General features: G+C 41.0%; 1 protein-coding gene across 1 annotated transcript; it reads right to left on the reverse strand.

Annotated features, from left to right (window-relative positions):
• Window positions 1-20,332: 20,332 nt before the first annotated feature.
• LOC128655850 (zinc finger protein 510) lies at window positions 20,333-116,055 on the reverse strand. Its single transcript, XM_053709417.1, has 8 exons — window positions 115,969-116,055; window positions 75,506-75,623; window positions 75,195-75,321; window positions 66,728-66,823; window positions 42,334-42,432; window positions 39,136-39,243; window positions 28,858-28,959; window positions 20,333-21,680 (listed from the first exon to the last, which is right to left on the reverse strand). Exons 2-8 carry the CDS (start codon window positions 75,521-75,523, stop codon window positions 20,914-20,916), a joined length of 1,317 nt encoding a protein of 438 aa, XP_053565392.1. The 5' UTR covers window positions 75,524-75,623; window positions 115,969-116,055; the 3' UTR covers window positions 20,333-20,913.
• Window positions 116,056-144,179: the final 28,124 nt, after the last annotated feature.

Consider the following 144,179-nt stretch of genomic DNA (forward strand, 5'->3'; position numbering starts at 1 on the left):
TCACTAGAGAGGGAGGGAATAAAATAAAAACAGCCATATTCTGCTGAAAAAATAATCCACAACCCAAAAAATAAGTTTATTTTCACTTTTTCAAGAAAAAAACTTAAATCAAAAGCAGAAGAATCAAACTGAAACAGCTGCCTGAAGAACTTTTCTACCAAAAACTGCTTCCGAAGAAGCAAATACATCAAAACGGTAGAATTTAGTAAATGTATGCAAAGAGGACCAAGTTGCTGCTTTGCAAATCTGATCAACTGAAGCTTCATTCTAAAAAGCCCATGAAGTGGAAACTGATCTAGTAGAATGAGCTGTAATTCTCTGAGGCGGGGTTTGACCCGACTCCAAATAAGCTTGATGAATCAAAAGTTTCAACCAAGAAGCCAAGGAAATAGCAGAAGCTTTCTGACCTTTCCTAGGACCAGAAAATAAAACAAATAGACTGGAAGTCTTCCTGAAATTTTTAGTAGCTTCCACATAATATTTCAAAGCTCTTACCACATCCAAAGAATGTAAGGATCTCTCCAAAGAATTCTTAGGATTAGGACATAAGGAAGGGACAACAATTTCTCTACTAATGTTGTTAGAATTCACAACCTTAGGTAAAAATTGAAAAGAAGTCTGCAAAACTGCCTTATCCTGATGAAAAATCAGAAAAGCACACAAGAAAGAGCAGATAGCTCAGAAACTCTTCTAGCAGAAGAGATAGCCAAAAGGAATAACACTTTCCAAGAAAGTAGTTTAATGTCCAAATAATGCATAGGTTCAAATGGAGGAGCCTGTAAAGCCCTCAGAACCAAATTAAGACTCCAAGGAGGAGAAATTGACTTGTACAGGCTTTAGTTCGTATTAAGCCTGTCATTAAAACAGTGTATATCAGGAAGTATACCAATCTTTCTGTGAAATAAAACAGAAAGAGCGGAGATTTGTCCTTTCAAGGAACTTGCAGACAAAACCTTATCCAAACCATCCTGAAGAAACTGCAAAATTCTAGGAATTCTAAAAGAATGCCAGGAGAATTTATAAAAAGAACACCATGAAATGTAAGTCTTCCAAACTCTATAATAAATCTTTCTAGAAACAGATTTACAAGCTTGTAACATAGTATTAATCACTGAATCAGAGAAACCTCTATGACTTAGAACTAAGCGTTCAATTTCCATACCTTCAAATTTAATGATTTGAGATCCTGATGGAAAAACGGACCTTGAGATAGTAGGTCCGGCCGTAACGGAAGTGGCCAAGGCGAGCAACTGGACATCCGAACCAGATCCGCATACCAAAACCTGTGTGGCCATGCTGGAGCCACCAGCAACACAAAAGACTGTTCCATGATGATTTTGGAGATCACTCTTGGAAGGAGAACTAGAGGCAGGAAGATGTAAGCAGGTTGATAACACCAAGGAAGTGTCAGCGCATCCACTGCTTCCGCCTGAACATCCCTGGACAGGTATCTGGGAAGTTTCTTGTTTAGATGAGAGGCCATGAGATCTGTCTCTGGAAGCCCCCACATCTGAACAATCTGAGAAAACACATCTGGATGGAGAGACCACTCCCCTGGATGTAAAGTCTGTCGGCTGAGATAATCCGCCTCCCAATTGTCTACACCTGGGATATGCCCCGCAGAGATTAGACAGGAGCTGGATTCCGCCCAAGCAAGTATCTGAGATACTTCTTTCATAGCTTGGGGATTGTGAGTCCCACCCTGATGATTGACATAAGCCACAGTTGTGATATTGTCTGTCTGAAAACAAATGAACGGTTCTCTCTTTAGTAGAGGCCAGAACTGAAGAGCCCTGAGAATTGCACAGAGTTCTAAAATATTTATTGGTAATCTCGCCTCTTGAGATTCCAAACCCCTTGTGCTGTCAGAGACCCCCAAACAGCTCCCCAACCTGAAAGACTCGCATCTGTTGTGATCACAATCCAGGTTGGGCGAACAAAAGAAGCCCCTTGAACCAAACAATGGTGATCTATCCACCATGTCAGAGAGTGTCGTGCATTGGGATTCAAGGATATTAAATTGTGATATCTTTGTATAATCCCTGCACCATTGATTCAGCATACAAAGCTGTAGAGGTCTCATGTGAAAACGAGCAAAGGGGATCGTGTCCGATGCTGCAGTAATGAGACCTAAAACTTCCATGCACATAGCCACTGAAGGGAATGACTGAGACTGAAGGAGCCGACATGCTGCAACCAATTTTAAACGTCTCTTGTCTGTTAGAGACAGAGTCATGGACACTGAATCTATCTGGAAGCCTAAAAAGGTGACCCTTGTCTGAGGAATCAAGAAACTTTTTGGTAAATTGATCCTCCACCCAAGTTTCCGAAGAAACAACACTAGTTGATTCGTGTGAGATTCTGCAGTATGTAAAGACTGAGCTAGTACCAAGATTTCGTCCAAATAAGGAAACACCGCAATACCCTGTTCTCTGATTACAGATAGTAGGGCACCCAGAACCTTTGAAAAGATTCTTGGAGCTGTTGCCAGGCCAAATGGAAGAGCAACAAATTGGTAATACTTGTCTAGAAAAGAGAATCTCAGAAACTGATAGTGTTCTGGATGAATCGGAATATGAAGGTATGCATCCTGCAAGTCTATTGTGGACATATAATGTCCTTGCTAAACAAAAGGCAGAATAGTCCTTATAGTAACCATCTTGAAAGTTGGTACTCTTACATAACGATTCAAAATTTTTAGATCCAGAACTGGTCTGAACAAATGTTCTTTCTTTGGTACAATGAATAGGTTTGAATAAAACCCCAAACCTTGTTCCTGAGGAGGAACTGGCATGATTACCCCTGAAGACTCCAGGTCTGAAACACACTTCAGAAAAGCCTGAGCTTTTACTGGATTTACAGGAATGTGTGAGAGAAAAAAATCTTCTCACAGGAGGTCTTACTTTGAATCCTATTCGATACCCTTGAGAGACAATGCTCTGAATCCAATGATTTTGGACAGATTTTATCCAAAAATCCTTGAAAAACCTTAATCTGCCCCCTACCAGCTGAGCTGGAATGAGGGCCGCACCTTCATGCGGACTTAGGGGCAGACTTTGGTTTTCTAAATGGCTTGGATTTATTCCAATTTGAGGAAGGCTTCCAACTGGAAGCAGATTCCTTGGGAGGAGGATTGAGTTTTTGTTCCTTATTCTGACGAAAGGAACGAAAACGGTTAGAAGCCTTAGAGTTACCCTTAGGTTTTTTATCCTGAGGCAAAAAAAACTCCTTTTCCTCCAGTGATAGTTGAAATAATAGAATCCAACTGAGAACCAAATAAATTATTACCTTGGAAAGAAAGAGATAGTAATCTAGATTTAGATGTCATATCAGCATTCCAAGATTTCAGCCACAAAGCTCTTCTAGCTAAAACAGCTAAAGACATGGATCTAACATCAGTTTTGATAATATCAAAACTGGCATCACAAATAAAATGATTAGCATGTTGCAGTAAGCGAACAATGCTAGATATGTCAGAATCCAATTCATGTTGCGCTAAATTCTCCAACCAGAAAGTTGATGCAGCCGCAACATCACCCAAAGAAATAGCAGGTCTGAGAAGATGACCTGAATATAAATAGGCCTTCCTTAGATAAGATTCAAGCTTCCTATCTAAAGGATCCTTAAAGGAAGTTCTATCTTCCATAGGAATAGTGGTACGTTTAGCAAGAGTAGAAATAGCCCCATCAACTTTGGGGATTTTTTCCCAAAACTCTATAGATTTTGCTGGTAAAGGATACAATCTCTTAAACCTTGAAGAAGGAATAAAGGAAGTACCTGGCTTATTCCATTCCCTAGAAATCATATCAGAAATAGCCTCAGGAATGGGAAAAACACCTGGGGAAACCACAGGAGGTTTAAAAACAGCATTTAAACGTTTATTAGACTGAACGTCAATATGACTGGTTACCTCAATATCCAAGGTAATTAACACTTCTTTTAATAAAGAACGCATATACTCTATTTTAAATAAATAAGTAGATTTGTCAGTGTCAATATCTGAGGAAGGATCTTCTGTTTCAGATAGATCCTCATCAGAAAAGGATGAATTATTATGTTGTTGGTCATTTGAAATTTCATCAGCTAAATGAGAAGTTTTAAAAGACCTTTTACGTTTATTAGAAGGTGGAAATGCAGACAAAGCCTTCATAATAGAATCAGAAACAAATTCTTTAAAATTTACAGGTATATCATGTACATTAGAAGTTGAAGGAACTGCAACTGGCAATGTACTATTACTGATAGAAACACTATCTGCATGTAAAAGTTTATCATGACAACTATTACAAATGACATTCGGTGGAATAATTTCTACAACTTTACAACAAATGCACTTAGCTTTGGTAGAACCGATGTCAGGCAGCAATGTTCCAGCAGAAACTTCAGAGACAGGATCAGATTGGGACATCTTGCTCAATGTAAGAGAAAAAACAACATATAAAGCAAAATTATCTATTTCCTTAAATGACAGTTTCAGGAATGGGAAAAAATGCAAAAGCATAGGCCTCTTGATAGAAAAGAAAGCAGGAGGCAAACATCAATGGGGTATTGAAAAAATGAAAACAATTTGGCGCCAAGTATGACGCACAACGTAACGTAAACTTTTTTGGCGCCAAAAATGACCGGAAATGACACACTTGCGTCACTAATGACGCCACCGTGTGATAGGTCTCGGCGTCACGTATGACGCCGGAAATGACGAAGTTGCGTCATAAACGTATTTTTTCGCGCCAAAAATGACGCAATAAAGTCTAGCATTTGACGCACCCGCGGGCCTAACACCCGCAATTGCAAAAAGTAGTCAAATTGAAAAAAAGACTAAACCCCAGGTAAGAAATAAATTTCTTAAAGTGTTTTTACATTCCCAAATATGAAACTGACAGTCTGCTGAAGGAAATACATGAACCTGACTCATGGCAAATATAAGTACAATACATATATTTAGAACTTTATATAAATGCATAAAGTGCCAAACCAAAGCTGAGAGTCTCTTAAGTAATAAAAAACATACTTACCAAAAGACACCCATCCACATATAGCAGATAGCCAAACCAGTACTGAAACAGTTATTAGTAGAGGTAATGGTAAATTGAGAGTATATAGTCGATCTGAAAAGGGAGGTAGGAGATGAATCTCTACGACCGATAACAGAGAACCTATGAAATAGACCCCCGTTAGGGAAATCATTGTATTCAATAAGTAATACTCCCTTCACGTGCCTCTGACATTCGCTGTACTCTGAGAGGAATCGGGCTTTCAACGTAGAAATCTTAGCACAAACTTACTTCACCACCTCCATAGGAGGCAAAGTTTGTAAAATTGAATTGTGGGTGTGGTGAGGGGTGTATTTATAGGCATTTTGAGGTTTGGGAAACTTTGCCCCTCCTGGTAGGATTGTATATCCCATATGTCACTAGCTCATAGACAGCTCATAGACTCTTGCCAATTACATGAAAGAAATTATGCTTACCAGATAATTTTATTCCCTTCTGTATAAGGAGAGTCCACAGCATCATTCCTTACTATTGGGAAATACGGAACCTGGCCACCAAGAGGAGGCAAAGACACCCCAGCCAAAGGCTTAAATACCTCTCCCACTTCCCCCAGTCATTCTGCACAAGGGAACAAGGAACAGTAAAAGAAATATCAAGGTATAAATGGTGCCAGAAGAAAAAAACAATTTAGGGGGCCGCCCATCGGAGAACACGGGCAGGGGCCGTGGACTCTCCTTATACACAAGGAAATTAAATTATCTGGTGAGCATAATTTATGTTTTCCTTTTAATATAAGGAGAATCCACGACATCATTCCTTACTGTTGGGAAATTTATACCCGAGCTCTAGAGGGCACTGAATGATAACGGGAGGGACAAAAAGAGAGCCGGGCCGAAGCAAACTTGTAAAATTTAGAAAAACTATGTAAGGAGGACCAGGTAGCCGCCTTACAAATCTGATTCATAGAGGCCTCGTTCTTAAAGGCCCAAGAGGAAGCCAGCGCTCAAGAGAAATGAACCGTAATCCTCTGAGGAGGTTTATGTCCCGCTGTCTCATATAAGCTAAGCGGATAACACTCCTTAACCAAAAAGATAAGGAAGATGAAGAGACCTTCTGACCCTTACGCTTCCCGGAATAGACTGCAAACAAGGAAAAAAAGTTTGTCTAAAATCCTTAGTAGCCTGAAGATAGAACTTCAAGGCGCGAACCACGTCCAAATTATGAAGCAAACGCTCCTTAAAACAAGGATTGAGACACAAGAAAGAAACCACAATCTCTTGACTGATGTTGCGGTCTGACACGACCTTAGGTAGAAAACCTAACTTAGTATGTAGGACAGCCTTATCATAATGAAACACCAGATAAGGAGGCTCGCATCGCAAGGCAGCAATCTCAGATACTCTGCGCACAGAAGCAATAGCCAGTAGAAAAGGAACCTTCCAAGACAATAATTTAATGTCAACTTCATGCATAGGCTCAAACGGAGCCCATTGCAAAACCTTAACAAGATTTAAGCTCCACGGGGGAGCGTTAGATGTAAAAACAGGTCTGATCCTAGTCAAAGCCTTAACAAGGGACTGTACATCTGGAAGCTCAGATAGCCTCTTGTGCAGTAAAACAGACAGGGCCGAAATCTGTCCCCTCAGGGAACTGGCAGAAAGGCTTTTCTCCAGTCTATCCTGGAGAAACTCTAGGATCCTGGCAACCTTAACTTTATGCCAGGAAAATCCACGCTCTTCAGACCAGAATAAGTAGGTCCTCCACACCTTATGATAGATGCGACGAGTAACCTGTTTATGAGCTTGAATGAGAGTAACAATAACTCTCTCAGAAAAACCTCTTCTGGCTAGGACTAAGCGTTCAATATCCACACAGTCAGCCTCAAGAGAATCTAGCTTTTGATCAACAAAAGGACCTTGTTCCAGCAGATCCCTTCGACAAGGTAATCTCCACAGAGGAGATGATGACATCCCCACCAGATCTGTGAATCACATCCTTCGCGGCCACGATGGAGCAATCAGTATCACTGATTCTTGCTCCTGCTTGATGCGGGACACTACACGAGGAAAGAGTGGTAACGGTGGGAAAAGGTAAATTAGACAACCTCCAAGGCACTGCTAATGCATCTATTAGCTCCGTCTGAGGATCCCTGGACCTCGACCCATAATCTGGGTAGCTTGGTATTGAGATGGGACGCCATGAGATCTATCTCGGGCGTCCCCCACCTGTTGCATATCTCTGCAAATAGTGAGATATAATTTAGAAGCGCACTAAAAAAGGCTGGGGCAGATTAAAGTAAAATAAAAAGTGTGCAAAGTATGTGGTTCTATCTTAAAACCTATATGAGTACAATCTTATGTAGAATGCTGTAACTATTACAATGCTATAGTTGCAGCATTCTACATAAGATTGTACTCATATAGGTTTTAAGATAGAACCACATACTTTGCACACTTTTTATTTTACTTTAATCTGCCCCAGCCTTTTTTAGTGCGCTTCTAAATTATATCTCACTATTTATTCTTTCTGGGGTAGCTAGGTACCTCATTCATTTTAGGAGCATTATAGGCAGACATACACCTAGCGCTGGGTTAACCCACAGCTTACATATCTCTGCAAACACTTCGGGATGGAGAGACCATTCCCCCAGATGAAAAGATTGTCTGCTGAGAAAATCCACCTCCCAGTTGTCCACACCCGAAATGTGGATCGCTGACAGCAAAAAGCTGTGGGCCTCCACCCACTACAGAATCCGAGATACTTCCCTCATTTCTAGGGAGCTTCTCGTTCCACCCTGATGGTTGATGTAAGCCACCGTGGTTATATTGTCTGATTGGAATCTGATAAACTGGGACGAACCCAGAAGGGGCCAAGCCTTAAGAGCATTGAAGATTGCCAGACGTTCCAGAATGTTGATTGGGAGGGAGCATTCCCCCTGAGTCCACAGTCCCTGTGCCTTCCTTGCACCCCAAAAAGCTCCCCATCCTGATAGGCTTGCTTCCGTAGTCACAATTTCCCAGGATGGTTTTAAGAAGGATGTCCCTCGGGACGGATGATCTGGACAGAGCTACCAAGAGAGTAATTCTCTCACCCCAGAGGGCCTTAAGGAGGTCCGGAGGGCAAGACATGCCGAAGTTAGCTTGCAACGTCTCTGGTCTGTTAGAAATATCCTCATAGAAATGGAGTCTATTATAGTACCCAGGAATTCCACCCTGGTGCTTGGTATAAGAGAACTCTTTTCTATGTTTATCTTCCATCCATGAGATCGGAGAAGAGAGAAGAGATTCTGAATGGTGCTCCGCCAGACAAAAAGATGGTACCAGAATATCATCCAAGTAGGGAGCTACTGCTATACCCAGGGTTCTGGCAACTGATAGATGAGCCCCTAGAACCTTCATAAAAATTCTTGGAGCAGTAGCTAGGCCAAACCAAGGTGCAATGAACTGGAAGTGCTGGTCCAGGAACGCAAACCTTAGGAACAGGAAGTGATCATTATGGATTGGAACGTGAAGGTAAGCATCCTTCAGATCTATAGTGGTCATGAACTGTCCTTCCTGAACTAAGGGAAGGATGGACCTTATTGTCTCCATCTTGAACGAGGGGACATTTAGGAATTTGTTTAAGCACTTTAGGTCCAGAATCGGGTGGAAAGTTCCCTCCTTCTTTAAGACCACGAAAATGTTTGAATAGTATCCCAAACTTCTTTCTGCGATAGGCACTGGGACAATGACTCCTGAGGAGGACAGATCCCGCACGCACCCCAGAAAGGCATCCCTCTTCTCTGGTCCGGAAGACAGGTTTGAGAGGAGAAATCTGCCCTTGGGTGGATGAGACTTGAAACCTATCTTGTATCCCTGTGCTATGACCTCCAGGACCCATGGATCCTGCACGTCCCTAAACCAAGCATCTGAAAAGAGCAACAGTCTTCCCCCTAGATAATCCAGATCCGGATGGGGGCCGCCCCTTCATGCAGATTTAGTCTCAACAGGCTTCTTACTCTGCTTGGACTTATTCCAAGTACTCTTGGCTTGCTTGGGCTTAGCGGTGGACTGCTGTTGTTGGGATTTATCAGAACAAAAGTTAGAAACTTGTCCCTTAGACTTGTTCTTTTTATCTTGCGGTAGGAAGGCACCCTTGCCCCCTGTAAGCTTAGAGATAATGGAGCCCAGGCCTGGACCAAATAAAACCTCTCCCTTAAAAGGGAGGCAAAGAAGTCATATCAGCAGACCAGGACTTAAGCCAGAGGGCCCGACGGGCCTGAACCAAAAAGCGAGAAGTCTTAGCATTTAGGCGATTAATATGCATGTTTGCATCACAGACAAAATAATTGGCAATTCTCAGGGCCTTCATTTTTTTCTGGATAACGTTGAGGGGACCCTCCACCTTGATTAATTCCAATAAGAGTCGCACCAGTAGGTAGCTGCTCCAGCAACTGTGGCAACAGCCGCTGCCAGTTGAAACAAATATCCCGTATGTTGAAGCATCTTTCTTAGAAGAGATTCCATCTTTTTATCCATCGACTCTCTGAAATACTAGCTATCCTCAAGCGGGATAGTAGTGCGTTTGGCAAGCGTGGAGATAGCGCCATCAACCTTAGGGACGGAACCCCACAACTTAAAGGAAGGCATGGGGAAAGTAAGATCCAATTCTGTCCCATTCACTCTTAATAATGTATGCCATCTTTACAGGCACAGGAAAAGTTAAAGGCACTACCCTGTCCTCATAAACTCTGCCTAATTTAGGAATCAAAGGTTCTTCAGGCAGCTTGGCCTCTGGAATCTCTAGTATAGACAGGACTTCCTTTAGAAGAAAACGTAAGTGTTCAATCTTAAATCCAAAGGCTGGTTCCTCCACAGCAGGAGGCTTAGAGGCAGCAGACTCCGTCCCAGAAAGTTCATCCTCTGTAGCTTCAGAGTGTAACTCATCCTCGGATAACGGAGACATAGTAGTTAAATCCAACAGATTACATGATGACCCCGGGGCAGGAGAGCTATGTTTAGCCTTTCGCTTGTGCTTAGCAGGGCGAGGTAAAGCACTGATGGCCTCAGAGACTGTTGTTTTAAACTGCGTAGTAAAAATTGGCTTGGGCACTCACCACCTCCTAGACCCAGTCAATGTAGAGAAATAGCGTCTTCTCCGACAGTCAGCACGGTCAGGAAAAGAGGAAATGAAAGTGAGACATGGTGCGCAAGGCAGGACTGCCCCTGCTATGAGAAAAAGTGCGTCAAGCTACAAGCTGCGCAGCAAAGTGAAAGTAAAAACCTATGCGTTCCAGCTCTATAACAAACAGCCTATGAGCCCAATAAAATCTCACACATAAAGCAGCATAAAATCAAAACATCACATTTGATTAATCCCTACTGTTCAATAATCCCCCTCAGGAGATATTAACCCTTGATTAAGATAAAAGGAGCGACACTGTGACTCTGTCTTCTAACGTTTTCAATATAAGTAAAAATTGAAACGATCTTACCAGAATCCATGCTGTGGAACTGAAACACAGCCTCTCAAGTGTGACAGTCTTGTAGCACCGCTCCTGACATGGACTTGAGTGAGAAAATAAGCAGGCAGTGAAAATCGTCAACACATTGTTTAGGAGCTGTTAGCAGGAAGTCTGGATGGGTTCGCATCTCCAGACTCTAACTTTCGTCAATGCACTCACTGAGAGGCTGATAAGACTACTTAAAACTCCAGTCCCATATCGAAAGGCAGATACCCTTCCTAAGGAACTACTCTGAAATCTTCTGACACTTCTCTGCTGTCCTCCTGTGACAAAAGGCAAAGAATGACTGGGGGATGGGGAAAGTGGGAGAGGTATTTAAGCCTTTGGCTGGGTGTCTTTGCCTCCTCCTGGTGGCCAGGTTCAGTATTTCCCAACAGTAAGGAATGATGCAGAGGACTCTGCTTATATTAAGAAGGAAATCCAATACTCTGTTCCTGGCACAATCACTCCCACAATTTCCAAAACTGAAAATGACTTGAAAAGGGCTTTAGCCTTTAAGGGATTCCTTGTAACATTGGACAGAAAAAAAACCTTCCTCTGGGAAACTATATTCAGAACCCAGGGATCTGGAACTAACTGGAACCAAGCCTTCTTAGCAGATGAATAAATTTTTTGTTCCTTATTCTGGTGAAAGGAACAAAAACAACTAGAAGGTTTAGATCTTCCCTTAGACTTCTTGTCCTTAGGAAGTAAAGCCCCTTTACCTCCAGTAACTGTAAATATAATAGAATCTAAATCAGAACCAAAAACAATGATATTTACCAATAGACACTCATCTACTAGAAAACCACCAGTAGAAAGCCAAGCCAGTACTGAAACATATCAGCAGAGGTTATGGAATAGGAGTATATTGTAGATTCATAGAAGGAGGCAAAGGACAAGTCGCTGCAACCAATTATGGAGGGTCTGTGACAGATTTCCCATGAGGCGAAAAAAGGAGCCACAAACCATACCCCATATACTGTATGTCCCTTTGACAAACACTGTATTTTGAGGGGAAACCGGACCTCAATATAGACTGAGAAGCCCTCTCAGTGATCAAATGCACATCTTCATTCTTCGACCACCTCAAAGAAAAAACTGAGGTACATGTGAGGGGGGAAGGGGTTTTATAGAGCTCTTGGGGTTTGGGAATCTTTGCATTCTCCTACTGATAAGTGGGGGAAGGATTGTTGACTCCACCTGTAGAAAAGAAATCACTTTCTCTATCTGAATCAAGAAATACAAATTTTGAGTTTCATATCCCTTTGCATTTTCTATTTTAATGCATATAGATTCTGTATACAGCAGTGTACTTAGGATTGTGATTTTACTACTTCTGGTTATGCTTTGACAGTTTCTGTGTAACTTTAACAAATTAGGATCTAATTTTTATATGTATCTTTAACTTTTACAAATTACATTGCACTTGGTATTTGTGGTACGTAAAATAAAACGGTCATCTTCAGTTTCCCAGAGAACTTACTTTCTATGGGAGCGTTAAGCAAAGATTCTCTAGTTTGGAGACTTCACAGGGGCTGAAGTCACAGATTTCTACAGGAGAACCGGTGTAACCTGGAAGTCTTAGAGATGCCTTCCTTAGAATGTAATGAAGCTCTCTGCCATACAGAATCTAACATGGGAGTAGAAGGTAACTGGAGAACTCCTGAGGCTGCTATAAGGCTCAGTATGCATCAATTACAAATTATACTGAAATGTTTTCACTACAATTTAACTTTATTTTGTCTATATTTTAGTATATATTACTCCTCTTTTAGTTAAATAAGTGTATTGTGAATTTTGAGCAAATGTCACCTGCATACAGCTGGTGAGATACATCACTGAGACCAGCTTGTTTCACAAGACTTGTGAGAGAACTTCAGACATACACTGGAAACTCCTGTTAAGCCCAGGGAACTCCTCTGTCCCTCCCACTTTCTGAAGTTGTCCGTTTTATTTTACATTAGAGCAAATAAAATCTGCAATGTAATGGGTAAAAAATACACAGAAAATATAATTTATGCTTACCAGATAAATTCCTTTCCTTCCGGATAGGGAGAGTCCACTGCTTCATTTCTTAAAATACAACACCTGGCCACCAGGAGGAGGCAAAGACACCCCAGCAAAAGGCTTAACTATCCTTCCCATTTCCTCATTACCCCAGTCATTCTGACGAGGGAAGAAGGAAAAGTAGGATAAACATTAGGGTGCCAGAAGAATAAACTAAATAGGGGACCGACCATAGACAAGAAAAAACGTGTGGAGGCCGTGGACTCTCCCTATCTGGAAGGAAAGGAATTGATCTGGTAAGCATAAATTATATTTTCCTTCCTAAGATAGGGAGAGACCACGGCTTCATTCCTTACTGTTGGGAAAACTATACCCAAGCTCTAGAGGACACTGAATGAATAACGGGAGGGAACAAAAAGGAAGAGGTGGACCCTATTCTGAGGGCACCACAGCCTGCAAAACTTTTCTCCCGAAAGCTGCTTCAGCCGAAGCAAAAACATCAAACTTGTAAAATTTTGAAAAAGTATGCAAGGAGGACCAAGTAGCCGCCTTACAAATCTGATCCATAGAGGCCTCGTTCTTAAAGGCCCAAGAGGAAGCGACTGCTCTAGTGGAATGAGCCGTTATCCTCTCAGGAGGACGAGGCTGTCTCTGAAAGCCAAGTGGATGACACTCCTTAAAGGGATAGTAAAGTCCAAATGAAACTTTCATGATTCAGATAGGGCATTTAATTTTAAACAACTTTCTAATTTACTTTTATCATCATATTTGCTTTGTTCTCTTGTTATTCTTAGTTAAAAGCTAAACCTAGGTAGGCTTATATGACCTATAGTGGTCATAAACTGGCCCTCCTGAATTAAAGGAAGGATGGACCTTATCTCCATCTTGAAGGAAGGGACACTGAGAAATTTGTTTAAGCACTTTAGGTTCAGAACTGTGCGGAAAGTTCCCTCCTTCTTTAGGACCATGAAAAGGTTTCAATAAAACCCCAAACCTTTTTCTTCGATAGGTACCGGAACTACAACTCCTAAGGAGGATAGATCCCGAACGCAACCTAGAAAGGCATCCCTCTTTTCTGGTCTGGTAGACAGATTCGAGAGAAGGAATCTGCCCCTTGGCGGATGAGATTTAAAGCCTATCTTGTATCCCTGAGATACCACCTCCAGGACCCACGGATCCTGTACGTCCTTGAACCAAGCGTCTGAAAAAAGAGAGTCTGCCTGCTACACGATCTGATCCCGGATCGGGGACCGCTCCTTCATGCCGATTTGTTTTCAGAGGGCTTCTTATTCCGCTTGGATTTATTCCAGGACTCAGCCGGCTTCCAAGTACTCTTGGGATGCTCAGGCTTGGAGGAGGATTGTTGTCGTTGGGATTTGTCAGAACAAAAGGAAAAAAAAAAAATAGAAGATTGTCGTCCCTTAGACTTGTTCTTCTTATCTTGCGGTAGAAAGGCACCCTTGCCTCCGGTAACCGTAAAAATAATGGAGTCCAGGCCTGGACCAAATAAAATCTCTCCCTTGAAGGGAAGAGAAAGGAGTCTGGACTTCGAAGTGATATCCGCAGACCAAGACTTCAACCAGAGCGCCCGGCAGGCTAGGACCGCAAATCCAGAGGCTTTCGCATTTAGGCGAATAATTTGCATGTTCGCATCACAGATAAAAGAATTAGCAATTCTCAAAGCTTTAATTCTGTCTTGAATATCCTTGGGTGGAGACTCCACCTCAATGAGTTCCGACAAAGAGTCGCATCAGTAGGTAGCAGCTCCGGCAACTGCAGCCGCCGGTTGAAACAAAAATCCCGTATGTTGAAACATCTTTCTCAGAAAGGTTTCCATTTTCTTATCCATCGGCTCTCTGAACGAAGAACTATCCTCAAGAGGTATAGTAGTACATTTAGCAAGCGTAGAGATAGCCCCATCTACCTTAGAAATGGAGCCCCACAAATCCAGTTGAGTCCGGGACCAGGAACAACCTATTCTTTCCCATTCGTTCTTAATAATGTTGGCCATCTTAACCGGCACAGGAAAGTCAAAGGAACTTTCCTGTCTCTGTAATCTCTGTCTAATTAAGGTATCATAGGTTCTTCAGGCAGCGCGGCCTCTGGAACCTCTAACGTAGACTGAACCTCCTTTAATAAAAAACAAGTTCTCAATTTTAAATCTAAAAGAAAAGTTCCTCCGCAGCAGGAGGCTTAGACGCTAGGGACTCCGACCCAGAAAGTTCAACCTCTGAAGCTACAGAGGTTAACTCATCATCGGATAACTGGGACATAATAGCTAAATCCGATAAATATTTAGATGACTCCGAGTCAGGAGAGCTATGTTTAAACTTTCTCTTGCATGGTAATGCTACGGGGAACTGCATGTGGAGTAGATAATGTAGCGAGGGTAGTAATCTCACGGGACACCGAGTCCAGAGAGGTAGATAGCTCAGAGGGACTAAGAGCCTTAGCAGGCTTGTGACCCTTCTAAGACTTTATAACGGTGTAAAGGCATATGGAACATAATTGAGTGGGCAGGAAAACCACGGCCTCTTCACAATATAAACAGGTATGATTTAGTACAGGAGTACCTTCTAACATGTCAGAGTCCTCCATAGCTCAGGTTATACCCACAGAAGGACACAAATAAAAAAGTTTTTTATTATAGAAAACTGCATCTTTATACGCCCAATGGCTGGGGCACTCAGCACCTCCTAGACCCAGACAGTTAACAGAGGAAACACTCTCCTTAGGTTCAAGTCTCAGCCGGAATGGAGGAAATTAACCCCACCCAGTCACATGGAGTGCAAGACAGTACTTCCCCTGTTATTACAAGTTACAGCAAGTAATAGGAGCTGTGCAAAACTTTAAAAAACGAAAGTGAAACTTAAAAGTGAAACCTGTTTGTTCAGCCAAAAACACAGTCAGCCCAGGAAAAAAATATCACACAAAGCAGCATGTAAATAATTAATACACTGATTAACCCCAACTGTTCAATTAATCCCCTTCAGAGGATATTAACCCTGGATCCTATCAAGGTATAAAGGAGCAACACTGCAACCCTGTTATAGCGTTTTATGTGTGTTACGGTACCAACTGTGTACCAAGGGTTAACCCCAGATGAACAATGTCCTGCATAGACAATCAGCAATTCACAACCCAGCCAGTTTCAGGTTTAAATAGAATATCTGCTTTATTTGAAGGCAGCACACAGATTTATACACCCTGGCTTCAGGTTACAAAGGGCATTGGTTTAACAGTAAAGCAAACATATGAACAATGCATCAAACAATTGTCTATTCACAGGTAAAACAGATTAACATATTAAGTTAATTAACTAGGGAAGAACGTTTACTCAGACAATCTGATGTTGGGCAGTCTAGTTAACATAATCACACAAGGACACAATCAGATCTTAAACATACATAGAATACATCTTATTACAGAATATAGGAACAGTTCTTATTAGCTATAAAGTCTTTTATGCCCACTTTGCTTATAGAGTCACAATTGCTCCCACAAGGGGCACTCACACCCTGTACCCATCCTGTATTTATGGATACAGGGTGACATAGACATAAGACAGAGGTATGAAAGTACATGGGGTGTCCAGCATATAAAATTCCATATTTCCATGCAGTCTCTGGGTATCCTTAAGCCCATGTACCTCCAGCCCAAAGAATGTTCCATAACAGGCCCTCCAATGTACAGTGGCGAGATTGGTTTTGTCACATCTCTCCCCTTTTCCAAACAGACTAACAGGGTATCTGACCTCCTGCCGGTCAGTGCCCTGGTTAGTCCAGCAACCCACCCATAAAACACAATTAGTAGTACAGCCCACCCACAATAAATGGTTACTACACCTGAGTACGGGGAAAACTTGTCCATGTCCAGGTGCCTCACCACAGCTGTGTGGGGGACTGGTACGCTGAATTGGTGGGTTGCGAGGTGGGCAGAGACCAGCTGTACTCTGCCCGGGTGCCAGCACTACCATGGAAGTAGCCTGGTGGGAGCCTGGTTGCTGGAGGGGAAGACCGACTGTCTCCCCTTCGGATACATAGCTGTGCTGCTGGAGGGGGAGACCAATCGTCTCCCCTTTGGCTAAACAGCCGTGTTGCTGGGGGACAGGACCATCAAACTCCTCTCCCTCTGGTTTGTCATGCTCGGCTGTCCAGGGTATATACTGTGGCATATACCACCAGAGCGCCTGGTAGGCATGTCAGTTTGCTGGGACAATCCATCTGTATTCCCGTTATGAGAGAGAATTCCTGTCCATACAAACAAGGGTTCAAATTCCTCAGTGCCCAGACCAGGGCCAAACAGTCCTTCAAAATCCCATCAGCTTCTTTACGAGTTTTCTGTACCTGCTCTTTATAGGTATCCACAATCCCTTCATACTGACATAGGGTGCCCTTGAGTTGCTGCACCTCACTATGAGCCAGCGTCAGCTTCTCCTCCAGTGTCACTAAGTTTGTCTTTAATGTTTCATGTTCCACTCTCAAGCTGGTGTTTTCTGCAGTCTGTCGGTGCAGCTTGTCTAGCAGAGATTCCTGTTCTAAACGTGCTTTTTCCTCTGCGCTCCTCTTCTCCTTCATCAGCGCATTGTAACGGGACCTCCACATATCAATAGCGGATAGAGATTTACTGAGCTCAGCGTCCTGGGGCTTAGCAGCAGGTGGGTCAGTCTCTGCTGCACGGATCTGGGCACGGGTAGTCACAGAGTTAACATCAGCGGGACCCATAGGAGCGTAGGCAGAAACAAGGGGGGCCAAGTCATTTCCAAGAAGAACATCAGCAGGTAAGTCCTTCTTGACCCCCACATTCACAGGTCTAGCGCCCACTCCCCAATCCAAATGTACCCTGGCAACAGGTAGGCTGAACACATCGCCCCCTGCTACCCTCACAGCCACAGTGTCTCCAGTGTACTGTTTCTCAGACACCAAGTTCTTTTGAAGCAAGGTCATGGTAGCACCAGTATCCCGTAGACCACTGACCTTCTTCCCATTCACTTTAACCAGTTGCCGGTTATTCCGGTGGGCAGCTTGCACAAGGTCTGCCTCATGTAGGATGCTCCAGCATTCTTGCGCCTCTACGTAGCGGGCCGCAGGCTGAGGATTACGTGGGATTCCGCCGGCGGGTCTTCTCCAGGACTGCGCTTGGTTCGCTGCGTTTAGGGGACACTCTGGTCTTTTGTGCCCTAGTTGCTTACATCTAAAGCACCGAATAGGTTGTGAGTAGCCCCGCGAATTGAACAGGGCTCTCTGAGGGTCGTTCGTGGCCGGAGGCCGTGTGGTATAGCGGTGCGCCGGGGTTTGGTAACTGGCAGCTGCTGGGGTGACTGGGGGTCTGTACTCCACTCTAGCAGGGGGCTTAGTGGTAGCAATGTCCAGTTTGCGGGCATCCGTATACTCATCTGCCAAGCGAGCCGCTTCCTGCAGGGTGGAGGGTTTACGGTCCCGAACCCACTCTCGAACTCCTGCGGGTAATTTGTCGAAGCAATGTTCCAACAGGAATAGCTGCAGCACCTCTTCCCCAGATATGGCTTGGCACCCCGCTATCCAGTGAGCTGCTGTGCGGTGCACCTTACATGCCCACTCAAGGTAGGAATCTCCAGCTAATTTAACAGTGTCTCTGAACCGTCTCCGGTATGCCTCCGGTGTAACCGCATACCTGGAGAGCAGAGCCTCTTTTACAGTATTATAATCCCTGACTTCCTCATCTGGAATGGCCCGAAAAGCCTCTCTGGCCCGGCCGGATAATTTTCCAGATAATATCGTGACCCAGTCCTCTGCGGGTACCTTGTGTAGTGCACATTGCCTCTCAAAATCCGCAAGGTACCCATCAATCTCTCCTTCTGTTTCCAGGAAGTTTTTAAAAGCTGCAAAATTTACTTTTCTCTTTTCCATCTTAGTCAGTATTGTAATAATCCCCCTCTTCCTGAGGTTACTGGCTTGTGTAGTTGCTCTTCTGGGCGATAAGGTTCATTCCGTCGCTGCCACCAATGTTACGGTACCAACTGTGTACCAAGGGTTAACCCCAGATGAACAATGTCCTGCATAGACAATCAGCAATTCACAACCCAGCCAGTTTCAGGTTTAAATAGAATATCTGCTTTATTTGAAGGCAGCACACAGATTTATACACCCTGGCTTCAGGTTACAAAGGGCATTGGTTTAACAGTAAAGCAAACATATGAACAATGCATCAAACAATTGTCTATTCACAGGTAAAACAGATTAACATATTAAGTTAATTAACTAGGGAAGAACGTTTACTCAGACAATCTGATGTTGGGCAGTCTAGTTAACATAATCACACAAGGACACAATCAGATCTTAAACATACATAGAATACATCTTATTACAGAATATAGGAACAGTTCTTATTAGCTATAAAGTCTTTTATGCCCACTTTGCTTATAGAGTCACAATTGCTCCCACAAGGGGCACTCACACCCTGTACCCATCCTGTATTTATGGATACAGGGTGACATAGACATAAGACAGAGGTATGAAAGTACATGGGGTGTCCAGCATATAAAATTCCATATTTCCATGCAGTCTCTGGGTATCCTTAAGCCCATGTACCTCCAGCCCAAAGAATGTTCCATAACAGGCCCTCCAATGTACAGTGGCGAGATTGGTTTTGTCACAATGTGTATAAATTGAAACAATCTTACCTCTAGGATCCATGTTGTGGAACAGAACACAGCCTCTCAAATTTGTCACAGTCGTATAGCAGCGCTCCTGACATGGACTTGAGTGAAAGAAAGCAGGCAGTGAAACTCGTCAACACTGATTGCTTAGGAGCTGTTAGCAGTAGTCTGGATGGTTTCGCAGAAAAACTTTCCCTGCATCTCCAGACTCTAACTTTCATCAATACTCTCAGGTTGACATGACTACTTAAAACTCCAGTCCTATCTCGAAGGGCAGATACCTTTTTTAGGACTCTCCAAATCTTCTGACACTTCTCTGCCACCTCCTAACGTGACGAAAGGCAAAGAATGACTGGGGTAAAGAGGAAGTGGGAGGGATATTTAAGCCTTTGGCTGGGGTGTCTTTGCTTCCTCCTGGTGGCCAGGTGTTGTATTTTCCAACAGTAAGGAATGAAGCCGTGGACTCTCCCTATCTTAGGAAGGAAATATTCAAATGATTATCTTAAATTTATTAAAGTAGCAAAGAAACATTAAAACCATAATCAGAATTTGTAAAATCACTGCTGGATCTAAATGCCTTAAAATATAAAACAGAAAGTACAAAGCTTAAATGTAATAATACCGAAAGGACCCAATTTGAAGAGTAAAGAATTATAAAAACACAAAGCAAAAAGTGTAACAAAATTCTCATATCATGCAGTGCTATATTGCACTGGTCTTTTCTCGCCTTCACATAAAGAAATTAAGGAATGACCGTTAGAGAAGCCAAGCAAAATTTGTCTCTAGAATCTTGTGAAAAAATCTTAGTGCTGGAGGATCATTTTATTTTCATGCAGAGGTCTTTATGGGTGGCATGTCTCGTCTCATCTCATCTAGAATTCAGCCCCTGTAAAGTCTGCACTTTAATTTCACAATATATAGGGGTTTATAAATACAAAAACATATAAACTCTAAGGAGACAATTTATAGGACTGCACAGTAAAGTGATAAAACTAGGCAATGTGTGCGCTCAGATGGTGCCTGAGTATTATTAAAACAGTTACGCTGTAATCCCCCCTTACACATGAGAGACCCCTGGCTTGTACCGGTTACAGCTTTAGTGCAGACCATATAACCACAACACAATAAGTCAATATACATTTGTCACAACCTCCCGAAGCTTTTCCAGGCTGGCACAGAGATGCTGCACACTCAAAGATATGAACAGAATTCAATGTTGTTCAATTTATTTATATGACCAGTACAACTGCTATACACACAAAATCCCTTTATGCCATCTCGAGGCTACGGCATTAACCTTCTCAATGCCAGAGAACAAGGCAATGCTGCTGGCTTCCATCTAGAAAACATTTCAGGATTTTATGTTGCATGTAAAGTTGACGTATCTATTCCCAGTGCTGCATAAACTGATATTGTACGTTTAAAGTGAGGGCGATACTTATTTAGTCTGTCTATATAATTCCACCAAGGCTTCTTGAGAAAGAATAAATGCCCCAGTGTGTCACGTCCACTGGACACCACATCCCAACAGTCATTAAAAGATGGCGCTCTTACCTTACCAGGGCAGTATCAACAGGAACAGACAAGCACACTCTCAGTGACCCTACAACAAGCTGATACTGCCCTGGTAAGGTGAGAGCGCCAACGGGAACAGACATGCACGCTCTCTCAGTGACCCTACAACAAGCTGATACTGCCCTGGTAAGGTGAGAGCGCCAACGGGAACAGACATGCACGCTCTCTCAGTGACCCTACAATAAGCGCCATACAAATGGCAGCAGGTTGTGTTCTCAGCAGTCTTCACCATGGTGGTTCCTCTCATGCACCCGTAGGTTGGACTTTTGGTGGAAGCTCTTCTCACAGTGCTTGCACTTGTACGGTCTCTCCCCTGTGTGTGTCCTATAGTGGTCCTTTAGGTTGGACTTTTTGCGAAAGTATTTCCCGCACGTGGCGCACTGATATGGCTTCTCGCCTGTGTGAATACGCTGGTGTCTAGCGAAGCTGGAGTTGTCCCGGAAACTTTTCTCGCACTCTGAACATTTATAAGGCCTTTCGCCCGTGTGTGTCCTTAGGTGGATCTTTAAGTGTGAGCTGCGGATGAAGCTCTTGTCACAGTCCGTGCACTTGTATGGCCGCTCCCCTGTGTGAGTTCTCATGTGAACCTGAAAGCTGGAATTGTTGCAGAAGGTTTTAGCACACACGCTACAGATGATGAATGTTTGTCCGCGCTGCTGGAAGCTGATTGGCCCGTCCTCCCCTAGCTCTGTGAGATCTTTACTGTTGTACTGATAGCTGTCCTCTCCCGCTTGCACATGGGGGAAGGGGAACTTGAAGCTGTTACAGTCACTTTGGTTTAACAGGTTTAGGTGGGGGAGCTTAGGAATTTCATTCTCTTTGGGGTCAGTCTGTTGGTTCTGGTCAGAGTCATGGAGGGCGGCCATAGGTTTGATCTGGCGGGCAATTCCCTTGCGTCTCCGCGCTCTTGGGGGTAACTCAGGAGCTTCTCCGCTACTGGGACTCTTAGATTCCTGGCTGAGTTTGGTAGGACTCCAGTCTCCTGAAAGTAAAAAGCAGCGGTTATTCCTATATACAGGCAGAGGACTAGAGGTGCATCGGATACAGCCTGTACAGAAATATTAGTAGGAAGAATCCTGTGAGGTGTCACAAGCTAGGGGCCACACACATGCTCAGTCAATAGCACATTACAGCTATTCAGTTAGGTTTAAGTTTAAAGGGACAGTCTACTGCAAATCTGGTATGTAAAAAAAGATAGATACAATCCTTTTATTACCCATTCCCCAGTTTTGCACAACCAATACTGTTATATTAATATATTTTTTACATTTGTGATTACCTTGTATCTAAGCCTCTGCAGACTGCTCCTTATCTAAGTTCTTTTGACAGACTTGCATTGTAGCCAATCAGTGCTGACTCATCAATAACTACTGGAGTGAGCACAAAGTTATCTATATGGCACGCATGAACTAACACTGCCTAACTGTGAAAAACTGGAAAATGCACTGAGATAAGAGGCAGCCTCAAGCTAAAAAAGTGCATTTGATGATAAAAGTAAAATTGCTGCCCTATCTGAACCATGAAAGTTTAATTCTGACTGCTGTCCTATTCAACTTACAATGTATTTGTGCCGGAGAAGGGTTTATTACCGTCAGGTTAGCACAGACACAAGGGTTTTATTACCGTCAGGTTAGCACAGACACAAGGGTTTTATTACCGTCAGGTTAGCACAGGCACAAGGGTTTTATTACCGTCAGGTTAGCACAGACACAAGGGGTTTATTACCGTCAGGTTAGCACAGACACAAGGGGTTTATTACCGTCAGGTTAGCACAGGCACAAGGGGTTTATTACCGTCAGGTTAGCACAGGTACAAGGGTTTAATTACCGTCAGGTTAGCACAGACACAAGGGGTTTATTACCGTCAGGTTAGCACAGACACAAGGGTTTTATTACCGTCAGGTTAGCACAGGCACAAGGGTTTTATTACCGTCAGGTTAGCACAGACACAAGGGTTTTATTACCGTCAGGTTAGCACAGGCACAAGGGTTTTATTACCGTCAGGTTAGCACAGGCACAAGGGTTTTATTACCGTCAGGTTAGCACAGACACAAGGGTTTTATTACCGTCAGGTTAGCACAGACACAAGGGTTTTATTACCGTCAGGTTAGCACAGGCACAAGGGTTTTATTACCGTCAGGTTAGCACAGGCACAAGGGTTTTATTACCGTCAGGTTAGCACAGGCACAAGGGTTTTATTACCATCAGGTTAGCACAGACACAAGGGTTTTATTACCGTCAGGTTAGCACAGACACAAGGGTTTATTACCGTCAGGTTAGCACAGACACAAGGGGTTTATTACCGTCAGGTTAGCACAGACACAAGGGTTTTATTACCGTCAGGTTAGCACAGGCACAAGGGGTTTATTACCGTCAGGTTAGCACAGGCACAAGGGTTTTATTACCGTCAGGTTAGCACAGGCACAAGGGGTTTATTACCGTCAGGTTAGCACAGACACAAGGGGTTTATTACCGTCAGGTTAGCACAGACACAAGGGGTTTATTACCGTCAGGTTAGCACAGGCACAAGGGGTTTATTACCGTCAGGTTAGCACAGGCACAAGGGTTTTATTACCGTCAGGTTAGCACAGGCACAAGGGTTTATTACCGTCAGGTTAGCACAGACACAAGGATTTATTACCGTCAGGTTAGCACAGACACAAGGGTTTTATTACCGTCAGGTTAGCACAGGCACAAGGGTTTTATTACCGTCAGGTTAGCACAGACACAAGGGTTTTATTACCGTCAGGTTAGCACAGACACAAGGGGTTTATTACCGTCAGGTTAGCACAGACACAAGGGGTTTATTACCGTCAGGTTAGCACAGACACAAGGGGTTTATTACCGTCAGGATAGCACAGACACAAGGGTTTTATTACCGTCAGGTTAGCACAGACACAAGGGGTTTTATTACCGTCAGGTTAGCACAGACACAAGGGGTTTTATTACCGTCAGGTTAGCACAGACACAAGGGGTTTATTACCGTCAGGTTAGCACAGACACAAGGGGTTTATTACCGTCAGGTTAGCACAGACACAAGGGGTTTATTACCGTCAGGTTAGCACAGACACAAGGGGTTTATTACCGTCAGGTTAGCACAGACACAAGGGTTTTATTACCGTCAGGTTAGCACAGGCACAAGGGGTTTATTACCGTCAGGTTAGCACAGGCACAAGGGGTTTATTACCGTCAGGTTAGCACAGACACAAGGGTTTTATTACCGTCAGGTTAGCACAGGCACAAGGGTTTTATTACCGTCAGGTTAGCACAGACACAAGGGTTTTATTACCGTCAGGTTAGCACAGACACAAGGGTTTTATTACCATCAGGTTAGCACAGGCACAAGGGTTTTATTACCGTCAGGTTAGCACAGGCACAAGGGTTTTATTACCGTAAGGTTAGCACAGACACAAGGGTTTTATTACCATCAGGTTAGCACAGGCACAAGGGTTTTATTACCGTCAGGTTAGCACAGACACAAGGGTTTTATTACCATCAGGTTAGCACAGGAACAAGGGTTATTACCGTCAGGTTAGCACAGGCACAAGGGTTTTATTACCGTAAGGTTAGCACAGACACAAGGGTTTTATTACCATCAGGTTAGCACAGGCACAAGGGTTTATTACCGTCAGGTTAGCACAGGCACAAGGGTTTATTACCGTCAGGTTAGCACAGACACAAGGGTTTATTACCGTCAGGTTAGCACAGACACAAGGGTTTATTACCGTCAGGTTAGCACAGACACAAGGGTTTTATTACCGTCAGGTTAGCACAGACACAAGGGGTTTATTACCGTCAGGTTAGCACAGACACAAGGGGTTTATTACCGTCAGGTTAGCACAGACACAAGGGTTTTATTACCGTCAGGTTAGCACAGGCACAAGGGTTTTATTACCATCAGGTTAGCACAGGCACAAGGGTTTTATTACCGTAAGGTTAGCACAGGCACAAGGGTTTTTTTACCGTCAGGTTAGCACAGACACAAGGGGTTTATTACTGTCAGGTTAGCACAGGCACAAGGGTTATTACCATGAGGTTAGCACAGGCACAAGGGTTTTATTACCGTCAGGTTAGCACAGACACAAGGGTTTTATTACCATCAGGTTGGCACAGACACAAGGGGTTTATTACCGTCAGGTTAGCACAGACAAAAGGGTTTATTACCGTCAGGTTAGCACAGGTACAAGGGTTTTATTACCGTCAGGTTAGCACAGGCACAAGGGTTTATTACCGAAAGGTTAGCACAGGCACAAGGGTTTTATTACCGTTAGGTTAGCACAGACACAAGGGTTTTATTACCGTTAGGTTAGCACAGACACAAGGGTTTTATTACCGTTAGGTTAGCACAGACACAAGGGTTTATTACCGTCAGGTTAGCACAGGTAAAAGGGTTTTATTACCGTCAGGTTAGCACAGACACAAGGGGTTTATTACCGTCAGGTTAGCACAGGCACAAGGGTTTATTACCGTCAGGTTAGCACAGGCACAAGGGTTTATTACCGTCAGGTTAGCACAGGCACAAGGGTTTTATTACCGTCAGGTTAGCACAGACACAAGGGTTTTATTACCGTCAGGTTAGCACAGGCACAAGGGTTTTATTACCGTCAGGTTAGCACAGACACAAGGGTTTTATTACCGTCAGGTTAGCACAGGTCACAAGGGTTTTATTACCGTCAGGTTAGCACAGGCACAAGGGGTTTATTACCGTCAGGTTAGCACAGGCACAAGGGTTTTATTACCGTCAGGTTAGCACAGGCACAAGGGTTTTATTACCGTCAGGTTAGCACAGGCACAAGGGTTTATTACCGTCAGGTTAGTACAGGCACAAGGGTTTATTACCGTCAGGTTAGCACAGGCACAAGGGTTTTATTACCGTCAGGTTAGCACAGGCACAAGGGTTTTATTACCGTCAGGTTAGCACAGGCACAAGGGTTTTATTACCGTCAGGTTAGCACAGGCACAAGGGTTTTATTACCGTCAGGTTAGCACAGGCACAAGGGTTTTATTACCGTCAGGTTTGCACAGGCACAAGGGTTTTATTACTGTCAGGTTAGCACAGGCACAAGGGTTTTATTACTGTCAGGTTAGCACAGGCACAAGGGTTTTATTACCGTCAGGTTTGCACAGGCACAAGGGTTTTATTACTGTCAGGTTAGCACAGGCACAAGGGTTTTATTACCGTCAGGTTAGCACAGGCACAAGGGTTTTATTACCGTCAGGTTAGCACAGGCACAAGGGTTTTATTACCGTCAGGTTAGCACAGGCACAAGGGTTTTATTACCGTCAGGTTAGCACAGACACAAGGGTTTTATTACTGTCAGGTTAGCACAGGCACAAGGGGTTTATTACCGTCAGGTTAGCACAGGCACAAGGGTTTTATTACTGTCAGGTTAGCACAGGCACAAGGGTTTTATTACTGTCAGGTTAGCACAGGCACAAGGGTTTTATTACCATCAGGTTAGCACAGGCACAAGGGTTTTATTACCATCAGGTTAGCACAGGCACAAGGGGTTTATTACCGTCAGGTTAGCACAGGCACAAGGGTTTTATTACCGTCAGGTTAGCACAGGCACAAGGGTTTATTACCGTCAGGTTAGCACAGGCACAAGGGTTTTATTACCGTCAGGTTAGCACAGGCACAAGGGTTTTATTACCGTCAGGTTAGCACAGGCACAAGGGTTTTATTACCGTCAGGTTAGCACAGGCACAAGGGTTTTATTACCGTCAGGTTAGCACAGGCACAAGGGTTTTATTACCGTCAGGTTAGCACAGGCACAAGGGTTTTATTACTGTCAGGTTAGCACAGACACAAGGGGTTTATTACCGTCAGGTTAGCACAGGCACAAGGGTTTATTATCGTCAGGTTAGTACAGACACAAGGGTTTATTACCGTCAGGTTAGCACAGACACAAGGGGTTTATTACCGTCAGGTTAGCACAGACACAAGGGTTTTATTACCGTCAGGTTAGCACAGACACAAGGGGTTTATTACCATCAGGTTAGCACAGGCACAAGGGTTTTATTACCGTCAGGTTAGCACAGGCACAAGGGGTTTATTACCATCAGGTTAGCACAGGCACAAGGGTTTTATTACCGTCAGGTTAGCACAGGCACAAGGGGTTTATTATCGTCAGGTTAGTACAGACACAAGGGTTTTATTACCGTCAGGTTAGCACAGGCACAAGGGGTTTATTACCGTCAGGTTAGCACAGACACAAGGGTTTTATTACCGTCAGGTTAGCACAGGCACAAGGGTTTTATTACCGTCAGGTTAGCACAGGCACAAGGGTTTTATTACCGTCAGGTTAGCACAGGCACAAGGGTTTATTATCGTCAGGTTAGTACAGACACAAGGGTTTTATTACCGTCAGGTTAGCACAGGCACAAGGGTTTTATTACCGTCAGGTTAGCACAGGCACAAGGGTTTTATTACCGTCAGGTTAGCACAGGCACAAGGGTTTTATTACCGTCAGGTTAGCACAGGTACAAGGGTTTTATTACCGTCAGGTTAGCACAGGCACAAGGGTTTTATTACCATCAGGTTAGCACAGACACAAGGGTTTTATTACCGTCAGGTTAGCACAGACACAAGGGGTTTATTACCGTCAGGTTAGCACAGACACAAGGGGTTTATTACCGTCAGGTTAGCACAGGCACAAGGGTTTTATTACCGTCAGGTTAGCACAGGTACAAGGGTTTAATTACCGTCAGGTTAGCACAGACACAAGGGGTTTATTACCGTCAGGTTAGCACAGACACAAGGGTTTTATTACCGTCAGGTTAGCACAGGCACAAGGGTTTTATTACCGTCAGGTTAGCACAGACACAAGGGGTTTATTACCGTCAGGTTAGCACAGGCACAAGGGGTTTATTACCGTCAGGTTAGCACAGGCACAAGGGGTTTATTACCGTCAGGTTAGCACAGACACAAGGGTTTATTACCGTCAGGTTAGCACAGACACAAGGGTTAATTACCGTCAGGTTAGCACAGACACAAGGGGTTTATTACCGTCAGGTTAGCACAGACACAAGGGTTTTATTACCGTCAGGTTAGCACAGGCACAAGGGTTTTATTACCGTCAGGTTAGCACAGACACAAGGGGTTTATTACCGTCAGGTTAGCACAGGCACAAGGGGTTTATTACCGTCAGGTTAGCACAGGCACAAGGGGTTTATTACCGTCAGGTTAGCACAGACACAAGGGTTTATTACCGTCAGGTTAGCACAGACACAAGGGTTTATTACCGTCAGGTTAGCACAGGCACAAGGGTTTTATTACCGTCAGGTTAGCACAGGCACAAGGGTTTTATTACCGTCAGGTTAGCACAGACACAAGGGGTTTATTACCGTCAGGTTAGCACAGGCACAAGGGGTTTATTACCGTCAGGTTAGCACAGGCACAAGGGGTTTATTACCGTCAGGTTAGCACAGACACAAGGGTTTATTACCGTCAGGTTAGCACAGACACAAGGGTTAATTACCGTCAGGTTAGCACAGACACAAGGGGTTTATTACCGTCAGGTTAGCACAGACACAAGGGTTTTATTACCGTCAGGTTAGCACAGGCACAAGGGTTTTATTACCGTCAGGTTAGCACAGACACAAGGGGTTTATTACCGTCAGGTTAGCACAGGCACAAGGGGTTTATTACCGTCAGGTTAGCACAGGCACAAGGGGTTTATTACCGTCAGGTTAGCACAGACACAAGGGTTTATTACCGTCAGGTTAGCACAGACACAAGGGTTTATTACCGTCAGGTTAGCACAGGCACAAGGGTTTTATTACCGTCAGGTTAGCACAGGCACAAGGGTTTTATTACCGTCAGGTTAGCACAGACACAAGGGTTTTATTACCGTCAGGTTAGCACAGGCACAAGGGTTTTATTACTGTCAGGTTAGCACAGGCACAAGGGTTTTATTAGGTGGGGCCAATTAGGAACAGCTGTGAATCACCTTATGGTCTGAGCTACATAATCACTGTGTAGAATGTTGCAGGGTCAGTTGAGGTCTCAATAATAATGAACTTTTCTGAGATATTTTACAGTAAAACCAACGTAACTAAGCGAAATAAAACAGGAGTTCACCATCATTAAATGTTTTATGGGGAGATTAAATGAGCAGTCTGTGAGAGACGCCCCCATCCTCACACACAATCACTTACCAGACGTCAGGCTATTAGCGCTCTCGTCACTCTCGCACTGATGCCGCAGGCGCAGCTCCGACTTTATCTCATTTCCAGAGGTCGGCTCCACATCTGAAAGAGCTGCAGACACACAGAGAGATAATGTACTGAGGGCCCCATGTGGCTCCAGCCTCTCCCTGTGCTACACCGAGCACACTACCCCCCACTTAATAACTAACCCCTGTAGTACACCGAGCACACTACCCCCCACTTAATAACTAACCCCTGTAGTACACCAAGCACACTACCCCCCACTTAATAACTAACCCTTGTAGTACACCGAGCACACTACCCCCCACTTAATAACTAACCCCTGTAGTACACCGAGCACACTACCCCTCACTTAATAACTAACCCCTGTAGTACACCGAGCACACTACCCCCCACTTAATAACTAACCCCTGTAGTACACCGAGCACACTACCCCCCACTTAAATAACTAACCCCTGTAGTACACCGAGCACACTACCCCTCACTTAATAACTAACCCCTGTAGTACACCGAGCACACTACCCCCCACTTAAATAACTAACCCCTGTAGTACACCGAGCACACTACCCCCCACTTAAATAACTAACCCCTGTAGTACACCAAGCACACTACCCGCCACTTAAATAACTAGCCCCTGTAGCACACCAAGCACACTACCCCCCACTTAATAACTAACCCCTGTAGTACACCGAGCACACTACCCCTCACTTAATAACTAACCCCTGTAGTACACCGAGCACACTACCCCCCACTTAAATAACTAACCCCTGTAGTACACCGAGCACACTACCCCCCACTTAAATAACTAACCCCTGTAGTACACCGAGCACACTACCCCCACTTAATAACTAACCCCTGTAGTACACCGAGCACACTACCCCCCACTTAAATAACTAACCCCTGTAGTACACCGAGCACACTACCCCCCACTTAAATAACTAACCCCTGTAGTACACCGAGCACACTACCCCCCACTTAAATAACTAACCCCTGTAGTACACCGAGCACACTACCCCCCACTTAAATAACTAACCCCTGTAGTACACCGAGCACACTACCCCCACTTAATAACTAACCCCTGTAGTACACCGAGCACACTACCCCCACTTAATAACTAACCCCTGTAGTACACCGAGCACACTACCCCCACTTAATAACTAACCCCTGTAGTACACCGAGCACACTACCCCCCACTTAATAACTAACCCCTGTAGTACACCAAGCACACTACCCCTCACTTAATAACTAACCCCTGTAGTACACCGAGCACACTACCCCCCACTTAATAACTAACCCCTGTAGCACACCGAGCACACTACCCCCCACTTAATAACTAACCCCTGTAGCACACCGAGCACACTACCCCCCACTTAATAACCAACACCTGTAGTACACCGAGCACACTACCCCCCACTTAATAACTAACCCCTGTAGTACACCGAGCACACTACCCCCCACTTAATAACTAACCCCTGTAGTACACCGAGCACACTACCCCCCACTTAAATAACTAACCCCTGTAGTACACCGAGCACACTACCCCCCACTTAATAACTAACCCCTGTAGTACACCAAGCACACTACCCCCCACTTAAATAACTAACCCCTGTACTACACCAAACACACTGCCTCCCTCACTTAAATAACTAACCCCTGTACTACACCAAACACACTGCCTCCCTCACCTAATAACTAACCCCTGTACTACACCAAACACACTGCCTCCCTCACCTAATAACTAACCCCTGTACTACACCAAACACACTGCCCCCACCTAATAACTAACCTCTGTAGTACACCAAACACACTGCCTCCCTCACTTAATAACTAACCCCTGTACTACACCAAACACACTGCCTCCCTCACTTAATAACTAACCCCTGTACTACACCAAACACACTGCCTCCCTCACCTAATAACTAACCCCTGTACTACACCAAACACACCGCCTCCTTCACTTAATAACTAACCTCTGTACTACACCGAGCACACTACCCCCCACTTAAATAACTAACCTCTGTACTACACCGAGCACACTACCACCCACTTAAATAACTAACCCCTGTACTACACCGAGCACACTACCCCCCACTTAAATAACTAACCCCTGTAGTACACCGAGCACACTACCCCAACTTAAATAACTAACCCCCGTAGTACACCGAGCACACTACCCCCCACTTAAATAACTAACCCCTGTAGTACACCGAGCACACTACCCCCCACTTAAATAACTAGCCTCTGTACTAAACCGAGCACACTACTCCCCACTTAAATAACTAACCCCTGTACTACACAGAGCACACTACAAATAACTAACCCCTGTAGAACACCGAGCACACTACCCCCCACTTAAATAACTAACCTCTGTACTACACAGAGCACACTATCCCCTACTTAAATAACTAACCCCTGTACTACACCAAACACTCTGCCTCCCCCACCTAATAACTAACGTCTGTACTACACCAAACACACTGCCTCCCTCACCTAATAACTAACCCCTGTACTACACCAAACACACTGCCTCCCTCACTTAATAACTAACCTCTGTACTACACCAAACACACTGCCTCCCCCACCTAATAACTAACCCCTGTACTACACCAAACACACTGCCTCCCTCACCTAATAACTAACCCCTGTACTACACCAAACACACTGCCTCCCCCGTCTAATAACTAACCCCTGTACTACACCAAACACACCGTCTCCCTCACCTAATAACTAACCCCTGTACTACACCAAACACACTGCCTCCCTCACCTAATAACTAACCCCTGTACTACACCAAACACACTGCCTCCCTCACCTAATAACTAACCTCTGTACTACACCCAGCACACTGTCTCCCCCACCTAATAACTAACCCCTGTACTACACCAAACACACTGCCTCCCTCACCTAATAACTAACCTCTGTACTACACCAAACACACTGCCTCCCTCACTTAATAACTAACCCCTGTACTACACCAAACACACTACCTCCCTCACCTAATAACTAACCCCTGTACTACACCAAACACACTGCCTCCCCCACTTAATAAATAACCCCTGTACTACACCAGATACACTGCCTCCCTCACCTAATAACTAACCCCTGTACTACACCCAGCACACTGCCTCCCTCACTTAATAACTAACCCCTGTACTACACCAAACACACTGCCTCCCTCACCTAATAACTAACCCCTGTACTACACCAAACACACTGCCTCCATCACTTAATAACTAACCCCTGTACTACACCAAACACACTACCTCCCTCACCTAATAACTAACCCCTGTACTACACCAAACACACTGCCTCCCCCACTTAATAAATAACCCCTGTACTACACCAGATACACTGCCTCCCTCACCTAATAACTAACACCTGTACTACACCCAGCACACTGCCTCCCTCACTTAAATAACTAACCCCTGTACTACACCAAACACACTGTCTCCCCCACCTAATAACTAACCCCTGTACTACACCAAACACACTGCCTCCCCCCACCTAATAACTAACCTTTGTACTACACCAAACACACTGCCTCCCCCACCTAATAACTAACCTCTGTACTACACCAAACACACTGCATCCCTCACCTAATAACTAACCCCTGTACTACACCCAGCACACTGCCTCCCTCACTTAAATAACTAACCCCTGTACTACACCAAACACACTGCCTCCCCCACCTAATAACTAACCCCTGTACTACACCCAGCACACTGCCTCCCCCCCAACTAATAACTAACCTCTGTACTACACCAAACACACTGCCTCCCCCACCTAATAACTAACCCTTGTACTACACCAAACACACTGCCTCCCCCACCTAATAACTAACCCCTGTACTACACCCAGCACACTGCCTCCCCCACCTAATAACTAACCCCTGTACTACACCAAACACACTGCCTCCCCCACCTAATAACTAACCCCTGTACTACACCAAACACACTGCCTCCCTCACTTAATGACTAACCCCTGTACTACACCAAACACACTGCCTCCCTCACCTAATAACTAACCTCTGTACTACACCAAACACACTGCCTCCCTCACTTAATAACTAACCTCTGTACTACACCAAACACACTGCCTCCCTCACTTAATAACTAACCCCTATACTACACCAAACACACTGCCTCCCTCACCTAATAACTAACCCCTGTACTACACCAAACACACTGCCTCCCTCACCTAATAACTAACCTCTGTACTACACCAAACACACTGTCTCCCTCACTTAATAACTAACCTCTGTACTACACCCAGCACACTGCCTCCCCCACCTAATAACTAACCCCTGTACTACACCAAACACACTGCCTCCCCCACCTAATAACTAACCTCTGTACTACACCAAACACACTGCCTCCCCCACCTAATAACTAACCCCTGTACTACACCAAACACACTGCCTCCCTCACTTAATAACTAACCCCTGTACTACACCAAACACACTGCCTCCCTCACCTAATAACTAACCTCTGTACTACACCCAGCACACTGCCTCCCTCACTTAATAACTAACCCCTGTACTACACCAAACACACTGCCTCCCTCACCTAATAACTAACCCCTGTACTACACCAAACACACTGCCTCCCTCACTTAATAACTAACCCCTGTACTACACCAAACACACTGCCTCCCTCACCTAATAACTAACCTCTGTACTACACCAAACACACTGTCTCCCTCACTTAATAACTAACCCCTGTACTACACCAAACACACTGCCTCCCTCACCTAATAACTAACCTCTGTACTACACCAAACACACTGTCTCCCTCACTTAATAACTAACCCCTGTACTACACCAAACACACTGCCTCCCCACCTAATAACTAACCCCTGTACTACACCAAACACACTGCCTCCCCGCCTAATAACTAACCTGTGTACTACACCAAACACACTGCCTCCCTCACCTAATAACTAACCCCTGTACAACACCAAACACACTACCTCCCCCACTTAATAACTAACCTCTGTACTACACCAAACACACTGCCTCCCCGCCTAATAACTAACCTGTGTACTACACCAAACACACTGCCTCCCTCACCTAATAACTAACCCCTGTACAACACCAAACACACTACCTCCCCCACTTAATAACTAACCCCTGTACTACACCAAACACACTGTCTCCCTCACCTAATAACTAACCCCTGTACTACACCAAACACACTGCCTCCCCCACCTAATAACTAACCTCTGTACTACACCAAACACACTGCCTCCCTCACTTAATAACTAACCTCTGTACTACACCAAACACACTGCCTCCCCCACTTAACTAACCCTGTACTACACCAAACACACTGTCTCCCCCACCTAATAACTAACCCCTGTACTACACGAAACACACTGCCTCCCCCACCTAATTACTAACCCCTGTACTACACCCAGCACAGTGCCTCCCTCACTTAATAACTAACCTCTGTACTACACCAAACACACTGTCTCCCTCACCTAAATAACTAACCCCTGTACTACACCAAACACACTGCCTCCCTCACCTAATAACTAACCCCTGTACTACACCCAGCACACTGCCTCCCTCACTTAATAACTAACCTCTGTACTACACCAAACACACTGCCTCCCCCACCTAATAACTAACCCTGTACTACACCAAACACACTGCCTCCCTCACTTAATAACTAACCCTGTACTACACCAAACACACTGCCTCCCTCACTTAATAACTAACCCTGTACTACACCAAACACACTGCCTTCCCCACCTAATAACTAACCCTGTACTACACCAAACACACTGCCTCCCTCACTTAATAACTAACCCTGTACTACACCAAACACACTGCCTTCCCCACCTAATAACTAACCTCTGCACTACACCCAGCACACTGCCTCCCCCACCTAATAACTAACCTCTGTACTACACCAAACACACTGCCTCCCTCACCTAATAACTAACCCCTGTACTACACCCAGCACACTGCCTCCCTCCCTCACTTAATAACTAACCTCTGTACTACACCAAACACACTACCTCCCCCACCTAATAACTAACCCCTGTACTACACCAAACACACTGCCTCCCCCACCTAATCACTAACCCCTGTACTACACCAAACACACTGCCTCCCCCGTCTAATAACTAACCCTGTACTACACCAAACACACTGCCTCCCCCACCTAATAACTAACCTTTGTACTACACCAAACACACTGCCTCCCCCACCTAATAACTAACCCCTGTACTACACCAAACACACTGCCTCCCCCACCTAATCACTAACCCCTGTACTACACCAAACACACTACCTCCCCCACCTAATAACTAAACCCTGTACTACACCAAACACACTGCCTCCCCCACCTAATCACTAAACCCTGTACTACACCAAACACACTGCCTCCCCCACCTAATCACTAACCCCTGTACTACACCAAACACACTGCTTCCCCCACCTAATAACTAACCCCTGTACTACACCAAACACACTGCCTCCCCCACCTAATAACCACTGTACTACACCAAACACACTGCCTCCCCCACCTAATAACCACTGTACTACACCAAACACACTGTCTCCCTCACCTAATAACTAACCCCCGTACTACACCAAACACACTGTCTCCCCCACCTAATAACTAACCTCTGTACTACACCAAACACACTGCTTCCCCCACCTAATAACTAACCCCTGTACTACACCCAGCACACTGGCTCCCTCACTTAATAACTAACCTCTGTACTACACCAAACACACTGCCTCCACCACCTAATAACTAACTCCTGTACTACATCAAACACACTGCCTCCCTCACTTAATAACTAACCCCTGTACTACACCAAACACACTGCCTCCCTCATCTAATAACTAACCTCTGTACTACACCCAGCACACTGCCTCCCCCACCTAATAACTAACCCCTGTACTATACCCAGCACACTGCCTCCCTCACTTAATAACTAACCTCTGTACCACACCAAACACACTGCCTCACCCACCTAATAACAAACCCCTGTACTACACCAAACACACTGCCTCCCCAACCTAATAACTAACCCCTGTACTACACCAAACACACTGCCTCCCCCACCTAATAACTAACACCTGTACTACACCCAGCACACTGCCTCCCTCACCTAATAACTAACCCCTGTACTACACCAAACACACTGCCTCCCCACCTAATAACTAACCCCTGTACTACACCAAACACACTGCCTCCCCACCTAATAACTAACCCCTGTACTACACCAAACACACTGTCTCCCCCACCTAAATAACTAACCCCTGTACTACACCAAACACACTGTCTCCCTCACCTAATAACTAACCTCTGTACTACACCCAGCATACTGCCTCCATCACTTAATAACTAACCCTGTACTACACCAAACACACTGCCTCCCCCACCTAATAACTAACCCCTGTACTACAACAAACACACTGCCTCCCTCACTTAATAACTAACCTCTGTACTACACCCAGCACACTGCCTCCCTCACTTAATAACTAACCCCTGTACTACACCAAACACACTGCCTCCCCCACCTAATAACTAACCCCTGTACTACACCAAACACACTGCCTCCCCCACCTAATAACTAACCTCTGTACTACACCAAACACACTGCCTCCCCCACCTAATAACTAACCCCTGTACTACACCAAACACACTGCCTCCCCCATCTAATAACTAACGTCTGTACTACACCAAACACACTGCCTCCCCCATCTAATAACTAACGTCTGTACTACACCAAACACACTGCCTCCCCCAACTAATAACTAACCCCTGAAGTACACCAAACACACTGTCTCCCCCACCTAATAACTAACCCCTGTACTACACCAAACACACTGCCTCCCCCACCTAATAACTAACCCCTGTACTACACCAAACACACTGCCTCCCTCACCTAATAACTAACTCCTGTACTACACCAAACACACTGTCTCCCTCACTTAATAACTAACCCTGTACTACACCAAACACACTGCCTCCCTCACCTAATAACTAACCCCTGTACTACACCAAACACACTACCTCCCTCACCTAATAACTAACCCCTGTACTACACCAAACATACTGCCCCCCCCACCTAATAACTAACCCCTGTACTACACCAAACACACTGCCTCCCTCACCTAATAACTAACCCCTGTACTACACCAAACACACTGCCCCCCCCCCACCTAATAACTAACCCCTGCACTACACCAAACACACTGTCTCCCCCACATAAATAACTAACCCCTGTACTACACCAAACACACTGCCTCCCCCACCTAATAACTAACCCCTGTACTACACCAAACACACTGCCTCTCTCACCTAATAACTAACCCCTGTACTACACCAAACACACTGCCTCCTTCACCTAATAACTTACCCCTGTAGTACACCAAACACACTGCCTCCCCCACTTAATAACTAACCCCTGTACTACACCAAACACACTGCCTCCCCCACCTAATAACTAACCCCTGTACTACACCAAACACACTGCCTCCCCCACCTAATAACTAACCTCTGTACTACACCAAACACACTGCCTCCCTCACCTAATAACTAACCCCTGTACTACACCAAACACACTGTCTCCCTCACCTAAATAACTAACACCTGTACTACACCAAACACACTGCCTCCCCCACCTAAATAATTAACCCCTGTACTACACCAAACACACTGCCTCCCCCACCTAATAACTAACCCCTGTACTACACCAAACACACTCCCTCCCCACCTAATAACTAACCCTGTACTTCACCAAACACACTGCCTCCCCCACCTAATAACTAACCCCTGTACTACACCAAACACACTCCCTCCCCACCTAATAACTAACCCTGTACTACACCAAACACACTGTCTCCCCCACCTAAATAACTAACCCCTGTACTACACCAAACACACTGCCTCCCCCACCTAATCACTAACCCCTGCACTACACCAAACACACTGTCTCCCCCACCTAAATAACTAACCCCTGCCATACACCAAACACACTGTCTCCCCCACCTAAATAACTAACCCCTGTACTACACCAAACACACTGCCTCCCTCACCTAATAACTAACCCCTGTAGTACACCAAACACACTGTCTCCCCCACCTAAATAACTAACCCCTGTACTACACCAAACACACTGCCTCCCCCACCTAATCACTAACCCCTGTACTACACCAAACACACTGCCTCCCCCACATAAATAACTAACCCTTGTTCTACACCAAACACACTGTCTCCCTCACCTAATAACTAACCTCTGTACTACACCAAACACACTATCCCCCCACCTAATAACTAACCTCTGTACTACACCAAACACACTGTCTCCCTCACTTAAATAACTAACCCCTGTACTACACCAAACACACTGCCTCCCTCACCTAATAACCCCTGTACTACACCAAACACACTGTCTCCCTCACCTAATAACTAACCCCTGTACTACACCAAACACACTGCCTCCCTCACCTAAGAACTAACCCCTGTACTACACCAAACACACTGTCTCCCCCATCTAATAACTAACCTCTGTACTACACCAAACACACTACCTCCCCCACCTAATAACTAACCTCTGTACTACACCAAACACACTGCCTCCCTCACTTAATAACTAACCTCTGTACTACACCAAACACACTGCCTCCCTCACCTAATAACTAACCTCTGTACTACACCCAGCACACTGCCCCCACCTAATAACTAACCTCTGTACTACACCAAACACACTGCCTCCCTCACCTAATAACTAACCTCTGTACTACACCCAGCACACTGCCCCCACCTAATAACTAACCTCTGTACTACACCAAACACACTGCCTCCCCCATCTAATAACTAACCCCTGTACTACACCAAACACACTACCTCCCCCACCTAATAACTAACCCCTGTACTACACCAAACACACTGCCTCCCTCACCTAATAACTAACCCCTGTACTACACCAAACACACTGCCTCCCTCACCTAATAACTAACCTCTGTACTACACCAAACACACTACCTCCCCACATAACTAACCCCTGTACTACACCAGACACACTGCCTCCCCACCTAAATAACTAACCCCTGCACTACACCAAACACACTACCTCCCCCACCTAATAACTAACCCCTGCACTACACCAAAAACACTGTCTCCCTCACCGAAACAATTAACCCCTACACTGCTGCATTTGAGTCCCCCAGGGAAACAACAACTCCCTGCCACCGAAACACCCCACGCAACCAGTTTCTCTGCTGCTCTCAGACAATCATATTACCTGGACTAACACAGTGACTGCTCTCCACAGGTTTAGAGTCAAATGTGTGAGCGCCGTACAGATCATCCTCTTGCTTTATTTTAAGGAGCAGGTTTGAAGTGCAGAGAACTGAAAATAAAACGACTGCATGTAACAACGATAATCCAAACAGTACAAAGTTTACACAGTGTGCAGCAAAGCAGGCGAGGAACAGTGCAGCAAAGCAGGCGAGGAACAGTGCAGCAAAGCAGGGGAGGAACAGTGCAGCAAAGCAGGGGAGGAACAGTGCAGCAAAGCAGGCGAGGAACAGTGCAGCAAAGCAGGCGAGGAACAGTGCAGCAAAGCAGGCGAGGAACAGTGCAGCAAAGCAGGCGAGGAACAGTGCAGCAAAGCAGGCGAGGAACAGTGCAGCAAAGCAGGCGAGGAACAGTGCAGCTAAGCAGGCGAGGAACAGTGCAACAAAGCAGGCGAGGAACAGTGCAGCAAAGCAGGCGAGGAACAGTGCAGCTAAGCAGGCGAGGAACAGTGCAGCTAAGCAGGCGAGGAACAGTGCAGCAAAGCAGGCGAGGAACAGTGCAGCAAAGCAGGCGAGGAACAGTGCAGCAAAGCAGGCGAGGAACAGTGCAGCAAAGCAGGCGAGGAACAGTGCAGCAAAGCAGGCGAGGAACAGTGCAGCAAAGCAGGCGAGGAACAATGCAGCAAAGCAGGCGAGGAACAGTGCAGCAAAGCAGCGGAGGGGGAGGAACAGTGCAGCAAAGCAGGCGAGGAACAGTGCAGCAAAGCAGGCGAGGAACAGTGCAGCAAAGCAGGCGAGGAACAGTGCAGCAAAGCAGGCGAGGAACAGTGCAGCAAAGCAGGCGAGGAACAGTGCAGCAAAGCAGGCGAGGAACAGTGCAGCAAAGCAGGCGAGGAACAGTGCAACAAAGCAGGCGAGGAACAGTTCAGCAAAGCAGGCGAGGAACAGTGCAGCAAAGCAGGCGAGGAACAGTGCAGCAAAGCAGGCGAGGAACAGTTCAGCAAAGCAGGCGAGGAACAGTGCAGCAAAGCAGGCGAGGAACAGTGCAGCAAAGCAGGCGAGGAACAGTGCAGCAAAGCAGGCGAGGAGGAACAATGCAGTTAAGCAGGCGAGGGGAAGGAACAGTGCAGCTAAGCAGGCGAGGAACAGTGCAGCTAAGCAGCGGAGGGGGAGGAACAGTGCAGCAAAGCAGGCGAGGAATAGTGCAGCAAAGCAGGCGAGGAACAGTGCAGCAAAGCAGGCGAGGAGGAACAATGCAGTTAAGCAGGCGAGGGGAAGGAACAGTGCAGGTAAGCAGGCGAGGGGAAGGAACAGTGCAGGTAAGCAGGCGAGGGGAAGGAACAGTGCAGGTAAGCAGGCGAGGGGAAGGAACAGTGCAGCTAAGCAGCGGAGGGGGAGGAACAGTGCAGCAAAGCAGGCGAGGAACAGTGCAGCAAAGCAGGCGAGGAACAGTGCAGCAAAGCAGGCGAGGAACAGTGCAGCAAAGCAGGCGAGGAACAGTGCAGCAAAGCAGGCGAGGAACAGTGCAGCAAAGCAGGCGAGGAACAGTGCAGCAAAGCAGGCGAGGAACAATGCAGCAAAGCAGGCGAGGAACAGTGCAGCAAAGCAGCGGAGGGGGAGGAACAGTGCAGCAAAGCAGGCGAGGAACAGTGCAGCAAAGCAGGCGAGGAACAGTGCAGCAAAGCAGGCGAGGAACAGTGCAGCAAAGCAGGCGAGGAACAGTGCAGCAAAGCAGGCGAGGAACAGTGCAGCAAAGCAGGCGAGGAACAGTGCAGCAAAGCAGGCGAGGAACAGTGCAGCAAAGCAGGGGAGGAACAGTGCAGCAAAGCAGGGGAGGAACAGTGCAGCAAAGCAGGGGAGGAACAGTGCAGCAAAGCAGGGGAGGAACAGTGCAGCTAAGCAGGCGAGGAGGGGGAGGAACAGTGCAGCTAAGCAGGCGTGGGGGAGGAACAGTGCAGCTAAGCAGGCGAGGGGGAGGAACAGTGCAGCTAAGCAGGCGTGGGGGAGGAACAGTGCAGCTAAGCAGGCGAGGAGCGGGAAGAACAGTGCAGCTAAGCAGGCGAGGAGGGGGAAGAACAGTGCAGCTAAGCAGGCGAGGAGGGGGAAGAACAGTGCAGCTAAGCAGGCGAGGAGGGGGAAGAGTGCAGCTAAGCAGGCGAGGAGGGGGAAGAACAGTGCAGCTAAGCAGGCGAGGAGGGGGAAGAACAGTGCAGCTAAGCAGGCGAGGAGGGGGAAGAACAGTGCAGCTAAGCAGGCGAGGAGGGGGAAGAACAGTGCAGCTAAGCAGGCGAGGAGGGGGAAGAACAGTGCAGCTAAGCAGGCGAGGAGCGGGAAGAACAGTGCAGCTAAGCAGGCGAGGAGGGGGAAGAACAGTGCAGCTAAGCAGGCGAGGGGGGGGAAGAACAGTGCAGCTAAGCAGGCGAGGGGGGGGAAGAACAGTGCAGCTAAGCAGGCGAGGAGGGGGAAGAACAGTGCAGCTAAGCAGGCGAGGAGGGGGAAGAACAGTGCAGCTAAGCAGGCGAGGAGGGGGAAGAACAGTGCAGCTAAGCAGGCGAGGAGGGGGAAGAACAGTGCAGCTAAGCAGGCGAGGAGGGGGAAGAACAGTGCATCTAAGCAGGCGAGGAGGGGGAAGAACAGTGCAGCTAAGCAGGCGAGGAGGGGGAAGAACAGTGCAGCTAAGCAGGCGAGGAGGGGGAAGAACAGTGCAGCTAAGCAGGCGAGGAGGGGGAAGAACAGTGCAGCTAAGCAGGCGAGGAGGGGGAAGAACAGCCCATCTAAGCAGGCGAGGAGGGGGAAGAACAGTGCAGCTAAGCAGGCGAGGAGGGGGAAGAACAGTGCAGCTAAGCAGGCGAGGAGGGGGAAGAACAGTGCAGCTAAGCAGGCGAGGAGGGGGAAGAACAGTGCAGCTAAGCAGGCGAGGAGGGGGAAGAACAGTGCAGCTAAGCAGGCGAGGAGGGGGAAGAACAGTGCAGCTAAGCAGGCGAGGAGGGGGAAGAACAGTGCAGCTAAGCAGGCGAGGAGGGGGAAGAACAGCGCATCTAAGCCGGCGAGGAGGGGGAAGAACAGTGCAGCTAAGCAGGCGAGGAGGGGGAAGAACAGTGCAGCTAAGCAGGCGAGGGGGGGGAAGAACAGTGCAGCTAAGCAGGCGAGGGGGAGGAACAGTAGAAATGTGAAGCCTGTAAGACAGCTCAGTACGCACTCACCTGTGTTTGACGACGCACATCTCTCAGGCATCTCAAGCTCACCAGGCGGCATCTCCTCTCCTACAGAACTGATCCTAAGCATTAGGTTCGGTCCGGCACCTGCTCCCCAAAGCAAAAAGTCACAAAATGAAATACATTCATGTGTTCTCCCCATAACACTGAGCACACTCACTGCAGCCAGTGCATTGTTACTGAGAAGGTTGAATAATATCAAAGCTAATAGGTATGAGAGTTAGATGTGTATGTATGTATGTGTATTTTTAAATCAGCCAATAGGATGAGAGCTACTGAAATCTTATTGGCTGATTTGAACAGCCAATAGGATATCAATAGCTCTAATCCTATTGGCTGAATTAAAAATGTCAACCAATAGGAATGCAAGTTATCCCAAATTGAATGTGGTACCTTGCATTTAAATCTTCAGTGTATGATGGACATCGGATGGAGAGGACTCTCCACGCCGCCGAGGACTGCCCCTGAGGATCCGTGCATCGGGGAAACCAGCTCCGTACCTTCGCTCCGTGCCGCCTTCGCTCCGGATGAAAATAGAAGATAATGGAGCCGCCTGGAAGAAGACCTTCTCCGCCGGACTTCAGGAACGGTGAGTACCTATTTGGGGCTTAGTCTTAGGATTTTTATTTAATTTTTGTTTTTTTAAGATTATGGTTTTTGGGCTTGAAAAAAAGAGCCGATTGTCCTTTTAAGGGCAATAAAAGAGCTGAATGCCCTATTAAGGGCAATGCCCATACAAATGCCCCTTTAGGGGCAATGGGTAGTTTCGTTTTTTTAGTTTTAGTTTTTTATTTTGGGGGGTTTGGTCGGTGGGGGTTTTTTACTGTTAGGGGGGGACTTAGTATTATTTAAACGTAAAAGAGCTGTTTAACCCCTTAAGGACCAAGGCCATTTTTCAATTTCTTTCCCTTAAGGACCAAGGCTATTTTTACATTTCTGCTGTGTTTGTGTTTAGCTGTAATTTTCCTCTTACTCATTTACTGTACCCACACATATTATATACCGTTTTTCTCGCCACTAAATGGACTTTCTAAAGATACCATTATTTTCATCATATCTTATAATTTACTATTAAAAATATTATAAAATATGAGGAAAAAATGGAAAAAAACACACTTTTTCTAACTTTGACCCCCAAAATTTGTTACACATCTACAACCACCAAAAAACACCCATGCTAAATAGTTTCCAAATTTTGTCCTGAGTTTAGAAATACCCAATGTTTACATGTTCTTTGCTTTTGTTTGCAAGTTATAGGGAAATAAATACAAGTAGCACTTTGCTATTTCCAAACCACTTTTTTTCAAAATGAGCGCTAGTTACAATGGAACCCTGATATCTGTCAGGAATACCGGAATATCCCTTGACATGTATATATATTTTTTTAGAAGACATCCCAAAGTATTGATCTAGGCCCATTTTGGTATATTTCATGCCACCATTTCACCGCCAAATGCGATCAAATAAAAAAAATTGTTCACTTTTTCACAAACTTTGGGTTTCTCACAGAAATTATTTACAAACAACTTATGCAATTATGGCATAAATGGTTGTAAATGCTTCTCTGGGATCCCCTTTGTTCAGAAATAGCAGACATATGGCTTTGGCGTTGCTTTTTGGTAATTAGAAGGCTGCTAAATGCCCCTGCGCACCACACGTGTTTTATGCCCAGCAGTGAAGGGGTTAATTAGGGAGCATGTAGGGAGCTTGTAGAGTTAATTTTAGCTTTAGTGTAGTGTAGTAGACAACCCAAAGTATTGATCTAGGCCCATTTTGGTATATTTAATGCCACCATTTCACGGCCAAATGCGATCAAATTAAAAAAAAACTTAATTTTTTTTGCAATTTTAGGTTTCTCACTGAAATTATTTACAAACAGCTTGTGCAATTATGGCACAAATGGTTGTAAATGCTTCTCTGGTATCCCCTTTGTTCAGAAATAGCAGACATATATGGCTTTGGCGTTGCTTTGTGGTAATTAGAAGGCTGCTAAATGCCGCTGCGCATCACACGTGTATTATGTCTAGCAGTGAAGGGGTTAATTAGGGATCTTGTAGGGAGCTTGCAGGGTTAATTTTAGCTTTAGTGTAGAGATCAGCCTCCCACCTTACACATCAGACCCCCTGATCCCTCCCAAACAGCTCCCTTCCCTCCCTCACCCCACAATTGTCCCCGCCATCTTAAGTACTGGCAGAAAGTCTGTCAGTACTAAAATAAAAGGTATTTTTTTTTTTTTTACATATGCTGCTGTGTAGGATCCCTCTTAGCCCCAAACCTCCCTGATCCCCCCCCAAACAGCTCTCTAACCCTCCCCCTCTACATTATTGGGAGCCATCTTGGGTACTGGCAGCTGTCTGCCAGTACCCAGTTTACAAAAAAAATGTATATTTTTTTATTTTTTCCCCACTTTTCTGTAGTGTAGCTTCCCCCCCCCCCCCCAAGACTAAACCCCCACACCCTCCAAGATCCATTCGATTAACCTATTTATAACATATTTATTCCCCCTCTCTCCAAATACAAACCACACTGTTCCATAGTGTAACGGTTCCCACCCGCTCCCTCCCCGTGCACGCACGCACGCACGCACGCACGCACGCACGCTCGCGCCCGCCTCCCCTGTGCACGCGCGTCCGTGCGCGCCACCAGAGCAACCCCGCCCCACCTCTGCACAATGGTAAGCCATTGATGGCCGCCCACCCGCCTCCCACGTCTGCTCCCACCCACCAACGATCGCGGCATCGATGTCCGGTGCAGAGAGGGCCACAGAGTGGCTCTCTCTGCATCGGATGGGGAAAAATGTTATTGCAGTGGATGCCTCGATATCGAGGCATCACTACAATAACCGGAAAGCGGCTGGAAGCGATCAGGATCGCTTCCAGACTCTTTCAACCCCAACGTCGTACAGGGTACGTCGCTGGTCTTTAAAGACCAGTTTGTGCAAGACGTACCCTGTACTACTTGCGTCCTTAAGGGGTTAACTTAGGGCAATGCCCTACAAAAGGCCCTTTTTAAAGGGATATTGGTAGTTTAGTTTAGATTAGGGGGGTGTTTTATTTTCATAGGGATTATGTATAAAAAAAATATTTTTGATAATTTTGTTTATTTTTTTCTGTAATGTTAGCCTTATTTTTTGTAATTTAATGTTAGGATTTTTTTTATTTTAATTGTAATTTAGTAGTAATTGGGGTTAATTTAGGGGGTGTTCGGTTAGGGGGCTTAGTAAATCATTATTTGCGTTGTGGGTGGTTTGGCGGCATAGGGGTTAATATATGAATTAGGTTTATTGCGATGTGGGGGTTTGGCGGTTTAGGGGTTAATAGGTTAATTAGGTTAATTAGGTTTCTTACGATGTTGGGAGTTGGCGGTTTAAGAGTTAATAGGTTAAATAGGTTTACTGCGTTGTGGGGGGTTGGCGGTTTAGGTGTTAATATTTTAATTATGTTATTTGCAGATTGGGGTTAATTACTTTATTGTTTTGCAATGTGAGGGTTGGCTGCTTAGGTGTTTGTTAATACTTCGAGCGGAAGGTTAGATTTTTTTTTATACTTCATGTGGGCGGATACGCGTTTTTGTTTTTTTCTTGCGGGCGGTTGCATTTTTTTTTTTTTTTAAGGCTTCGGGTTTGCCTACGATGCAGCCTTCGGTGGATTCTTTCACCACCCTGCCATTTTCAGAATCCACCTGGATGCATTTTGACTGCTCTTTTGAGGATGTGTGAGCACCTGGCGACGGACGCGTTACAAACATGATTATAGCATATGTATAAAAATACTGTACATATATGTACACACACAGTAATGGCACTTTTGCATGAACATCAACGGCGGTCCTTGGGGCTTAGTCTTAAGCATTTTTTTTTTTTAGATTAGGGTTTTTGGACTGGAAAACAGCTGATTGTCCTTTTAATGTCAGTACAAGAGCTGAATGCCCTTTTAAGGGCAATGCCCATACAAATGCCCCTTTAGGTGCAATGGGTAGTTTAGGTTTTTCTATTTTGGGGGGTTCGGTGGGTGGGGGGGATTTACCGTTAGGGGGTTGTTGGTAATTTTTGTAAGTAAAAGAGCTGTTTAACTGAGGGCAATGCCCTACAAAAGGCCCTTTTATGGGTAATTGGTAGTTTAGTTTAGATTATGGGGGTGTTTTTATTTTGGGGGGGGGATTTTTTATTTTTTATAGGGGTATTCGTTTAGGTAAAAAAAAATTATTTTAAATAGCTTTGTTTATTTTTTTCTGTAATTTTACTTTTTACTTATTTTTTTGTAACTTTAGCTTGGGGGTTTGTCCCTCTAGGGACGTGCAGTCATAGGAGGCAGGGCCCAAAGTTTATTTGAATTTAATTTAAAAAGGAAAAAATAAATAAAAATCCCCCCCCCATGTTACGATAATGGTCATGCTCCGTTGCACTGCATTTCTATATTCAGAGGCGCATTAGAGCGACACCCACTGGCAGAGCAAACCTTTTTTTCCTCCCGATGTTAAGCTATGAGAGGCAGTGCACTTTTTTTGTACTTCTCCTTTAAGAAACATGGGTGCATTTTTTCAATCCAGCAGCGGAGCATTAGAGCGCCACCAACTGGATAACACTGGCTGACCGAAACGCCATTCAGGAGAAATGGTCCAATAGGAGGCATCCCTCATAATGCCAACTAGCGAGGGAGCCAATCAGAGATTGACATGTTCTCCTGGTGATTGACAGCACCAGGAGAACATGACCGGCGTTGATTGGCTCCCTGCTCATGCGCAAGGGAGCAGGATACTGAGCGCGGTACTGGCGGAAAAAGTGAAGGAGAAACTGCTGCCACCTGTGACGGTCAGACATGTCATCAACTTGCCTAAGTTTGGACTGCCTGGACTCGGAGTCTACTGTCTTGGATTGTCAGCTGCTGCCCAGCCCTACTATACCGGACCAGTAAGGCAGGTTCGGAACTGAGAGACCCCCTGGCCTGGCTTAAAAGGTAGACACGACAGTGCACTAGCCATCTATGCAGCATGGCTAAAGTTAGTGAATAACGTAACTACTATTATTTGTGAACGTTATTTTTATTATATCATGATCATGACAGGGTATATTCTAATAAAAAGTAACGTGCACAAATAATAGTTATGTAATGATTTATGATGTTTAGGGACTATTTTTTATTTTATTTGTGCACATTACTTTTATTTTTTATAGCTGAGACTAGTCCTGATGAATATATATATATATATATATATATATATATATATATATATATATATAATATATAATATATAGTGTATGGCAGTCACTCAGCAGCACTGTGTCTGACAGTCTAAGTTTTTATCTCTTAACATCACATCAGTTGTAATTTATCATGTATAATTATATTATTACATGATTGTTATAAGGAAACTAAAGTGTATTTGGAACTAAGAGATGTCAGATGCCCATTGCCCACTTTATATTTGAATAAATCACTCAACCTGTTTTTTAAAAAGGTTATATCAGACTCTGATGACCTTTCTAAAAAACAAACAAAATTTATGCTTACCTGATAAATGTATTTATTTCTTGATACGGTGAGTCCACGGATTATCTAATTACTATTGGTAATATCATTCGCCCAGCAGGAGGCGGCAAAGAGCACCCAGCAAAGCTGTTAAATATCACCTCCCTTCCCTCCAACCCCAGTCATTCGACCGAAGCAAATGAGAGAAAGGAAGCAACAAGGTGCAGAGGTGTCTGAAGTTTATAACAAAAAAACCCTGTCCTTAAGAAGACAGGGAGGGCCATGTACTCATCGTGTCAAGAAATAAATAAATTTATCAGGTAAGCATAAATTTTCTTTTCTTTCTAATGACACAGTGAGTCCACGGATCATCTAATTACTATTGGGAATCAATACCCAAGCTAGAGGACACAGATGAACGGAAGGCACCACTGCTTGAAGAACCTTTCTCCCAAAAGCGGCCTCAGCCGAGGCAAAAGTATCAAATTTATAGAATTTAGAAAAAGTGTGAAGAGAGGACTAAGTTGCAGCCTTGCAAATCTGTTCCACAGAAGCTTCATTTTTGAATGCCCAGGAAGAGGAAACAGCCCTCGTAGAATGAGCCGTAACTCTCTCAGGAGGCTGCTGTCCAGCATTTTCATAGGCCATGCGAATGATACTCTTCAGCCACAAAGAAAAAGAAGTAGCGGTAGCTTTCTGTCCCTTATGTTTTCCAGAGAAAAATCCTTAGTCGCCTGTAAATTTCAATGCACGCACCACGTCCAGATTGTGCAGCAGACGCTTCTTCTGAGAAGGGTTAGGACACAAGGAAGGAACAACAATCTCCTGATTAATGTTCTGATTTGAAACCACTTTAGGGAGAAACCCTAACTTAGTAAGCAAAACTACCTTATCCAAATGAAAAATAAGGTAAGGAGACTCATACTGTAATGCTAAGAGCTCTTAAACTCTACGAGCAGATGAAATAGCAACAAGAAACAAAACCTTCCAAGATAATAACTTAATATCTAAGGAATGCATAGGCTCAAACGGAGCCTGTTGAAGAACTTTAAGAACTAGATTAAGACTCCAAGGAGGAGTAACCGGCTTAAACACAGGCCTGATTCTGACCAAGGCCTAACAGAACGATTGCACGTCTGGTACATCCGCCACACGTTTATGTAACAAAATATATAAGGCAGATATTTGTCCCTTTAGGGAATTTGTCGATAAACCCTTCTCCAAACCCTCTTGGAGAAAAGACAAAATTCTAGGAATCCGAACTCTACTCCAAGAGTAGCCTTTGGATTCACACCAATGCAAATATTTACGCCATATCTTATGGTAAATCTTTCTAGTCACAGGCTTACGAGCCTGAATCATGGTCTCAATAACTGACTCTGAAAATCCACGCTTAGATAAAATTAAGCGTTCAATCTCCAAGCAGTCAGCTTCATAGAAACTAAATTTGGATGAAGGAAGAGCCCTTGAAGTAAAAGGTCCTTTCTCAACAGGTGGAAGAAATGACATATCCACCAGGTCTGCATACCAGATCATGCGAGGCCACGCCGGTGCTATGAGGATCACTGACACCCTCTCCTGTTTGATTCGAGCAATGACTCAAGGGAGGAGAGCGAATGGAGGAAATAGGTATGCAAGGCTGAAATTCCAAGGTCGCCAGAGAGTCTATCAGTAACGCCGAGAATCCCTTGACCTTGACCCGTACCTTGGAAGCTTGGCATTCTGCCGAGATGCCATGAGATCCAGCTCCGGCTGTCCCCATTTGAGAACCAAGCTGGAAAACACTTCCAGATGGGAGTTCCAGCTCCCCTGGGTGAAAGGTCTGTCTGCTCAGAAAATCCACCTCCCAGTTGTCCACTCCTGGGATGCGAATCGCCGACAGGCAGCAGTTGTGGGACTCCGCCCACTGAATTATCTTGGCTACCTCTACAATGGCCAAGGAACTCTGAGTTCCCCCCTGATGGTTGATGTAAGCCACTGAAGTTATGTTGTCCGTCTGGAACCTGATAAACCGGGCCGAGGCTAACTGAGGCCAGGCCAGAAGAGCATTGAAGATTGCTCTCAGCTCCAGAATGTTTATGGGTAAAACAGACTCTGACTGAGTCCATGTCTATTGAGCCTTTAGAGAGCCCTAGACTGCTCCCCATCAAAGTAGGCTGGCGTCCGTTGTCCCAATCACCCAGTTGGGTCTGCGGAAGCAGGTTCCCTGGGAGAGATATTCCTGAGACAACCACCAAAGAAGAGAATCCCTTGTCTCCTGCTCCAGATGTATTCGTGGAGACAGATACACATAATCTCCATTCCACTGTCTGAGCATGCATAACTGCAGAGGTCTGAGGTGGAAACAGGCAAACAGGATGATGTCCATGGCTGCTACCATCAGACCGAATACCTCCATGCATTGAGCCACTGATGGCCGAGGAGAGGACTGAAGCGCTAGACAGGAATCGAAAATCTTTGATTTCCTGACTTCTGTCAGAAAAATTTTCATTGATAAGGAATCTATTATGGTGCCAAGAAAATTACCCTTGTAGTTGGAACTAAGGAACTCTTTTCCAAATTCACCTTCCACCTGTGAGATTGCAGAAAAGATAACAACATTTCCGTGTGGGATTTTGCTTGTTGAAAGGATGGCGCCTGAACCAGAATGTTGCCCAGATAAGGCGCCACTGCAATGCCCCAGCAATCCGAGCACCGCCAACAGGGATCCCAGAACCTTTGAAAAAATTCTGGGATCTGTGGCAAGGCCGAATGGAAGAGCCACAAACTGGAAGTGTTTGTCTAGAAATGCAAACCTCAGAAACTTGTGATGGTCCCTGTGGATGGGAACATGCAGGTACGCATCCTTTAAATCTACCGTTGTCATAAACTGACCCTCTTGAACCAAGGGAAGAATGGAACGAATAGTTTCCATCTTGAAGGACGCCACTCTGAGGAATTTGTTTAGACTTTTGAGATCTAAAATTGGTATGAAGGTTCGCTTTTTTTTGGAAACCACAAACAGATTGGAGTAAAATCCCAGACCCTGATCCTGCATTGGAACAGGTACTATCACTCCCAGGTCGGAAAGATCTTGAACACAGTTTAAGAACACCTCTCTTTTTATCTGGTCTACAGATAATCTTGAGAGAAGAAACCTGCCCCTGGGAGAAACAGTTTTGAACTCTAGTTTGTATCCCTGGGACACAATGTCCACCGCCCAGGGATCTTGAACATCCCGAACCCAAGCAAAGAAGGATAGTCTGCCCCCCACAAGATCCTGTCCCGGATCGGGGGCAGACCATTCATGCTGACTGAGTCATTGGCTGGCTTCTTAGCTTGCTTTCCCTTGGTCCACAACTGGTTGGACCTCCAGAAGGATTGGACTATTCTTGTTTTGTAGAGGGAGAGGAAGGCTTACCCTTGAAGTTTCAAAAGGAACGAAAATTACTTTGACGTCTCGTCTGCTTATTCCTCTTATCCTGAAGGAGGAAATTACCTTTTCCTCCCGTAATGTCGGAAATAATTTCAGCCAGACCCGGCCCAAACAAGGTCTTTCCCTTGTAAGGGATCGCCAAAAACACATCCGACACATCCACAGACCAGGACTTCAACCATAAGGTTCTGCGAGCCAATACGGCAAAACCAGAAATTTTTGCTCCTAGTTTAATAACCTTTAGGGAGGCATCCATAATAAAAGAATTGGCCAACTTAAGGGCCTTGATCCTATCCTGGATCTCTTTGAGGGGAGTGTTTGTCCGAATAGAATCAGACAACACATCTAACCAGTATGCTGCCGCACTAGTGATGGTAGCAATACACACCGCAGGTTGCCATTGTAAACCCTGGTGTACATACATTTTCTTGAGTAACCCCTCTAAATTCTTGTCCATAGGATCCTCGAAGGAACAACTATCTTCAATGGGAATAGTGGTCCTCTTAGCTAGCGTGGAAATTGCCCCTTCCACCTTGGGTACCGTCTGCCAAGACGCCCTGATAGAGTCCGCTATATGAAACATCTTCTTACATATGATCTACAAAAGGTGAAAAAGAGGGCGCCACATGGTGCAGATCAAAACAACTTTAGATTTGATAGCAGAAAAGCGAAAGAATCTTACTCACAAAGTGTAGAGCACTGATGTGCAATACAAGCAGTCCGGAACCACTAGTCGTCCAGTAGACCCAATGGAAATGTAGTCAGTGGAATCCTTGTCTCGCCAGGGAGAGTCCAGGGCTTACCAGAGGAAAGTTGGGTCTGTATAGGCCAATATGGTAATGATTAGCCTGCAGGGTCCAGGTCCTCTATCAAATGGAGCCAAAAATCCAGATGATGCAAAATGTTGAAGTCACGTAAGTGAATAGGCAGCAGATGGGGAGTTTAAAATATTAGAAATTTATTACAATAATTTAAAACAAAGCAACGCGTTTCTCAGTGTAAAACACTGTTTCATCAGGCTGTACAAACAACTCTCACAGCTGCCATATTTAAAACCAGATCCAACCAATCAGAAATCATAAAAATTACACGCCCCTTAAGAAGGTACCAATATACAAAGAGGGGGGTATGTGTATAAATAAAAATAATATATTAAAATATTTGCATGTTAAAAATATATACATATTCATATATTAATTAATTATAAACCATATGGATAGATCTATAATAATATTCTCCAAAAACAACAGAATATTTGGAATGTATATAAAGGACTATAAAATGGTATATTTCTACCTGGGACTAACTGGGAATGGTATATCCCATATTCAGCACTGATATGTAAAGTAAAGACGTTTATGTAAAAACCTATTTAATCTTAACAGAACACTATGCTAAAAATGTTCTTATTAACATTAAACTATTATTATAAGGGCTAGTTCATACCAAATAAATAATTCATATAATGTGATTTGTTATTAGTTACTTGTTTGAGTAAATAAATAAACCAACAGTCATGTCGTGTCGGCGTGAAAGGGAGTAAAATCTCATGTGTGATGTCATCAGAGGCGTGTTCAAGGAACGTCCTGTGTACGAAAATGGCAAAATAAACTAACATGACCAGTCATAAGTTGGGAACATAATAAAGATAGCCAACCTTTTTATGGGAATGTTCGAAGAGAAGTACATTTATAGATCAACACACAGAGCGAACCTGGTCTTCTATGGCAGATACATAGACAATCTTTTGTTTTTATGGAAGGGTGATGTTGCCTCTGCGGAAACCTTTGTAGCACATCTCAATTCCAACATGATGGGTTTAACTTTCTCAAGTAGTATTGAACAAGAATCGATAGTATTTTTAGATCTATGTCTATCTTTCTCCAATGACAACAGAATTATTTCCACCACACACTTTAAGACTGACGATTGCAATAGTTACCTTAACCACAAAAGCAATCATTAAAGCTCGTGGCTTAACAACATCCCATATGGCCAATTTAAGAGGATACGAAGAAATTGCAGCTATATTGAAGATTTTGAACAACAAAGTATGATTCTAAAAACTAGATTCACAGAGAAAGGTTATCCTCAACAAGTGATAGATGCAGGCTATGAGCGTGCCAAATTTGATGACAGAGATTCTTACTTCAAACAAAAGCTGAATAATAATAATAGCATTAAAACAATAGACCAGTCTAATCAAATTTGCATCACTCAATTTAATGTTAATCATATGAAGATCAAGCGTATTATCAAGAAACACTAGAACCTGGTCCAGAAGGACCCTATCCTGGGAAAGCTGGTGGATCATGAACCAAAATGTGTGTTCAGAGGAGCCCCCACACTCAAAAGTGTGCTGGCACCAAGTAAAGTTGATAAAAAGAAACAATCAGTATATACCATCTAAAAAGAATGGAGTAGGGAAATGCAATCTTAAAAAATGTAATATGTGTAAATACACCAAACCTGGTTGCAAAACCTTTGTGTCTAACATTACAAAAAAGTCATATAATATACATCAATCCCTAACATGTACATCAACTTATGTAGTATATTTATTAACTTGCAATCTGTGTGGGATTCAATACGTAGGCCGTACATGTCGGCTTATTAGAAATAGATGGAATGAACATCTTAGAAACATCAAAAATAAATTTCAAAATCATAGTGTCCCTAGACATTGCAATAATACACATAAAAGATCTACGAATACATTTAACATCTGTCCACTAGAAACGATCCCCCCTTCCTACTTATACAACAGATTCAATAGGTTGAGACAGAGGGAAACCTTCTGGATATACAAATACCTTGTTTCCCTTGGGTCTCAGCCTTAACATGGACTTAGCGGCATTTTGACCATCTCTTCTACCCCATCTTTACCATACATCCCATTATTATTATTTTTCTTTATGTCCCAATCATATCACTTTGTAGTTTAGCTAATGAATATTCATTGTGACATATTATTTTGTATCATTGTTATTCGTGTCCATTTCATTGCGATGTTTGGCCCACCTATACCATAGACTGAATCTATTATATGGTTGCTCTTTGGATATTTTCGAATATTAGGTATCTCCCCGATTGTGATATTGACTTTGATACCTTATGTTACCCCATCACATCTCTGCCATCTATGAGATTTGATGGTGATTAGATACCAGCCACTATCATGTAGTGTTAGATCACACGCCTCGATAATTAGACCTGTTTGAGTGCACATTCCTCTTTATTAATTGTATTCTGCCTATATCTGCTGCCCTTTTTCTTAACCCATGTGATGGGATAGTTGTGTTATTATTCCATCACCACTGGGTTTTTTTTATGGGTACCAACTTACTCATCCCTATTATCTTAGGAACTACGATTCAGTATGTTCATTCATTCTTTATTACCCCCTTATCTTGGTTTTGTTTAACCTTTGATATTAAAACATTATGAGGGCATTATAGACACTAAGTACCTACTTGATTGTCATATTACTTTCCACGCAATTTAATATGTCACCATCACACATGGGCATTGACCCTACCCCCTCAGTTTGACAAGTATACCACTCACGCTCACTCTCTCCCCCTCCCAGTTTGTTGAATTGGTTATCAGCGTCACCACCAATGTTAGGTTTTATGCCCTTTTCACTCATTCACGTATCTTATTTAAGATCGTTATATTAATGATTAATTTACCAACATGTCTCTATCACACACGGGCACTGACCCAACCCCCTTAGTTTGATCAATATATCACCCACTCCCATTCATTCCCCCTATCAGTTTATTGAATTGGATAGTAACGTCACCACCCTTGCCAGGACTCATCCCTTTCCATTCATTCACGATTGCTATTTAGTGATTATTTCACTCACAGGCACTGACCCAAAATCCCTTTTCCTATGATCGGTTTATTGTTTACGCCCATCCACTTTATGTTTTCTGCGATTGGCCATTGGCTCCATATCCCACGGGCTACGCACAAACCGCCTTCTCGCAAAGCACATCATTATCACTTACTCTTCACGCCCACCCACTCACTTTTCCTGTGATTGGCCATTGGAGCCATGTTCCACGTGTTATGTATCAACCCTTTTCTCGTATCATTTACTCCCCACTCCCTCTCCTTCCAGTCGCTATGATTGGATAGTAACGACACCATATGTTCTATTGACCCATGTTTATTGGTCATTATATTCACCCCCCCCCCGTTCTCATAGGGATTTTGACGATATGCACCCGAACTTTTGCCATTAACTGTTCTTGCTCTGGATGTCTATCCGCTTAAGATTAATTATTTTCACTATCTTTATTATGTTTCCAACTTATGACTGGTCATGTTCGTTTATTTTGCCATTTTCGTACACAGGGCGCTCCTTGATCACGCCTCTGATGACATCACACATGAGATTTTACTCCCTTTCACGCCGACACGACATGACTGTTTGTTTATTTATCTACTCAAACAAGTAACTAATAACAAATCACATTATATGAATTATTTATTTGGTATGAACTAGCCCTTATCATAATAATAGTTTAATGGTAATAAGAACATTTTTAGCATAGTGTTCTGTTAAGATTAAATAGGTTTTTAAATAAACATTTAAATACTTTACATATCAGTGCTGAATATGGGATATACCATTCCCAGTTAGAAATATACCATTTTATAGTCCTTTATATACATTCCAAATATTCTGTTGTTTTTGGAGAATATTATTATAGATCTATCCATATGGTTTATAATTAATTAATATATGAATATGTATATATTTTTAACATGCAAATATTTTAATATATTATTTTTATTTATACACATACCCCCCTCTTTGTATATTGGTACCTTCTTAAGGGGCATGTAATTTTTATGATTTCTGATTGGTTGGATCTGGTTTTAAATATGGCAGCTGTGAGAGTTGTTTGTACAGCCTGATGAAACAGTGTTTTACACTGAGAAACGCGTTGCTTTGTTTTAAATTATTGTAATAAATTTCTAATATTTTAAACTCTCCATCTGCTGCCTATTCACTTACGTGACTTCAACATTTTGCATCATCTGGATTTTTGGCTCCATTTGATAGAGGACCTGGACCCTGCAGGCTAATCATTACCATATTGGCCTATACAGACCCAACTTTCCTCTGGTAAGCCCTGGACTCTCCCTGGCGAGACAAGGATTCCACTGACTACATTTCCATTGGGTCTACCGGACGACTAGTGGTTCCGGACTGCTTGTATTGCACATCAGTGCTCTACACTTTTTTTTTTAAACATAATTTTTATTGGTTTTCACACATTAATGACGTTACAACATCTGACAGATTCTGTTAATGTTACATTTCTGAGCTTATACAATGGTCTCGGTATGGCATGGGTGAGAAGTTCTGTGTCCATCAGTCCCATAGGACTTTGCATCTTGGCGAGTCTGTCTAGCATATTTTATTTTATTAACTTCACGAGTCCAGTGCTTAAGTGTTGATGCGTATAACCAATTAAAACAAAAAACTTAAATAACTATACAAATATTTTAACAAAACAACAGTTCTACAAGTTCTGTCTGTGATAGGGTGTTCCAAGTATCTTATCTTTTGTGCATGCGAAAGGGTAGGGTTTAGCTTATGTCATATCTGGGGCCCCAGTTAAATATGTTTGGTGTGGTATGGCCTCGTAACTGTTTCTCTATTTTAATGTTTATGTCTGTTTAATCGTGTTTATTTTGTTTTGGGGGCATTAAATGTTCAGGTCAGCCGAGTTGACTAGGTCTTCCCAGTAAAGTTTCATATCTAGGAATATGCCTAGTTGGTTTCTTCTGTAGTAACCATATTGCTCTAGTGGTAGTATATCATTCATTTTCGAGATCCATTGCTGGATTGTGGGGATCAAAGGGGATTTCCAGTTAAGGGATATTAGGGATTTTGCACTATTCAAGCTTATCTGAATTAAGCCCTGACGGATTCTGCATCTGCAACTAGGTGTATTATTTAATAATGCTATTAATGGTGTTAATGTGAAGTCTGTGCCCCCTAATTTCTGTAGTATCTGTTCGATCTTACTCCAGAAGGGTTTAATCTTAGGACAGAGCCACCAAACATGAGCCATAGTCCCTGTAGCTCCACAGTTCCTCCAGCATAAGGCCGAAGACGCGGGGTAGATTCTGTGTAGCCTATGTGGTGTGAGATACCACCGCATCAGTATTTTAAAATTCATTTCAACTATTTTAGTGGAAGTAGATGATCTTCGGGTGTTATTAAAGATTTTTCTCCAGGTTTCCTCGTCTATCACTACGCCTAAGTCTTGTTGCCAGTGTTCAGTGTATGTTGGGAGGTGCATTTGCGTAGCTGTATCTAGTGTTCTTTTAGCTATGGAGAGGGTACCTCTAGCGGGAGTGGCCAACAGGCACAAGTTTTCAAAAGCAGTCGGGGGTCTAGTTAGATCCTGCTTGTTTTTGTTACTATTTATGTAATGTGAGAGTTGTGTGTATTTGAGCCATGATGTGAAGGCCCCCCGTAGTATTTGTGTCATTTCCTGTCTAGGTTTCAATGATCTCTTGTTTAAGAAATTAATTATTGGTAAGGAATCAGGTATTTCCCATGTGACTCGGACTCCCTGTATGGGTTCATATCCTCCTGTTAATTCCATATTTGCTGATATTGGAGTGAGGGGGGATTGGGGTGTTGATAGCTTAGGGAACTTTTGGTTTAGGTAGTCCCATACCTCCAATATATGTTTATAAAGCATTGATGTCTGGCAGACCGTAGGTCTGAGACGTTTGTCCATCCAGCAGATGGCACCAGGCCTTGGGGCTCTAAGGATCTGGGAGTCTAAGGACACCCAGGCTTTATCATCTTTCTTTATGTGCCAATCTAGAATGTGCTGGAGGGCTATTGAGTGGTAGTACGTTTCTAGTTTTGGTACTCCCAGGCCGCCCTCCCTCACTGCTCTGTGCATAGTGGCCGCGTTGACGCGTGGTTTTATCTTGCCCCAAATAAATGAGTGTATGAGTTTTTGTAGATGTGTGAGGTATAGTCTAGGTAAGGTGACTGGGATTGCCTGCAAGGTGTATAGAATCTTCGGTAGTATTGACATTTTTATCGCCTGAACTCTACCCCACCACGATATGGGTTTATCTCTCCAATTCTGGAGAGTATGTGTTATTGTATTTTGCAATGGTTTATAATTTGCTTCGAATAAGTGAGTAATCTTAGGGGTTAGGAATACTCCCAGATACTTTAGTTGTGAGGTTTGTATCTTGTATGGGCAGAGATCTTTAAGTGCCAATCCTTCCTTCCGGGTCATAGCTACGCATAGAATCTCTGATTTTTGTTGGTTTATGAGGAAGTTGGACATCTTGCTAAATTCATCAAATTCCTCAATTAGCGCAGGGATAGATCTGTCTGGGGAGGACAATGTCAACAAGACATCATCTGCGAACATCGAGAGTTTATAGTGGTTTGGGCCTATGTTTATACCCACTATCTCTGTGTTAGAGCGTATTTTGGATGCCAGAACCTCCATGACTAGTACAAACAAGACCGGCGAGAGCGGGCATCCCTGTCTCGTTCCATTATTTATTGGGAATCCCTGGGACAAAACCCCATTAACTTTCACTTTGGCGGAGGGAGAGTCATAGAGTTGGAAGATTCTCTTAATCATAATCTCCCCAAATCCAAACCTCTGCAGAGAAGCTCTGAGGAAGGGCCAAGCCACCCTATCAAAAGCTTTCTCCGCATCAGTGGAGACCAGGGCCATTGGGATCTTGTGGGTTGTCACATACTCTATTATACGGGCAGTTCTAATTGTGTTGTCCCTGGCCTCCCTGTGCGGAACAAAGCCCGCCTGGTCTAACTGGATGATTGACGGTAAAATTGCACTAATTCTTTTCGCTAATATTTTGGCATAAATCTTTATGTCCCCATTAAGCAATGAAATTGGCCTATAGCTCTCGGGTTGTGTTGTGGGTTTCCCTTCCTTATGTAATACGGTGATGTGCGCTTCTAGGAGCAATGGGGATAACTGTCCCTCCTTATCTAGATAGTTAAACATACTTGCTAAATGTGGGGTTAGTGTTGATTGGAATCTCTTATAGTACATATTTGTGAGTCCATCTGGACCTGGGCTCTTTTGTGTGGGTAAGCTCGCTATTGCTTCGGTTATCTCTCGTTCTGTAATCGGGGCTTCCATAGTTTTAGCTATGTCCTGTGGGATGACTGGGAGGTCCGCCTTATCTATATATTCCTTTATCAGGCCTGATAGGGGAGGGTCTACAATTGGTGTTAAGTTATAAAGAGATCTATAGTAGCTACTGAATATATTTGCTATTTCTTTGCAATCAAAGGTTTCCTGTTTTGTTTTGTCCTGCATTTTATGGATATAATTCCCAAGTGATTTTTTCTTTAGAGCTCTGGCTAGTAGTGGTCCTGCTCTGTTCCCCTCAGTGAAGTAAAGTTTCTTTAAGTAATATGCCTTTCTATGCACTTCTCTGTTTAGTAAATTGTTCAGGGCCCTTCTTACTGCTGTGAGACCATCGAGGCTAGTCTGGGAATTGGGGTTATCTAGGTGTAGTTTCTCCGCTTCCCTCAGATTTTGGAATAATTGTGTGTATTCCTGATTATAGGATTTGTTGAGGATTGATTTTTGTTTAATGAATTCCCCTCTAATAACGGCTTTATGAGCTTCCCATACTGTGGTAGGGGCAGTGTCTGCGTTTTGATTGTATCTAAAGTATTCAGTTAGAGATTTGGTTATTTTAACAGGGATATGCTCCTGTAAAAGTAGAGTGTTATCCAATCTCCAGCAGAAGTCCCTTATTGGGCGGTCTGGCCAGTCCAGAGTTAAAGTGGTCGCTGAGTGGTCTGACCAAGGGGTTGGTACAATATCTGTGTTTTTTGCCAGGGACAGACTTAACTGATCTACACATATATAGTCTATCCTTGAGTGAGATCTATTTGGAGTAGAAAAGAAGGTGAATGTTTTTTGTGTCGGGTGTTGAGTTCTCCATACATCTATTAATGAAGAGGTTCTCAGACTACTAGCTATGTTTCTAATCGTGCTATCTGACAAGTAGCTTTTTGCTTGTGAGCTATCTAGCTTGGGGTTTAAAACTACATTGAAATCTCCTGCTAGTATTGTGGATCCCTGTGACACTTCTAGAAGTTTGTTCGTGAGTTTTTTGAAAAATTTAGCTTGCCCTCTGTTAGGTGCATATACATTAGCTAAAGTTATCGGCTTATTATATAGTTCACCTACCAGTATTAGGTATCTGCCTTCTGTATCTTTATGTGTAGTGATGTTCTGTAGGGGGATGTTTTTGTGTAGCAGTATGCCTACTCCGTTTATCTTTTTATGTGGGTGGGAGCTATAGTGACCTGTTGGGAAGTGCTTTGAGGAAAATTTCGGCGTGTTACCGTCTTTAAAATGTGTTTCCTGGATAAATATTATTTCACTTTTCTGTCTAGTAAACCAATTAAGGGCTATCGATCTTTTTACAGGAGAATTCAGGCCTTTGGTATTTTGTGTGAGGATATTAATGTGTCTAGCTCCTATCAATGTGGACATCGGTGGGGTTGAGTTTGTTTCCTATGTTTACCCTTAAGATTGGAAAGCTTGTAATGGGACCCATTCATTTGAACCTGTAAAATCACATGTAGAACCAGAAAGACATGAACTTTTTCAGTGATTCTATAACTTAACCAACTATTCAACATAACTAACTTAACATTTAACCAACAAACAACAATGAAAGTATAAGGATTGCATAAATACATATACAATTCATATGGTGAAAGGGGATACTGCCCAGTTCGCATAAAAATACGGACATGGGAGTATCAGTACTTCTTATGATGTTATTTAGACTAGGTGTAATTTTTACTTATGATTTTTCCATACTGTAAGAGAGACATGAGAGAATACAAATATAAACAGTATAAGGCTAGTCATTAAGGAGAATCACAAAGGAATCTAACAGTTTGCATACCTGTCTGTCAGATCATCATAAGGCAGTTACTAATGAAAGTTCATACTCACACTACCGTTATACCAGGGGGTAGAGGAGGGATATGGGTTATAGTCCCTTTATGGGTAGGAAGAGCATGTGTAACATTGCATCTATATGCAATGATTATTGACATTTTCAAATAACAACTCTGTCAAGTCCTCTATTATCATGTCGAGTGTGACCCTTCATCTACTGATCCGGAGGCTGATTGATGTCTTTTCCTACTGATTCTGGACCATGAACTCCCCCGAGGCTTTGGATCTTTAGTGAGCTTGAGGTTGTCTTTTGGAGTTTGGGTATCTAACCTGGGCAGTGCGGGTTCCGGGATGTTCAGGTGTTTGCAAAAGTCTCTCAGATCTTCTGGGGATCTGTAGATAGCAACAGTTGAACCTTGTATCACTTTTATACAAAACGGGAATCCCCATCTATATGGTATCTTTAGTTCCTGTAGATGTAGAGTTAGATATTTGGCCTCTCTTCGTTTGTTCAATGTGATGATGCTTAGGTCAGCGTAGATTTGGATGCTATCTCCATTGTGGGAGATTTGTCTCATTTTCCTTGAGGCTTCCATTATCTTTTCTCTGTCATTGAAAGATTGGAATTTGAGGATAATGTCTCTTGGAGGCTTTCCTTCAGGTGGTTTAGGCCTGAGGGCTCGATGCGCTCTCTCTACAGGCAGGTTGGGATTTTCTGGGGTCTGTAGGATAGTTTGAAACAGTGCCTGCAGGTATAGTGGTATCTGTTGTGGAGTGATTTTTTCACTGACTCCTCGTATTCTAATGTTACTGCGGCGGCCCCTATTGTCCAGGTCTTCCAATTGCATTTGCATCTGTAGGATTGTTGAATCTTGAGTATCTAAAATTCTGTTTTGCAAATCAGCCTCTTTTTGTACCGATTCTAGATCATCTTCAAGGTGTAGTACTCTCTCTCCTAATTCGGAGATGTCCTTCCTGACCTCTTTGAGGCCATCTTTGATCATTTTCCCCACTTGTGCTATGAGGGATGCAAAATCCGCTTTTGTCGGTAGGTTTTCTAGATCGGCCTTCGTGAGCTGTTCTTTAGGGCATTGTCCTATTTCTGATGATTCAGTGTCAGACTGGTTGCTATCCAGATCTTGTGTGCCAGTGATGGCAGGTTCTGTCGTATCAAGTACTTTAAAGAAGTTTTTCATCTTGCCTGCAGGGGTTGTTTGGGGTTTGCCTGCTTTATCAGATTTAGGGGGTCTCCTGGACGCCATCTTATGGGGTATACGTAGTGTGTTTAACTGTCGCAACACAGCAGATGGTCAGAAGTATAGTTTTTATGTCCAACAGATCTATTCGTGTTGTGCAAATTAAGAGGGTTATAGTATGTCACTCACTGTTGTTGTTTTAGCGTAATGATGTTGCTTGATGCATTTATATTGCAGGTTGCATGCAGGGATCTAGCTGACACTCTGCTTAGCGGTCTTTTAATTCTCCATTTATATCTGTTAGTGTAGTTGCTCACTGCTGAGTACTTTTTGTTGATGGATATTGTGGTGTGTCATTTATTATCTCAGCCTAGAGTTAACCAATTGCCCTTAAGCCCTTATCGGTATTATGTCTCATGGTACGAGCATGTCAGGCCTTGTTAGTGAATACCAGTTAGCCTAGGGGCACCTCTTATATGTCGGCCCCTACTGCACTCTTATATCCCCTCTGGATCAGGTGTGTGCTGACAAAGCTGCTCGGTGTGTTCCGTATCTGGCTGGAAAGGGGTCGCTGACCGTGAGGGTGTAGGTGTTTTACTTATAACTTGCCTCCGATGCCGCTCTGTAGTGCTCCGTCTCTCCGCTTCTGAATGTGCGTCACGGTTTGAGGCCTAGTGATCTCTGCTTACATGGCGCTTCCGTTCACATATCTCTCAGATCCCGATGTTTAGGCTCTATCTTTGCATGCACCGTAGTGCACGGCTTTAGAAGAGGTCTTGGGGTATGTTGTTAGTTAGCACCTAGGGCTTATAATATGGTTAGGAAGTACCTGGTAGCCCGGAGCTTCCTTACTATGCAGCCATATCTGGCGGTGGCTGGCTCCGCCCCCCCAGTGCTCTACACTTTGTGAGTAAGATTCTTTCGCTTTTCTGCTATCATATCTAAAGTTGTTTTGATCTGCACCATGTGGCGCCCTCTATTTCACCTTTTGTAGATCATCTTATCCTGTGTTTTGGCACGACACCTTGGAGGAGCGGCCTATTGCTTTGGATTTGCATCTTTTAGACCTGGGATTGCATGAGCAAGACTGTCATATCATTGACTACTATTAATTGCACTATCAAGTCTGTATATCCATTTATTTTTGTATACTCCTGTCTCATTGTAATATTTGTGCTATTGTATTTTAATTAATTATCTCTAGGCGCTTCTTACTAGTATCTGGGTGATCTTTTTTACTAGTTGTTCCTTGAATCTTCTTAAATATAGGGGATGGAGAAAAAGGGATACCCGGTCTCTCCCACTCCCTATCAATAATCTCTGTAGCTCGATCTGGTACAGGAAAAACCTCCACCATGGAAGGTATATCAAAATACTTGTTTAGTTTACTAGACTTCTTAGGATTGACTACGACAGTAGTGTCGGAGTTGTCCAGGGTAGCTAAAACTCCCCTAAATAACAAATGGAGGTGTTCGAGCTTAAACCTGAAAAAAAAACAACTTCAGTATCAGCCAAAGGAATTACACTGTCTGAGATTTCACCCTCAGATGCTACCGAAGTATCTTCCTCCTCAGATTTCTGGGAAGGGGCATTCGGAATAGCCACTACTGTGTCAGCAATCTTACATTTCCTCTTGCGCTTTCCCTGCAGCATGGGAAAAGCAGACAACGCATCAGATACCGCTGAGGACATGAGGGAAGTGATGTCTTGCAAAGTAACTCCAGGAGTAATAGAGGAAGCGCAGGGCACAGGCTGTATGGACGCTTGAGGAGAAAGCTGCGGCATATCTTGAACATTTTCAGAAGACTCCTCAACAGCATCCGCCTTAGACAATGTTGGATCAGGAAAAAGTCTATCCCTGTAATGTAAAGTTCTCTCAATACATGAGGAACATTAGAATTAAACCATAAAGATCATCTTGCAGGTCCTCTTGGTCCATCTTTATTCACCAATAAACAGGATAAATAAATAAACTGATATTTAATTTAGAAAATACCCCACAAAAATAATTACTGTTCCTTTAAATTTTAAAATGAAACTGCTTTATTTTTTCAGCAATAAAAATATAAGGTAGCACAAAAACCACTCCGGACCACCTCTACACTTCAGCTTCGCTCAGGTGCTTACCTGCCTGACTGAAAACGGAGTGATTCTCCTGCTAGAAAATCCGGACTCAACTGCTATCTTTCTGAAAGTGAAGACTGGTAACCGTTATTCAGCTAGTGTCTGTGACTCCCCTATATCTCTGCTCCGTAACAAAAGAAATGAACGGGAAAAAGGCGCACAACAGAAATGACGCCTCAGCTAGCCCCGCCCATCAAGGGAGTTACAATGATGACCTCCCGATCGGCTAAAAGTATTACCAAAGCCGCAGGAAGTAAAGTAATAATAAAAACACCACCTCTGAGCCATATCTCCTCGTCCCCAGTGCCTGCTATTGCAATGATCCCTTAAGTAATAGGTGAATTCTCTTGTCCCACAATCATATTGTAAAGTGCCATCCTTTATTTTCTGCAATGTGTCCCAGAAAAAAATAAAGTTAGCACTCACCTTTAGACTTCTGCCAGGCAGCACGGCAGCTCACTAGGTTTGGGAGGCCAGTTCCCTCACATGGACCTATGGATAAAAACAAAGACTGAGTAATCTTACCACCACTGCTCTACTGAAGAGACCGATATGGACTACGGATACACCCTAGGACAAAGCAGAACAATCTTGCACTGCTGAAAAATAATAAAATCTTGCTTGAAGAATCTTCTTTCAAACACCTAAACTTTACCAATTCCTTGCTCTAACGTAAGCAAAGAGAATGACTGAGGTGGGAGGGAAGGGAGGTGATATTTAACAGCTTTGCTGTGGTGCTCTTTGCCGCCTCCTGCTGGGCAGGAGTGATATTCCCAATAGTAATTAGATGATCCGTGGACTCACTGTGTCATTAGAAAGAAAAACAGAGTGAGTGATTTATTCAAATATAAATATAAAGTGGGCATCTGCCATCTCTTCCAAATATACTTTAGTTTCCTGCACTGCAATGATAATCAGAGGCTCAGAGCAGGTAAGTCTCCCCCACAGGGTCATAGAAAGTACTTGGAACAAATGGGACTGGAGTTTGTGGTAAAGATAGGGCCCAGCCCCAGTTTGGTTCTGTAATAAAAATGGAGTCTCTGTCTGTATTTAGTGCAGCTAACCTTATTATGTCAAGCATTTTGTCCTATCCATGTAGGAAAGTACTTAGATGTTATTTGATTTTATATCATTATTATAATGATCAATTTATGTGCCAGATATCTTTGTTTGCAACTTTGCAATGCATCACCGGTAAGGGCTATATTTGTTATAAAGCTGACTCGCTATATTATTATGCAAGGAGAAATTGCTGTTGAACTCTTATCAAACTAAGAATTAAAATCTATTTCTCCTTGCATAGTGATATAGCGAGTCAGCTTTATAACAAAAATACCCCTTGCAGGTGATGCAAACAAAGATATCTGGCACATAAATTGATCGCTATAATAATATTATAAAATAACTCTCCTACATGGATAGAACAAAATGTTTGATTTGAGAACAGTTATTTTCACGTGATGTGTTTTACCTATGTTGTGAATGTGCCGTATAGTTTTCTAATTTTCAGAATTTCTGCTGCCAGGGCTGAGATCCCATCTGTCCTAGTGGAACGAGTCATTTCAATTTTTTGCAGAAATTAAAGGGACATGAAAAAACTAAAATATTTCTTCCATGATTCAGATAGAGAATACAATTTTTAAACAACATTCCCATTTTCTTCTATTATCTAGCTTGCTTCATTCTTTAGATAGCCTTTTTTGAAGAAATATCAATGCATAGAAATGAGCCAATCACACAAGGCATCTATGTGATTGTGTAGCCACCAATTAGCAGCTAGTGAGCCTATTTAAATATGCTTTTCAACAAAGGATATCAAGATAATTAAGCAAATTAGATAACAGGAATAAATTGGAAAGTTGTTTAAGATTGCATGCAGCTAATATAGTTGTAAATTTAAAATACCTCTATTGGATTCAAATATATGATACTCGGGCATATCCTGGCCAGTGCCTCACCAGACTCTGACTTCACCGCACGTCACTGATATATATATATATATATATATATATATATATACACATAAAAACACATACATACACACACACTGAAGTTAAAGAGACAAGAACCACAGAATAAGGTCGTTATGATTATTATGTAATTCACAAAGAAATGTAAAGCCTGATATTAGACACTTGTTAGTCCCATCTCCTAGAGCCCAGTCACATAAGGAAACAAACATAAACACGAAGTCCGGATGTTCAGTACCTTCCATGGGACTCCTGGGAGAGGCTGGATCACGGTACACTGGCTCATCGTCCCGCATTATCCGGAACAGAACATCCGAATTCTCTATACGGTAACCTGAGCAAACGAACAGGAGGAAAACAGAGTCACAGCGCCCTCTCACTGCCTTACACACAGTCCCAGCGCCCTCTCACTGCCTTACAGTCCCAGCGCCCTCTCACTGCCTTACAGTCCCAGCGCCCTCTCACTGCCTTACAGTCCCAGCGCCCTCTCACTGCCTTACAGTCCCAGCGCCCTCTCACTGCCTTACAGTCCCAGCGCCCTCTCACTGCCTTACAGTCCCAGCGCCCTCTCACTGCCTTACAGTCCCAGCGCCCTCTCACTGCCTTACAGTCCCAGCGCCCTCTCACTGTCTTACAGTCCCAGCGCCCTCTCACTGCCTTACACACAGTCCCAGCGCCCTCTCACTGCCTTACACACAGTCACAGCACCCTCTCACTGCCTTACACACAGTCACAGCGCCCTCTCACTGCCTTACAGTCCCAGCGCCCTTTCACTGCCTTACAGTCCCAGCGCCCTCTCACTGCCTTACAGTCCCAGCGCCCTCTCACTGCCTTACAGTCCCAGCGCCCTCTCACTGCCTTACAGTCCCAGCGCCCTCTTACTGCCTTACAGTCCCAGCGCCCTTTCACTGCCTTACAGTCCCAGCGCCCTCTCACTGCCTTACAGTCCCAGCGCCCTCTCACTGCCTTACAGTCCCAGCGCCCTCTCACTGCCTTACAGTCCCAGCGCCCTCTTACTGCCTTACAGTCCCAGCGCCCTCTCACTGCCTTACAGTCCCAGCGCCCTCTCACTGCCTTACAGTCCCAGCGCCCTCTCACTGCCTTACAGTCCCAGCGCCCTCTCACTGCCTTACAGTCCCAGCGCCCTCTCACTGCCTTACAGTCACCGTGCCCTCTCACTGCCTTACACAGTCACAGCACCTTCTCACAGCTTTACACAGTTACAGCGCCATCTCACTGTCTTACACTGTCACAGTACCCTCTCATTGCCTTACACAGTCACAGCGCCCCCTCTCACTGCCTTACACACAGTCACAGCGCCCTCTCATTGCCTTACACAGTCACAGCGCCCCCTCTCACTACCTTACACAGTCACAGCATCCTCTCACTGCCTTACACACAGTCACATCAGCCTCTCACTGCCTTTAGCTCTGCTTCTTAGCAAAGGGATCAAACTAAAAAAGGATCAAATACTTAAGGATATTTGAGTTATTTCAGAAAGGTAGTAGACCTGAACTGTGAATTTGTTTCACTCCAGAAATTGAATAGTTAAAGGTGGTAGACCTGAACTGTGAATTAGTTTCACTACAGAAATTGAATAGTTAAAGGTGGTAGACCTGAACTGTGAATTAGTTTCACTACAGAAATTGAATAGTTAAAGGTGGTAGACCTGAACTGTGAATTAGTTTCACTACAGAAATTGAATAGTTAAAGGTTTGAGTTAATTTACATTCTTTTGTATTCTGGTTTTTAGTATTGCAATTAGATAACAATTAGATTGTTTGCATAGGTGAGCAATTAGGAGGGACCCCACCCTATCTTTCTGAGGGTATTTAAAGAGATCTGTTTAGCTCTGCTAAACATTTAGCTCTGCTTCTTAGCAAAGGGATCAAACTAAAAAAGGATCAAATACATAAGGATATTTGAGTTATTTCAGAAAGGTATATAACATTTCTCTTTTAAATTGTTGTTACTTGAATAGTTTGTACTTTCAGATAATATATTTTGTATTTCTATTAACTTTATATTTTGTTTTTTTAAAGGTGGTAGACCTGAACTGTGAATTAGTTTCACTACAGAAATTGAATAGTTAAAGGTGGTAGACCTGAACTGTGAATTAGTTTCACTACAGAAATTGAATAGTTAAAGGTGGTAGACCTGAACTGTGAATTAGTTTCACTACAGAAATTGAATAGTTAAAGGTTTGAGTTAATTTACATTCTTTTGTATTCTGGTTTTTAGTATTGCAATTAGATAACAATTAGATTGTTTGCATAGGTGAGCAATTAGGAGGGACCCCACCCTATCTTTCTGAGGGTATTTAAAGAGATCTGTTTAGCTCTGCTAAACATTTAGTTCTGCTTCTTAGCAAAGGGATCAAACTAAAAAAGGATCAAATACATAAGGATATTTGAGTTATTTCAGAAAGGTATATAACATTTCTCTTTTAAATTGTTGTTACTTGAATAGTTTGTACTTTCAGATAATATATTTTGTATTTCTATTAACTTTATATTTTGTTTTTTTATAGGTGGTAGACCTGAACTGTGAATTAGTTTCACTACAGAAATTGAATAGTTAAAGGTTTGAGTTAATTTACATTCTTTTGTATTCTGGTTTTTAGTATTGCAATTAGATAACAATTAGATTGTTTGCATAGGTGAGCAATTAGGAGGGACCCCACCCTATCTTTCTGAGGGTATTTAAAGAGATCTGTTTAGCTCTGCTAAACATTTAGCTCTGCTTCTTAGCAAAGGGATCAAACTAAAAAAGGATCAAATACATAAGGATATTTGAGTCATTTCAGAAAGGTATATAACATTTCTCTTTTAAATTGTTGTTACTTGAATAGTTTGTACTTTCAGATAATATATTTTGTATTTCTATTAACTTTATATTTTGTTTTTTTATAGGTGGTAGACCTGAACTGTGAATTAGTTTCACTACAGAAATTGAATAGTTAAAGGTTTGAGTTAATTTACATTCTTTTGTATTCTGGTTTTTAGTATTGCAATTAGATAACAATTAGATTGTTTGCATAGGTGAGCAATTAGGAGGGACCCCACCCTATCTTTCTGAGGGTATTTAAATAGATCTGTTTAGCTCTGCTGAACATTTAGCTCTGCTTCTTAGCAAAGGGATCAAACTAAAAAAGGATCAAATACATAAGGATATTTGAGTTATTTCAGAAAGGTATATAACATTTCTCTTTTAAATTGTTGTTACTTGAATAGTTTGTACTTTCAGATAATATATTTTGTATTTCTATTAACTTTATATTTTGTTTTTTTATAGGTGGTAGACCTGAACTGTGAATTAGTTTCACTACAGAAATTGAATAGTTAAAGGTTTGAGTTAATTTACATTCTTTTGTATTCTGGTTTTTAGTATTGCAATTAGATAACAATTAGATTGTTTGCATAGGTGAGCAATTAGGAGGGACCCCACCCTATCTTTCTGAGGGTATTTAAAGAGATCTGTTTAGCTCTGCTAAACATTTAGCTCTGCTTCTTAGCAAAGGGATCAAACTAAAAAAGGATCAAATACATAAGGATATTTGAGTTATTTCAGAAAGTTATATAACATTTCTCTTTTAAATTGTTTTTACTTGAATAGTTTGTACTTTCAGATAATATATTTTGTATTTCTATTAACTTTATATTTTGTTTTTTTATAGGTGGTAGACCTGAACTGTGAATTAGTTTCACTACAGAAATTGAATAGTTAAAGGTTTGAGTTAATTTACATTCTTTTGTATTCTGGTTTTTAGTATTGCAATTAGATAACAATTAGATTGTTTGCATAGGTGAGCAATTAGGAGGGACCCCACCCTATCTTTCTGAGGGTATTTAAAGAGATCTGTTTAGCTCTGCTTCTTAGCAAAGGGATCAAACTAAAAAAGGATCAAATACATAAGGATATTTGAGTTATTTCAGGAGTTATTCAGGGTTATTCAGGCTTATTCAGTAGTAAATAATACTTACATTTTTCTTATTGTTAAAGTGTTGCATAGTTTAAAATGTCTCAGATACAGTGCAATGGGTGTTTTGCACTTTTTAATCGTTCTACTTTTTGGAGATTTAGGGGCTGTCCTGTTTGTAAGCAGTTTTCCCTGTTAAGGGAGGAAATAGCTAAACTTCAAGCTAAGGTAAGTAACATACCTGTTACCTCTACAAAGCTGCCTCAGAAAGAAGCCCCTCTACCCCAGAGATCAACAAGGAGAGGCAGATGGATCACTGTAGGCTCTGGAAGAATTAGAACAGTAGACCAGAAGCATTGCCCACAACCTCTGCCATTGCAAAACTCCTATGCTGCTCTTGCCGAATACACTTGTCATGAGGAGATTGCTGTTTCTGAGCCCTCTGAAGCTGTAACAGGTAATTTAAATCTATTGGCACCTGATTCTCCAGGTAACATAACACAGGAAAGAACTGCAGATGTGTTTTTGAGGAAAAGACTGTTAGTGGGTGACTCTATTTTGAGGAATGTGTATTTAGGTGAAAGTAAAGGAGAAACAAGGGAGGTTAGATGTCTTCCAGGAGCTACTGCACACAGGGATAAGAATCGTATTTTGAGAATTGTTAAGGCAGCAGGAAAGGGAAGTGAGTTAGATGTGATTGTTCATTTAGGAACAAATGATCTGGCTAGTAATCATGTTGCTGCTGTTCTGAAAGAGTTTTGTGACCTAGGTAATCATTTAGAGACTGTGGCATGAACTCTATCATTTTCTGCTATTTTACCTGTGTATGACCAGGAAGCAGGAAAGATGGAGCGGATAACAACATTTAATTCTTGGTTAGATAAGTGGTGCAGGGAACGAGGATTTGGTTTTATTGGCCATTATAGCTCTGTTTGGAAAGATACTAGGTTATTTAGGAGAGATGGCTTGCATTTGGATGCTAAAGGAACAGAGTATCTGGGAGAGGAGTTCAAATACTTTATTAGAAATCATTTAAACTAATAAAGGGGGGTAGAATTAATATATCCACCTGCCCCCCACAGCATGCCAAAACTGTTAGTCCAAGTAACAATTCTAGAAATTCTAGTAGAAAAATTCTTCGTGCCATGAGCACAAATGCTCGCAGCTTAGGAAATAAATTACCTGAACTCATTTCAATAATGACTAGGGACAACTTGGATTTAGTAGCTATAACAGAAACATGGTACAATGATTTGCATGACTGGGACATAGTCATACCTGGATACAGGTTATTTAAAAAGAACAGAGTAGGAAAGAAAGGTGGAGGAGTTGCTTTGTATGTAAATGAAAATATAAAGGTTACTGAAATTGTAGGAACAAATGATGAGGTGGAAAGTATTTGGGTGACTTTGGAAATTGGAGATAAAAATGTTTTTAGAATAGGGGTTGAATATAGGCCTCCATTGCAGGATGAAAAACTGGACAATCTGTTATTAGATGAAATAACCAAAATGACCATGAAGGGTAAGGTTATAGTACTGGGGGACTTTAATTTGCCAGATATAGACTGGAAGATTCCTTCTGCTAGATCGGCTAGAAGCAGGTATATTCTTGAATCTCTGCTAGGGGAATCACTTGAACAATTAGTCAAGGAACCAACTCGTAAGGAAGCTATATTAGATCTAATACTTACAAACAGTGATACAGTTTCAGATGTGTCTGTAGGTGAGAACTTAGGATCCAGTGATCATCAATCTGTTTGGTTTAGTATTCATGTTCAGGAACTGTCCACCCAGACTAAAACAAAAGTTTTAGACTTTAGGACGGCAGATTTTTCATTAATGGGAGAATACCTAAAAAACTATTTAAAGGGGAAAACTCTTATTACAGGGGTTCAAGAACAGTGGGAATTTGTGAAAGGTGCCATTTTAGATGCAACCGCACACTGTATTAGACATGTCTGTAAAAGTAAAAGAAAGCGGAAACCAATTTGGTTTTCCAAAGAAGTAGCACATGCTGTAAAGACAAAAAAGATAGCTTATAAAAATTACAGACACACACAAGCAGATGATATGAAAATATGGAGACTCCAACAAAAAAAGACTAAGCAGTTAATTAGGAAGGTTAAAGCTCATGCAGAAGAGAAGATAGCACAGTCAGTAAAACATGGGGACAAAACATTCTTTAGATATATCAGTGAAAGAAGAAAAAATAAGGTAGGAATAGTAAAATTGAAATCAGTTGATGGTAGAATAATAGAAGGAGATAAGCAGATTGCAGACTGTCTCAATGATTACTTCTGTTCTGTTTTCACTAAAGATTGTGAAGATACAATGTCTACATTAAGGGATGCTACGCAAAATAGAAACAAGCTTAACAGTAATCTTTTTACAGAGGATGAGGTTTTGTTAGCATTATCAAAAATAAATGTTACAAAGGCAGTGGGTCCTGATAATATTCATCCAAGGGTTTTAAAAGAACTTCGATCAGTGCTAACTGTCCCATTAACTGATCTGTTTAATCAGTCATTATTAACAGGAGCTGTCCCAGATGATTGGAGAATAGCAAATGTACAGGCCAGTTAGTTTAACTTCAGTAGTAGGGAAATTAATGGAAAGCCTCTTAAAAGAAAGAATTATGACTTACATAAAGACAAACAATTTAGAGGACCAAAATCAGCATGGTTTTACTTCAGGGAGATCATGTCAGACTAATCTAATTGACTTCTTTGATTATGTAACAAAAGTATTAGACAAGGGAGGAGCAGTTGATGTAGCATATCTAGATTTCAGCAAAGCATTTGACACCGTCCCACACAATAAACTTATTCACAAACTATATCTCCTTGGTCTAGATTCAAAAATTGTGAACTGGGTGGAATGCTGGCTTAAGGACAGAAAACAAAGTGTCTTAGTAAATGGAGTTCATTCAGCAGAGGGGGCTGTTACTAGTGGTGTTCCTCAGGGGTCAGTTCTGGGGCCTGTTTTGTTTAACATATTTATCTGCGATATCAGCAAAGGGCTACAGGGGAAAGTATGTCTCTTTGCAGATGATACAAAAATTTGCAACAGAGTGGATGTTCCAGGGGGGGGTAGACAAAATGAGAAGCGATATACAACAATTGGAGGATTGGACAAACGACTGGGATCTAAAGTTTAACACAGCAAAGTGTAAAATAATGCATTTAGGGAAGAAAAATCCAAATGTTAATTACAGACTCAATGACACTTTACTGACTGTTACAGACGAGGAACAGGACTTGGGAATTATTATTTCAGATGATTTAAAACTTAGTAAACAATGTAGTAATGCAGCGAGTAAGGCTAGCAGAATGCTTGGATGTATTGGTAGAGGTATTTGCAGCAGAAATAGTAAGGTTCTTATGCCACTTTATAGATCATTAGTTAGGCCTCATCTTGAGTATTGTGTGCAGTTCTGGAGGCCATATCTTCAGAAGGATATTAACAAACTTGAATCTGTGCAAAGGAGGGCTACCAAAATGGTACATGGTCTAAAAAATAAAACTTACCAGGATAGGCTCAATGACCTAAATATGTATAGCTTAGAGGAGAGAAGGGAAAGAGGTGATATGATAGCAACTTTCAAGTACATTAAAGGGTTTAGTAAAACTGAGGCTGTGGGTATTTTACATAAAATGGAAAATTCAAGAACAAGGGGTCATGAGCTCAAGCTAAAGGGTAGTAGATTCAGGAGTAATTTGAGGAAGTACTTCTTTACAGAAAGAGTGATTGATTTATGGAATAAACTTCCTCAAGAGGTAGTAGCAACAAACACTGTGGGGGACTTTAAAAATGCATGGGACAAGCATAGGGCTATCCTACGAACTAGATAAGTTTATACTGTTAGGTAAGGTCGGGCAGACTTGCTGGGCCTATGGCTCTTATCTGCCGTCAATATCTATGTTTCTATGTTACACACAGTCACAGCAGCCTCTCACTCCCTTACACAGTCACAGCGCCCTTTCATTGCCTTACACAGTCACAGCACCCCCTCTCACTGCCTTACACACAGTCACATCAGCCTCTCACTGCCTTACACACAGTCACATCAGCCTCTCACTGCCTTACACACAGTCACAGCAGCCTCTCACTGCCTTACACACAGTCACAGCAGCCTCTCACTGCCTTACACAGTCACAGCGCACTCTCATTGCCTTACACAGTCACAGCGCCCTCTCACTGCCTTACACAGTCACAGCGCCCCCTCTCACTACCTTACACAGTCACAGTATCCTCTCACTGCCTTACACACAGTCACATCAGCCCTCTCACTGCCTTACACACAGTCACAGCAGCCTCTCACTGCCTTACGCACAGTCACAGCAGCCTCTCACTGCCTTACACACAGTCACAGCGCCCTCTCACTGCCTTACACACAGTCACAGCGCCCTCTCACTGCCTTACACACAGTCACAGCGCCCTCTCACTGCCTTACACAGTCACAGCATCCTCTTCACTGCCTTACACAGTCACAGCAGCCTCTCATTGCCTTACATACAGTAACAGCGCCCTCTCACTGGCTTACACACAGTCACAGCACCCTCTCATTGCCTTACACACAGTCACAGCGCCCTCTCATTGCCTTACACACAGTCACAGCGCCCTCTCACTGCCTTACACAGAGGCAGCCACAGCGCCCTCTCACTGCCTTACACAGAGGCAGCCACAGCACCCCCCCACTGCAATACAAAGAGACAGCCACAGCCTTATACAGAGCTATAGTCATGCAGTCATCATACATATAACTACCTACACTGTATACATACCCAAGTCAAGCAGAACATTGTGGATTTCCCGCATGACGTTCCCGTACAGCTCCTTGTGCCATTCTTCCAGGAGGAACCATTCCTCCTCTGTAAAGGAGGCAGTGACGTCAGCAAACGAAACGGATGCCTAGGGGAGTAGACATGACAAGAACACAGCTTCATTTAGGTAGATGGAGCAGAGAGTAATGGTTTGTGGTGTGGGTGTGTGTGTGTGGGGGGGGGGCTGCACGTACATACACCCAGAAAATGATAATGCCTAGGGAAGGTAACCTGAAGTATGTGACCCTCCCACTGCGACGCAAGACACCTACCCTCTGTGATGAATTCATCCTGAAGCGCCTGCTGGGCTCCTGACTCCACAGCCTCTTTGCTGACCTCTTGTGGTCAGGGAGAAAGTGAGACAAAGCCAGGGTTCTGCTTTACTGACACCTGCAGGGAGGAGAACAAAGACAAATGATTGGTCAATAAATGATCTGTATTCACAGGCCACGGGCTGGAGGAAACAAGACCGTAATATGTGATACTAAAGCACAAATAATGCTCCTTATAAACGTTCTGCTGGGGGTAACAACTCACTCCTCAGCAAGGCCAGTGACTCCTCAGATGCATGTGCTACTAGTAACTAAAGGGTTAAATTACTGAAGTAACTGACCTAATACCCCCGGTGCTGTTCCAGGTTGTCAGAGTGACTCCTCAGATGCATGTGCTACTAGTAACTAAATGGTTAAATTACTGATGTAACTGACCTAATACCCCCGGTCCTGTTCCAGGCAGTCAGAATGACTCGGATGTGTAGGTTATGGGTAATCACCGCTACGTTTTTCTAATCAATAGGTGCATTTTTTTAATGTTTTATTGATATTGTGAGAAATGTTTCAATGCACATAAATACAAAAGGAAAACACTCCCTAATGAAGACTGAACCCCCATAACTCATTACAGAGCTACAGTCAATGCTATGATACTCTACTAATAATAAGGAAATAAATAAAATAGCGCAGAATTTAGCGTTCAAACACTGAAGAAATCTTTACGAAATACACACAGAAGAACACAAAATGGCAATTAACAGAAGTGAGCCAGAGTAGCGGAGGTTCCACAAACAATTACCTGTATGAGTTGTGGAGAGATGGAACAAAAAAAGCCAACAACACTTCAGTGTCCCAGTAAACTCTTTGTCATTTTAGAAATTTGTCCAACTATCTCAAAAGCTAGAGAAGAATCCATGTTACCGAGATGATCAGCTGGGAGGAGGGCAACCACACTACAACCAGACCTTGGCTTGATAAAGTTTCAATGCTTAGTCACCCTTCAACCCAACTGAATTCCAAAGTCCATTTTTCCAAACAATCATTTTGTCTAATTTGACAGAACTAGCATCAAAAATTTAGTGAACAAGTCTCCTCTACTCGACTCTCATGGGTGGATGTAGATTTGGTCTTGTAAAGGCCGATAAACTCTAAGACAGCTGCAAAGACTGAAAAAATAAAGCCAAGATGGGGAACTTAAATCATTTAACTGTATGAGGTGTGTAGACCACTCTGCAGATATTATATAAATAGGTGACACAAATATACACCATATAGTCTAGAAGTATTCTTCTGTAAATACACATTAGACTTAGAATTCTCTAACCAAAACAATACTGCTATATTTTTTTTAAAACAACTTCATTAAAATGATGAAAGTCCTTTTTTTCTTCATGAAAGATTACAAGGATGTCATTAGAATACAATCAGCTAGATTACTAGTTTTGCGTTATGAGTGAAAAAACTAAATTTATGCTTACCTGATAAATGTATTTCTTTCTTGACACGATGAGTCCACGGATCATCATTAATTACTGTTGGGAATATCACTCCTGCCCAGAAGGAGGCGGCAAAGAGCACCACAGCAAAGCTGTTAAATATCACCTCCCTTCCCTCCCACCCCAGTCATTCGACCGAAGTAAAGGAGAGAAAGGAAGCAACTAGGTGCAGAGGTGTCTGAAGTTTATGACATATCAACAACCTGTCTTAAAAACAGGGCGGGTCGTGGACTCATCGTGTCAAGAAATAAATAAATTTATCAGGTAAGCATAAATTTTGTTTTCTTTCTAATTACACGATGAGTCCATGGATCATCATTAATTACTGTTGGGAATCAATACCCAAACTAGAGTACACAGATAAGGGAGGGACAAGACAGGGAACCTAAACAGAAGGCACCACTGCTTGAAGAACCTTTCTCCCAAAAGCGGCCTCAGCTGAGGCAAAAGTGTTAAATTTGTAAAACTTTGAAAAAGTGTGAAGAGAGGACCAAGTTGCAGCCTTGCAAATCTTTCCATAGAAGCTTCATTTTTGAATGCCCATGAGGAAGCAACAGCCCTCGTGGAATGAGCCGTAACTCTCAGGAGGCTGCTGTCCAGCAGTTTCATAGACAAAACGTATGATACTCTTCAGCCAAAAAGAAAGATAAGTAGCTGTAGCTTTCTGTCCCTTATGTTTTCCAGAGAGAACCACAAATAAAGGCAGAAGACTTACGAAAATCCTCAGTCGCCTGTAAGTAAAATTTTAGAGCACATACCACGTCCAAATTGTGCAAAAAACGTTCCTTCCGAGAAGAAGGATTAGGACACAAGGAAGGAACAACAATCTCCTGATTAATGTTCCAGACAGAAACTACATTAGGGAAAAATCCTAACTTGGTACGTAAAACTACCTTATCCAAATGAAAAATAAGGTAAGGTGACTCATACTGTAATGCCGAGAGCTCTGACACTCTACGAGCAGAAGAAATAGCATTTCCAAGATAAAAACTTAATATCTAAGCAATGCATAGACTCAAACAGAGCCCCTTGGAGCACCTTAAGAACTAAATTAAGACCCCAGAGAGGAGTAACTGGTTTGAACACAGGCCTGATCTTGACCAAGGCCTGACAAAAAGATTGCATGTCTGGTACATCTGCCAAACGTTTATGTAACAAAATAGACAAGGCAGATATTTGACCCATTAGGTAACTCGACAATAATCCCTTCTGCAAACCTTCTTGGAGACATGACAGAGATTTAGGAATCCTAACTCTACTCCAAGAGTAGCCATTGGATTCACACCAATTTAGATATTTACGCAATATCTTATGGTAAATCTTTCTAGTCACAGGTTAACGAACCTGAATCATGGTCTAAATGACAGATTCCGAAAATCCACGCTTGGATAAAATTAAGGGTTCAATCTCCAAACAGTCAGCTTCAGAGAAACTAGATTTGGATGAAAGAAGGGTCCTTGAAGTAGAAGGTCCTTCCTCAAAGGAAGTCTCCAAGGTGGAAGAGATGACATGTCCACCAGGTCTGCATACCAAATGCTGCGAGGCCACGTCGGTGCAATAATGATCACCAACGCCCTCTCCTGCTTGATTCGAGGTAGAAGAGTAGAGACTCAAGGAAGAAAAGCAAACAGAGGAAAAAGGTATGCAAGACTGAAATTCCAAGGTACCACCAGAGCATCTATAAGTACAGCCTGAGGGTCCCTTGACCTCGACCCGTAAGTCGGAAGCTTGGCATTCTGCCAAAATCCAATTCCAACTGACCCCCTTTGAGAATCAGGCTAGAAAACACTTCAGTGTGGAGTCCCTGGGTGAAAGGTCTGACTTCTCAGGAAGTCCACTTCCCAGAGGTCCACTCCTGGAATGTGGATCACCTACAGACAGCAATTATGGATCTCCGCCCACTGAATGATCTAGGCTACCTCTGTCATGGTCAAATAACTCAGAGTTTCTCACTGACGGTTGATGTAAACAACTGAGGTTATATTGTCCGACTGGAACCTGATGAACCGGGCCGAAGTTAACTGAGGCCAGGCCAGGAGAGCATTGCAAATTGCTCTCAATTCCAGAATGTGTATAGGTAGAACTGACTCCGACCGAGTCCATGTTCCCCGAGTCTATAGAGAGCTCCAGACTGCTCCCATCCCAGAAGTCTGACATCTGTTGTTACAATCACCCAGGAAGGTCTGCAAAAGCAGGTTCCCAAGGAGAGATGATCCTGAGACAAACACCAAAGTAGAGAATCCCTTGTCTCCTACTCCAGCTGTAATCGCAGAGATAGATCCACATAATCTCTGTTCCACTGCCTGAGCATGCTGAACTGCAGAGGTCTGAGGTGGAAACGGACGAACTGGATGATGTCCATTGCCACTACCTTCAGCCCATTACCTTCATGCACTGAGCCACTGATGGCTGAGGAAAGGACTGAAGTACTAGGTAGAATAAAAAATCTTTGATTCCCTGACTTCTGTCAGAAAATTTACATTGATGAGGAAACTATTATGGTTCCCAAGAAAACTACCCTTGTAGTTGGAACTAAGGAACTCTTTCCAAAATTCACCTTCCATCCGAGAGACCACAGGAAAGATAACAATGTTTCCGTGAGTGATCTTACTTGTTGAAAAGAAGGCGCCTGAACCAGAATGTCGTCCAGATAAGGTGCCACTGCAATGCCCCGCAAAGGAGCACCTCCAGTCGGGATCCCAAAACCTTTGAGAAATTTCTGGGAGCTGTGGCAAGGCCAAATGGAAGAGCCATAACCTGAAGAGTTTGTCTAGAAAAGCAAAACTTATAAACTTGTGATGGTCCCTGTGATGGAAACATGCAAGTATTCATTCTTTAAACCCACCGTGGTCATAAATTGACCCTCTGGATCAAAGAAAGAATGGAACAAATAGATACCATCTTGAAGGACGGCAATCTGAGGAATTTGTTTAGACTCTTGAGATCTAAAATTGGTGTGAAGATTCCCTTCTTTTTGGGAACTATGAACAGATTGGAATAGAACCCCAGACCCTATTCCTGCATCAGAACAGGAACTAACACTCCCAGGTCGGAGAGGTCCCGGACACAGTGTAAGAAAGCCTCTTTTTTAGTCTGGTTTACCGATAATCTTGAAAGCAGAAACCTGCCCCTGGGAGGAAAATTCTTGAACTCTAGTTTGTAGCCCTGGGACACTATGTCCACCGCCCAGGGATCCTAAACCCTAGCCTGAGTGAAGAAGGAACGACTGCCCCCCACAAGATCCGGTCCCGGATCGGGGACAGGCCCTTCATGCTGTTTTTTATTCAATAGGTTTTTTTAGATTGTTTTTCCTTGTTCCTAGACTAATTGGACCTCCAGGAAGGCTTGGGCTGCTCCTGCTTGGAAAAAGGAGTCCCTTGAAATTTCGAAAGGAACGAAAATTACTCCTGTCAAACCCAGCCCAAACAAGGTCTTTCCCTTGTAAGGAATCGCCAAAATTTTAGACTTAGATGAAACATCTGCAGTAGAGCTGTAACAACTAATCGTCATAATCAATAATAATCAATTATGAAAATAGTTGTCAACGAATCTCATAATCGATTAGTTGGTCTGTGCACAACACCAACTGCTTCACTCCAATGAGCTCCTGCACGTGGTATTGGGTTCTATGGTTATGTCCTTAGTCTTAAGGACGTCTACAGATGTTTACTTTTCACTTTTTCAGGACAGTATAAGTTTACAACTACCCCTGGCTTATGTGCAACCCAGATATAATAGTCATCATTTGGATTGTTATATTAAATCAGGTAATTTGGAACTATGTTTTGCATGATATAGTGCCAAGCTTGTTATTTACACCTAGCCCCTAGATTGATAGGAATTATTTAAATTTATGTGCACTATTATCTGTTTGCACAATTATTAGCGGATGCTTGCTATTGCTGATTATATGTACTGTATAAAAAAAATGTGTAAGGCTTTGTCCTGTTATTGATATATAGTCCTTAGCGCTTTTGATTTGTTTTTTATTGTATTTTTATATTTTTAATCAATTGTGATAATATCTACCAGATTCAACCTTTATAAGTATATAACTGTTATTTTAAGAGCGGACTAGATATTTTTTCCTAACCTTATAGTTGGTTATTTAACATTGCATATAGATATTAAAGATTTTTTTTTTTTATGTTAGAATGAAGTCAAGGGTTACTTTATTGAGAGGCCCCTTGAAAAGGTGGAAAACACTTTGCATTGGTGAAGAGCTAACAAAGATAAATTTCCCACTTTGGTGAAATTGGCAAAACCCTACTTATGCATCTCAAGCACCTCAACACCATCTGAGCGCCTCTTCTCTGCTGCAGGAAATATATCTGCAAACAGAAAACCAGCCTTAGCAAGAAGCATGTGGACATGTTGAGATTTTTGCATTTCAATGCAAAGTTTCTGAAAGAGTAAATAACAGAATGTTATAAACAGTGATAGTCTAACTCTTTCTAGTTCTACTTATTTTCAAACAGTTTGTGGTTTTGTTTTGCTTGATAATAAAAATCTGTTCTGCTGCTTAAAAATTGGACAAACAGTTGTGTTAATGTAAAGTTTTAGTCTGACGTTTTATATTTGTAACACTCAGTATGTGGATTTTATTTAAAATATAGGAAACAATTATTGATTATTTTTTATCCGTAGTAGATTAATCGAGAAAATAATCGGCCGATTAATCGATTATGAAAATAATCATTAGTTGCAGCCCTAAGCTGTGATATTACTAGAGACGTCAGGGCTAAAAAAACAGCTGTGATATTACTAGAGACGTCAGCGCTTAACAGCTGTGATATTACTAGAGACGTCAGGGCTAAATAAACAGCTGTGATATTACTAGAGACGTCAGCGCTTAACAGCTGTGATATTACTAGAGACATCAGCGCTTAACAGCTGTGATATTACTAGAGACGTCAGCGCTAAACAGCTGTGATATTACTAGAGACATCAGCGCTTAAAAGCTGGAATATTACAAGACCAGGATAAAACAGATTTACTAGATACGTCAGCGCGTAACAGCTGTGATATTACTAGAGACGTCAGCGCTAAACAGCTGTGATATTACTAGAGACGTCAGCGCTAAACAGCTGTGATATTACTAGAGACGTCATCGCTAAACAGCTGTGATATTACTAGAGACGTCATCGCTAAACAGCTGTGATATTACTAGAGACGTCAGCGCTAAACAGCTGTGATATTACTAGAGACGTCAGCGCTTAACAGCTGTGATATTACTAGAGACGACAGAGCTAAACAGCTGTAATATTACTAGAGACGTCAGGGCTTAAAAGCTGTGATATTACTAGAGACGTCAGCGCTTAACAGCTTTGATATTACTAGAGACGTCAGGGCTAAACAGCTATGATATTACTAGAGACGTCAGCGCTTAACAGCTGTGATATTACTAGAGACGTCAGGGCTAAACAGCTGTGATATTACAAGACCAGAATAAAACAGATTTACTAGAGACGTCAGAGCTAAACAGCTGTGATATTACTAGAGACATCAGCGATTAAAAGCTGTGATATTACTAGAGACGTCAGCGCTTAACAGCTGTGATATTACTAGAGACATCAGCGTTAAACAGCTGTGATATTACAAGACCAGGATAAAACAGATTTACTAGAGACGTCAGCACTAAACAGCTGTGATATTACTAGAGACGTCAGGGCTTAACAGCTGTGATATTACAAGACCAAGATAAAACAGATTTACTAGAGACATCAGCGCTTAACAGCTGTGATATTACTAGAGACGTCAGCGCTTAAAAGCTGTGATATTACTAGAGACGTCAGCGCTTAACAGCTGTGATATTACTAGAGACGTCAGCGCTTAACAGCTGTGATATTACTAGAGATGTCAGCGCTTAACAGCTGTGATATTACTAGAGACGTCAGCGCTTAACAGCTGTGATATTACTAGAGATGTCAGCGCTTAACAGCTGTGATATTACAAGACCAGGATAAAACAGATTTACTAGAGACGTCAGTGCGTAACAGCTGTGATATTACTAGAGACGTCAGCGCTAAACAGCTGTGATATTACAAGACCAGGATAAAACAGATTTACTAGAGACGTCAGCGCTAAACAGCTGTGATATTACTAGAGACGTCAGCGCTAAACAGCTGTGATATTACAAGACCAGGATAAAACAGATTTACTACAGACGTCAGTGCTAAACAGCTGTGATATTACTAGAGACGTCAGGGCTAAACAGCTGTGATATTACTAGAGACGTCAGCGCTAAACAGATGGGATATTACAAGACCAGGATAAAACAGATTTACTAGAGACGTCAGAGCTAAACAGCTGTGATATTACTAGAGACGTCAGCGCTAAACAGCTGTGATATTACAAGACCAGGATAAAACAGATTTACTACAGACGTCAGTGCTAAACAGCTGTGATATTACTAGAGACGTCAGGGCTAAACAGCTGTGATATTACTAGAGACGTCAGCGCTAAACAGATGGGATATTACAAAACCAGGATAAAACAGATTTACTAGAGACGTCAGCGCTAAACAGCTGTGATATTACAAGACCAGAGTAAAACAGATCTACTACAGACGTCGGTGCTAAACAGCTGTGATATTACTAGAGACGTCAGCGCTAAACAGATGGGATATTACAAGACCAGAATAAAACAGATTTACTAGAGACGTCAGAGCTAAACAGCTGTGATATTACTAGAGACGTAAGGGCTAAACAGCTGTGATATTACTAGAGACGTCAGGGCTAAACAGCTGTGATATTACTAGAGACGTCAGGGCTAAACAGCTGTGATATTACTAGAGACGTCAGGGCTAAACAGCTGTGATATTACTAGAGACGTCAGGGCTAAACAGCTGTGATATTACTAGAGACGTCAGCGCTTAACAGCTGTGATATTACTAGAGACGACAGAGCTAAACAGCTGTAATATTACTAGAGACGTCAGGGCTTAAAAGCTGTGATATTACTAGAGACGTCAGCGCTTAACAGCTTTGATATTACTAGAGACGTCAGCACTTAACAGCTGTGATATTAATAGAGACGTCAGGGCTAAACAGCTGTGATATTACTAGAGACGTCAGGGCTAAACAGCTATGATATTACTAGAGACGTCAGCGCTTAACAGCTGTGATATTACTAGAGACGTCAGGGCTAAACAGCTGTGATATTACAAGACCAGAATAAAACAGATTTACTAGAGACGTCAGAGCTAAACAGCTGTGATATTACTAGAGACATCAGCGCTTAAAAGCTGTGATATTACTAGAGACGTCAGCGTTAAACAGCTGTGATATTACAAGACCAGGATAAAACAGATTTACTAGAGACGTCAGTGCGTAACAGCTGTGATATTACTAGAGACATCAGCGCTAAACAGATGTGATATTACAAGACCAGGATAAAACAGATTTACTAGAGACGTCAGTGCGTAACAGCTGTGATATTACTAGAGACGTCAGCGCTAAACAGCTGTGATATTACAAGACCAGGATAAAACAGATTTACTAGAGACGTCAGTGCGTAACAGCTGTGATATTACTAGAGACGTCAGCGCTAAACAGCTGTGATATTACAAGACCAGGGTAAAACAGATTTACTAGAGACGTCAGCGCTAAACAGCTGTGATATTACTAGAGATGTCAGGGCTAAACAGCTGTGATATTACTAGAGACGTCAGCGCTTAACAGCTGTGATATTACTAGAGACGACAGAGCTAAACAGCTGTAATATTACTAGAGACGTCAGGGCTTAAAAGCTGTGATATTACTAGAGACGTCAGCGCTTAACAGCTTTGATATTACTAGAGACGTCAGCACTTAACAGCTGTGATATTAATAGAGACGTCAGGGCTAAACAGCTGTGATATTACTAGAGACGTCAGGGCTTAAAAGGGACATTAAACCCAAAATTTTTCTTTCATGAGTCAGACAGAGAATACAATTTTAAACAACATCCCAATTTACTTCTATTATCTAATTTGCTTCATTCTTTAGATATCTTTTGTTAAAGAAATAGCAATGCACATCGGTGAGCCAATCACATGAGGCAAATACATGCAGCCACCAATCAGAAGCTACTGAGCATATCTAGATATGCTTTTCAGGAAAGAATATCAAGAGAATGAAGCAAATTATATTATATAAGTAAATTAGAAAGTTGTTTAAAATGGTATTCTCTATCTAAATCATGAAAGAAAAAATTTGGGTTTAATGTCCCTTTAACAGCTGTGATATTACTAGTGACGTCAGCGCTAAACAGCTGTGATATTACTAGAGACGTCAGCGCTAAACAGCTGTGATATTACTAGAGACGTCAGCGCTAAACAGCTGTGATATTACTAGAGACGTCAGCGCTTAACAGCTGTGATATCACTAGAGACGTCAGCGCTAAACAGCTGTGATATTACTAGAGACGTCAGGGCTAAACAGCTGTGATATTACTAGAGACGTCAGGGCTAAACGGCTGTGTTATTACTAGAGACGTCAGGGCTAAACAGCTGTGATATTACTACTAGAGACGTCAGGGCTTAACAGCTGTGATATTACTAGAGACGTCAGGGCTAAGCAGCTGTGATATTACTAGAGATGTCAGGGCTAAACAGCTGTGATATTACTAGAGACTTCAGCGCTAAACAGCTGTGATATTACTAGAGACGTCAGCGCTAAACAGCTGTGATATTACAATACCAGGATAAAACAGATTTACTAGAGACGTCAGCGCTAAACAGCTGTGATATTACTAGAGACGTCAGCGCTAAACAGCTGTGATATTACTAGAGACGTCAGGGCTAAGCAGCTGTGATATTACTAGAGAGACGTCAGGGCTAAACAGCTGTGATATTACTAGAGACGTCAGGGCTAAACAGCTGTGATATTACTAGAGACGTCAGCGCTAAACAGCTGTGATATTACAATACCAGGATAAAACAGATTTACTAGAGACGTCAGCGCTAAACAGCTGTGATATTACAATACCAGGATAAAACAAATTTACTAGAGACGTCAGGGCTTAACAGCTGTGATATTACTAGAGACGTCAGAGCTAAGCAGCTGTGATATTACTAGAGACGTCAGGGCTAAACAGCTGTGATATTACTAGAGACGTCAGGGCTAAACAGCTGTGATATTACTAGAGACGTCAGCGCTAAACAGCTGTGATATTACTAGAGACGTCAGCGCTAAACAGCTGTGATATTACTAGAGACGTCAGCGCTAAACAGCTGTGATATTACTAGAGACGTCAGCGCTAAACAGCTGTGATATTACTAGAGACGTCAGCGCTAAACAGCTGTGATATTACTAGAGACGTCAGCGCTAAACAGCTGTGATATTACTAGAGACGTCAGCGCTTAACAGCTGTGATATTACTAGAGACGTCAGCGCTTAAGAGCTGTGATATTACTAGAGACGTCAGCGCTTAAGAGCTGTGATATTACTAGAGACGTCAGCGCTTAACAGCTGTGATATTACAAGACCAGAATAAAACAGATTTACTAGAGACGTCAGCGCTAAACAGCTGTGATATTACAAGACCAGGGTAAAACAGATTTACTACAGACGTCAGCGCTAAACAGCAGTGATATTACAAGACCAGGATAAAACAGATTTACTAGAGACGTCTGGGGTAAACAGCTGTGATATTACTAGAGACGTCAGCGCTAAACAGCTGTGATATTACTAGAGACGTCAGCGCTAAACAGCTGTGATATTACTAGAGACGTCAGCGCTTAACAGCTGTGATATTACTAGAGACGACAGAGCTAAACAGCTGTAATATTACTAGAGACGTCAGGGCTTAAAAGCTGTGATATTACTAGAGACGTCAGCGCTTAACAGCTTTGATATTACTAGAGACGTCAGCACTTAACAGCTGTGATATTAATAGAGACGTCAGGGCTAAACAGCTGTGATATTACTAGAGACGTCAGGGCTAAACAGCTATGATATTACTAGATATTACGTCAGCGCTTAACAGCTGTGATATTACTAGAGACGTCAGGGCTAAACAGCTGTGATATTACAAGACCAGAATAAAACAGATTTACTAGAGACGTCAGAGCTAAACAGCTGTGATATTACTAGAGACATCAGCGCTTAAAAGCTGTGATATTACTAGAGACTTCAGCGCTTAACAGCTGTGATATTACTAGAGACGTCAGCGTTAAACAGCTGTGATATTACAAGACCAGGATAAAACAGATTTACTAGAGACGTCAGCACTAAACAGCTGTGATATTACTAGAGACGCCAGGGCTTAACAGCTGTGATATTACAAGACCAAGATAAAACAGATTTACTAGAGACATCAGCGCTTAACAGCTGTGATATTACTAGAGACATCAGCGCTTAAAAGCTGTGATATTACTAGAGACGTCAGCGCTTAACAGCTGTGATATTACTAGAGACTAGAAAGAGGAGGTATCAACGGCACTACTGAGCCTAATGTGGCTTAAATATTTCTAATTCCCTATTTAACCCCAATTTGTCCTTAATATATGTGGGGATAATTCCCCTAAGAGAATGTGGACTGCTAAAGGTGCTATGTAGTTTTCAACATGTGAAACTAGGTAGAGAGAGGCTCTAACTCGACAGACTACATGTATAGCACTCTTGGGGGTTAATATAGGGTATAATTCTGTATGGTATGAAAGACTCTATTCCTATAGGCAAAATAGAGTTACTGATGGTCTAGTGAGTTTGCGTGTTCCACGTTAAAACATAACTTTTATTGTGTCAAACTTAATAAAAATTGCTGGAAATAAATTTAAAAACACACTTAGATGCTAAAAACTCAATGGTTAGCCTGTTCTTTGTAAGTAGATTCTAGCCAGGTGGGTTCTAGGTTATGTTGGTAACCTTCTAAAGTATAATTGCAACAAGTTAGTGAACCTGATGCAGACTTATAACAAGAGGTCCTGTAAAAGTTGTATGTATATCCGTGTAATGGACCTAACAGAGTAAAATATTCTGTAGTCTTAAATAGTATTAATCTTTATAAGACATTACTTAGTTATACACAACAGTTACTGTGTATTGTGATTTGACCTTTGGTTAATACAGCTCTAATTCTATTATATCACCTCAATGCTGTTTACTGGTGGATAGTATACTTTATATACTAACATAGGGTAATAAGAGTACCTTGAATCTTATTAAAGAAGTTAATGGTGCTGTAGTCAGCAATTTTTAACCCAATGTATTCGTTCTAAATGTCAGATTAATGACAGATTGATATTCCACATGTCAACAGCTTATAAACTTGTCATTATAACGTAACCGTTATTATCAAATGAGTAAGAGAGGTGATCTTCAATATGATATAAATGTGCACTTTATATACCGTGTTTTCCAGGCAATGTTAATTCTCATTAATAAAAATTCAGTATACATATGTTTTATACGCTATAACTACTCATGTATAGCTCATTCGTATTGTTTCAGGTATACTGTGTTACCATTTAAATGATTGATGGAAACACATGTTGCATGTGAGTTTGTAACTGTAGCATAGCGGTTATTGCCAATAGGTGACAGGGCTGTTTGCTGATTATATAGAGAGTTTTAAATGCAGCTTAACTCGAACACAAATGCTGTTTAATTTCAGCACACTCATGTACTGCCGGTTTTACCAGTTCAAATGGGGTTACTGCTAGCCACACCACTCGGTATAGAGCCGATGGAGTAGATGTAATTTTACCCGGTAATTATTAAGTTGTATGCCCGTATTATGTATTAATATTTGATTCCCAGCTTGCCGGTATAGCTTTATCTGTGTCGAGTGAATCCTGCAGCTCTGCCCCACAATTAGGTATACAGATTTAGTATCGTTTGCACATCAAGTCTATTAAACGAATATCGAGCGTGTAAGAACAAACATCGTTAGATTTTAACCAGAATAATAACCACCAAAGGCTAGTGTTTAAGTAAATTTAGAGCAGGTTGTGTACTAAAGCATTCTAAGGCTCATCTAAAAAATACAGGAGCTCCAGGACTCCTCACCAATTCCCTAACGTCCCTAACATGTTTCGCCCTAACGGCTTTCTCAAAGGGTGAGCGCGCCGCTCACTGACTGGTTATTTAAAGGATTTTGGGTCCCGCCCTTCTGATGACGTCACGATTCTACTTATAACTGGGTGCTTTCTATTGGACCCCCGTATTATTACTGATGGAAGTTACATTGTGTGGTTAATACATTGCGATTCATTTCAGAACACTGTTGTATTCATATCATAACTGTCAGTCTATTGTTAAAGACCATTACATCTATCCGCGGTCTTTAAATTATTATAACTTTCATTCCCATAACGTTGTTTACTTGAACATATGTTATATAAAAGCAAAGATTTGTTTTTTGTATCAGAGGCAATAACATTATTGTCATCCTATTTTCCATGCTTTTGACTTACTTTGATGGAGTAATAAATGTTAACTAAATCTTATATTGTAACATTATATGCAGTGCTAATCTCGGAAATTGTGTTTGTGACAAATTAGTGGTAAATAAAAATTGTATATAAAAAAGTGAACGATAGACGATAAGGTGCAAAAATAAAAATTCTAGTGCACTGTGCTAACTGGATATTTGTGTTCATTTTATTACAGATGAGTCAGTCTAGTTGTGTAGCTGTGTGTGTCCAAAGATAACTTAAAAGTTTGAAAGGTTTTGTATAGATACCCATATTATTAAGTGATGGTATCTATTGTGTTGTTTAAATCTTTTGAAAAAGTATCAATTTTTATGTGAAGTTTACTTAAGTTAAGCTAGTTGAGCTTGATAGGGGGAATTTATATTATAGGTGATTGTGACATTGTTGTGTTTACTAACTTTGATGACCAGGTATTATAATGTTACATTTTGATGGTTGTAGTACCAGTTTTTTATAGGAATATGTCATTTGTACTGTATATGGTTAGGTCTTATATTTAGTAGTCACTATTAGTATGTGATCCTGACATATATAAATAATTCGACAGATACTGACAGTAGTCTTCACATTGATTTAACCAATCTAATCAATAGTTGTATGATATTTCCCAAATTGGGGTCCTATAGGGTTATGAGTATTGACCCCACATTTGGGGTCCTGTAGAATTGTGAATTCCAATCTTTACAAGAAAGATGAGAAGTTGTTATTCTCGTTAAGACCTGAGGGTTGGACTGAATTCATCAAGAAAATCCATCTACTTTCCGCTTGTAGTAGTTTGTTTTCTAAGTTTCCACCCCTAATACCCAGGTTTATTTTTTGTAGGCCAAAACATTTCAGATCACTTTGTCTACAGTTGTGTTTTTTCATAAAATGTCTTGCTACTGATGTTAATTGTTTTCCTGCTTGTAGGTCTTTTGCTGCATTTTTGATGTTTCTAAGATGCTCTTGCAATCTTGTTCTTATTTTTCTGGTTGACATCCCTATGTAAAATAGGTTACATGTACATTTGATTGCATAGATGATCCCCTCTGTTTGACAGTTAATGTGTGAATTTATTGTGTGGGTTTTATTAAATCGGTCCTTTACTGTGTGTGTTTTCACCATGTGACAACATGTTGAACATGTACCACATTTAAAGGATCCTTTGGTAAAGGCCGTTGCTGTTTTTTTACTTTGCAGATGACTAGGGCTGATTAGATCTTTTAGATTGCTACTTCTCCTATAACCTGTTAGAATTTTTGGTCCTAGAATTTTATTTAGGATAGGGTCTGATAATACAATATGCCAGTTATCTTGTAAGATTTTCCTTACTTGTGGACTAGCTGGATTATATGTAGAGATAAATCTGATGTTGTCCTGTTGAGGTTTTTGTTTTTTCTGTAGGAGCTCATTCCTGTCTGTGCATCTAGCTCGATGTTCTGCTTTTTTAATTGATCTTTTGCTATAACCTCTGGCCAATAGTCTTGTTGTTACTTCTTTGGCCCTTTTGTTGTAGTTGGTATCTGAGGAACAATTTCTCCTCATTCTGAGGAATTCGCCCACTGGTAGGGCTTGTATAGTGTTTGGTGCATGTGCACTTGTACTATGTAAAACACTGTTAGTTGTTGTTGGTTTTCTATGCACATCCATGGATAGGAGTCCTTCTGTAGTTTTACTGATTTCTAAATCCAGAAAGTTGATCTTGGTTAAACTGGTTTCATGAGTTAATTTGATATTGAGCCTATTCCTATTAAGGTTTTGGAGAAAGAGATCTAATTCATTCTTGGTGCCCTCCCACAGAAACAGTATGTCATCTATAAACCTCATCCAGAGGGGAATTTTCTCTAGAGACTGTGAATTTTGATCAGAAAAGACATATTTTTGCTCCCACCACCCTAAAAATATGTTGGCGTAGGTAGGGGCACAAGCAGTACCCATCGCGGTTCCTCTTTCCTGTAGGAAGAAGCCATTATTAAAGGTAAAATAATTGTGTTTGAGTACAAATTGGAGTAGATGTAATACAAACTCATCATGTAATCTGTCTTCCTCCGATCCCATAGTAAGGAACCACCTCACTGCTTCTAAGCCCAAATCATGTTCAATGCATGTATACAATGATTCTACGTCCGCAGTTACCAACCATGTTTCAGATGAAATATGAATGTTTTCCAATCTTTTAAGTACATCTGTGGTATCTTGGACATAGGATGTTATTTGAGTTAGATAGTTTCTCAATCTGTAATCTACAAACTGACTTGCTTTTTCAGTAAGACTGTTTATCCCTGAAACGATTGGTCGGCCTGGGGGATGTTGTTTGTTCTTATGAATTTTGGGGATCAGATAAAAGGTTGCCACTGTAGGTTTTGTTACTTTAAGAAAATTGTATTCTTTGTTATCTATGATGTTATCATTTTTGGCCCCTTGTATCAAGTTAATATACTTATTCAAGTATTCTTGAGTTGGGTTGTACCCCAGTTTTGAATAACAACTCTGATCTCTTAATTGCTTATCTGTCTCCAACCTATACATATTCATAGGCCACAGAACAATGTTGCCCCCCTTATCTGAATTTCTTATGATGACGTCTTGCCAAGATTGCATATCTTTTAATGCCTTGCGTTCTTTCAATGTTAAATTTTGATTGGCATTTTTGTTATTTTCAGGGATAGACATTATCTTTGCACAGACAATATCATTGTAGACTTGTAGTTGAGAACACATTTTAGGCATGAAAGAGGATTTGTTTTTAATTTTATTTCTCCAATTGTCCCCTGTTTTTGTTGAAATTTGCAGTTCACCTGTTTCAGTTACAGTTTGTATTTCACTTTCAGAAAGGAGAGTCTCTAAATTTTCCAAAGTGGTTCTTTCTTCGTCTGAGAGTGAATCTGAGTCACTTCCATTTTTAGTTAGATGGAATCTTTTCAAAGCAATCTTCCGGAGGAAAAGTTGAATGTCTTTAATTGTTTCAAATCTATCTATTACAGGGGTCGGGCAGAAGGTCATGCCTTTCGTGAGAACCTCTATATGGTCGTTTGTTAAAAGTTTTGAGGATAAGTTGATAATTCTTAGGGAGTCTACTTCATCTGTGAGAAGGGACTTGGGGGTCTCTGGTATGGTTTCCAGCCTTTCTTGTTCGTTTTGTTGTGTGGTTGGCTTTTGTTGTTTCTTTTTGCCTTTCCCCCTGCCTCTTCTGGTATGTCTGAACTTGAAGAGGCCTTTCCTCCTAAAAAATCTTTCCTTTTGCCCCTTGTGATTCTCATGTGGCTATCTGTTACTGGAATAGATGGTTCACTATCAGATTCCTGTGTTTCTGATTCTTCTCCTTCTGTGTCCGAGACATCACTTTGTATAATGTTTACCCTAGAAGGTTTGTTAGTGTTAGGGATGTGCATAGAAAACCAACAACAACTAACAGTGTTTTACATAGTACAAGTGCACATGCACCAAACACTATACAAGCCCTACCAGTGGGCGAATTCCTCAGAATGAGGAGAAATTGTTCCTCAGATACCAACTACAACAAAAGGGCCAAAGAAGTAACAACAAGACTATTGGCCAGAGGTTATAGCAAAAGATCAATTAAAAAAGCAGAACATCGAGCTAGATGCACAGACAGGAATGAGCTCCTACAGAAAAAACAAAAACCTCAACAGGACAACATCAGATTTATCTCTACATATAATCCAGCTAGTCCACAAGTAAGGAAAATCTTACAAGATAACTGGCATATTGTATTATCAGACCCTATCCTAAATAAAATTCTAGGACCAAAAATTCTAACAGGTTATAGGAGAAGTAGCAATCTAAAAGATCTAATCAGCCCTAGTCATCTGCAAAGTAAAAAAACAGCAACGGCCTTTACCAAAGGATCCTTTAAATGTGGTACATGTTCAACATGTTGTCACATGGTGAAAACACACACAGTAAAGGACCGATTTAATAAAACCCACACAATAAATTCACACATTAACTGTCAAACAGAGGGGATCATCTATGCAATCAAATGTACATGTAACCTATTTTACATAGGGATGTCAACCAGAAAAATAAGAACAAGATTGCAAGAGCATCTTAGAAACATCAAAAATGCAGCAAAAGACCTACAAGCAGGAAAACAATTAACATCAGTAGCAAGACATTTTATGAAAAAACACAACTGTAGACAAAGTGATCTGAAATGTTTTAGCCTACAAAAAATAAACCTGGGTATTAGGGGTGGAAACTTAGAAAACAAACTACTACAAGCGGAAAGTAGATGGATTTTCTTGATGAATTCAGTCCAACCCTCAGGTCTTAACGAGAATAACAACTTCTCATCTTTCTTGTAAAGATTGGAATTCACAATTCTACAGGACCCCAAATGTGGGGTCAATACTCATAACCCTATAGGACCCCAATTTGGGAAATATCATACAACTATTGATTAGATTGGTTAAATCAATGTGAAGACTACTGTCAGTATCTGTCGAATTATTTATATATGTCAGGATCACATACTAATAGTGACTACTAAATATAAGACCTAACCATATACAGTACAAATGACATATTCCTATAAAAAACTGGTACTACAACCATCAAAATGTAACATTATAATACCTGTGACAGACCCTTCTGTCAGGACTGAAAGAGTTAACTGTGTTTAGCTTTAAGAATCTAATTTCTAAAGACAGGTTTTCTGGCCTCAGCTATTGTGTGCTATAATTACATTTAAGTAATAAACAGGCCATTGTTTAATCACCCTCAGAGAACAGACGCTAGGTGATAAGACAAGCCAAATGTGTTTAAGTTGTTATCTGCCTAAGTAAAGTATTTAAGTAATATAATTCTATTGTATCATGTCAAGGGCGCTTCTCCCTTTTATCTAATGTACAACATTCTTTCAACCCCCATCTGAGGGGGGGGGGTCAAAAACCTGTATAAATCTGTGTGCTGCCTTCAAATAAAGTTGTCATTCTGTTTTAAACCTGAAACTGGCTGGGTTGTGAATTGCTGATTGTCTATGCAGGACATTGTTCATCTGGGGTTAACCCTTGGTACACAGTTGGTACCGTAACATTGGTGGCAAGCGACGGGAGAATCCTTATCGCCCAGAAGAGCAACTACACAAGCCAGTAACCTCAGGAAGAGGGGGATTATTACAATACTGACTAAGATGGAAAGAGTACCAGGGACAGAAGGAACCAATGGGCCCAGCATAGCAGACAGAACCCCTGAAGAAGCAAGCTTTGATCGGGCGGTTAAAATAAGACTGGCATATTATGGCCCCAACCCATCTGCCGAAATTATCGACCGGGTCATAGCAGCTGTGGAGGCCAACCTACTTCGCCAAAGCGGCGCTGCAGCAGCCCAAGTCACAGCAACCCCAGTGGAAAAGGGAAAAGTAAATTTTGCAGCTTTTAAAAACTTCCTGGAAACAGAAGGAGAGATTGATGGGTACCTTGCAGATTTTGAGAGGCAATGTGCACTACACAAGGTACCCGCAGAGGACTGGGTCACGATATTATCCGGAAAATTATCCGGCCGGGCCAGTGAGGCTTTTCGGGCCATTCCAGATGAGGAAGTCGGGGATTATAATACTGTAAAAGAGGCTCTGCTCTCCAGGTATGCGGTTACACCGGAGGCATACCGGAGGCGGTTCAGAGACACTGTTAAATTGGCTGGTGATTCCTACCTTGAGTGGGCATGTAAGGTGCACCGCACAGCAGCTCACTGGATAGCGGGGTGCCAAGCCGTATCTGGGGAAGAGGTGCTGCAGCTATTCCTGTTGGAACATTGCTTCGACAAGTTACCCGCAGGAGTTCGAGAGTGGGTTCGGGACCGTAAACCCTCCACCCTGCATGAAGCGGCTCGCTTGGCAGATGAGTATACGGATGCCCGCAAACTGGACACTGCTACCACTAAGCCCCCTGCCAGAGTGGAGTACAGACCCCCAGTCACCCCAGCACCTGCCAGTTACCAACCCCCAGCACACCGCTATACCACACGGTCTCGGGCCACGAACTACCCTCAGAGAGCCTGGTTCAATTCGCGGGGCTACTCACAACCTATTCGGTGCTTTGGATGTAAGCAACTAGGGCACAAAAGACCAGAGTGTCCCCTAAACGCAGCGAACCAAGCACAGTCCTGGAGAAGACCCGCTAGCGGAATCCCACGTAATCCTCAGCCTGCGGCCCGCTATGTAGAGGCGCAAGAATGCTGGGGCATCCTACATGAGGCAGACCTTGTGCAAGCTGCCCACTGGAATAACCGGCAACTGGTTAAAGTGAATGGGAAGGAGGTCAGTGGTCTACGGGATACTGGTGCTACCATGACCTTGCTTCGAAAGAACTTGGTGTCTGAGAAACAGCACACAGGAGACACTGTGGCTGTGAGGGTAGCAGGGGGCACTGTGTTCCGCCTACCTGTTGCCAGGGTGCATTTGGATTGGGGAGGGGGCGCTAGACCTGTGAATGTGGGGGTCATGAAGGATTTACCAGCTGATGTTCTCCTTGGAAATACCTTGGTCCCCCTTGTTTCTGCCTATGCTCCCATGGGTCCCGCTGATGTTAACCCTGTGACTACCCGTGCTCAGATCCGTGCAGCAGAGACTGACCCCCCTGCTGCTAAGCCCCAGGACGCTGAGCTCAGTAAATCTCTATCCGCTATTGATATGTGGGAGTCACGTTACAATGCGCTGATGAAGGAGAAGAGTCACGTAGAGGATAAAATGGTCACGTTAAATAATCATGTAACAGTGCTAGCGGGAGAGAAGAGGAGTGCAGAGGAAAAAGCACGTTTAGAACAGGAATCTCTGCTAGACAAGCTGCACCGACAGACTGCAGAAAACACCAGCTTGAGAGTGGAACATGAAACATTAAGGACAAACTTAGTGACACTGGAGGAGAAGCTGACGCTGGCTCATAGGGAGGTGCAGCAACTCAAGGGCACCCTATGTCAGTATGAAGGGATTGTGGATACCTATAAAGAGCAGGTACAAAAACCACGTAAAGAAGCCGATGATATTTTGAAGGACTGTTTAGCCCTAGTCGGGGCACTGAAGAGGTTGAACCCTTATTTATACAGACAGGGATTCTCTCTCATAACGGGAATACAGATGGATTGTCCCAGCAAACTGACATGCCTACCACCTCCTAGTCCGGTCATCCCCAGGTTGACCCGCAAAAGGGTCAAGCCGGGTCTGCCGGAGTGTTCCACAAGGGGGGAGCTATGTGACAGACCCTTCTGTCAGGACTGAAAGAGTTAACTGTGTTTAGCTTTAAGAATCTAATTTCTAAAGACAGGTTTTCTGGCCTCAGCTATTGTGTGCTATAATTACATTTAAGTAATAAACAGGCCATTGTTTAATCACCCTCAGAGAACAGACGCTAGGTGATAAGACAAGCCAAATGTGTTTAAGTTGTTATCTGCCTAAGTAAAGTATTTAAGTAATATAATTCTATTGTATCATGTCAAGGGCGCTTCTCCCTTTTATCTAATGTACAACATTCTTTCAACCCCCATCTGAGGGGGGGGTCAAAAACCTGTATAAATCTGTGTGCTGCCTTCAAATAAAGTTGTCATTCTGTTTTAAACCTGAAACTGGCTGGGTTGTGAATTGCTGATTGTCTATGCAGGACATTGTTCATCTGGGGTTAACCCTTGGTACACAGTTGGTACCGTAACAATACCTGGTCATCAAAGTTAGTAAACACAACAATGTCACAATCACCTATAATATAAATTCCCCCTATCAAGCTCAACTAGCTTAACTTAAGTAAACTTCACATAAAAATTGATACTTTTTCAAAAGATTTAAACAACACAATAGATACCATCACTTAATAATATGGGTATCTATACAAAACCTTTCAAACTTTTAAGTTATCTTTGGACACACACAGCTACACAACTAGACTGACTCATCTGTAATAAAATGAACACAAATATCCAGTTAGCACAGTGCACTAGAATTTTTATTTTTGCACCTTATCGTCTATCGTTCACTTTTTTATATACAATTTTTATTTACCACTAATTTGTCACAAACACAATTTCCGAGATTAGCACTGCATATAATGTTACAATATAAGATTTAGTTAACATTTATTACTCCATCAAAGTAAGTCAAAAGCATGGAAAATAGGATGACAATAATGTTATTGCCTCTGATACAAAAAACAAATCTTTGCTTTTATATAACATATGTTCAAGTAAACAACGTTAGGGAATGAAAGTTATAATAATTTAAAGACCGCGGATAGATGTAATGGTCTTTAACAATAGACTGACAGTTATGATATGAATACAACAGTGTTCTGAAATGAATCGCAATGTATTAACCACACAATGTAACTTCCATCAGTAATAATACGGGGGTCCAATAGAAAGCACCCAGTTATAAGTAGAATCGTGACGTCATCAGAAGGGCGGGACCCAAAATCCTTTAAATAACCAGTCAGTGAGCGGCGCGCTCACCCTTTGAGAAAGCCGTTAGGGCGAAACATGTTAGGGACGTTAGGGAATTGGTGAGGAGTCCTGGAGCTCCTGTATTTTTAAGATGAGCCTTAGAATGCTTTAGTACACAACCTGCTCTAAATTTACTTAAACACTAGCCTTTGGTGGTTATTATTCTGGTTAAAATCTAACGATGTTTGTTCTTACACGCTCGATATTCGTTTAATAGACTTGATGTGCAAACGATACTAAATCTGTATACCTAATTGTGGGGCAGAGCTGCAGGATTCACTCGACACAGATAAAGCTATACCGGCAAGCTGGGAATCAAATATTAATACATAATACGGGCATACAACTTAATAATTACCGGGTAAAATTACATCTACTCCATCGGCTCTATACCGAGTGGTGTGGCTAGCAGTAACCCCATTTGAACTGGTAAAACCGGCAGTACATGAGTGTGCTGAAATTAAACAGCATTTGTGTTCGAGTTAAGCTGCATTTAAAACTCTCTATATAATCAGCAAACAGCCCTGTCACCTATTGGCAATAACCGCTATGCTACAATTACAAACTCACATGCAACATGTGTTTCCATCAATCATTTAAATGGTAACACAGTATACCTGAAACGATACGAATGAGCTATACATGAGTAGTTATAGCGTATAAAACATATGTATACTGAATTTTTATTAATGAGAATTAACATTGCCTGGAAAACACGGTATATAAAGTGCACATTTATATCATATTGAAGATCACCTCTCTTACTCATTTGATAATAACGGTTACATTATAATGACAAGTTTATAAGCTGTTGACATGTGGAATATCAATCTGTCATTAATCTGACATTTAGAACGAATACATTGGGTTAAAAATTGCTGACTACAGCACCATTAACTTCTTTAATAAGATTCAAGGTACTCTTATTACCCTATGTTAGTATATAAAGTATACTATCCACCAGTAAACAGCATTGAGGTGATATAATAGAATTAGAGCTGTATTAACCAAAGGTCAAATCACAATACACAGTAACTGTTGTGTATAACTAAGTAATGTCTTATAAAGATTAATACTATTTAAGACTACAGAATATTTTACTCTGTTAGGTCCATTACACGGATATACATACAACTTTTACAGGACCTCTTGTTATAAGTCTGCATCAGGTTCACTAACTTGTTGCAATTATACTTTAGAAGGTTACCAACATAACCTAGAACCCACCTGGCTAGAATCTACTTACAAAGAACAGGCTAACCATTGAGTTTTTAGCATCTAAGTGTGTTTTTAAATTTATTTCCAGCAATTTTTATTAAGTTTGACACAATAAAAGTTATGTTTTAACGTGGAACACGCAAACTCACTAGACCATCAGTAACTCTATTTTGCCTATAGGAATAGAGTCTTTCATACCATACAGAATTATACCCTATATTAACCCCCAAGAGTGCTATACATGTAGTCTGTCGAGTTAGAGCCTCTCTCTACCTAGTTTCACATATTACTAGAGACGTCAGCGCTTAACAGCTGTGATATTACTAGAGATGTCAGCGCTTAACAGCTGTGATATTACAAGACCAGGATAAAACAGATTTACTAGAGACGTCAGTGCGTAACAGCTGTGATATTACTATCACAGCTGTTACGCACTAAACAGCTGTGATATTACTAGAGACGTCAGTGCGTAACAGCTGTGATATTACTAGAGATGTCAGCGCTAAACAGATGTAATATTACTAGAGACGACAGCGCTAAACAGCTGTGATATTACAAGACCAGGATAAAACAGATTTACTAGACACGTCAGCGCTAAACAGCTGTGATATTACAAGACCAGAGTAAAACAGATCTACTACAGACGTCGGTGCTAAACAGCTGTGATATTACTAGAGACGTCAGCGCTAAACAGATGGGATATTACAAGACCAGAATAAAACAGATTTACTAGAGACGTCAGAGCTAAACAGCTGTGATATTACTAGAGACGTCAGGGCTAAACAGCTGTGATATTACTAGAGACGTCAGGGCTAAACAGCTGTGATATTACTAGAGACGTCAGGGCTAAACAGCTGTGATATTACTAGAGATGTCAGGGCTAAACAGCTGTGATATTACTAGAGACGTCAGCGCTTAACAGCTGTGATATTACTAGAGACGACAGAGCTAAACAGCTGTAATATTACTAGAGACGTCAGGGCTTAACAGCTGTGATATTACTAGAGACGTCAGCGCTTAACAGCTTTGATATTACTAGAGACGTCAGCACTTAACAGCTGTGATATTAATAGAGACGTCAGGGCTAAACAGCTGTGATATTACTAGAGACGTCAGGGCTAAACAGCTATGATATTACTAGAGACGTCAGCGCTTAACAGCTGTGATATTACTAGAGACGTCAGGGCTAAACAGCTGTGATATTACAAGACCAGAATAAAACAGATTTACTAGAGACGTCAGAGCTAAACAGCTGTGATATTACTAGAGACATCAGCGCTTAAAAGCTGTGATATTACTAGAGACGTCAGCGTTAAACAGCTGTGATATTACAAGACCAGGATAAAACAGATTTACTAGAGACGTCAGCACTAAACAGCTGTGATATTACTAGAGACGTCAGGGCTTAACAGCTGTGATATTACAAGACCAAGATAAAACAGATTTACTAGAGACATCAGCGCTTAACAGCTGTGATATTACTAGAGACGTCAGCGCTTAAAAGCTGTGATATTACTAGAGACGTCAGCGCTTAACAGCTGTGATATTACTAGAGACGTCAGCGCTTAACAGCTGTGATATTACTAGAGACGTCAGCGCTTAACAGCTGTGATATTACTAGAGACGTCAGCGCTTAACAGCTGTGATATTACTAGAGATGTCAGCGCTTAACAGCTGTGATATTACAAGACCGGGGTAAAACAGATTTACTAGAGACGTCAGCGCTAAACAGCTGTGATATTACTAGAGACGTCAGGGCTAAAAAGCTGTGATATTACTAGAGACGTCAGCGCTAAACAGCTGTGATAATACAAGACCAGGGTAAAAACATAATTTATGTAAGAACTTACCTGATAAATTCATTTCTTTCATATTAGCAAGAGTCCATGAGCTAGTGACGTATGGGATATACATTCCTACCAGGAGGGGCAAAGTTTCCCAAACCTCAAAATGCCTATAAATACACCCCTCACCACACCCACAATTCAGTTTAACGAATAGCCAAGAAGTGGGGTGATAAAAAAGTGCGAAAGCATATAAAATAAGGAATTGGAATAATTGTGCTTTATACAAAATCATAACCACCACAAAAAAAGGGCGGGCCTCATGGACTCTTGCTAATATGAAAGAAATGAATTTATCAGGTAAGTTCTTACATAAATTATGTTTTCTTTCATGTAATTAGCAAGAGTCCATGAGCTAGTGACGTATGGGATAATGACTACCCAAGAAGTGGATCTTTCCACACAAGAGTCACTAGAGAGGGAGGGATAAAATAAAGACAGCCAATTCCTGCTGAAAATAATCCACACCCAAAATAAAGTTTAACGAAAAACATAAGCAGAAGATTCAAACTGAAACCACTGCCTGAAGTACTTTTCTACCAAAAACTGCTTCAGAAGAAGAAAATACATCAAAATGGTAGAATTTAGTAAAAGTATGCAAAGAGGACCAAGTAGCTGCTTTGCAGATCTGGTCAACCGAAGCTTCATTCCTAAACGCCCAGGAAGTAGAAACTGACCTAGTAGAATGAGCTGTAATTCTCTGAGGCGGAGTTTTACCCGACTCAACATAGGCAAGATGAATTAAAGATTTCAACCAAGATGCCAAAGAAATGGCAGAAGCTTTCTGGCCTTTTCTAGAACCGGAAAAGATAACAAATAGACTAGAAGTCTTACGAAAAGATTTCGTAGCTTCAACATAATATTTCAAAGCTCTAACAACATCTAAAGAATGCAACGATTTCTCCTTAGAATTCTTAGGATTAGGACATAATGAAGGAACCACAATTTCTCTACTAATGTTGTTGGAATTCACAACTTTAGGCAAAAATTCAAAAGAAGTTCGCAACACCGCCTTATCCTGATGAAAAATCAGAAAAGGAGACTCACAAGAAAGAGCAGATAATTCAGAAACTCTTCTGGCAGAAGAGATGGCCAAAAGGAACAAAACTTTCCAAGAAAGTAATTTAATGTCCAATGAATGCATAGGTTCAAACGGAGGAGCTTGAAGAGCTCCCAGAACCAAATTCAAACTCCAAGGAGGAGAAATTGACTTAATGACATGTTTTATACGAACCAAAGCTTGTACAAAACAATGAATATCAGGAAGAATAGCAATCCTTCTGTGAAAAAGAACAGAAAGAGCAGAGATTTGTCCTTTCAAAGAACTTGCGGACAAACCCTTATCTAAACCATCCTGAAGGAACTGTAAAATTCTCGGTATTCTAAAAGAATGCAAGGAAAAATGATGAGAAAGACACCAAGAAATATAAGTCTTCCAGACTCTATAATATATCTCTCGAGATACAGATTTACGAGCCTGTAACATAGTATTAATCACAGAGTCAGAGAAACCTCTTTGACCAAGAATCAAGCGTTCAATCTCCATACCTTTAAATTTAAGGATTTCAGATCCTGATGGAAAAAAGGACCTTGTGACAGAAGGTCTGGTCTTAACGGAAGAGTCCACGGTTGGCAAGAGGCCATCCGGACAAGATCCGCATACCAAAACCTGTGAGGCCATGCCGGAGCTACCAGCAGAACAAACGAGCATTCCTTCAGAATCTTGGAGATTACTCTTGGAAGAAGAACTAGAGGCGGAAAGATATAGGCAGGATGATACTTCCAAGGAAGTGATAATGCATCCACTGCCTCCGCCTGAGGATCCCGGGATCTGGACAGATACCTGGGAAGTTTCTTGTTTAGATGGGACGCCATCAGATCTATTTCTGGAAGTTCCCACATTTGAACAATCTGAAGAAATACCTCTGGGTGAAGAGACCATTCGCCCGGGTGCAACGTTTGGCGACTGAGATAATCCGCTTCCCAATTGTCTACACCTGGAATATGAACCGCAGAGATTAGACAGGAGCTGGATTCCGCCCAAACCAAAATTCGAGATACTTCTTTCATAGCCAGAGGACTGTGAGTCCCTCCTTGATGATTGATGTATGCCACAGTTGTGACATTGTCTGTCTGAAAACAAATGAACGATTCTCTCTTCAGAAGAGGCCAAAACTGAAGAGCTCTGAAAATTGCACGGAGTTCCAAAATATTGATCGGTAATCTCACCTCCTGAGATTCCCAAACTCCTTGTGCCGTCAGAGATCCCCACACAGCTCCCCAACCTGTGAGACTTGCATCTGTTGAAATTACAGTCCAGGTCGGAAGCACAAAAGAAGCCCCCTGAATTAAACGATGGTGATCTGTCCACCATGTTAGAGAGTGTCGAACAATCGGTTTTAAAGATATTAATTGAGATATCTTCGTGTAATCCTTGCACCATTGCTTCAGCATACAGAGCTGAAGAGGTCGCATGTGAAAACGAGCAAAGGGGATCGCGTCCGATGCAGCAGTCATAAGACCTAGAATTTCCATGCATAAGGCTACCGAAGGGAATGATTGTGACTGAAGGTTTCGACAAGCTGTAATCAATCTTAAACGTCTCTTGTCTGTTAAAGACAGAGTCATGGACACTGAATCCATCTGGAAACCCAGAAAGGTTACCTTTGTCTGAGGAATCAAAGAACTTTTTGGTAAATTGATCCTCCAACCATGATCTTGAAGAAACAACACAAGTCGATTCGTATGAGATTCTGCTAAATGTAAAGACTGAGCAAGTACCAAGATATCGTCCAAATAAGGAAATACCACAATACCCTGTTCTCTGATTACAGACAGCAGGGCACCGAGAACCTTTGTAAAAATTCTTGGAGCTGTAGCTAGGCCAAACGGCAGAGCCACAAACTGGTAATGCTTGTCTAGGAAAGAGAATCTCAGAAACTGATAGTGATCTGGATGAATCGGATAATGCAGATATGCATCCTGTAAATCTATTGTGGACATATAATTCCCTTGCTGAACAAAAGGTAAGATAGTCCTTACAGTTACCATCTTGAACGTTGGTATCCTTACATAACGATTCAATATTTTTAGATCCAGAACTGGTCTGAAGGAATTCTCCTTCTTTGGTACAATGAAGAGATTTGAATAAAACCCCATCCCCTGTTCCGGAACTGGAACTGGCATAATTACTCCAGTCAACTCTAGATCTGAAACACATTTCAGAAATGCTTGAGCTTTTACTGGATTTACTGGGACACGGGAAAGAAAAAATCTCTTTGCAGGAGGTCTCAACTTGAAACCAATTCTGTACCCTTCTGAAACAATGCTCTGAATCCAAAGATTGTGAACAGAATTGATCCAAATTCCCTTGAAAAAACGTAACCTGCCCCCTACCAGCTGAGCTGGAATGAGGGCCGCACCTTCATGTGGACTTAGAAGCAGGCTTTGCCTTTCTAGCTGGCTTGGATTTATTCCAGACTGGAGATGGTCTCCAAACTGAAACTGCTCCTGAGGATGAAGGATCAGGCTTTTGTTCTTTGTTGAAACGAAAGGAACGAAAACGATTATTAGCCCTGTTTTTACCTTTAGATTTTTTATCCTGTGGTAAAAAAGTTCCTTTCCCACCAGTAACAGTTGAAATAATGGAATCCAACTGAGAACCAAATAATTTGTTACCCTGGAAAGAAATGGAAAGTAAAGTTGATTTAGAAGCCATATCAGCATTCCAAGTTTTAAGCCATAAAGCTCTTCTAGCTAAAATAGCTAGAGACATAAACCTGACATCAACTCTGATAATATCAAAAATGGCATCACAGATAAAATTATTAGCATGTTGAAGAAGAAGAATAATATCATGAGAATCACGATGTGTTACTTGTTGCGCTAAAGTTTCCAACCAAAAAGTTGAAGCTGCAGCAACATCAGCCAAAGATATAGCAGGTCTAAGAAGATTACCTGAACACAGATAAGCTTTTCTTAGAAAGGACTCCATTTTCCTATCTAGAGGATCCTTAAACGAAGTACCATCTGACGTAGGAATAGTAGTACGTTTAGCAAGGGTAGAAATAGCCCCATCAACTTTAGGGATCTTGTCCCAAAATTCTAATCTGTCAGGCGGCACAGGATATAATTGCTTAAAACGTTTAGAAGGAGTAAATGAATTACCCAAATTATCCCATTCTTTGGAAATTACTGCATCAGGGACAGGAAAAACTTCTGGAATAACTACAGGAGTTTTAAAAACCTTATTTAAACGTTTAGATTTAGTATCAAGAGGACCAGAATCCTCTATTTCTAAAGCAATTAGGACTTCTTTAAGCAAAGAACGAATAAATTCCATTTTAAATAAATATGAAGATTTATCAGCATCAACCTCTGAGACAGAATCCTCTGAACCAGAGGAATCATCAGAATCAGAATGATGATGTTCAGTTAAAAATTCATCTGTAGGGAGAGAAGTTTTAAAAGATTTTTTATGTTTACTAGAAGGAGAAATAACAGACATAGCCTTCTTTATGGATTCAGAAACAAAATCTCTTATATTATCAGGAACATTCTGCACCTTAGATGTTGAAGGAACTGCAACAGGCAATGGTACTTTACTAAAGGAAATATTATCTGCTTTAACAAGTTTGTCATGACAATCAATACAAACAACAGCTGGAGGAATAGCTACCAAAAGTTTACAGCAGATACACTTAGCTTTGGTAGATTCAGCACTTGACAGCGATTTTCCTGTAATATCTTCTGACTCAGATGCAACGTGAGACATCTTGCAATATGTAAGAGAAAAAACAACATATATATAAAGCAAAATTGATCAAATTCCTTAAATGACAGTTTCAGGAATGGGAAAAAATGCCAAAGAACAAGCTTCTAGCAACCAGAAGCAATAAAAAATGAGACTTAAATAATGTGGAGACAAGAGTGACGCCCATATTTTTTCGCGCCAAATAAGACGCCCACATTATTTGGCCCCTAAATGCTTTTTGGCGCCAAAAATGACGCCACATCCGGAACGCCGACATTTTTGGCGCAAAATAACGTCAAAAAGTGACGCAACTTCCAGCGACACGTATGACGCCGGAAACGGAAATAGAATTTTTGCGCCAAAAAAGTCCGCGCCAAGAATGACGCAATAAAATGAAGCATTTTCAGCCCCCGCGAGCCTAACAGCCCACAGGGAAAAAGTCAAATTTTAAGGTAAGAAAAATGTTAAATTAAAATGCATTATCCCAAATATGAAACTGACTGTCTGAAAAATAAGGAAAGTTGAACATTCTGAGTCAAGGCAAATAAATGTTTGAATACATATATTTAGAACTTTATAAACAAAGTGCCCAACCATAGCTAGGAGTGTCACAAAAAATAAGACTTACTTACCCCAGGACACTCATCTACATATAGTAGATAGCCAAACCAGTACTGAAACGAGAATCAGCAGAGGTAATGGTATATATAAGAGTATATCGTCGATCTGAAAAGGGAGGTAAGAGATGAATCTCTACGACCGATAACAGAGAACCTATGAAATAGACCCCTTAGAAGGAGATCACTGCATTCAAATAGGCAATACTCCTCACATCCCTCTGACATTCACTGCACGCTGAGAGGAAAACCGGGCTCCAACTTGCTGCGGAGCGCATATCAACGTAGAATCTAGCACAAACTTACTTCACCACCTCCATCGGAGGCAAAGTTTGTAAAACTGAATTGTGGGTGTGGTGAGGGGTGTATTTATAGGCATTTTGAGGTTTGGGAAACTTTGCCCCTCCTGGTAGGAATGTATATCCCATACGTCACTAGCTCATGGACTCTTGCTAATTACATGAAAGAAACAGATCTACTAGAGACGTCAGCGCTAAACAGCTGTGATAATACAAGACCAGGGTAAAACAGATCTACTAGAGACATCAGAGCTAAACAGCTGTGATATTACTGGAGACGTCAGGGCTTAACAGCTGTGATATTACTAGAGACGTCAGGGCTTAAAAGGGACATTAAACCCAAAATTTTTCTTTCATGAGTCAGACAGAGAATACAATTTTAAACAACATCCCAATTTACTTCTATTATCTAATTTGCTTCATTCTTTAGATATCTTTTGTTAAAGAAATAGCAATGCACATCGGTGAGCCAATCACATGAGGCAAATACATGCAGCCACCAATCAGAAGCTACTGAGCATATCTAGATATGCTTTTCAGGAAAGAATATCAAGAGAATGAAGCAAATTATATTATATAAGTAAATTAGAAAGTTGTTTAAAATGGTATTCTCTATCTAAATCATGAAAGAAAAAATTTGGGTTTAATGTCCCTTTAACAGCTGTGATATTACTAGTGACGTCAGCGCTAAACAGCTGTGATATTACTAGAGACGTCAGCGCTAAACAGCTGTGATATTACTAGAGACGTCAGCGCTAAACAGCTGTGATATTACTAGAGACGTCAGCGCTTAACAGCTGTGATATTACTAGAGACGTCAGGGCTAAACAGCTGTGATATTACTAGAGACGTCAGGGCTAAACGGCTGTGTTATTACTAGAGACGTCAGGGCTAAACAGCTGTGTTATTACTAGAGACGTCAGGGCTAAACAGCTGTGATATCACTAGAGACGTCAGCGCTAAACAGCTGTGATATTACTAGAGACGTCAGGGCTAAACAGCTGTGATATTACTAGAGACGTCAGCGCTAAACAGCTGTGATATTACTAGAGACGTCAGGGCTAAACAGCTGTGATATCACTAGAGACGTCAGCGCTAAACAGCTGTGATATTACTAGAGACGTCAGGGCTAAACAGCTGTGATATCACTAGAGACGTCAGCGCTAAACAGCTGTGATATTACTAGAGACGTCAGGGCTAAACAGCTGTGATATTACTAGAGACGTCAGGGCTAAACAGCTGTGTTATTACTAGAGACGTCAGGGCTAAACAGCTGTGATATTACTACTAGAGACGTCAGGGCTTAACAGCTGTGATATTACTAGAGACGTCAGGGCTAAGCAGCTGTGATATTACTAGAGATGTCAGGGCTAAACAGCTGTGATATTACTAGAGACTTCAGCGCTAAACAGCTGTGATATTACTAGAGACGTCAGCGCTAAACAGCTGTGATATTACTAGAGACGTCAGCGCTAAACAGCTGTGATATTACAATACCAGGATAAAACAGATTTACTAGAGACGTCAGCGCTAAACAGCTGTGATATTACTAGAGACGTCAGCGCTAAACAGCTGTGATATTACAATACCAGGATAAAACAGATTTACTAGAGACGTCAGGGCTTAACAGCTGTGATATTACTAGAGACGTCAGGGCTAAGCAGCTGTGATATTACTAGAGAGACGTCAGGGCTAAACAGCTGTGATATTACTAGAGACGTCAGGGCTAAACAGCTGTGATATTACAATACCAGGATAAAACAGATTTACTAGAGACGTCAGCGCTAAACAGCTGTGATATTACTAGAGATGTCAGCGCTAAACAGCTGTGATATTACAATACCAGGATAAAACAGATTTACTAGAGACGTCAGCGCTAAACAGCTGTGATATTACTGGAGACATCAGCGCTAAACAGTTGTGATATGTGTGTATATGTGTAGAAATGTGTGGACAGTATGACGGGACACTATGATACACACTGTATAGATACTGTATATAGGGACAATATAGATACTGTGTATATGGACAATATGACACACAGTATAGATACTGTATATAGGGACACTATGATAACACAATATAGATAATGTATATAGGGGCACAAGGATAGACACAGTATAGATACTGTATATAGGGACACTAATATACACACACACAGTATATATACTGTATATAGGCACACTATGACACAGTCAGTATAGATACTGTATATAGGGACAATATGACACACACAGTATAGATACTGTATATAGGGACAATATGATACACATAGTATATATACTGTATATAAGGACAATATGAAACACACAGTATAGATACTGTATATAGGGACAATATGACACACACAATATATAGGGACAATATGATACACACAGTATAGATACTGTATATAGGGACAGTATAGATACTGTATAGAGGGACAATATGATACACACAGTATAGATACTGTATATAATGACAATATGATACACACAGTATAGATACTGTATATAGGGACAATATGATACACACTGTATAGATACTGTACATAAGGACAATATGACACACACTGTATAGATACTGTATATAAGGACAATATGATACACACTGTATAGATACTGTATATAAGGACAATATGATACACACTGTATAGATACTGTATATAAGGACAATATGATACACACTGTATAGATACTGTATATAAGGACAATATGATACACACTGAATAGATACTGTATATAAGGACAATATGATACACACTGTATAGATACTGTATATAGGGACAATATGACACACACAGTATAGATACTGTATATAGGGACAATATGACACACACTGTATAGATACTGTATATAGGGACAATATGACACACACTGTATAGATACTGTATATAAGGACAATATGACACACACTGTATAGATACTCTATATAAGGACAATATGACACACACAGTATAGATACTGTATATAGGGACAATATGATACACACTGTATAGATACTGTATATAAGGACAATATGACACACACTGTATATATACTGTATATAGGGACAATATGATACACACTGTATAGATACTGTATATAGGGACAATATGATACACACTGTATAGATACTGTATATGAGGACAATATAATACACACTGTATAGATACTGTATATAAGGACAATATGATACACAGTATAGATACTGTATATGAGGACAATATGATACACACAGTATAGATACTGTATATAAGGACAATATGATACACACTGTATAGATACTGTATATAAGGACAATATGATACACACTGTATAGATACTGTATATAAGGACAATATGATACACACTGTATAGATACTGTATATAAGGACAATATGATACACACTCTATAGATACTGTATATAAGGACAATATGACACACACAGTATAGATACTGTATATAAGGACAATATGACACACACTGTATAGATACTGTATATAAGGACAATATGACACACACTGTATAGATACTGTATATAAGGACAATATGACACACACTGTATAGATACTGTATATAAGGACAATATGACACACACTGTATAGATACTGTATATAAGGACAATATGACACACACTGTATAGATACTGTATATAAGGACAATATGATACACACTGTATAGATACTGTATATAAGGACAATATGATACACACTGTATAGATACTGTATATAAGGACAATATGATACACACTGTATAGATACTGTATATAAGGACAATATGATACACACTGTATAGATACTGTATATAAGGACAATATGACACACACTGTATAGATACTGTATATAAGAACAATATGATACACACTGTATAGATACTGTATATAGGGACAATATGATACACACTGTATAGATACTGTATATAAGGACAATATGATACACACTGTATAGATACTGTATATAAGCACAATATGATACACACTGTATAGATACTGTATATAAGGACAATATAATACACACTGTATAGATACTGTATATAAGCACAATATAATACACACTGTATAGATACTGTATATAAGGACAATATAATACACACTGTATAGATACTGTATATAAGGACAATATAATACACACTGTATAGATACTGTATATAAGGACAATATAATACACACTGTATAGATACTGTATATAAGGACAATATAATACACACTGTATAGATACTGTATATAAGGACAATATAATACACACTGTATAGATACTGTATATAAGGACAATATGATACACACTGTATAGATACTGTATATAAGGACAATATAATACACACTGTATAGATACTGTATATAAGGACAATATGATACACACTGTATAGATACTGTATATAAGGACAATATAATACACACTGTATAGATACTGTATATAAGGACAATATGACACACAGTATAGATACTGTATAGAGGGACAATATGATACACACAGTATAGATACTGTATATAAGGACAATATGATACACACTGTATAGATACTGTATATAAGGACAATATGATACACACTGTATAGATACTGTATATAAGGACAATATGATACACACTGTATAGATACTGTATATAAGGACAATATGACACACACTGTATAGATACTGTATATAAGGACAATATGATACACACTGTATAGATACTGTATATAAGGACAATATGATACACACTGTACAGATACTGTATATAAGGACAATATGACACACACTGTATAGATACTGTATATAAGGACAATATGATACACACTGTACAGATACTGTATATAAGGACAATATGACACACACTGTATAGATACTGTATATAAGGACAATATGATACACACTGTATAGATACTGTATATAAGGACAATATGATACACACTGTATAGATACTGTATATAAGGACAATATGATACACACTGTATAGATACTGTATATAAGGACAATATGACACACACAGTATAGATACTGTATATAAGGACAATATGATACACACTGTATAGATACTGTATATAAGGACAATATGATACACACTGTATAGATACTGTATATAAGGACAATATGACACACACTGTATAGATACTGTATATAAGGACAATATGATACACACTGTATAGATACTGTATATAAGGACAATATGATACACACTGTATAGATACTGTATATAAGGACAATATGACACACACTGTATAGATACTGTATATAAGGACAATATGATACACACTGTATAGATACTGTATATAAGGACAATATGATACACACTGTATAGATACTGTATATAAGGACAATATGATACACACTGTATAGATACTGTATATAAGGACAATATGATACACACTGTACAGATACTGTATATAAGGACAATATGACACACACAGTATAGATACTGTATATAAGGACAATATGATACACACAGTATAGATACTGTATATAAGGACAATATGATACACACTGTATAGATACTGTATATAAGGACAATATGATACACACTGTATAGATACTGTATATAAGGACAATATGACACACACTGTATAGATACTGTATATAAGGACAATATGATACACACTGTATAGATACTGTATATAAGGACAATATGATACACACTGTATAGATACTGTATATAGGGACAATATGACACACACAGTATAGATACTGTATATAAGGACAATATGATACACACTGTATAGATACTGTATATAAGGACAATATGACACACACTGTATAGATACTGTATATAAGGACAATATGACACACACTGTATAGATACTGTATATAAGGACAATATGATACACACTGTATAGATACTGTATATAAGGACAATATGATACACACTGTATAGATACTGTATATAAGGACAATATGATACACACTGTATAGATACTGTATATAAGGACAATATGATACACACAGTATAGATACTGTATATAAGGACAATATGATACACACTGTATAGATACTGTATATAAGGACAATATGACACACACTGTATAGATACTGTATATAAGGACAATATGATACACACTGTATATAAGGACAATATGACACACACTGTATAGATACTGTATATAAGAACAATATGATACACACTGTATAGATACTGTATATAGGGACAATATGATACACACTGTATAGATACTGTATATAAGGACAATATGATACACACTGTATAGATACTGTATATAAGAACAATATGATACACACTGTATAGATACTGTATATAAGGACAATATAATACACACTGTATAGATACTGTATATAAGGACAATATAATACACACTGTATAGATACTGTATATAAGGACAATATAATACACACTGTATAGATACTGTATATAAGCACAATATAATACACACTGTATAGATACTGTATATAAGGACAATATAATACACACTGTATAGATACTGTATATAAGGACAATATAATACACACTGTATAGATACTGTATATAAGGACAATATGATACACACTGTATAGATACTGTATATAAGGACAATATAATACACACTGTATAGATACTGTATATAAGGACAATATGATACACACTGTATAGATACTGTATATAAGGACAATATAATACACACTGTATAGATACTGTATATAAGGACAATATGACACACAGTATAGATACTGTATAGAGGGACAATATGATACACACAGTATAGATACTGTATATAAGGACAATATGATACACACTGTATAGATACTGTATATAAGGACAATATGATACACACTGTATAGATACTGTATATAAGGACAATATGACACACACTGTATAGATACTGTATATAAGGACAATATGATACACACTGTATAGATACTGTATATAAGGACAATATGATACACACTGTACAGATACTGTATATAAGGACAATATGACACACACTGTATAGATACTGTATATAAGGACAATATGATACACACTGTACAGATACTGTATATAAGGACAATATGACACACACTGTATAGATACTGTATATAAGGACAATATGATACACACTGTATAGATACTGTATATAAGGACAATATGATACACACTGTATAGATACTGTATATAAGGACAATATGATACACACTGTATAGATACTGTATATAAGGACAATATGACACACACAGTATAGATACTGTATATAAGGACAATATGATACACACTGTATAGATACTGTATATAAGGACAATATGATACACACTGTATAGATACTGTATATAAGGACAATATGACACACACTGTATAGATACTGTATATAAGGACAATATGATACACACTGTATAGATACTGTATATAAGGACAATATGATACACACTGTATAGATACTGTATATAAGGACAATATGACACACACTGTATAGATACTGTATATAAGGACAATATGATACACACTGTATAGATACTGTATATAAGGACAATATGATACACACTGTATAGATACTGTATATAAGGACAATATGATACACACTGTATAGATACTGTATATAAGGACAATATGATACACACTGTACAGATACTGTATATAAGGACAATATGACACACACAGTATAGATACTGTATATAAGGACAATATGATACACACAGTATAGATACTGTATATAAGGACAATATGATACACACTGTATAGATACTGTATATAAGGACAATATGACACACACTGTATAGATACTGTATATAAGGACAATATGATACACACTGTATAGATACTGTATATAAGGACAATATAATACACACACAGTATAGATACTGTATATAGGGACAATATGACACACACAGTATAGATACTGTATATAAGGACAATATGATACACACTGTATAGATACTGTATATAAGGACAATATGATACACACTGTATAGATACTGTATATAGGGACAATATGATACACACTGTATAGATACTGTATATAAGGACAATATGACACACACTGTATAGATACTGTATATAAGGACAATATGATACACACTGTATAGATACTGTATATAAGGACAATATGATACACACTGTATAGATACTGTATATAAGGACAATATGATACACACTGTATAGATACTGTATATAAGGACAATATGATACACACTGTATAGATACTGTATATAAGGACAATATGATACACACTGTATAGATACTGTATATAAGGACAATATGATACACACTGTATAGATACTGTATATAAGGACAATATGATACACACTGTATAGATACTGTATATAAGGACAATATGATACACACTGTATAGATACTGTATATAAGGACACTAGCAATATGGACCCCACACTGTATATATACTGTATATAAGGACAATATGATACACACTGTATAGATACTGTATATAAAGGACAATATGACACACCTCCAGTATAGATACTGTATATAGGACAATATGAGACACACTGTATAGATACTGTATATAGGACAATAATGACACACACACTGATAGATACTGTATATAAGGACAATATGGATACACACTGTATAGATACTGTATATAAGGACAATATGACACACACTGTATAGATACTGTATATAAGGACAATATGAACACACTGGTATAGATACTGTATATAAGGACAATATGACACACACTGTATAGATACTGTATATAAGGACAATATGACACACACAGTATAGATACTGTATATAAGGACAATATGACACACACTGTATAGATACTGTATATAAGGACAATATGACACACACTGTATAGATACTGTATATAAGGACAATATGACACACACAGTATAGATACTGTATATAGGGACAATATGATACACACTGTATAGATACTGTATATAAGGACAATATGACACACACTGTATAGATACTGTATATAAGGACAATATGATACACACTGTATAGATACTGTATATAAGGACAATATGACACACACTGTATAGATACTGTATATAAGGACAATATGATACACACTGTATAGATACTGTATATAAGGACAATATGATACACACTGTATAGATACTGTATATAAGGACAATATAATACACACACAGTATAGATACTGTATATAGGGACAATATGATACACACTGTATAGATACTGTATATAAGGACACTATGATACACACTGTATAGATACTGTATATAAGGACAATATGACACACACTGTATAGATACTGTATATAAGGACAATATGATACACACTGTATAGATACTGTATATAAGGACAATATGACACACACTGTATATATACTGTATATAAGGACAATATGATACACACTGTATAGATACTGTATATAAGGACAATATGACACACACTGTATAGATACTGTATATAAGGACAATATGATACACACTGTATAGATACTGTATATAAGGACAATATGACACACACAGTATACAAGGGTACTAGAATACACACAGAGTCTACAAGAGGAATGCCCTTCACGGTCACACGCACAGATCATTACCGCGCATGCAACCTCCGGTCTCCGAGTATCACACACCTGGGTCAGCACCGACAACTCCAGTGAAACAACAGAACCTTCCAACGACAGCACTGCGCATGCGCGACACATCTTGCGCTAAATGCGCAGGCGTATCGTTCTGCCATGTCCGCATGCGCAGTACTTCCTTTACCTTTACGACTATTGCGCAATAGAATACGTCTTATGTTGTTCTAATTCCGTCATGACGTAGTACGTGCGCTGCCTGGCGGCCATATTTATTATGGGTGAGCGCGCCAATAAGCCTGAAGCGAGAGTCTGCGGGTGAGACTTTTATACCGGTAGGTGCCCGCGCGTCCCCGACACCTCATACGCGTACCCGGCGCGTGTTCTGCCCTGTTATATCACTTACAGCAGCGCGACATTTTATTTTAATGCTTTACGACTGCAGGGCTTACGGTAATGCGCGTTCTCGTCTCTGCGCGCATGCACAATAAGGCGTACGCTTGTATGTCAGCGCGCTGTAGTTGTGCATAAGTAGCAGTTGCACTTAGCACAGGCTGCACGGTTCTGCAGTACAGGGACACACCCCTTGCTAGTATGTGCTGTGAGTAGATAGGGCCACAATATTTTCTACAGTACAGGGACACACCCCTTGCTTGTATTTGCTGTGAGATGATAGGGCCACAATAGGTTCTGCAGTACAGGGACACACCCCTTGCTAGTATCTGCTGTGAGTAGAGAGGGCCACAATAGGTTCTGCAGTACAGGGACACACCCCTTGCTAGTATCTGCTGTGAGTAGAGAGGGCCACAATAGGTTCTGCAGTACAGGGACACACCCCTTGCTAGTATCTGCTTTGAGTAGATAGGGACACAGTAGGTTTTGCAGTACAGGGACACACCCCTTGCTAGTATCTGCAGTGAGTAGATAGGGACACAATAGTTTCTACAGTACAGGGACACACCCCTTGCTAGTATCTGCTGTGAGTAGAGAGGGCCACAATAGGTTCTGCAGTACAGGGACACACCCCTTGCTAGTATCTGCTTTGAGTAGATAGGGACACAGTAGGTTTTGCAGTACAGGGACACACCCCTTGCTAGTATCTGCTGTGAGTAGATAGGGACACAATAGTTTCTACAGTACAGGGACACACCCCTTGCTTGTATTTGCTGTGAGTAGAGAGGGACACGATAGGTTCTGCACTAGGGAGACTAAAGAATAAACACAATGATCTAATGATAAAGACTAATTATACACAAGTTACTGACAAATACACTTTATGTTACATATAAATCATCCTCAGTCACGTGATCCGTTCTACAATTTGTTTTTTTAAAAGCGCATGTAACGTTTCCAATTCGTATAATCAGATCCGCATGGGATCGATAATTTATCAGTTGTAATGAGAATATAACTTATTGTTTAATATAGCCATGAAATACTCATAAGTAATGTTTTTTAACTGTTCTCCAATCAGTTCTCTAGTCGTACGGCACTTACACAATTGCTTTAGTTAGCGCGCTGATTGGAGAACAGCTTAAACCATTAACTCACAAAACAAATAGTTATGAAGTGGGCGGTGGAGCGCAGCGTATAAGTATTTCATGGCTATATTAAACAGTAAGTGATATCCTCATTACAACTGATCAATTCAACTCCATATAAAGGATCCGATTATACACAGGGAAACGGCAGCTTTAAGGTGCAGTGAGAGTAAAGAGATTAACCTGTCAGATACATCAGTTAGCGGCACTTTAAGGCACAGTGAGAGTAAAGAGATTAACCTGTCAGATACATCACAATTAGAGGCACTTTAAGGCGCAGTGAGAGTGAAGAGATTAACCTGTCAGATACATCACAATTAGAGGCACTTTAAGGCGCAGTGAGAGTGAAGAGATTAACCTGTCAGATACATCACAATTAGAGGCACTTTAAGGCGCAGTGAGAGTGAAGAGATTAACCTGTCAGATACATCACAATTAGCGGCACTTTAAGACGCAGTGAGAGTAAAGAGATTAGATACATCAGTTAGCGGCACTTTAAGGCACAGTGAGAGTAAAGAGATTAACCTGTCAGATACATCACAATTAGCGGCACTTTAAGGCACAGTGAGAGTAAAGAGATTAACCTGTCAGATACATCACAATTAGAGGCACTTTAAGGCACAGTGAGAGTAAAGAGATTAACCTGTCAGATACATCACAATTAGCGGCACTTTAAGGCGCAGTGAGAGTAAAGAGATTAACCTGTCAGATACATCACAATTAGCGGCACTTTAAGACGCAGTGAGAGTAAAGAGATTAACCTGTCAGATACATCACAATTAGCGACACTTTAAGACGCAGTGAGAGTAAAGAGATTAAACTGTCAGATACATCACAATTAGAGGCACTTTAAGGCGCATTGAGAGTAAAGAGATTAACCTGTCAGATACATCACAATTAGAGGCACTTTAAGGCACAGTGAGAGTAAAGAGATTAACCTGTCAGATACATCAGTTAGCGGGACTTTAAGGCACAGTAAGAGTAAAGAGATTAACCTGTCAGATACATCACAATTAGCGGCACTTTAAGACGCAGTGAGAGTAAAGACATTAACCTGTCAGATACATCACAATTAGAGGCACTTTAAGGCGCATTGAGAGTAAAGAGATTAACCTGTCAGATACATCACAATTAGCGGCACTTTAAGGCGCAGTGAGAGTAAAGAGATTAACCTGTCAGATACATCAGTTAGCGGCACTTTAAGGCACAGTAAGAGTAAAGAGATAAACCTGTCAGATACATCACAATTAGCGGCACTTTAAGGTGCAGTGAGAGTAAAGAGATTAACCTGTCAGATACATCAGTTAGCGGTACTTTAAGGTGCAGTGAGAGTAAAGAGATTAACCTGTCAGATACATCACAATTAGCGACACTTTAAGGTACAGTGAGAGTAAAGAGATTAACCTGTTAGATACATCAGTTAGCGGGACTTTAAGGCGCAGTGAGAGTAAAGAGATTAACCTGTCAGATACATCACAATTAGAGGCACTTTAAGGCACAGTGAGAGTAAAGAGATTAACCTGTCAGATACATCAGGTAGCGGCACTTTAAGGTGCAGTGAGAGTAAAGAGATTAACCTGTCAGATACATCACAATTAGCGACACTTTAAGGCGCAGTGAGAGTAAAGAGATTAACCTGTCAGATACATCACAATTAGAGGCACTTTAAGGTGCAGTGAGAGTAAAGAGATTAACCTGTCAGATACATCACAATTAGCGGCACTTTAAGGCGCAGTGAGAGTAAAGAGATTAACCCGTCAGATACATCAGTTAGCTGCACTTTAAGGCGCAGTGAGAGTAAAGAGATTAACCTGTCAGATACATCACAATTAGAGGCACTTTAAGGCACAGTGAGAGTAAAGAGATTAACCTGTCAGATACATCAGTTAGCGGGACTTTAAGGCACAGTAAGAGTAAAGAGATTAACCTGTCAGATACATCACAATTAGCGGCACTTTAAGACGCAGTGAGAGTAAAGAGATTAACCTGTCAGATACATCACAATTAGGCACTTTAAGGCACAGTGAGAGTAAAGAGATTAACCTGTCAGATACATCACAATTAGAGGCACTTTAAGGTGCAGTGAGAGTAAAGAGATTAACCTGTCAGATACATCACAATTAGCGGCACTTTAAGGCGCAGTGAGAGTAAAGAGATTAACCTGTCAGATACATCAGTTAGCTGCACTTTAAGGCGCAGTGAGAGTAAAGAGATTAACCTGTCAGATACATCACAATTAGCGACACTTTAAGGCACAGTGAGAGTAAAGAGATTAACCTGTCAGATACATCACAATTAGAGGCATTTTAAGGCGCAGTGAGAGTGAAGAGATTAACCTGTCAGATACATCAGTTAGTGGCACTTTAAGGCGCAGTGAGAGTAAAGAGATTAACCTGTCAGATACATCACAATTAGAGGCACTTTAAGGTGCAGTGAGAGTAAAGAGATTAACCTGTCAGATACATCACAATTAGCAACACTTTAAGGTGCAGTGAGAGTAAAGAGATTAAAGTGAAGGTAAAGTTTTCCCGATTACATTAGCTAATTATACTTTTTACCCAAAATAAATAGTACTTTAATTCATGATTTTTTCTAATTCTAAGTATAAAGTGAGTTTTATAGCTGTAAACTTACTTGCTTTCGAGTAGAAAATTCAACCCGTCATAATTTTTTTTTTTTCTCTGCAGGTCACGTTTTTATTTCTGCCTATTGAAATCCTGGCCGTTAGGCGGCTGTCAAATTACGTCATCCCCCTAAGGGATGATCTGCGCAGGCGTTTAGCCTTGGTTTTTGCTGTAGAAGATTACCGCATGCGCATTGCTTAATAGACAATGCTGTGTGCATGCGCAGATCATTTGGATCCTCCTGAACGCTCTTTTGAGACACGTATAGAGCGGGTGGGACCGCTCTATACGTCACTGTCACTAAGATCAGGAAATGGATGTGGGGAGGAGTTTTTAACATAACGGTATGTTAAAAATGCACAATATTATTTGGCAATTAAATAAGGAATTGTAAAAAAAAAGTTAGCGATCTTAATATTTGAACTATGAAGACTTTGTTACTGTTTACTAGTAGGTAAAACTTTACCTTCACTTTAACCTGTCAGATACATCAGTTAGTGGCACTTTAAGGTGCAGTGAGAGTAAAGAGATTAACCTGTCAGATACATCAGTTAGCGGTACTTTAAGGTGCAGTGAGAGTAAAGAGATTAACCTGTCAGATACATCACAATTAGCGACACTTTAAGGTACAGTGAGAGTAAAGAGATTAACCTGTTAGATACATCAGTTAGCGGGACTTTAAGGCGCAGTGAGAGTAAAGAGATTAACCTGTCAGATACATCACAATTAGAGGCACTTTAAGGCACAGTGAGAGTAAAGAGATTAACCTGTCAGATACATCAGGTAGCGGCACTTTAAGGTGCAGTGAGAGTAAAGAGATTAACCTGTCAGATACATCACAATTAGTGACACTTTAAGGTGCAGTGAGAGTAAAGAGATTAACCTGTCAGATACATCAGTTAGCGGCACTTTAAGGCGCAGTGAGAGTAAAGAGATTAACCTGTCAGATACATCACAATTAGGCACTTTAAGGCACAGTGAGAGTAAAGAGATTAACCTGTCAGATACATCAGGTAGCGGCACTTTAAGGTGCAGTGAGAGTAAAGAGATTAACCTGTCAGATACATCACAATTAGAGGCACTTTAAGGCACAGTGAGAGTAAAGAGATTAACCTGTCAGATACATCAGTTAGCGGGACTTTAAGGCACAGTAAGAGTAAAGAGATTAACCTGTCAGATACATCACAATTAGCGGCACTTTAAGACGCAGTGAGAGTAAAGACATTAACCTGTCAGATACATCACAATTAGAGGCACTTTAAGGCGCATTGAGAGTAAAGAGATTAACCTGTCAGATACATCACAATTAGCGGCACTTTAAGGCGCAGTGAGAGTAAAGAGATTAACCTGTCAGATACATCAGTTAGCGGCACTTTAAGGCACAGTAAGAGTAAAGAGATAAACCTGTCAGATACATCACAATTAGCGGCACTTTAAGGTGCAGTGAGAGTAAAGAGATTAACCTGTCAGATACATCAGTTAGCGGTACTTTAAGGTGCAGTGAGAGTAAAGAGATTAACCTGTCAGATACATCACAATTAGCGACACTTTAAGGTACAGTGAGAGTAAAGAGATTAACCTGTTAGATACATCAGTTAGCGGGACTTTAAGGCGCAGTGAGAGTAAAGAGATTAACCTGTCAGATACATCACAATTAGAGGCACTTTAAGGCACAGTGAGAGTAAAGAGATTAACCTGTCAGATACATCAGGTAGCGGCACTTTAAGGTGCAGTGAGAGTAAAGAGATTAACCTGTCAGATACATCACAATTAGCGACACTTTAAGGCGCAGTGAGAGTAAAGAGATTAACCTGTCAGATACATCACAATTAGAGGCACTTTAAGGTGCAGTGAGAGTAAAGAGATTAACCTGTCAGATACATCACAATTAGCGGCACTTTAAGGCGCAGTGAGAGTAAAGAGATTAACCCGTCAGATACATCAGTTAGCTGCACTTTAAGGCGCAGTGAGAGTAAAGAGATTAACCTGTCAGATACATCACAATTAGAGGCACTTTAAGGCACAGTGAGAGTAAAGAGATTAACCTGTCAGATACATCAGTTAGCGGGACTTTAAGGCACAGTAAGAGTAAAGAGATTAACCTGTCAGATACATCACAATTAGCGGCACTTTAAGACGCAGTGAGAGTAAAGAGATTAACCTGTCAGATACATCACAATTAGGCACTTTAAGGCACAGTGAGAGTAAAGAGATTAACCTGTCAGATACATCACAATTAGAGGCACTTTAAGGTGCAGTGAGAGTAAAGAGATTAACCTGTCAGATACATCACAATTAGCGGCACTTTAAGGCGCAGTGAGAGTAAAGAGATTAACCTGTCAGATACATCAGTTAGCTGCACTTTAAGGCGCAGTGAGAGTAAAGAGATTAACCTGTCAGATACATCACAATTAGCGACACTTTAAGGCACAGTGAGAGTAAAGAGATTAACCTGTCAGATACATCACAATTAGAGGCATTTTAAGGCGCAGTGAGAGTGAAGAGATTAACCTGTCAGATACATCAGTTAGTGGCACTTTAAGGCGCAGTGAGAGTAAAGAGATTAACCTGTCAGATACATCACAATTAGAGGCACTTTAAGGTGCAGTGAGAGTAAAGAGATTAACCTGTCAGATACATCACAATTAGCAACACTTTAAGGTGCAGTGAGAGTAAAGAGATTAAAGTGAAGGTAAAGTTTTCCCGATTACATTAGCTAATTATACTTTTTACCCAAAATAAATAGTACTTTAATTCATGATTTTTTCTAATTCTAAGTATAAAGTGAGTTTTATAGCTGTAAACTTACTTGCTTTCGAGTAGAAAATTCAACCCGTCATAATTTTTTTTTTTTCTCTGCAGGTCACGTTTTTATTTCTGCCTATTGAAATCCTGGCCGTTAGGCGGCTGTCAAATTACGTCATCCCCCTAAGGGATGATCTGCGCAGGCGTTTAGCCTTGGTTTTTGCTGTAGAAGATTACCGCATGCGCATTGCTTAATAGACAATGCTGTGTGCATGCGCAGATCATTTGGATCCTCCTGAACGCTCTTTTGAGACACGTATAGAGCGGGTGGGACCGCTCTATACGTCACTGTCACTAAGATCAGGAAATGGATGTGGGGGGGAGTTTTTAACATAACGGTATGTTAAAAATGCACAATATTATTTGGCAATTAAATAAGGAATTGTAAAAAAAAAGTTAGCGATCTTAATATTTGAACTATGAAGACTTTGTTACTGTTTACTAGTAGGTAAAACTTTACCTTCACTTTAACCTGTCAGATACATCAGTTAGTGGCACTTTAAGGTGCAGTGAGAGTAAAGAGATTAACCTGTCAGATACATCAGTTAGCGGTACTTTAAGGTGCAGTGAGAGTAAAGAGATTAACCTGTCAGATACATCACAATTAGCGACACTTTAAGGTACAGTGAGAGTAAAGAGATTAACCTGTTAGATACATCAGTTAGCGGGACTTTAAGGCGCAGTGAGAGTAAAGAGATTAACCTGTCAGATACATCACAATTAGAGGCACTTTAAGGCACAGTGAGAGTAAAGAGATTAACCTGTCAGATACATCAGGTAGCGGCACTTTAAGGTGCAGTGAGAGTAAAGAGATTAACCTGTCAGATACATCACAATTAGTGACACTTTAAGGTGCAGTGAGAGTAAAGAGATTAACCTGTCAGATACATCAGTTAGCGGCACTTTAAGGCGCAGTGAGAGTAAAGAGATTAACCTGTCAGATACATCACAATTAGGCACTTTAAGGCACAGTGAGAGTAAAGAGATTAACCTGTCAGATACATCAGGTAGCGGCACTTTAAGGTGCAGTGAGAGTAAAGAGATTAACCTGTCAGATACATCACAATTAGTGACACTTTAAGGTGCAGTGAGAGTAAAGAGATTAACCTGTCAGATACATCAGTTAGCGGCACTTTAAGGTGCAGTGAGAGTAAAGAGATTAACCTGTCAGATACATCACAATTAGGCACTTTAAGGCACAGTGAGAGTAAAGAGATTAACCTGTCAGATACATCACAATTTAAGGCACAGTGAGAGTAAAGAGATTAACCTGTCAGATACATCAGTTAGCGGCACTTTAAGGCACAGTGAGAGTAAAGAGATTAACCTGTCAGATACATCAGTTAGCGGCACTTTAAGGCACAGTGAGAGTAAAGAGATTAACCTGTTAGATACATCAGTTAGCGGCACTTTAAGGTGCAGTGAGAGTAAAGAGATTAACCTGTCAGATACATCACAATTAGCGGCACTTTAAGGCGCAGTGAGAGTAAAGAGATTAACCTGTCAGATACATCACAATTAGCGACACTTTAAGGCGCAGTGAGAGTAAAGAGATTAACCTGTCAAATACATAACAATTAGAGGCACTTTAAGGCACAGTGAGAGTAAAGAGATTAACCTTTCAGATACATCAGTTAGCGGCACTTTAAGGCACAGCGAGAGTAAAGAGATTAACCTGTCAGATACATCAGTTAGCGGCACTTTAAGGCACAGTGAGAGTAAAGAGATTAACCTGTCAGATACATCAGTTAGCGGCACTTTAAGGTGCAGTGAGAGTAAAGAGATTAACCTGTCAGATACAACACAATTAGAGGCACTTTAAGGCGCAGTGAGAGTAAAGAGATTAACCTGTCAGATACATCACAATTTAAGGCACAGTGAGAGTAAAGAGATTAACCTGTCAGATACATCAGTTAGCGGCACTTTAAGGCACAGTGAGAGTAAAGAGATTAACCTGTCAGATACATCAGTTAGCGGCACTTTAAGGCGCAGTGAGAGTAAAGAGATTAACCTGTCAGATACATCACAATTAGCAACACTTTAAGGTGCAGTGAGAGTAAAGAGATTAACCTGTCAGATACATCAGTTAGCGGCACTTTAAGGCGCAGTGAGAGTAAAGAGATTAACCTGTCAGATACATCAGTTTGCGGCACTTTAAGGCGCAGTGAGAGTAAAGAGATTAACCTATCAGATACATCACAATTAGCGGGACTTTAAGGCGCAGTGAGAGTAAAGAGATTAACCTGTCAGATACATCAGTTAGCGGCACTTTAAGGCGCAGTGAGAGTAAAGAGATTAACCTGTCAGATACATCACAATTAGCGACACTTTAAGGTGCAGTGAGAGTAAAGAGATTAACCTGTCAGATACATCAGTTAGCGGCACTTTAAGGCGCAGTGAGAGTAAAGAGATTAACCTGTCAGATACATCAGTTTGCGGCACTTTAAGGCGAAGTGAGAGTAAAGAGATTAACCTGTCAGATACATCACAATTATCGGGACTTTAAGGCGCAGTGAGAGTAAAGAGATTAACCTGTCAGATACATCAGTTAGCGGCACTTTAAGGCGCAGTGAGAGTAAAGAGATTAACCTGTCAGATACATCAGTTTGCGGCACTTTAAGGCGCAGTGAGAGTAAAGAGATTAACCTGTCAGATACATCAGTTAGCGGCACTTTAAGGTGCAGTGGTAGTAAAGGGGTTAACCTGTCAGATACATCACAATTAGCAGCTAAACAAGAGCACAGTGTTAAATGTTTGAAATGATTTTATACGTTGGAGAACATTCTAAGAGCAGATAAATGAGGGAGCCTGGGAGATAAAAAAAAGTTTGGGCAATTAGGGGAGATATCTGCAAATAAGGGAGAGTTGGCAACACTATGGAATCTGCACACAATCACTGCGTAGCATGTTGCATGGGGGATTATTCTGGATGCACTAGAATCTCTCTTGGGGGAGTTAAAAAAATAAAAAACAAACACATTTTCAAAGAGACTGTGCACATAAGTAACATTTTCACAAGTTTGTTTATTAAACTCCAGTTTTTATTGAATACGGTGATGTCAGTATATTTATGAAAATCTTAGCAGTATTCTCCAAACAATGTGTGAGTATTTGGCAGGGAATATATTTAACAATCTTCCTTTAGACTGAACCCACAATCAATATACTTCTACTAAGACAACAAATAAAATTAATATAAATACCTGAACTCTTTTATTTAGTTAATATCCATGAACATTTTTGAAATATATTTGCAATAAAAGAAATATGAAATAATATTATATGCGCTTGAAAACTATTTAAATATGTTATGCAAAATTCATACACGCTTATCTTAAAAACCAGCCTTATTTACAAATCTTTTAACATCCAAACAATACAATTTCAAACTGTGCTCTTAAGCAATAGGATAATATATATATTCTGCTATTTAACTGCAATTTATCCTAATACAAAATTTACAGTATCAGAACTTGCACAGATGAATTACTTAACAAATCAGATACAGATTTAAACAATATATATAGGCTGTGAAATGCTAACTTGAAAAACACACTGCTTCTTTAAATCCTTTAACTGTACTTTAAACTGCAGTGACTTTAAAATATCACATGTAATAAGCAGCCCTTTTCTTATACTTTACCAAAATGATGCTCAGCTTCAAGACTTTTCCCACCTCATATAAAATAAGTGTAATTGCAATGGAAGAGTAGAAGTATGGCCCACTTTGTTTTTATAGTTTGACTGTGTCCCACGCAAAACAGTTTCAATCAGTTACAAAACTCAGCAGCCAGTCCCTCCACCTTTTCCTGCATAGCACTTTATAGTGTAATCATTGGTGTGAAATATGGGTGGCCCTTCGAAACCTTGTCCCTGCTATTGGATAATTTGAATATCCCATTTCCAACAGCCAAAAAACTTTCTGGCTGTAGTTCTCTCATGGCAACACCGGGTGGCATCACAAACAGACACAGCAACATTTGAAACAACTTAAATCAGTATTTCTATGAAATGGTTATTCATTTTATCATAATTTACTGCAACAACTATTCACAATATTTGCTTTGGATAAGTTATATCTTAATGAATTTTCTGATCATTTTGATATGAAACATCACATATTTCTAACATTATATTAAAATAATTTATATTTCATTTAGCCTAACAGAAAATGTATATCTCATAGTCATATCACATCAAAGTAACTTCCATATCTTCATCTCACTATATAAAAGATGTATTTAAAACTTTATAAACATTTATTGCACATTTATATGATATGACTTATTTCATTTCATGCAGGCATTCCATCTCTTTCTAAGTGCATAGATTGATGCTCATGACCAATGGTTGTCTGCAATAAAAAAGGAAATAATTATTAGAAATGATCCAAGCATTCATATGTCTATGGTCCATCTGAAATAATATTAAGTATTATTAATCATTTACTTTTTTTAAAAAACACAGAGGCTAAGTAAGATCTTTTATGTTTTCAAAACATATATATCATTTCTATGTATATCTGAATTTATTTCCTATATAAATATCCCCTGCAGCAATTATCTATTTAATATAATGTGTTTAATTTCAATATATATATATAGCATGAATCATTTTAAACATACATGGAAAACTGGCATTGTTCCCTTTGCAAAATGTATTTAATTCTATTTCTGTCACCTTCCCCCTAGCTGTGTGTTTGCAACACATCTTACTTTGAAATCACAAGATTTATGTGACAAATTCCAGAGAGCTTCCAAGCATAGATCTCCACCCAAAACGCAGATCATTTATTCTAAATAATCCAAGGGGTTTCCTGTAAATACTATGCTTATCCAACTATTTTAAATTTTATCCTTTTAAATGAATGGGGCCTAGTTATCAAGCTGTCAACCTCAAATACGCTGGAATTCCGCATCGTATTTGTGGCGAGGCTGATACGCCTTAGTTATCAAAGGCTCGAGACCGGCAAAAGTAGAATTTTGTGACGTAAGCATCGATCCGCCGGACTCAGTCCGACACAGATCGATTCTTACGTCACTCCAGATGTTCCGCACACAAGTGCGGCACATTCTCACTACTTTTGCTAGTTATCAAAAAACTAGCAGGTACGCTCGGCACTTTTACGGCCCAGCGTACCTGGTTTTCAATCCGCCACCCCTGGAGGCAGCGGATCCCATAGGAATCAATGGGAGTCTGACCATAGCGAAAGTACAAGTTCGCTGCTGACAGACATCTCATTGATTTCTATGGGAGCTGTCTACACCTAACACCCTAACATGTACCCCGAGTCTAAACACCACTAATCTGTCCCCCCCTACACCGCCGCAACTAAATAAAGTTATTACCCCCTAAACCGCCGCTCCAGGAGCCCACCGCAAGCTACTCTATACATATTAACCCCTAAACCGCCGCTCCCGGAGCCCACCGCAACTATAATAAATGTATTAACCCCTAAACCGCCGCTCCCTGAACCCGCCGCAACCTATATTAAATGTATTAACCCCTAATCTGCCCCCCCTACACCGTCGCCACCTATAATAAATTTATTAACCCCTATCCTGCCCCCCCTACACCGTTGCCACCTATAATAAATTTATTAACCCCTAATCTGCCCCCCCTACACAGTCGCCACCTATAATAAATTTATTAACCCCTAATCTGCCCCCCCTACACCGTCGCCACCTATAATAAATTTATTAACCCCTATCCTGCCCCCCACTACGCCGCCGCCACTGTAATAAAATTATTAACCCCTAAACCTAAGTCTAACCCGAACCCTAACGCCCCCCTAACTTAAATATTAATTAAATAAATCTAAATAAATTAACTCTTATTAACTAAATGAATCCTGTTTAAAACTAAATACTTACCTTTAAAATAAACCCTAATATAGCTACAATATAAATAATAATTATATTCTAGCTATCTTAGGATTTATATTTATTTTACAGGTACCTTTCAATTTATTTTAACTAGGTACAATAGCTATTAAATAGTTATTAACTATTTAATAGCTTACCTAGCTAAAATAAAGAGAAATGTAGCTGGTAAATAAATCCTAACCTAAGTTACAATTACACCTAACACTACACTATACTTTAATAAATTAATCCCATTTAAAAATAAATACTTACCTGTAAAATAAACCCTAAGATAGCTACAATGTAGCTATCTTAGGATTTATATTTATTTTACAGGTAACTTTGTATTTATTTTAGCTAGTTAGAATAGTTATTAAATAGTTATTAACTATTTAATAACTACCTAGCTAAAAGAAATACAAAATTACCTGTAAAATAAATCCTAACCTAAGTTACAATTCAACCTAATACTACACTATCATTAAATTAATTAAATAAACTACCTACAAATAACTACAATTAAATACAATTACATAAACTAACTAAAGTACAAAAAATAAAAAAAGCTAAGTTACAAAAAAAAAAAAAAAAAAAGTTACAAACATGTTAAAAATATTACAACAATTTTAAGCTACTTACACCTAATCTAAGCCCCCTAATAAAATAACAAACCCCCCCAAAATAAAAAAATGCCCTACCCTATTCTAAATTAAATAAATTTCAAAGCTCTTTTACCTTACCAGCCCTTAAAAGGGCCATTTGTGGGGGCATGCCCCAAAGAAAACAGCTCTTTTGCCTGTAAAAGAAAAATACAAACCCCCCCCCCAACATTAAAACCCACCACCCACATACCCCTAATCTAACCCAAACCCCCCTTACAAAAACCTAACACTAATCCCCTGAAGATCATCCTACCTTTAGTTGTCTTCACTCAGCCGAGCCACCGATGGAACTGAAGAGGACATCCGGAGCGGAAGAAGTTAATCCTCCAAGCGGCGCTGAAGAAATCTTCCATCCGATGAAGTCATCATCCAGGCGGCGCTGAAGAAAAGTCTTCGATCCGGCCGATCTCATCTTCAAAGAGGCGCTGAAGAGGTCTTCTATCCGGGCGAAGTCATCTTCCAAGCCGGGTCTTGAATCTTCCTTCCGCCGACGCGGAACCACCTTCTTCACTGACGGACTACGACGAATGACGGCTCCTTTAAGGGACGTCATCCAAGATGGCGTCCCCTCAATTCCGATTGGCTGATAGGATTCTATCAGCCAATCGGAATTAAGGTAGGAAAATTCTGATTGGCTGATGGAATCAGCCAATCAGATTTAAGTTCAATCCGATTGGCTGATTCCATCAGCCAATCAGATTTTTCCTACCTTAATTCCGATTGGCTGATAGAATCCTATCAGCCAATCGGAATTGAGGGGACGCCATCTTGGATGACGTCCCTTAAAGGAGCCGTCATTCGTCGTAGTCCGTCGGTGAAGAAGGTGGTTCCGCGTCGGCGGAAGGAAGATTCAAGACCCAGCTTGGAAGATGACTTTGCCCGGATAGAAGACCTCTTCAGCGCCTCTTTGAAGATGACATGGGCCGGATCGAAGACTTTTCTTCAGCGCCGCCTGGATGATGACTTCATCGGATGGAAGATTTCTTCAGCGCCCCTTGGAGGATTAACTTCTTCCGCTCCGGATGTCCTCTTCAGTTCCATCGGTGGCTCGGCTGAGTGAAGACAACTAAAGGTAGGATGATCTTCAGGGGATTAGTGTTAGGTTTTTGTAAGGGGGGTTTGGGTTAGATTAGGGGTATGTGGGTGGTGGGTTTTAATGTTGGGGGGGGTTGTATTTTTCTTTTACAGGCAAAAGAGCTGTTTTCTTTGGGGCATGCCCCCACAAATGGCCCTTTTAAGGGCTGGTAAGGTAAAAGAGCTTTGAAATTTATTTAATTTAGAATAGGGTAGGGCATTTTTTTATTTTGGGGGGGTTTGTTATTTTATTAGGGGGCTTAGATTAGGTGTAAGTAGCTTAAAATTGTTGTAATATTTTTAACATGTTTGTAACTTATTTTTTTATTTTTTGTAACTTAGCTTTTTTTATTTTTTGTACTTTAGTTAGTTTATGTAATTGTATTTAATTGTAGTTATTTGTAGGTAGTTTATTTAATTAATTTAATGATAGTGTAGTATTAGGTTGAATTGTAACTTAGGTTAGGATTTATTTTACAGGTAATTTTGTATTTCTTTTAGCTAGGTAGTTATTAAATAGTTAATAACTATTTAATAACTATTCTAACTAGCTAAAATAAATACAAAGTTACCTGTAAAATAAATATAAATCCTAAGATAGCTACAATATAATTATTAATTATATTGTAGCTATTTTAGGGTTTATTTTACAGGTAAGTATTTATTTTTAAATAGGAATAATTTATTAAAGTATAGTGTAGTGTTAGGTGTAATTATAACTTAGGTTAGGATTTATTTTACAGGTAAATTTCTCTTTATTTTAGCTAGGTAGCTATTAAATAGTTAATAACTATTTAATAGCTATTGTACCTGGTTAAAATAAATTGAAAGGTACCTGTAAAATAAAAATAAATCCTAAGATAGCTAGAATATAATTATTATTTATATTGTAGCTCTATTAGGCTTTATTTTAAAGGTAAGTATTCAGTTTTAAATAGGATTCATTTAGTTAATAAGAGTTAATTTATTTAGATTTATTTAATTAATATTTAAGTTAGGGGGGCGTTAGGGTTAGGGTTAGACTTAGGTTTAGGGGTTAATCATTTTATTACAGTGGCGGCGGTGTAGTGGGGGGCAGGATAGGGGTTAATAAATTTATTATAGGTGGCGACGGTGTAGGGGGGGCAGGATAGGGGTTAATAGGTTTAATATAGGTTGCGGCGGGTTCAGGGAGCGGCGGTTTAGGGGTTAAACTATTTAGTTGCGGAGAGGTGCGGGATCAGCAGGATAGGGGTTAATAATTTTATAATAGAGGGCGACGGTGTAGGGGGAGCAGGATAGGGGTTACTAGGTATACTGTAGGTGGCAGCGATGTCCGGGAGCGGCGGTTTAGGGGTTAATACATTTATAAGAGTTGCGGCAGGGTCTAGGAGCGGCGGTTTAGGGGTTAATACATTTATAAGAGTTGCGGCGGGGTCTAGGAGCGGCGGTTTAGGGGTTAATACATTTATAAGAGTTGCGGCGGGGTCTAGGAGCGGCGGTTTAGGGGTAGTAACTTTATTGAGTTGCGGGAGGCTCCGGGGGCGCCGGTATAGGGGGTAGAACAGTGTAGTTTAGTGTGAGTGCTTAGTGACAGGCTAGCAATAAAGCTGGGAAAAAGCCGAAGGGCAGCGAGATCGGATGAGTGATAACTGTCACAGTCCGCTGCTCATCGCCCCGCGGCTTTTTGACAGCTTTATTTGATAACTTAGGCGTATTTTTTCAGGTCCGCGGCGGTGATGTGAGGCGGGCGTATTGGGCCGGCGAAGCCAGAAAAGTAGACGGCTTGATAACTACCCCCCATTGTCTCAAATTGGGTAGACCAAATGTCTTAGAGTCATAAAACTCTGCATATAGTCAAATGAGCATGGTCACTGAGTTAGTTTCTTTTAGGAAAATTTGTCTGCGTGCTTACACAACATGAGGTGGTGTCACCTATCTGACTATCCTCTTAATTTGCCTTTTATGACTCATCCTGTCTCAAACTGTAAGTTGATTATAGCAAATTTGGTATGGGCTTCATGTTCACACTTTAGCTAGGAATGATTCTTTTGAAGTAATCCTTAGGAGTTTCCTGTGTAATTGAAGAAGTGGGGGAGAACTAAACCTGTCTGAAGTCAGTTCTGAATGCAATGAGTTATTTTCTACTGATCAGTGAAAATATCTGATCAAAGATACAGATTTATTAATCTTGAAATATATGATCAAAATCTATATTTATTAATCTCACATATACCTTGACATAAATCCCCCTTCCAATTTTAAATAGATGTAGGACACATGTATTTAATTTGGCCTAAAGCCAATGGTATTTGGTGAGGACGTTAACCGTATACATCAGAGGCAGTCCTTTAAGTAGAAAGTCCGTTATTTTTTAGCCAGTCATCTTGTATGTCTTTAGTGTAGTTGGGGATATGACACTTCATTCTCCCTCTATAACTTGTAGTTGGGATCTGGGATGACATGCCCACAATTGATTGATATGGACCCATTTATCTATGAAACTTTCATTTTTGGGGATCCGTATTTTATAGGCCACTGGAGATATTTTGTCAGTAATGACAAAAACATAATTTATGTAAGAACTTACCTGATAAATTCATTTCTTTCATATTAGCAAGAGTCCATGAGCTAGTGACGTATGGGATATACATTCCTACCAGGAGGGGCAAAGTTTCCCAAACCTCAAAATGCCTACAAATACACCCCTCACCAGACCCACAAATCAGTTTAACGAATAGCCAAGAAGTGGGGTGATAAGAAAAAAAGTGCGAAAGCATAAAAAATAAGGAATTGGAATAATTGTGCTTTATACAAAAAATCAAAAACCACCACAAAAAAGGTGGGCCTCATGGACTCTTGCTAATATGAAAGAAATTAATTTATCAGGTAAGTTCTTACATAAATTATGTTTTCTTTCATGTAATTAGCAAGAGTCCATGAGCTAGTGACGTATGGGATAATGACTACCCAAGATGTGGATCTTTCCACGCAAGAGTCACTAGAGAGGGAGGGATAAAATAAAGACAGCCAATTCCTGCTGAAAATAATCCACACCCAAAATAAAGTTTAATGAAAACATAAGCAGAAGATTCAAACTGAAACCGCTGCCTGAAGTACTTTTCTACCAAAAACTGCTTCAGAAGAAGAAAATACATCAAAATGGTAGAATTTAGTAAAAGTATGCAAAGAAGACCAAGTTGCTGCTTTGCAAATCTGATCAACCGAAGCTTCATTCCTAAACGCCCAGGAAGTAGAAACTGACCTAGTAGAATGAGCTGTAATCCTTTGAGGCAGAGTTTTACCCGACTCGACATAGGCATGATGAATTAAAGATTTCAACCTAGATGCCAAAGAAATGGCAGAAGCTTTCTGACCTTTTCTGGAACCGGAAAAGACTTAGTAGCTTCAACATAATATTTCAAAGCTCTAACAACATCCAAAGAATGCAACGATTTCTCCTTAGAATTCTTAGGATTAGGACATAATGAAGGAACCACAATTTCTCTACTAATGTTGTTGGAATTCACAACCTTAGGTAAAAATTCAAAAGAAGTTCGCAACACCACCTTATCCTGGTGAAAAATCAGAAAAGGAGATTCACAAGAAAGAGCAGATAATTCAGAGACTCTTCTGGCAGAAGAGATGGCCAAAAGGAACAAAACTTTCCAAGAAAGTAATTTAATGTCCAATGAATGCATGGGTTCAAAAGGAGGAGCTTGAAGAGCCCCCAGAACCAAATTCAAACTCCAAGGAGGAGAAATAGACTTAATGACAGGTTTTATACGAACCAAAGCTTGTACAAAACAATGAATATCAGGAAGATTAGCAATCTTTCTGTGAAAAAGAACAGAAAGAGCAGAGATTTGTCCTTTCAAGGAACTTGCGGACAAACCTAAATCTAAACCATCCTGAAGAAACTGTAAAATTCTCGGAATTCTAAAAGAATGCCAGGAAAAATGATGAGAAAGACACCAAGAAATATAAGTCTTCCAGACTCTATAATATATCTCTAGATACAGATTTTCGAGCCTGTAACATAGTATTAATCACAGAGTCAGAGAAACCTCTTTGACCAAGAATCGTTCAATCTCCATACCTTTAAATTTAAGGATTTGAGATCCTGATGGAAAAAAGGACCTTGCGACAGAAGGTCTGGTCTTAACGGAAGAGTCCACGGTCGGCAAGAGGCCATCCGGACAAGATCCGCATACCAAAACCTGTGAGGCCATGCTGGAGCTACCAGCAGAACAAACTAGCATTCCTTCAGAATCTTGGAGATTACTTTTGGAAGAAGAACTAGAGGCGGAAAGATATAGGCAGGATGATACTTCCAAGGAAGTGATAATGCATCCACTGCCTCCACCTGAGGATCCCGGGATCTTGACAGATACCTGGGAAGTTTCTTGTTTAGATGAGAAGCCATCAGATCTATTTCTGGAAGTTCCCACATTTGAACAATCTGAAGAAATACCTCTGGGTGAAGAGACCATTCGCCCGGATGCAACGTTTGGCGACTGAGATAATCCGCTTCCCAATTGTCTATACCTGGGATATGAACCGCAGAGATTAGACAGGAGCTGGATTCCGCCCTAACCAGAATTCGAGATACTTCTTTCATAGCCAAAGGACTGTGAGTCCCCCCCTGATGATTGATGTATGCGACAGTTGTGACATTGTCTGTCTGAAAACAAATGAACGATTCTCTCTTCAGAAGAGGCCAAGACTGAAGAGCTCTGAAAATTGCACAGAGTTACAAAATATTGATCGGTAATCTCACCTCCTGAGATTCCCAAACCCCTTGTGCCGTCAGAGACCCCCACACAGCTCCCCAACCTGTAAGACTTGCATCTGTTGAAATTACAGTCCAGGTCGGAAGAACAAAAGAAGCCCCCTGAACTAAACTATGGTGATCTGTCCACCACGTCAGAGAGTGCCGTACAATCGGTTTTAAAGATATTAATTAAGATATCTTTGTGTAATCCCTGCACCATTGGTTCAGCATACAGAGCTGAAGAGGTCGCATGTGAAAACGAGCAAAGGGGATCGCGTCCGATGCAGCAGTCATAAGACCTAGAATTTCCATGCATAAGGCTACCGAAGGGAATGATTGTGACTGAAGGTTTCGACAAGCTGAAATCAATTTTAGACGTCTCTTGTCTGTCAAAGACAGAGTCATGGACACTGAATCTATCTGGAAACCCAAAAAGGTTACCCGTAACTGAGGAATCAATGAACTTTTTAGTGAATTGATCCTCCAACCATGATCTTGAAGAAACAACACAAGTCGATTCGTATGAGATTCTGCTAAATGTGAAGACTGAGCAAGTACCAAGATATCGTCCAAATAAGGAAATACCACAATACCCTGTTCTCTGATTACAGACAGAAGGGCACCGAGAACCTTTGTAAAAATTCTTGGAGCTGTAGCTAGGCCAAACGGCAGAGCCACAAACTGGTAATGCTTGTCCAGGAAAGAGAATCTCAGAAACTGATAGTGAGCTGGATGAATCGGAATATTCAGATATGCATCCTGTAAATCTATTGTAGACATATAATGCCCTTGCTGAACAAAAGGCAGGATAGTCCTTACAGTTACCATTTTGAATGTTGGTATCCTTACATAACGATTCAATATTTTTAGATCCAGAACTGGTCTGAAGGAATTCTCCTTCTTTGGTACAATGAAGAGATTCGAATAAAACCCCAGCCCCTGTTCCAGAACTGGAACTGGCATAATTACCCCAGCCAACTCTAGATCTGAAACACATTTCAGAAATGCTTGAGCTTTCACTGGGTTTACTGGGACACGGGAAAGAAAAAATCTCTTTGCAGGAGGTCTTATCTTGAAACCAATTCTGTACCCTTCTGAAACAATGTTCTGAATCCAAAGATTGTGAACAGAATTGATCCAAATTTCTTTGAAAAAACGTAATCTGCCCCCTACCAGCTGGGCTGGAATGAGGGCCGCACCTTCATGTGGACTTAAAAGCTGGCTTTGCTTTTCTAGAAGGCTTGGATTTATTCCAGACTGGAGATGGTTTCCAAACTGAAACTGCTCCTGAGGATGAAGGATCAGGCTTTTGTTCTTTGTTGAAACGAAAGGAACGAAAACGATTATTAGCCCTGTTTTTACCCTTAGATTTTTTATCCTGTGGTAAAAAAGTTCCTTTCCCACCAGTAACAGTTGAGATAATAGAATCCAACTGAGAACCAAATAATTTATTACCCTGGAAAGAAAGGGAAAGTAGAGTCGATTTAGAAGACATATCAGCATTCCAAGTTTTAAGCCATAAAGCTCTTCTAGCTAAAATAGCTAGAGACATAAACCTGACATCAACTCTGATAATATAAAAAATGGCATCACAGATAAAATTATTAGCATGTTGAAGAAGAATAATAATATTATGAGAATCATGATCTGTTACTTGTTGCGCTAAAGTTTCCAACCAAAAAGTTGAAGCTGCAGCAACATCAGCCAATGATATAGCAGGTCTAAGAAGATTACCTGAACACAGATAAGCTTTTCTTAGAAAGGATTCAATTTTCCTATCTAAAGGATCCTTAAAGGAAGTACCATCTGCCGTAGGAATAGTAGTACGTTTAGCAAGGGTAGAAATAGCCCCATCAACTTTAGGGATTTTGTCCCAAAACTCTAATCTGTCGGACGGTACAGGATATAATTGCTTAAAACGTTTAGAAGAAGTAAATTAATTACCCAAATTATTCCATTCTCTGGAAATTACTTCAGAAATAGCACCAGGAACAGGAAAAACTTCTGGAATAACCACAGGAGATTTAAAGACCTTGTCTAAACGTTTAGATTTAGTATCAAGAGGACCAGAATCCTCAATTTCTAATGCAATTAGGACTTCTTTAAGTAAAGAACGGATAAATTCCATTTTAAATAAATATGACGATTTATCAGCATCAACCTCTGAGACAGAATCCTCTCAAATTTTAAGGTAAGAAAAAAATGATTGATTCAAATGCATTATCCCAAATATGAAACTGACTGTCTGAAATAAGGAAATGTTGAACATCCTGAGTCAAGGCAAATAAATGTTTGAATACATATATTTAGAACTTTATAAAAAAGTGCCCAACCATAGCTTTAGAGTGTCACAGAAAATAAGACTTACTTACCCCAGGACACTCATCTACATGTTGTAGAAAGCCAAACCAGTACTGAAACGAAAATCAGCAGAGGTAATGGTATATATATATAAGAGTATATCGTAGATCTGAAAAGGGAGGTAAGAGATGAATCTCTACGACCGATAACAGAGAACCTATGAAATAGACCCCGTAGAAGGAGATCATTGAATTCAAACAGGCAATACTCTCCTCACATCCCTCTGACATTCACTGCACGCTGAGAGGAAAACCGGGCTCCAACCTGCTGCGGAGCGCATATCAACGTAGAATCTAGCACAAACTTACTTCACCACCTCCATAGGAGGCAAAGTTTGTAAAACTGATTTGTGGGTGTGGTGAGGGGTGTATTTGTAGGCATTTTGAGGTTTGGGAAACTTTGCCCCTCCTGGTAGGAATGTATATCCCATACGTCACTAGCTCATGGACTCTTGCTAATTACATGAAAGAAAGGACCTTTCCATGAGGGAAGAAATTTCTTCTGCCTAACCTGATCTCTTCCAAAGTTATAAAGATAAACTTTATCATTTATTTCATATTCCTTTTTGGACGTTTTGAGATCATAATAGGTTTTAGTGGCAGTTGCGGATCTTTCTAAATTCCTTTGAGCAAATGCAAAGGCATATTGCAGTTGTTTTCTTAGGTTTTCCACATATTGATGTGTATTGGCAGCGTTTATCAAGTTTTGGTCTGATGTACGGTACAGCAGATGCAGGGGTAGAACCATTCTTCTACCAGTCATCAGTTCAAAAGGTGACATCTTGGTAGCACTACTTGGAGTTGCTCTTAATGCCATTAAGACTAGAGGTAGTTTTACATCCCAGTCTTTACCTGTTTCACTCACAAACTTTTTGAGGATTTTAACAATGGACTGGTTGTAACGCTCTACACCACCACTTGAGGCAGCTCTATAAGCAATATGGAGCTTTCTTTTAACCCCTAGTATTTTCCACATTTTGGTCATCACTTCGCTAGTGAAGTGGGTCCCCCGATCTGACTCGATTCTTTGGGGCAAACCAAATCTGGAAAATACATGGTTGATGAGCAATGTTGCAGCAATTCAAAAATCCAGCACTTCAATCCTTAATAGGGTGCATACTGCAGTAGGATTACTGCAAAAATCCTCAAAGTAAAATAGAACAAAAGTAGCAGACGCACCACAAAGTCCTTATGCAGAGGTTCTCTTTATTATCACAAACTGGGAGCCAGGAAAGCAGAACAACGTTTCGGGCTATAAACCCTTATTCATGTTCATAACTTGTACATCACACTTAATCACCTTAAATACCTACAACCAGGTAAAACCACACCTTTTTTAATTTAACCATTTACAAGGCAAAAAGAAGGCCTGTCATAGTGACCTCTAGTGGTTTACACCTGAAAATACATGTGATTTACCACATTTATTAAAAAACATTTTTTTTAAAAAAATACAAAGTTAAAATGCATTTAACAGATGTCATAGCAAGATATTATACACAGAATTCAAAGAGCCAGAGAAACAAGGATTATCACATAACTCTTAGTATTATTACTTCTCTTAAAGGAACACACTCAAATCCAATTCTCTATTCATTCCATTGGGAACCAATGTGTTTAACTTATTAATCCAGAAAGCCTCAAGTTTTTGTAACAATAATTCTCTATTGCCACCACGCCTAGGGCTTTGTACAAAATCTATAATTTGAAAGCGCAGCTGTGCAATTGTGTGGTTGCAGCTCAAAAAATGATAAGCTACAGGTGCATTTAAATTATTGGTTCTTATATTGGATTTATGCTGTATAATTCTATCTCTGACCCGCTGGGTCGTCTCACCAATATAAATTAACCCACACGGACACTTAATTAGGTATATTACAAAGTTTGCATTACAATTAAAGTAGCCCCTAATCCTGAATTTCTGACCCGTTTGGGGATGTATAAAAAGGTCACCTTTTATCATATTATTGCAATTTGAACAATTCAGGCAAGGGAAGCAACCATTATTTTCTGATGTAATAAAACCTTGTTTAGATTTCTTATTTGACCCAACATCTGCTTTGATTAGTTTATCCCTAAGACTAGGTAATCTAGTGTAGGCTGGCATAGGAGGCTGTTGAAATGCTGAAACCTCTGGATTACATTCCTTCAAAACATTCCAATGTTTACGAACTATTTTTTGTATTGCTGCACTGTTAGCACTGTATTCTGAAACAAAAACCAATCTATTAGGGTCCTTTTTCCTTTGGACATCTGTCATATTGACCCTATTCTTTGGTGTCTGTAAGACTTTTCTCAAAATTGTCTGTATCATATCATAAGGGTACCCACGCTCAATAAATCTTACACCCATTTCTTCTAACCTTTGCAGGGCCAATTTTTCATCTTTAACAATACGTTTAACCCTAAGCATTTGACTATATGGTAGTGACTGGATTAGAGAAGGGGCATGGGCACTAGAAAAGTGTAGAAGGCTATTCCTGTCTATTTGTTTCCTATATAAATCTGTCTTTAGACATGAACCATCCTTATAGACTTTAGTGTCCAAAAAATTGATTGATTCTTCACTCCAAGATAGGGTAAACTTGATACATCTAGAAGCCATATTGAGATCTTTAACAAACTGCTGAAGGGAGCCAACGTCACCCCACCAAATGCCAAATATGTCATCTATGTAGCGCCACCAGGTGGCGCCACACAGATGAAATAGATTGTTCTCATAGACAAACTTTTCCTCGAATACACTCATAAAAATGTTGGCATAGGTAGGGGCGACGTTGGACCCCATAGCAGTACCCTGCTTTTGTACAAAATAAGAGTCTTCAAACAAGAAGTAATTACAGTATAACACAATCTCCATCAGTTCAATAATAAACTGCTGCTGCATAACTGTAAATTTATTACTTCTAGCCATAATCACCCTGATAGAATCTAACCCACTGGTATGGGGTATAGCAGTGTACAGACTCACAATATCCAGACTATACAAAATACATTTATCCATATTACCTGGTAAGTTCTCAATTTTAGATAGAAAGTCATCTGTATCTTTGATATATGACATTGCTTGTGACACAAAAGGTCTCAAGAGCTTATCCAGGTAAATGGATATATTTGTGCAGATAGAATCAGTGCCAGCTACAATGGGGCGTCCTGGTGGGGCCCCAAGATTTTTATGAACCTTAGGCAGAGTGTATAGTACTGGAACAATAAACTCATTTTTAATCAGAAATTTCCTTGTTTCACTGTCAATCAAACCATTCAAGTAGGCTCGCTCAACACATTTTTTTATATCACACTGGATCTTGGAAGAGGGATCATATGTTAAAGGCATATAAACATCAGTTTTAGCCAGCTGACCTTTTATTTCATTCACATAATAATCTCTCTCCATGATCACAGTGGCTCCGCCTTTATCTGCCTGTTTACAAATTAACCCCTTGTTATCAATCAGTGTTTTTAGAGCCACATTATCTTTTTTAGACATGTTAGGTATAAATTTTTCCCTTAGTTGTTTTTTCTTTAAAACATCTAAATCACGTTTTATTAATTTCATATATACATCAATGCTCGGGTCATATGCTGTTGGGACAAAAACACTTTTATTTCTCAATCCAAGATTCTTAATGGTTAGCATGTCATCAATTCCCTTCACTTGCTTACTATACATATCTCTACTATCTGTGTTGGAAAAAAAGGATTTTAGCTTTAAACTTCTGTTAAATTTGTACAGATCCTGTTCTAATTTGAACCAGTTACATCTCTCTTGTTTACAGAAAGATAGTCCCTTTTCCAATACCTTACTTTGATCTTCAGTAAGCACAGTGTCAGAAATATTGATAACTAACGTCTCTTCCCCTGACGGGTCTTCCTCTGAGTGTCTTGGGCTGGCTTGCTGCTTGCCGGGATTGCGGCTATGTCTCCTCCGGCGTCTGATTCCCCCGACGAGGACTCGGTGGTCATATCGGAGCTGTTAACCTCCTTCTGGGCTCTCCGTTCCCGTCAGCGTGCGTTACCGGAAGTAGTATTCCTCATACTTCCGGTTGGGTCCCGGGTCCACCGGTAAACTGCTCCAGTCAGATAATCATGCTCGTCACGACTAAATTTGACCCTCTTCTTATTTCCAAGCTCCTTCTTCATCTCATTAATTTTAGCATTTATTTCTTTCAGAGCCTTATCGATATCCAGATCGCCTGCATTCTGTTTCAAGCTTAACTCGACTTTCTTAATCTCATCAGCCTGTGCATCTATGGCTTTCTGTAGAAACTCCACCATAAGTACAATGATGTCTAAGGAGCATTTGTTAAGAATATGCTCAAACTTAGTACAATATTCTTTATTGTTGGCAAGTAGCGTTTGTCTTGTATTCATCCTTAACCCCCTAGGGATCCGCTTGATCCTATAGTATTCAGCTAGGGTGGATGCATGCAGTTGATATGACATATTCCTTTTTACCAGTCTCTCATAGTTACTCATGTTAACCTCAGTCTGGGGGGTCCTAAAAAAGTCCCTTGAGCCCCTTACAAGAGTGGTAATTCTGGCTGCTTCGACATCTGTATATGCAAATACCTGAGCTCCCAGAGTATCTTGTGAGTCCTCCATTTGTTGGAATAAGTGCACGGATAGACAGCAGTAGGAAATAAGTAGAAGCAATTCAAAAATCCAGCACTTCAATCCTTAATAGGGTGCATACTGCAGTAGGATTACTGCAAAAATCCTTAAAGTAAAATAGAACAAAAGTAGCAGACGCACCAAAAAGTCCTTATGCAGAGGTTCTCTTTATTATCACAAACTGGGAGCCAGGAAAGCAGAACAACGTTTCGGGCTATAAACCCTTATTCATGTTCATAACTTGTACATCACACTTAATCACCTTAAATACCTACAACCAGGTAAAACCACACCTTTTTAATTTAACCATTTACAAGGCAAAAAGAAGGCCTGTCATAATGACCTCTAGTGGTTTACACCTGAAAATACATGTGATTTACCACATTTATTAAAAAACATTTTTTTTAAAAAAATACAAAGTTAAAATGCATTTAACAGATGTCATAGCAAGATATTATACACAGAATTCAAAGAGCCAGAGAAACAAGGATTATCACATAACTCTTAGTATTATTACTTCTCTTAAAGGAACACACTCAAATCCAATTCTCTATTCATTCCATTGGGAACCAATGTGTTTAACTTATTAATCCAGAAAGCCTCAAGTTTTTGTAACAATAATTCTCTATTGCCACCACGCCTAGGGCTTTGTACAAAATCTATAATTTGAAAGCGCAGTTGTGCAATTGTGTGGTTGCAGCTCAAAAAATGATAAGCTACAGGTGCATTTAAATTATTGGTTCTTATATTGGATTTATGCTGTATGATTCTATCTCTGACCCGCTGGGTCGTCTCACCAATATAAATTAACCCACACGGACACTTAATTAGGTATATTACAAAGTTTGCATTACAATTAAAGTAGCCCCTAATCCTGAATTTCTGACCCGTTTGGGGATGTATAAAAAGGTCACCGTTTATCATATTATTGCAATTTGAACAATTCAGGCAAGGGAAGCAACCATTATTTTCTGATGTAATAAAACCTTGTTTAGATTTCTTATTTGACCCAACATCTGTTTTGATTAGTTTATCCCTAAAACTAGGTAATCTAGTGTAGGCTGGCATAGGAGGCTGTTGAAATGCTGAAACCTCTGGATTACATTCCTTCAAAACATTCCAATGTTTACAAACTATTTTTTGTATTGCTGCACTGTTAGCACTGTATTCTGAAACAAAAACCAATCTATTAGGGTCCTTTTTCCTTTGGACATCTGTCATATTGACCCTATTCTTTGGTGTCTGTAAGACTTTTCTCAAAATTGTCTGTATCGTATCATATCATAAGGATACCCACGCTCAATAAATCTTAAACCCATTTCTTCTAACCTTTGCAGGGCCAATTTTTCATCTTTAACAATACGTTTAACCCTAAGCATTTGACTGTATGGTAATGACTGGATTAAAGAAGGGGCATGGGCACTAGAAAAGTGTAGAAGGCTATTCCTGTCCCGATCTGACTCGATTCTTTGGGGCAAACCAAATCTGGAAAATACATGGTTGATGAGCAATGTTGCACATGTTTCAGCACTATTGTTAGGTGCACTAATGCACTCTACCCATTTAGTGAACAGGCATGTCACTGTTAACATGTACTTGTTACCTCTGGATGACCTTGTTACCGGACCAATAAAATCAATTTGTATATCTGACCATGGCATTACCATCCCCCTTTTCTGCAATGGCGCTCTATGTGTTGGTGCAGTGGGTTGAAACTGTGGGCAGATTAAACACCCTTGACAGTAGGCTTGAACATCTTTCAACATGTGTGGCCAAAAAGCGTAATCGCGCAATATTTCATACGTGAGCTTGGCACCACGATGACCAGATGTTGGAGCATCATGGGCATGTTGAAGCATTAGACCTCTGAACTTGGTGGGTACTACCCACTGCTGGATGCCAGTTTTGGAGGTTCTAATTAACAAACCATCCTGTAACTTGAATTGTGATCTAGATTTTATTAAGATTCTA

This window comes from Bombina bombina, chromosome 4, assembly GCF_027579735.1.
Source record: "Bombina bombina isolate aBomBom1 chromosome 4, aBomBom1.pri, whole genome shotgun sequence".
NCBI classification, from domain to species: Eukaryota; Metazoa; Chordata; class Amphibia; order Anura; family Bombinatoridae; genus Bombina; species Bombina bombina.

Excerpts from the sequence above, each read along its gene's own strand:
- LOC128655850 (XM_053709417.1), bottom strand. Across the intron at positions 66,824-75,194 it reads CAATGTTCTGCTTGACTTGG|GTTACCGTATAGAGAATTCG; the intron begins GTATGTATACAG and ends TCGTTTGCTCAG. Across the intron at positions 21,681-28,857 it reads CGCTAATAGCCTGACGTCTG|GAGACTGGAGTCCTACCAAA; the intron begins GTAAGTGATTGT and ends TTTTACTTTCAG.